Source organism: Manis pentadactyla, chromosome 12 (genome assembly GCF_030020395.1).
Source record: "Manis pentadactyla isolate mManPen7 chromosome 12, mManPen7.hap1, whole genome shotgun sequence".
In the NCBI taxonomy this organism is placed as follows: Eukaryota; Metazoa; Chordata; class Mammalia; order Pholidota; family Manidae; genus Manis; species Manis pentadactyla.
In genome coordinates, this window is record NC_080030.1 from 89,392,598 (window position 1) to 89,536,776 (window position 144,179).

At 39.3% G+C, this 144,179-nt stretch overlaps 1 protein-coding gene, 1 long non-coding RNA gene and 2 other non-coding genes across 4 annotated transcripts; all 4 read right to left on the reverse strand.

Moving 5' to 3' along the window:
- Positions 1 to 31,827: 31,827 nt before the first annotated feature.
- LOC130679860 (uncharacterized) lies at positions 31,828 to 33,759 on the reverse strand. The gene is made up of 6 exons (XR_008992829.1): positions 33,671 to 33,759; positions 33,089 to 33,137; positions 32,912 to 32,989; positions 32,767 to 32,831; positions 32,386 to 32,454; positions 31,828 to 32,167 (listed from the first exon to the last, which is right to left on the reverse strand). It is a non-coding gene; the product is annotated as an uncharacterized LOC130679860 (long non-coding RNA).
- LOC118919353 (small nucleolar RNA SNORD50) lies at positions 32,269 to 32,338 on the reverse strand. Its single transcript, XR_005027478.1, has one exon. It is a non-coding gene; the product is annotated as a small nucleolar RNA SNORD50 (small nucleolar RNA).
- LOC118919354 (small nucleolar RNA SNORD50) lies at positions 32,587 to 32,657 on the reverse strand. Its single transcript, XR_005027479.1, has one exon. It is a non-coding gene; the product is annotated as a small nucleolar RNA SNORD50 (small nucleolar RNA).
- Positions 33,760 to 69,382: 35,623 nt separating the features above from the next.
- Positions 69,383 to 112,838, reverse strand: LOC118919343 (kinesin-like protein KIF3A). Its single transcript, XM_057489239.1, is given in 3 exon segments — positions 69,383 to 69,582; positions 100,399 to 102,099; positions 112,829 to 112,838. Coding segments are annotated over 3 exon segments (1,911 nt in total).
- Between the last annotated feature and the right edge of the window lie 31,341 nt (positions 112,839 to 144,179).

Below are 144,179 nucleotides of genomic sequence, written 5' to 3' on the forward strand. Positions count from 1 at the left end.
TGAGGCAGTAAAGTTGGCCCTCGGCATAATAAGGAGGTCCTTTGAGAAACAGAGTGCCTACAAAGCAGTGGAAACTGTAGGTTGGCTGTTTCTCACGGTACTAGAAAGGCTGCAGATGGATATGCTCGTGTGAGAGACATGAGAAATAGCAGCACAGGAACACAAGCTGTGAACTGCTGTGGAGGAAGTAAAATATTTGTTAAAGAATGAAGTGGAGTTGCTGTGAGACACTGTGTAAGAGGAAAAGTCCATGAAGGAGAGGGACCAACTCCTGTGAGAAGCAGAAGAACTCCAGCTGGAGGTATTGAGGTGAAGGTAAGAGAGCTGTTGAAGACGGAGCTAGCATTGCTGCAAGGCACTGTGGAAAAGTTAAAGGGCATAGCAGAGGAGGTACTCAGGGGAGTGATGAGAAAGGTGCCATCAGCCCCAGAAACGGAGGAGGAGCCAGGAAGGATGGAGAGGTGGTGCCGGAGGCACTGACTCTGCCTCTATTGAAAGCACACCTGGTTGTAGTCAAGAAAATAAAGACGTAACAACCTTGAGTTCGTCTGGGAGAGGTGCAGCCCTCTTTCCCAGATTGTGGAGCACTCTATCCTCTGCCCTATACTCAGGCTGAGCTGGTGGATTTGGGCTCCCGGTTTCAGGAGAAGCACTAGGAGTTGATATCAGCTTAGCTCCTGCATCTTCGGGATGTAGGGGTGGATGGAATTATTCTGTCTGGATCAGAGATGGGAAAGCTGGCTTCCCTGACAGATCATCCTGCCTTAAGGCAGTGACTATAAAAGGCACATCAGATCCCAGAAAATCACTCCCTCCTCAATTGGATTATGGCAGCACTTCACGCTGTATGGCCCAACCAGGGTGATTTACTATCTTCCCCCACTAGATGGCAGACATATGCTGAACTTCAACAGGTGTTAGAGGAGTTGGGCATGAAAAATGCCATTTAAAGTTCAGAGAATTATGACCCAGATGAGGAGCTGTTTACTGTGGGGATGAGAAATGTGGTGCTTCAAATGGCCCCCACATCCCTCCTTGGACCTCTAGTGGCCATTCTTGCCCCTCACTTAGGGCAGCCCATAAGTGAAGTTATTCATATTGTCGCACACTTGGGAGAGGCTGAAACAATGAGAGCACAGAAGGAAATATGGTCCACTACTCAGAGGAAGAACTTAAAGGGCTCCATGAAGGTCAGGAGAACCCAGATGTGGGTCAGTTTAATAGGGGCAGGAACAGACAGAGAGAAATCAGTGTGTGGTGGGGGGAGAGCCCCTATACTCAAAGACACATGGTACACAGATGGCTCCAGCCATGGGCCCCCAAAATGGAGGGTTGTGGCATTCTATCCTAAGACTTAGACAATATGGATGGAAGATGGTGAGGGGAAGAGCAGTTAATGGGAAGAGTTGCAGGTAGTGTTGTAACTTGTGATCACCAAGGAGTCCTCCCCAGTAGTTGTCTGCATTGACAGCTGGACCATCTACTGAGGCTTGACTCTGTGGCTTGACTGACATGGTGTCATGCCAGCTCGTTGGGTGTCACCAACCCTTTTGGGGGCAAGAATTGTAGCAACAATTATGGGCCTTTGGTCAGGCTAAAAGTTACAGTATATCATGTGACAGGTCAATTGCAACTGGAATCCCAAGGAAATGATGAAGCAGATGAATTGGCCCAGGTACGTTGGCTAGAAGGAAAGCCTGTCTCTGATGTGGCCCAATGGTTACATCAGCATTTGTTGCATGCAGGGTAAAAGACAGTGTGGTCTGTAGCCTACTGGTGTGGCCCGTCTTTGAACTTTGAAGAAGTCAGCAGAGCCTGCCAGAAGTGCATTGTGTGCTCTAAAAGGGACTTACACCAAGTCCCACAGCAACATGGGACAATAGCTAAGGGGCCAATACCCCTCATCAGGTGGGGTCTTTAACCATGTCAGAAGGGTACTGATATGCCATGACTTGTGAGGACACAGCTACTGGACTTCTGGTTGTTTTTCCTGTACATTGTGCAGACCAGCAGATGACCAGAAGAGATGTGGAGTGTCTCTTTGCAGCCTATGACCAACTGCAGCAATCCAAAGTGGCAAGGCACCCACTTTGTTGGACATGCACAACAAAAATGCATGCACCAATTAGGGATAAAATAGAAATTTCATGTACCATATAATCTTATCAGGGCAGGCATGATAGAGAGGTACAATGGTTTGTTAAAATCTGCCTGAAGCCAGACACCAATAGTTTATGGGGATGGTCAGTCTGCTTATGGACAGTGCTGTGGCATTTGAATGAGAAGCCCCAGAGCCCTGTAGACATGCTAACACACATTGCTGTCTCCCCTATACAACTCCAAGTACAAACCAAGGAGGAATTGTTGAAGCCAAAGTTTGGCCACCAGAATAATATCTCGTTGCCAGAATCAATTTCAATAAACCCTGGAGATTCCATTCAGTGGACGTGGCCTTGGACATTTTGACACATGGACCAGTGATGGCTAGCTCCCCTGGCACCTTCGGGACAAGGTCTGGAAGTTGGCCTCCTGTGTATTTCTGGAGTAACATCAGAGTGACCCCTAAAGATCATGGTAGAATATCCTAAACAGCTGGAAGGTAAGAGCATTTCACCAGGGAGTTTTGTTTTATCATTATGGCCAGTGCATGCACCTCCAGGAGCACTATATATAGATCCCTCAGTAAGCCCCACAGGGAGAAGGGTGAAGGTATAGTATAGACCTGGATGGGACCAGTGGATGACCAGAAGAGGTGAAATCATGCCATGTCCTATCACAGTACCACTCTCTTGCAAGCATCCTACCTGATGGGTAAGATTTGATTATGTTAGTGTCATTGAAACATGTGTCTTATCACCCTTAAGGTTAATCTCCTCTAACATCTTTGTGCATTAGGCACACCTCGTAGCAAAAACTGCTACTTGCTGGGTGTGCATGCCACTTCCTATCACTACCACTACTGGCCTCCCATGGAACGTACAAATTGTGAACTGGGACTAATTTGAGTACAGCTGGGATGACCAACTTGGTAGCAATCGATCTCCTCAGGCTTGAGGACAACTATTATTATTATTATTTTTGTTGTTAAAAGGTTCCAGATTTTTCATACAAGGAACACTAGAGAAGATTGATTTCTCCTGTAAAAAGTCATGAACTCATCTGAGTAGAACTGGTTAGAATACAGCTGGAATGACCACTTGGTGGCAATTGATCTCAGGCTTGAGGATTATTATAATTTTTGTTCCCTGTATTATAATCTTTGTTGTTATCTGTATGTTGTTGTTACCCTCCATTGCTATTGTGGATACAGTGCTCCAGCTTTCTCACAGAGGGACCATCACGGAAGACTGAGGGCATGTACATTGTGAGGCAAAATCTTGGAGGGGTGGAGTGTGGGGAAAATGGAAGGTTTTATGACCAGGATGCTCACCTGACCCTAAACTACTTGATGATGTAATTGGCCTACAGCTAGTCTCATGCTTCCATACCTGTTGGCAATGAGCTATTACTGACTGACTCACTATATAAAGAGCTCCACCCAGTGCTCTGGGCTGAGCAGAGGAAGAGGTGGATTATGGACCTGCAGACTGCTGAATGCAGACATGATCCTAGTGCTTGACCTACCTCTGTGAGAATAAAGCTGGGTATAAACTCTTTTACCCCAAGATGATTTTGTTGTCATTTCTTGGTTTCACTGAATCCATGGTGAACCTGCCTGGGTCTGAAACCCTCAGGTTAGACACTTGGGTAAAATGCTATCAAACAGCATCACATGCTACAGAGAAATTGTGAAGGGAAGAGTCAATCAGTGCAGTGAATGAACTAATTATCTTATTTTAAGAAATTGCCACAGCCATCCCCACCTTCAGCAACCCTCAGCCTGATCCATCAGCAGCCATCAACACTGAGGCAAGACCCTCCACCAGCAAAAAGATTATGATTCACTGAAAGCTCAGATGATGCTTAGCACTTTTTAGCACCAGGTATTTTAATTAAGGTATTACACTGGTTTTTCAGACATAATGCTATTACACAGTTCTGCACAGTATAAACATAACTTTTATAAGCACTGGGAAGCCAAAATATCCATTTGAATCACTTTATTGTGGTACAGTGGAACCAAACCTGCAGCATCTCTGAAATATGCCTCTAATTTCATTGCATTTAATAAAAGGCAGGTGTAGAGGCATATGCCAGTTTGGATTTTTTACATCTCCTTCAATATCCTCCCACCTTCTCAGTGCCACTCTGACTTTTAAAATATCATATTTTGTTCTCATCTACATTTTCTAAACTTTGTGTAATTAACATATATTAATGATATCATGGGGGGGCTAGAATTCATATGGGAAAAATCCACAGTACAGCATCATCTTTTGAATAGAACCATCAAAACCTACAGTCAAAAAGGCTGTGGGAGTTATCAAGTCCTATCTTTCTAGTAATCAAGAAGGTTCTTGCAATACCTCTCACATCTTATTTTCATGGTGATTAAAAAGCTGATGTGTTAAAATAAAAACTTCTGCTCTGTAAAGACACTGCTAAAAGAATGAAAAAAAAAAGCTCCAGACTGGGAGAAAATCTTTGCAAAACACATATCTGTTAAAGAATTAGTATCCAAAATATACAAAGAACACTTAAAACTGGACAATACGAAAGCAAACAACCCAATTTAAAAATGAGCAAAAGACCTGAGTAAACACCTCACCAAAGAAGTTGTACAGATGGCAAGTAAACATATGAAAAGATGCTCAACATTAGATGTCATTAGAGAATAGTAAATTTAAAAGGACACCATTAAATCCCCTTACGGACAAAATCCAAAACATGAACTAAATGCTGGTGAGGATGTGAAGTAACAGGAACTCTTATTCATTGCTGGTGGAAGTGCAACATGGTATAGCCAATTTGGATGACAGTTTGGCAGTTTCTCACAAAACCAAACATATTCTTACCATATGATTCAGCAGTTGTATTCCTTGGTCTTTACTCAGATGAGTTGAAAACTTAAGTCCACACACACACACAAACCTGCACATGGATGTTTATAACAACTTCATTCATAATTGTCGGAACTTGAATGCAAACAAGATGTCTTTCAATAGGCAGATGGGTAAACAAACTTTGGTGTCCATATAATGAAATATTATTCAGTGCTATAAAGAAATGAACTATCAAGCCTCTATGAAAAGACATAGAGGAATCTTAAATGCATGTACTGCTAAGTGAAAGGGCTACGTGAATCATACCCTGTATGATTCCAACTATATGACACTCTGGAAAAGGCAAAACTGTTTTAGGAAGTAAAAAGATTAGTGGTTACCAGGAGTTCAGGAAAAAGGAAGTAGGAAGGGATAAATAGAATGAACAGAACAACTCAACACCAAAATACCCCAAATAATCTCATCTAAAAGAGGGCAGAGGAACTGAATAGACATTTTTCTAAAGAAGACATACAGATGGCCAATAGGTACATGAAAATGTGCTCAACATCACTAATCATCAGGGAAATGCAAATCAAACCACAATAAGGTATCACCTCACATTAGTCAGATGGTCACTATCCCAAAGTCAAGAAATAACAAGTGTTGGCAAGGATGTGGAGAAAAGGGAACACTCGTATACCATTGGTGGGAATGTAAACTGGCAGCCATTATGAAAAATAAGATGGAGTTTCCTCAAAATACTAGAAATATATAATCCAGTAGCTCCACTTATTTATAACAGCCAAGATATGGAAGCAATCTAAGTGTCCATCAATAGATAAATGGATAAATAAGTTGTGGTATATATAGGTATATATACACAATGGAATACTACTCAACAGTAAAAAAGAATGTCTTGCCATTTGTGACAACATGAATGGACCTCGAGGGTATTATGCTAAGTGAAATAAATCAGACAGAGAAAGACAAATGGTATATGATTTCACTTATATGTGGAATCTAAAAAACAAAATAAGTGAACAAACAAACAAAAACCCAGAAATAGGCTTATAAATACAAAGAACTGGGATTACTAGAGGGCAAGGTGGTGTGGGGGATAGGTGAAATAGGTAAAAGGGATAAGAGCCATAAACTTCCAGTTATAAAATAAGTCATAGGGATGAATAGTACAACATTCAGAAAATAGTCAGTAATATTGTACTAACTTGCCAGAGTGACAGATGGGAAATACACTTATCATGATGAGCATTTTATAATATATATAAATATTGAATCACTATGTTGTACACCTGAAACTGTTATGTCAACTATACTTCAATAATAAAAGATGGAATGTAGGGAATTTTTAGGGTAGTGAAACTATTCTGTATGATACTAAAGTGATGGATATATATGTCTGTCATTATACATGTGTGAAAACCCATAGAACGTACAACATAAAGAATGAACTCTAATATAAATTCTGGACTTCAGTTGATGATGTATCTATTTGGGTTTGTCAATTATTAAATGCACCAACTAATGCACAATGTTAATAAGAGGAGAAACTAGGGGTAGAAGAAGGCTGGGGAAAAGGGTATATGGAAACTACTTCCTGCTCACTTCTCTAAAAAATAAAATCTGTTAATTTTTTAAAATGCTAAAGTTTAATTAAATACACTTGAAATGCTAGACATTCTTTCTATTGCTCTTAGTTTTTTTAAAATAAATAGTTCAGTCTCATTTTAGCTGTTTGCATTTTAATTTGTATAATGCAAGGTGATGGATTAAATTATAAGAAGCCATGAAGTTTATACAAGTCACTACAAAAATGAAGATTATGCAAGCATAAGCCATAACAAGGCTTTATCAAAATATTGAAAGTCTATTCTGAATGGAGTCCCAGCAATTCTCAGTATTCAGATTTTCAGATGAATCATGGTACAAAGAAAGGAAAATTTAGTAATAACTCTTTCATTGAACATGTCCATCATGGTGTGTCTCAAAGCTCTTTCCAAGGGTCACCCTACCCAAAGTCCCTGCTAAGGGAGCAGTGTAGGCTGTCATACTTTTACTCTGAAACACCACTCCTTGCCTTGCCACAATTAATAAAATATAAATAAGCAGAGCTAAGTGGAATCCACTCACTATATTCATCATTCCACAAATTATATGCCAGGTGCTGAATTAAGCACTAGGTGAATACAGCAGAAATGTCTCTTGCCTTGTGGAGGTTACAGCTAAGTGAGAAAAGAACAAAATAAATAAGTAAACAAAATGTTTACAAAATGTGATAAATGGAAGAAGAAATTAATATAGTATAATCTTACAGAATAGCAGGGAGGATCTACTTAGGCTGGTCAAAGAAGGCTCTTTCAAAGAAAGTGTTGTTGAAACCAAGATCTGAAGGAATAAACCAAGTAAAAGGAGGAACATGGAGAACTAGGAGAACATTCAAGCAGAATGAAGAGCATGTGTGAAAACCTGTGAGGAGAAAGAGCTTGGACTTCCCTGAAAGGAAACCAGTGTGACTGGAGCACATTCAGTGATGGAGACAGTGGCCCAAGATGTGTTTGGAGAAGTTGGCAGGAGCCAGACTATGCAGGACTATGTGAGTAAAAGTGATAAGAAACCTTTGAAAATTATCATGTTTAAAATTCATATTTAGAAACAATGGATATTGGGGTTGATGATAGAAATGGAACCACGTAAGGGATGGGAGATACTTGGACAAGGGTATTGCAGAGAAATAGAGAAAAGTGGACATATTCAACGTGTGCTTTAAACTTTTTGCCAAGGACTTAGCAATGAAAGTAGGGAGTTAAGGGAGCAATTAATGGATATTGGTGCCATTTACTGTGTTGGGGAAGACTGAGAGGAGCAGATTTCAAGAGTGTGTCAGTTAGGAATCAGTCAGGGAAGCAGAACCACTGTATTATAGAATAAGGAGTTTATTATATGAATAAGAATTTATATGATAGGAGAAGCTGAGGAAGTAATAGTCCAAAAGTGAGAGCTGGAGAATGAGAGTTGAGTCACTAAGCAGCCCTCCTGCAGACAGGTGAGTGAGGAAGACCTTGTAGGGGAATCTGGGTGGCTGGGCTCATGCAGCCGCTGCGGTGGGCCCATGAAGGAGAGCTAGTGGAGAGCTACATGGAAGGCTGGTCTGTGGCTGGTGGCAGGCCTGAGTCATGATGGTCAGCAAGATTGGACAGTTGGGAAACACGAAAATAAATGAACTAAGCATAACATTCCAATCAGAATAAGGAACTGTGAAATAACATAAAGTAAATTTTTTTTTAAATGGAGGAAAAACAAAAAACGAATTGGAAAATAAGAGAATGCAATTTACTTTATATGCCCCCAAACTATTTTTCCCTCTAAAGAATCAGTTAATACAGTAAATGTCAAGCAGTCTAATTGGGGAAAGAGGGTGAAAACACAATTCAGATAATTAAAAATGATAAAGAATGACTGATACAAGATTTTTAAAATCATGAATATTTTATGTACTACTAGTTCATAATGTCTAGATAGGAATTTGGAAACACTGATAAATTGAAATTTTTCTGGAAAATGTTATAAAAATTATAGTAAGTATAAAATAGAGACTAAAAACTATGGGAGAAATTGTAAAAGATATTAAAGAATTAACTCCTTAAAGGGTTTTGGGCCTAGGTAGTTTGAAGAATCCATTCTTTCATGGAAAATATTATTATATTATATTATACTAATTATATTATATTATGTTATATTATTACATAGGACAGAAAAAGATGGAAAGTTTCTCAATTCATTTTATAATATGAACAAAACCTGACAGAGCACACACACACACAAATTCAGAACAAGTTCCACTATGAAAACAAATGTAAAAATCCTAAATAAAAGAAATATTTGCAAGTTAAATTCTATAATTGGTTAAAAAAATACCTGATCTAACACATCACTTGAATAGTTCAAAGGGAGGAAACTATGTATTTACTTAGATAGATTAAAAAGGTGTCTGATAAAAATAAACCTACTTTTCAGTTTTAATAATAGTGAACTAGGTTGAATAAAATTTCCTTATAAAGAATATTTTTATGAAATCCAGGCAATATCACACTTAATACTGAAATACTAGTGTTTCCATTAAAATAAGGAATACAAATGGCAACCATCCCTTAGTACCATTATTTAACAAGTTCTGAAATTTCTAGCAATTAAAATGTGATGTGAAGCAAATAAGTGGAACTGTAGAAAAGAGAATATAAATGTGTCATTATTTACAGATGATAAGGTTATGCACACTTATAACTAATAAGAAAGATCAGTAAAATAGCCAGCTGTCAACAACTCTATTGGTTTTTCTATATACCAGTAATACCTGATAATAAAAATATGGTGGAAGACTTTTAATTCACAAAAGTGATGGTTTTACATATATGTATATATGTTTATTCACACACAAACATATATAAAACACTTAGTCATCTTTTAAAGGCATATGAAGATCACATATCAAGAAAATTACAAAATTTATATTAAGTAATATAAAAATAAGACTTAAATGAATGGAGAGATACAGAATAGCCCTGGATGAGGTTGACTGAATGTTGTAAACATTGTCAATAAATAGATTTAGGACAATAAACATCTGGAAATAAAGTAAGCAATGTATGTTAAGGACTTTAAGATGATTATATTCTTTGATCCAGTAATAGTTTTACTTCTAGAGCCCTATCCTAAAAAAATAATCATAGACCTTGAAAAGATTTAACTGCAAGGCAATGAATGTATAATAGCATAATACACTTTACATACAAAAATGAAAATATATTTTTTAATTCAATGCAACATTATTTATTGAACACTTACTGTGTGCCAGATTCTGTGCTTGACAATAGAGATACAGATAACAAAATTGTCATTGTTCCTCCCCTCACAAGAGCAAAAGGCTGCTGAGCAGTTACACAAAATGGTGATGAGTTCAATGATAGGGAAAAGAATGTTGTTGGAGTCCTTAGGAAGAATGACTCACTGGATGTAGGGGTTAGAAAAAGCTTCCCAAGGAGATGTGTCTGGACTGGGTACTCAAGGCTGAGTAGGAATTATTTAAGTGAAGAGATAGGGAAAGAGGACTCCAGGCTGAAGGAATAACATGTACAAGGGCTCAGGGGTAAGAGAAGCATGGAGCCTTCTAGAAACAGAAAAGTTCACTGTGGTTAGAATGTAGAGTGCTTAGGTAGGCAAAAGGCAGGGCTATGTAAGGAAAATTAATTGCAGGATATTGGAGAAGTAATCTAGAGCCGAATTATAAAGGCCTTGTACACCATCTGGTTCTGGGACTTTCACAGATTTTTGACCATGACTCAAAGAGAAAGATGTATTTAATTATGTCACTAGTTTACACATTTCATAGGTATGTATATATGAGCCATACTCATACTTTTACTATGTAATAAACTCCCTATATTTTCTTTCCATGTCCAGTTTTACTTTTTAAAAATGCTGTCTGCCTCCTACTAGCCTACACTGAGTCTTTGTGTGATTTAAAAATAAGCATCCCTTCTGGACAGATGCAGCTTGGAGACTCTAGGCCTGGTCTTAGAGAGTGGAAGGGGCAATATTCTTTTCCCAAAAATAATGCCCCTTCTTCAAGGTACATGAAGCTCTGCAGACTTGCCCCTAATATTTTCAGAGCTTAGGCCAAAAGTACAAATGGAGACCCCCATACCGTGAATCTAAATGTTTTAAAGTTGAGGCTCAAGTTAAGTGACTATTAAATAAAATGTGTTTTACTCTTCTAACTTGAGACATGTAACTTCATAATGACCTAAAAGACCAAATTCAAATTCAAAATTCTTGGGTTTCAGAGTTCAATGTTTAGCATATGACTTCAAGCCTAGTTCCCTTCTCTTCCCACCTCCAAGTCCATCCTATACTAAAAAGGTCCTTGTTTATATACATGTGGATATCCTGACTCACTTGTCCAAGTTCTATTCACCATTCTTCTTTCCTCCAGCAAACAGAAGAGGATTCAGAGCCATTTGGATAGAATTCTGTAGTCCCTAGGTACCTGAACAAAAATGGAGTTTTTGTATGAAGTGAGATGGTGTATGGAATTCAAGAGCAAGGTCCTCTAAAGCTTGGCTACTCAAAATGTGGTCAATGGATCATCATGTGGGAAACTGCAAGACTGCAGAATCTCGGGCCTCATTCCAGACCAACCAAATCAGAATCTGCAATTTAACAAGATCTCAAGTTAATCTGCATGCACTTTAAAGTTCAAACACATTCGTATAAAACAAGGGTCCCTGGGCATGGGCCTCTCTTTCTTGGTCTAAAGTTCATCTTGCACTACATGTCAGGGTGCAAAGCAGGGTAGGCAGAGTCCAGGCTGGGTTTCAGATCCTTTTCTACCCCTTGAGCATCCTTGTGTAGAATCCAGCTGTAGGGGTAAGGCCTTGGCAAGTCTCAGGCTTTAAACAAGAATATGAATTAATATTTACAGTTTGGTTCATTCTTGCTATAGGACAGATTGGTGAAGAGCAACCTGAGCTGGCTACATAATTTGCTGGGTCTAGTACAAAATCAATATGTAGAACTTCTTGTTGAAAAAAAGCAGGAAAATAGTGTTAACGTTACTAAAATATAAAGCTTTCTTCTTTCTTCTTCAGTGTAACTCTTGACTTGTCATAGTATTTTCTATTTGTTATTTAATGTCATTCTAAACAAAGAAAAATTAAAATTTTTAATTATTAGCATACATTTTACCTTTCATCTTTATATTGCATAATGTGAGTTCTACATGTAAATACAATAACTTTTATCTCATATGAAGACTCACTGAAATTAGACAATTTGTATTTCATAACTGGTGCGTGCTCTCAGAACAGTGGAAACACTGCACAAAACCATCTCAACTTTTTCTTTTCATGTTTCGATAGTTGCACATTCTATCAACATTCTATCTTTGGCTTACTCTTGAGTAAAGAGAGTCTGAAAGGAAAAAGAATTATGGGCTTCCCTTGTCTCTTTCTTTCTATGTCATTATTTCAGCATATATTTTTGATTAGTACAGGGAAGTAACATGAATAAAAAAAAGGATGTCTTAGGAGTCCTTGATTATTGATGTTTCTTAGAAGGCCATCACCTTCAACACAAGTTCTTATTCCTGAATGGAAACCATGGTCTTTCTGTGCTGATGTAGAGTTAACACACTTACCTTGTAGCCACTTTGAGCCTAACTGAACTCCCACACACTGCGGGGCCACTGGAAATCTGTGCCCATTATGCCTCATGGCCACTACATAGAAATGGAGCAACAAGAAATGGCAGGCATCATATCGCATTTATCTCCTCTGCTTATACAAATGCTCTACTGTCTCACCAGACTTCATTTATGAAATACAAGTTAAATGTTAAAAGTATTAACTTTTAAGATCCTGACAATTTCAAGATACTGACAGCAGAGCATATAACCAAGCAAAGAGCTCTTTTGAATTCAGGGCTGTGTGCAACTGCACGGATCATCTGCCCTTTAAACTGGCCTGGAAATCAACCTTGGAGGAAAAAGACCAACAAAGAAGGTAGTGTTATAATCGAGGTGAGAGAGGATGGTGGCTGACATAAAAGAGTAGTCCTGAAAATGGAGGAAAGTAGATGGTTGCAAGAAATATTTGGGCTGCCAGACCAGCAGCATATACAGATTGCTTGACTGTAGATAAGGGAGAAAGGATAAGGGAGAAAGGAGTCAAGAATGAATCCAAGGTTTGGCTTTGGCAATAGGAGTAGTGGAAATGCCATTTTCTAGCTATGGGGATGCTGGAGAAAGAACTGGAATGAAGAAATGAGAGGGAAGTAAAAATTGTTGAGCTTGAGGTATATATATATATCACATGGTAGTGATTTTTGTAGAGGGTAGGATATTCAGTTATGGAAAGAGAGATGAACCAGAGTTATCAATATTGAAGTCATCCACATAGATTGTGACTAAAGCCATGGAAATAAAAGAGATTGCTTGGGAAGAGTGTGTAGATGAAGAAAAGCAAAGAACCCAGCCTAGAGGCTTAAGGAACACCAACATTTACTTGCAAGAAGCAAAAGAGTCTGAGAGGAGCAGTCAGAAAATGTGGAGGAAATGTAGGAGAGAATGGTGCTGTAGACACCGAATGAAAAGAGCTCTTTAGGAAGGAGGAATTGGTCGACATGGTCAAAACTCAAGGTTCCACTGAATTTAGTGACAAAATCATCTGGTGACCTTGGCAAAGGCAAATTCAGTGCACTGGCGAAGACAAAGATGAGAGTGCGAAGGGCTGAAGTATGAGGAAAACAATGTGTGCAGACAAGTGTACATGACTGTTTTGAGAGATGTGGCTCTGAAAGAGGAGCAAGCGATGATCTGTTAGAAGGGAACAAGAAGGAAAGGGAGAATTTAATTTTTATGTGAAGAGATATACAGGACACTTAAAGTTGGGAGGAGCCAGGAGAGAGAAAGAAATTGAAGATAGAGGATAAAGAAGGGATTATCTTTATATTCTAATTTTTCAGAGGGCTGATAGGCTTCACAAACACAGGCAGGAATCTTTGTTTTGTTCACTATTTTGTGCCTGGAACAGTATATATGTTTACTAGGGCTGATGTAACAAAGTGCCAGAAACAGAGCAGCTTAAAACTATAGAAATTTATTGTCTCACAGTTCTGCAAACTGTAAGTGTGAAATCAGGGTGTTGTCAGGGCCATGTTCCCTCTGAAAGCTTCTTGGTCCTTCCTAGCTTCTGGCAATACGCAGATCACCTTTGGCTTTCCCTGGCTTGCAGCTCCATCACTAATCTCTACCTTCATTGACACACGACACTCTCTCTGTGTCTTTGTTTTCACACTGCCATTCTTCTGAGGACACCAGTTATCCTGGAGTAAGGGCTCACCCTACTCCAGTATGACCTCATCCTAATTATGTGTGCAACATCCTTATTTCCAAATGAGGTCCCATTCTGAGGTGCTGGGGTTTAGGACTGCTACATATCTTTAAGGGTGGTGGGGTTGCATGATGCAACCCCTAACTAACTTAGGAAATCCTGACTCAGTATTTGTTGAATAAATGAGACTTGGGGATCTAGAGGAGGACTTTCCCTTAGACCAGAGGAGGGACACCATTCCATTGTGGTGAAAGGGAAGAAAAAGTAATAGATATATATCATGGCTTGCGTAAGGAAATTGTGTCATCTACAGTCATCAAAATTTTCCATGAAGAGGGAGGTGAAATTTCTCCCGTGGTGAGGGGAGCATTGAGATAAGGCAGGGAGGAGTTAAGAGGAGTATAGGAGAGAGGAAGTTGGAAATGGGAAAGAAAACTGACAAGGGAAACAGGACTGCCTGATAAGATTGAGGGCCTGGTTGAGGTTGGAGACTATGAATGTACAGTGGTGAAAATCTGCCCTGCTGTGTGATTTCTGCAGCAAGGCAAATGGTTGGATTCATCCATAGCTGGGGTTTTGCCAGGGAGCAGCCAAGGGAAAAAGGGGGCAGGGAAGTCAGGACACCAGCATGAGAGGGCCACGGAGAAGTCTTGGAATTAGGCTAGATAGGAAGGTGCTATGGGCTACTTTGCCACTCTGGTGAAGCCTAGGGACCCTTTCTCAAAAAATATTTTTAAATGCATAAGACAAAATATATAGGATTACTGTGAAACCCCTTACATCGAAACACAGTTATCAGAATATTTAAACAAACAAAACATGTGCTGCAGGAATGTATGTATGCTATAATCTTCATGTTTGTATCCCTCTAGAACTCACATGTTGAAATCTTGACACCAATGTGATTGTGTTAGGATGTTGAGTCATTGGGAGGTGATTTGATCATGAGGATGGATCCCCCATGAATGGAATTGGTTCTCATAAGAGACCCCATAGAGCTCTCTCACTCCTTCCACTATGTGAGGATTCAGTGAAAAATCTGTGACCTAGAAGACAGCCTCTACCTAATCATGTTGGCACCCTGATCTTGGACTTCCATTCTCCAGAACCGTGAGAAATAAATTTTTAAGCTTCCTAGTATGTGGTATTTAACTATAGCAGCCCAAATGAACTAAGATACTGTGCTTCTTTGCATTAAAAAGCAAGACCTAGTGGCAGGCTTAAAAAGGACCATAATTTCTAGGTAGCAATAAGCATAATTGAAATTTTTAAGTATTGGTATGTGATATGAATTTTAATGTGATGTGTATGAAAATAGCTGTTTTCTGTTGGTGACAACTCCATGGATACTACTAATAATTCTGTGGTATATTGCCTACCTTTATTGTTGAAGGAAATGTTCAATTTCAGTTAGTGCGCAGTGAAAATAAAGATACAGATTTTTCCCTGTCCAAGCCCACAGACCCTTTAAATTCTATCCATGTCTCCTTGGAGGCCAGTGGATCCCAGAAAAAAATGCTGAGTGTGGAGTGAGAAAGTGGAAGTCAAAGATCTGAGAGGCCAGATTGTTTGGACATTAACATGTGGACAGTGGAAAGAGATGATATACAAAGGTAGCAAACCTGGTCCCAAACTCTAATAAGGGGCAGTAATTAGAAAGTTGGAAAATATTAGCAGTAGGGTAAGGCAGGACAAAGAGGGGCAAGCCCAGTGGGATGAGCATGAATGAATCAGGGGCTGTACATAAAGATGCAGGAATAATTGTCAAGAAGTAGCAGTTGGGAGCAAGGAAGATACTGATTTTGACTTCTACCCCAGAGGGAGATAGCTTAAGAAGGCTGTAAAGGGAAGCAGTGACCTCAGAGGCGAAGAAGATTTTAATCAGGGCAAGGATGTAGAAGGAATGCACAAAAATATGGCTGAGGATGTGTGGAGGTTTCTGACCCCTGTAGCTAGTCAGTGGGAACAACTGGGAGAGAGGGCACCTGTTGGGCGAGGTATGAACTAGAATGGCTGATGTGAAAAGACAGATTACCAGAGGTGTTTAATTCTTGGATGGCAATATAAACCTACTTTCAAGAGATAACTAGTATAGCATTATTATTTGGGATACTTACTGCTGTAAAATTTGTTGTGATAAAATTCAAAGCAACAGAAATTTCTAGTCTTAGGGAATTGGTTAGTTATTGAATACCCATAAAAATGAAATGTTTTTAATGTTGCCAACAAGAACATGAGAATTTTTGATGGTACTGAAATTGTTATTATGGAATATTAAATGAAAAAATCAGGATAACAAACCATTGAGGATAACTCAAATGTTATTAAAATTTATATCTGCTTAGAAAATATATAAAATATTTTTATAGTGGTTATCTCTAAGTGGTAGAATTATGAGTTAATTTTACTCTTAATATCTTCCTTATTTTCACATTTTGGTAAGCTACCTTTTAATAACTTTTTAATAGTTAAAAAAGAGCTCACAGAAATATAGCTGTTAGGAAATTAAACACCTCAGAATTCCTAAAATTGAAAATGTATTTTCCATACTCTGGAAGTTAGTGTTCTGCAGACTATGCTTTATTTCAGTGAAAAGTTGATAAATGGTTTAAGTAACAAGCAAAAGAAAATAGAAAATTGCCTAGGAGATAGATTCTTGGATTTCACTGGATCAAAGTTTCAGGTTATATTTGTTTTGTTTTTTATTTTTTTTATTTTGGTATCATTAATCTACAATTAAACACGAGCGACATTATGGTTACTAGACTCCCCCTCCCATTATCAATTCCCCCCATATACTCCATTACAGTCACTGTCCATCAGCGTAGTAAGACGCTATAGAATCACTACTTGTCTTCTGTGTGTTATACTGCCTTCCCTGTGCCCTGCCACCCCCGCCGCCACACCCCTTACATTATGTGTGCGAATCGTAATGCTCCTTTTTCCCCCTCATCCCTCCCTTCCCACCCATCCTCCTCAGTCCCTTTCCCTTTGGTAACTGTTAGTCCACTCTTGGATTCTGTGCGTCTGCTGCTATTTTGTTCCTTCAGTTTTTGCTTTGTTCTTAAACTCCACAGATGAGTGAAATCATTTGATACTTGCCTTTCTCCACCTGGCTTATTTCACTGAGCATAATACCCTCTAGCTCCATCCATGAAGAATGTTCAAAAAAATTTGAGGTACTGTTATATGAGTTATCTATTAACCCTAAATCTAGAAAAAACATTAACATGCTATTGAGCACATTGTATTTCTTGAGATATGGCTGTTTAGTAAGATAGACAGCAATGCTACGGGCAGGGCTATATCACTAGTTGATAGCAGTGTTCAAAGTATGTGACAAACTCACCTCCCCATGATGCCATAGGAGCTGAAGTGATAAATCCCAGGTTATTCTATTCACATTAATAACGGATTTCTAGAATTTCATTTGTTAGACTCACCTAAGGAACTCTTTTTGGGAAGATCAATAAGACATCTTGTAGATGTGTCTGGCATTATTGCAAAGAGTGGAGAATGCCAGTATCTTAGGAAAAATATATCTTCTTTACTGCAAAAAAATCAGTGAGAACACATTTCCTGTGGAAAGTAGATCTTTACATAGCAGTATATTGCTGACATGACCCCAAACATCCAATCAGCCACTGATACTCAGGTTGCCTTCCCTTTTTTTTAATGTTAGCAGACATTGATGATCATTGCTTACATTACTTCATTAAATTTTGCAAAATGGTGATAGACTATGTCAGTTTTGTTCAGTTATTAACAGGGATGCATCAATCAAGAGAAAATTTCTCACCTTCTATTTGATTATGCCTTACTACAGTTGGTGTTGGAAAGTCCCTTTATTTGCCAGTTCTGAAATTGATCAGTTGGTTCATTAGCATCTTTTAATAGCAGTAAAATCAGTTTTTATTATTTTTTTAGGTATCATTATGAATTCATAGATTTGAATGTACTTTATGTATTTCAATCTATTGTAGCTGCTATTCTTAATAATACTCTAAATTTCCAGCTTTGGACAGTAGGATATGCTCCTAAATTAGCTCCTGAGTCCTTTTAATTCACCAAAGCAATCTTTGATAGCTTCCTTGCTCTTTGATAGAAGATGCATGAGGCTCATCTGGTAAATTTCTTGCCTCAGATCTGTAATCAGTCATTTCTCCAATTAGCCCTGTTTGCTTTTATTTCCTTCCTTTAATGGTAAAGGTTAGAGACTACAATGTGGGTCTTAGGGGTAGAGTTCACGGGTTTTGAGTATGAATCATACTTCATACCTCAAGTTTCTGTGTTTTCTTTTAGTTCTCATTTTACTCAGAGCAAAAGTCTTTCAATGACCCACAAGGCCCTACATGATCTACATGCCCTGTTTTGTCTCTTTCCCTACCACACATACTCCTGTCTTTGAGCTGCTTCCATGGGAATGCCCTTTTCCCAGATATGTTCATAACTCAATTCCTTTGCATAATCTTTCTCATAGAAGCCTATCCCAATGGCTCCATTTAAAATCAGAACACTACTTACCTCCCAAATCTACTCCCAGTATCCTGGGTTATATATGTTTTTTAATATCACCTCTCATCTTCTCAAATACTTTAAATTTATCTCTTTATTATGTAGTATCTTTCTCTTCCTCCTAAAGTGCAAGCTCCACATGGGCAGGGACTTTGGTCATTTGGTGCACTGCTGTATTTTGAGAGCTTGGTACGTGCATGTGGCAGCTATTCAATACCTATCTGTTCAGTGAACACATGAATGAAATCTTATGGTATTCTGGTTTCTTAATTAAGGTATAATTGATATACACTCTTGTGAAGGTTTCACATGAAAAAACAATGTGCTTACTATATTCACCCATATTATCGAGTACCCTCTCATACCCCATTGTGGTCACTGTCCATCAGTGTAGTAAAATGCCACAGATTCACTATTTGCCTTCTCTGTGCTACACTGTCTTCCCTGTGACTCCCCCACAAAATGCGTAGCAAACATAATACCCCTCAATCCCCTTCTCCCTCCCTCCCCACCTGCCCGCCCTCACCACTCCCCTTTGGTAACCACTAGTCCCTTCCTGGAGTCTGTGCATCTACTGCTGTTTTGTTCCTTCAGTTTTGCCTCATTGTTATACTCCACAAATGAGGGAAATCATTTGGCACTTGTCTTTCTCTGTCTGGCTTATTTCATTGAGCATAATATCCTCCAGCTCCATTCAAGTTGTTGCAAATGGTAAGATCTGTTCCTTTCTCATGGCAGAATGGTATTCAATTGTGATATGTACCACATCTTCTTTATCCATTCATCTACTGATGGACACTTAGGTTGCTTCCATATCTTGGCTATTGCAAATAGTGCTGCGAAAAACATAGGGGTGCATATGTCTTTTTCAAACTGGGCTGCTTCATTCTTAGGGTAAATTCCTAGGAGTGGAATAACTGGGTCAAATGGTATTTCTATTTTGAGCTTTTTGAGGAACCTCCATATTGCTTTCCACAATGGCTGAACTAATTTACATTCCCACCAGCAGTGTAGGAGCCTTCCCCTTTCTCCACATCCTTGCCAACATCTGTTGTTGTTTGTCTTTTGGATGGTGGCGATCCTTACTGGTATGAGGTGATATCTCATTGTGGTTTTAATTTGCATTTCTCTGATAACTAGAGATGTGGAGCATCTTTTCATGTGTCCCTTGGCCATCTGAATTTCTTCTTTGGAGAACTGTTTGTTCAGCTCCTCTGCCCATTTTTTAATTGGATTATTTGCTTTTTGTTTGTTGAGGTGTATGAGCTCTTTATATATTTTGGATGTCAACCCTTTATCAGATCTGTCATTTATGAATATATTCTACCATACTTACATTCAGGTCTTTCATCCATTTTGAATTTACTTTTGTGTATGGGGTTAGACAATGATCCAGTTTCATTCTCTTACATGTAACTGTCCAGTTTTGTCAACACCAGCTGTTGAAGAGGCTGTCCTTTCCCCATTGTATGTCCTTAGCTCCTTTATCATATATTAATTGACCATATATGTTTGGGTTAATATCTGGACTCTCTATTCTGTTCCACTGGTCTGTGGCTCTGTTCTTGTGCCAGTACCAAATTGTCTTGATTACTGTGGCTTTGTAGTAGACCTTGAAGTTGGGAAGGGAGATGCCCCCTGCTTTCTTCTTCCTTCTCAGGATTGCTTTAGCTATTTGGGGTTCGTTGTGGTTCCGTATGAATTTTAAAACTATTTGTTCCAGTTTGTTGAAGACTGTTGTTGGTATTTTGATAGGCATTGCACTGAATCTGTAGATTGCTTTAGGCAGGATGGCCATTTTGACAATATTAATTCTTCCTAGCCAAGAGCATGCAATGAGTTTCCATTTGTTAGTGTTCTCTTTAAGTTCTCTTAAGAGTGTCTTATAGTTTTCAGGGTATAGGTCTTTCACCTCCTTGGTTAGGTTTATTCCTAGGTATTTTATTCTTTTTGATGCAATTGTGAATGGAATTGTTTTCCTGATTTCTCTTTCTGTTAGTTCATTGTTAGTGTATAGGAAAGAAACAGATTTCTGTGTATTAATTTTGTATCCTGCAACTTTGCTGAATTCAGATATTAGTTCTAGTAGCTTTGGAATGGAGTCTTTAGGGTTTTTATGTCCTCCACCCATTGTTTAATCAGGTTATTTGCTTTTTCAGTGTTGAGGCATGTGAGTATACTTTATATATTTTGGATGTTAACCAGTTCTTGGATATGTCGTTTACAAATATATTCTCCCATACTGTAGAATGCCTTTTTGTTCTGTTGAATGATGTCCTTCGCCATACAGAAGCTTTTTAGTTTGATGTAGCCCCAACGTGTTCATTTTTGCTTTTGTTTCCCTTGCTCAAGGAGTTGCGTTCAGGAAGAAGTTGCTTATGTTTATATTCAGGAGATTTTTGCCTATGTTGTCTTCTAAGAATTTTATGGTTTCATGACTTACATTCAGGTCTTTGATCCATTTCAAGTTTACTTTTGTGTATGGGTTAAACAATAATCCAGTTTCATTCTCTTGCATGTAGCTGTCCAGTTTTGCCAGCACCAGTTGATGAAGAGGCTGTCATTTCCCCATTGTATGTCCATAGCTCCTATATGGTATATTAATTGCCAATATATGCCTGGGTTTATATCTGGGCTCTCTGATCTCTTCCATTGATATATTGTTCTGTTTTTGTGATTGTACCAAATTGTCTCAATTACTGTGGCTTTGTAGTAGAGCTTGAAGTTGGGGAGTGTAATCCCACCAGCTTTATTCTTCCTTCTCAGGATTGCTCTGGCTATTCAAGGTCTTTTCTAGTTCCATATGAATTTTAGAACTATTTGCTTTAGTACATTGAAGAATGCTGTCGATATTTTGATAGGAATTGCACTGAATCTGTAGATTGCTTTAGGCAGGATGGCCATTCTGACAACATTAATTTTTCCTATCCATGAGCATGGGATGTCTTCCCATTTATTGGCATCTTCTTTAATTTCTCTCGAGAGTGTCTTGTAGTTTTCAGAGTATACGTCTTTCACTTTATTGGTTACATTTATTCCTAGGTATTTGATTCTTTTTCATGCAATTGTGAATGGCATTGTTTTCCTGATTTCTCTCTCTGCTAGTTCATTGTTAGTGTATAGGAATGCAACAGATTTCTGTGTATTAATTTTGTATCCTACAACTTTGCTGAATTAAGATATTAGATCTAGTAGTTTGGAGTGGATTCTTTAGGTTTTTTTCTGTACAATATCATGTCATCTGTAAACAGTGACAGTTTAACTTCTTCTTTACCAGTCTGAATGCCTTTTATTTCTTTGTGTTGTCTGATTGCTGTGGCTAGGACCTCCAGAACTATGTTTAATAAAAGTGGAGAGAGTGGGCATCCTTGTCTTGTTCCTGATTTAAAGGAAAAGCTTTCAGCTTCTTGCTGTTAAGTATGATGTTGGCTGTGGGTTTGTCATATATGGCCTTTATTATGTTGAGATACTTGCCCTCTATACCGATTTTGTTGAGAGTTTTTATCATGAATGGATGTTGAATTTTGTCTAATGATTTTCATCATCTATGGAGATGATCAAGTGGTTTTTGTCCTTATTTTTGTTGATATGGCAGATGATGTTGATGGATTTTCGAATGATGTACTGTCCTTGCATCCCTGGAATAAATCCTACTTGATCATGATGGATGATCTTTTTGATGTATTTTTGAATTCGGTTTGCTAATATTTTGTTGAGTATTTTTGCATCTATGTTCATCAGGGATATTGGTCTGTAATTTTCTTTTTTTGTGGTGCCTTTGCCTGGATTTCATATTAGGGTGATGCTGGCCTCATAGAATGAGTTTGGAAGTATTTCCCTCTTCTTCTATATTTTGGAAAACTTAAGGAGGATGGATATTAGGTCTTCACTAAATGTTTGATAAAATTCAACAGTGAAGCCATCTGGTCCAGGAGTTTTGTTCTTAGATAGGTTTGTCATTACCAATTCAATTTCTTTGCTCGTGATTGGTCTTTCAGATTTTCTATTTCTTCCTGGGTCAGATTTGGAAGGTTGTATTTTTCAAGAAAGTTGTCCATTTCTTCTAGGTTATCCAGTTTGTTAGCATATAAATTTCCATAGTATTCTCTAATACTTCTTTGTATTTCTGTGGTGTCCTTAGTGATTTTTCCTTTCTCCTTTCTGATTTTGTTTATGTGTGGAGACTTTCCTTTTTTCCTGATAAGTCTGGCTAGGGGTTATCTATTTTATTTATATTCTCAAAGAACCAGCCCTTGCTTTCACTGATTCTATTTTTTATTCTTCTCTATTTTATTTACTTATGCTCTAATCTTTATTATGTCCCTCCTACTGACTTTGGGACTCATTTGTTCTTTTTCTAGTTTCATTAATTGTCAGTTTAGACTGTTTATATGGAATTGTTGTTCTTCCCTGAGGTAGGCCTGTATTGCAATATACTTCCCTCTGAGCATGGCCTTCGCTGCATCCCACAGATTTTTGCAGTGTTGAATTTTTATTGTGTCACTTGTCTCCATATATTGCTTGATCTCTGTTTTTATTTGGTCATTGATCCATTGATTATTTAGGATCATGCTGTGAAGCATCCATGTTTTTGTGGGATTTTTTGTTTTCTTTGTGTAATTTATTTCTAGTTTCATACCTTTGTGGTCTGAGAAGCTGGTTAGTACAATTACAATCTTTTTAAATTTACTGAGTCTCTTTTTGTGGCCTAGTGTATGATCTATTCTTGAAAATGTTCCATGTCCACTTGAGAAGAATGTATATTCTGCTGCTATTGGGTGTAGAGTTCTGTAGATGTCTGTTAGGTCCATCTGTTCTAATATGTTGTTCAGTGCCTGTCTCCTTACCTATTTTCTGTCTGGTTGATCTGTCCTTTGGAGTGAGTGGAGTGTTGAAGTCTCTTAGAATGAATGCCTTGCATTCTATTTCCTCCTTTAATTCTGTTAGTACTTGTTTCACATATGTCAGTGCTCCTGTGTTGGGTGCATAGATATTTATAATGGTTATATCTTCTTGTTGGATTGATGCCTTTATCATTATGTAATGTCCTTCATTGTCTCTTGTGACTTTGTTTTGAAGTCTACTTTGTCTGATACAAGTACTGCAACTCCTGCTTTTTTCTCCCTACTAGGTGCATGAAATATCTTTTTACATCCCTTCACTTTTAGTCTGTGTATGTCTTTGGGTTTAAAGTGAGTCTCTTGTAGGCAGCATATAGATGGGGCTTGTTTTTTTTATCCATTCAGTGACTCTATGTCTTTTGATTGGTGCATTCAGACCATTTACATTTAGGTATGTACTTATTGCCATTGCAGACTTTAGATTCATGGTTACCATGGTTCAGGGTTAACTTCCTTACTATCTAAGAGTCTAACTTAACTCACTTAGTATGCTACTACAAACACAATCTTAAGGTTCTTTTTTTTTACCTTCCTTTTCTTCCTCCTCCATTCTTTATATATTAGGTATCACATTCTGCACTCTTTGTCTATCCCTTGACTGACTTAAGGGGTAGTTGATTTAATTTTGCATTTGCTTAGTAATTAATTGTTCTACTTTTTTTTACTGTGTTTTTATTGTATCTGGTAACAACTATTAAACCTTGGGGACACTTCCATCTGTAGAAGTCTCTCTGAAATAGACTGTAAAGATGGTTTGTGGGAGGTAAATTCTCTCATCTGGAAATTGTTTAATCCCTCCTTCAAATTACATGATACTCTTGCTGGATAAAGTAATCTCGGTTCAAGGCCCTTTTGTTTCATTGCATTAAATACATCATGGTACTCCCTTCTGGTCTGTAATGTTTCTGCTAAGAAGTCTGATGATAGCCTAATGGGCTTTCCTTTGTATGTGATCTGATTTCTCTCTCTAGCTGCTTTTAATAGTCTGTCCTTATCCTTAATCTTTGCCATTTTAATTATCATATGTCTTCGTGTTGTCTTCCTTGAGTCCCTCATGTTGGAGATCTGTGCACCTCCATGGCCCGAGAGACTATCTCCTTCCCCAGATTGGGGAAATTTTCAGCAATTCCCTCCTCAAAGACACTTTCTATCCTTTTTCTCTCTTCTTCTTCTGGTATCCCTATAATACAAATATTTTTCCATTTGGATTGGTCACACAGTTCTCTCAATATTCTTTCATTCTTAGAGATCCTTTTTTCTATGCCTCAGCTTCTTTGTATTCCTCTTCTCTAAGTTCTATTTCATTTACCCTCTCCTCCATATTATCTAATCTGCTTTTAAAACCTTCCATTTTATGTTTCATTTCTGATACTGCGTTCCGTAATCATTGGATCTCCAACCGAAATTCATTGCTGAGTTCTTGTATATTTTTCTGTACCTCCATGAGCATGTTTATGATTTTTATTTTGAAATCTCTTTCAGGAAGATTCATGAGGTTAGTTTCATTTGACTTTTTTTCTGGTGTTTATATGCTTTTGCTTTGAAACAGGTTCCTTTGATGTTTCCCATTTGTATGTGGCACCCTCTAGTGCCCAGAAGCTCTATGCACTGAGCTGCTCAGCTCCTGAAGCAATGTCAGGGGGCCACAGGGGAGCGGTGGTGGTGCCTAGGGGAAGCAAAGAGCTGTTACCTGCCTTCCAGCTGCTATGTCTGTCTCCACTTCCAGAACCAGTGGGCCAAGCAGACAAGTATAAGCCTCTATGTTTTGCTTTTGTAGCTGCTATAGGCAGGGCTTCCCTCTGGCTGGCCTGATGCCAGGGCATGGTTTGCCAGTTTGTGAGCCAGGTGCTGGCTGGCTGGGAACAAGGTGCAGCAGGCTGCATATCATGGTGGGGGGCCTTGGAGCTGCATAGCCAGCCATGGGGCTGGAGGACCTGAAGATCGTGAAAGTTTCTAACCTGCTGTGCAGAGTGCACCCAATTTTGTCTACTTGTCTTTTCTCCTGAGCAGTAAGTTCTGTGCAATCCTTGCCATTTTGGCAGCCCTCTCACTGTTAGAAAGTCTCTCCGACTGCCTGCTTTTCTTTTGCCCCAGAGCAGCTGGATATGGATTCCGTTTTTCACAAGCGGCTGGAATCTCAAGTCTTTCCAGGTATTCTGCCTGTCTTAGCTTTCCAACCCCACTAATCACCAGAGCACCATGCAATGTAGGTTTGTGTTCCCAGAGCAGATCTCCAGAGCTAGATGTTCAGCAGTCCCAGGCCTCCACTCCCTCCCCGTTCCATTTCTCTTCCTCCTGCCCATGAGCTGGTGTGGGGAAAGGGCTTGGGTCCCACCTGGCCACAGCTTTAGTACATTATCCTGTTCCATGAGGTCTGTTCTTTTCTCCAGGTGTATGCAGTCTGGTGCAGCCTACCTTCCAGTTGCTCTTTCAGGATTAGTTCTATTAATTATATTTTCATATTATATGCGGTTTTAGGAGGAGGCCTCTGTCTCACCTCTCATGCCACCATCTTTAATCCTTTCCCAGTTTGTCACTATTCTTAAATGCAGAACCCAAACTAGGAAACAATATTTTAATGTTCAAAATACAGATGATATTATCATTCCTTCCAGTAATCTAGACCTTACTCAGCCTATATTGTAAATCTGTCAATCTTAGTTAGTTACATATAAAAAGCACAAATAGCAAATAATGCCTACTTTGTCTACTTTCCAGGGCTACTGTAAGGAAAGGAAGATGACATATGTCAAAGCACTATGAAAAATAAACAGAACAAAGTGTCAGTCACTATTTTATACCAAGTATTTTTAATTAAATAGGGAAAAAATCATGATAGGTATGATTTATCAGTTACAAAAAATGTTAAATTTTAATACTGATTGCCATCTTAATTTCAGAGAAATGAAATATTTAGAAAACATATTTTTTGTTATGAGTAATTATGATAAAACACATTATTTACATTAAAAAGTTTATCTTGTGAAGCATAAGATTTCAGACATTAACTTTCTAAGAGTTTAATTTCAATCTCTGATTTCTTTATGGAGTTTTTTTATTAAAAGCTTTTCTGATTCTCAAACAATTGAAATTGTTGCTGAAAGTAGAGACAGGTGGAGAGAAAGCTTTGCACCTGGTAGCTGTGTTTGTTAATTAATATTCAATTAGCAAGTGTATTGTAGATCCAGTTTCCATTTTTATATAAAAATCGGAACCGAAAACATAAAAGCAGATTTATATGCATGGTCCTCTTTTGTAGTTATTACTTGTAATTCTTTAGCCAGATACAACCTCCCAAAATTATTGCAGTAACCATTTATCCTTTGTTTCTGTCTTAGTCTGTTAGACCTGCCGTACCAAAATACCACAGACTAGGTGGTTTAAACAATAGAAATTAATTTTCTCACAGCTATGCAGTCTGGAAAGTCCAAGATCAAGATCAAGATGCTGGCAGGGTAGGTTTCATTCTGAGATCCCTTGTCCTGGCTTGTAGGTGGCCCTCATCACACTGTGCACTCACATGTCCTCTTTCTTGTGGGTGGGCATGGAGTGAGAGTGCGCTGTGGGGAAAACAGAAGTTCATATGGCCAGGATCCTCACTTGAACCTAAACTACTTGATGTAACTGGCCTACTGCTAGGCTACTGCTTCCACACCTGTAGGAATAGGCTATTGACTGAGTCACTACATAAAGAGCTCTGCCCAGTGTTCTCGGCAGAGGCAGAGAAGGAGGATTACAGATGTAATTCTAATGCTTGACATATAGTTGGGAGAACAAGCCGGGTAATAAACCCTTTTATCCCAAGAACGTTCCATTTTCATTCCTCGGTCTCCCTGAATCCACAGTGAACTTGCCCAAGGCTAGTTGCCCAAGGCTTACCAACCCATTGGTAAGAAAGCACTTTCTGGTGTCTCTTGTTATAAGGACACTCATCCTATTGGATCAGGGCCCGACCCTTATGACCTCATTTAACCTTAACTACTTGCTTTGAGGCTCCATCTCCAAATTCATCCACAGTGGGGTTAGGGCTTCAACTTATTAATTTTGGGGGCACAGAAATATTCAGCCCATTATAGCTTTCAACCATTTTTCTTTTATCTCTTTTGGAGAACTAGAATCACACCACCATAAATATACATACTGAAATCCACTTAATTAGACCATTTTTTTAATGGGAGCCATTATATTGCCCTAGGCACAGAATTTAAAAGATGAAAGGGGCAGTTTCTACTTGCAAAGAACTCACCCTAGGACAAGAGAGAGATAAACCAGTAATCAGGATACAACATACTGTGGGTCATGTAGTAGTATAACTGGAGAGGACCTTATTTTGCTTTGTTTTCACCCACATCTTTCCATAGTACACCTGATATTTGTCATTAACTGGGTTAGTTTTCCAGCACTCTTGTTTTTCTCCCTAATCATCCTGTACCTCAAGACTAATAATGTTAACACCACTTTGAACTACCTACTTATTTCCCTTGGCCTGTCATTATTTTGCTCCTCAGCCAGTTTATCCCTAATTTTGGATTAATCCACTTAACCTGTTTTCTGCTCCCAGGCAGGTAAACTCCATAGAATAGTGAAGAATTAGGCTGCTTAACTATTAAAATTGCTAGTTTTCCATCCCGAGCAGGCACTTTAGATTGCAAGACAAACCTCTAACTTATCTGTGGTCAACTCCACTTCTTCAAGTCCCCAGGTCTGATGAGCACTCTTAACCACATTTCTAAATTCAACTCATCCTTTCCTGAAGGCCACTTTAACCTGATACTTTACAAAATTCTCCTCCGAATTAACTCCATCAGATTTCATGCTGTCCAATGCTCTGTATTAAATCCAAGGCAATCTCCGCCCCATTACTCTAGTTCATTTGCTTAGTTTTCACCCTCACTTTTCATTCTAGAATTCTTTGATTTTCCATCTAGTTTCCATTCCAGATATGGCAGTTGGACTTGACTTCTGCTTCCCAATTTTTTTCCCTTAGCACAAAATAACCTCCAGGATTCGAACTAAACCTGGAATGTCCTACTCTTGGAATGTCGTGGCACTCAACGCTTGGACCCCTTCTTTTTCTCTATTTATATTCACTTCTTTGGTGATCTCATTTAATCTTAAGGCTTTAAATATACCTTTTACATGCTGATGACTTCATTTTATTTCTCCAGCTCAGATCTTTCCCCTCAACTCAAAATCACATTTGGATATCACATACCATCTCAAACTTAACATGTTAAATATCAAGCCTCAAAAGAGGGCACTTTTGTAAGAGATGGAGATAGTTATTATCTTGATTGTATTAATGGTTTCATGGGTATATACTCACAGGAAAACTCATCAAATGGTACATTAAAAAAATGTACAATTCATTGTGTATCAATTATGCCCAATAGTAGGAGGTAAGGGCATGTTGTTTCCTGTCCTTGGTAAAGTGATGCACTGTACTTGTCAATGTTACTTTCTTCAAATTATATTAGTATTCAGAAATGCTTTTTCCATTAACACTCTTTTGAAGAGAACTAGTATCAACCAAGTAAGCATAACTAATTGGATAAAGTTTCCAAATAGGTTGGATTGTACTGGACGTGAATTGAGATTCTGTGAAATTTGATCTTTATTTCCAGTTATAACTCATCTGCATGGGTAGTGGACTAGTGGTGAGGGGAGGAGGCCAGCACTGAGAATGAGACAAAGGAGTCTGGTTCTTATGTTGAAAAGGTACCTTCTCCCCTACCCCAAGATGGCCCACAAAATTTCCAAAACTTCCTGGCAAACTTGTGCTTTGATCTGATCTCTGTACCTACCCATATATGCATACTCAGTGAGGTGAAGCAAGGCCAGAGGTAGTGGCAATATTCAGTTAGACAATTATAAATACTACAAGTACAATTTGGAACCGCAAGTAAACTTTTGGAAGGAAAGACCAGCCCTGGGGAGGAGGAGCTGGCAAGAGATAAGCAGGTTATCCTAGTAGGCTTGGATTCAAATAAAGGTTCAACCGAGGAACTGGTGTAAAAACCGGAGAACAGCCAAATACTCTTTCACACAGGCTGGGCAGCATGGATTATGCAGTGCACAATCAGTTCAGAGGGCACTTGTCTGGGAAACCAATGCAATGGATATTGGGCTTCTGGCAAGAGTATTAACTTCAGAATGCACCAAAAGGTAGGTTTGAGCCTACTTATTTTAAAGTAACATGGAAACATAATGTAAAGCAGAGAAAAGAATTCTTGTTGGCCAGTCACAATAGTAAGAAACTGGTAGATTTTGCTCTTTCAACTTTTGAAATCTCTTAACCAAGCAAATCCCAATCATAGCATACATTCCTTGTCTTTAAAGGTCCCTGATCTTAGCTTATAGTTGCCTGTTTAGTAATAAAAGTTATCAACCAGTACATTAGCATTCATAAATCAGGCTGGTAGAGTCTAACAGCAAGAGCTCTGCTGTGTGAATGAAAAATGTTACCCAGGTGTCTACTGAATGGTTCAACTTTAATTCCACTAAAATTATGCCTTTTTGGACCTGACTCATTTCTTTCAAGTGTATAATATACAGAATCAATAGGCCTAAAAATGTGACTATGTCTTCCTACTGAAACAATGTCCAGTTTTAGGAAACTCAAACGACAGTAGCTTTTTAGTTCTAACCCAATTGCTCACAAGTCTCAGTAAGGAAATTTTAAAATACTTCAACCTTATTCTCCAGCCTATTGGTCCTACATCTATCCAACTGATACCCTCAGCTTCTGGAGCATACTATTCTTGCTTGAAGTGTTTATGCATGAGTATCTTCCCCATATCTGAACTGGTTTTTGGCTCAAATCATTTGTGCAATCTCACATTAAGTATTCCTCTCTCCCACAGTACTCTATTTAGCTTGCCTGTGATTTTTCTCGGCACCTTGTTATTACTGACATATAAAAGACATGGTGTTCTACTTCCTTGGCAGTGCCTAGAACAGTGAAATACATGAAGTGAATGCACATCACCAATCTAACTTGGATTTTATCAACTAAAGAAATGTGACATGTTACACGATTGGGAAGGAAACAAAACAGAAGCAACTGCAGGAAAAGGAGGCCAGAGGGCTCTAAAGCAAATTGTCCATTTCGCAATGTTGCCTTGTTTTGAAGTGATGTTTGCCAGCTTTGACAAAAGGGGAGACACTTCTCCATGAAAGTGACCCCCGACACTCTTATTAATCATTTCTCTTAACATTTACTGTACAACCAAGTGCCAGGTAGTTAAGGTAGACACTTAAGATACATTCCTAAAGCACAAGCAGAGGAGGGTATCAGTGGGATCAGGGATCAAGGGTGCATATAACATCAATGTTCACTTGTATCTAAACTCAGGGACATTTTCTGAATGGACAAATGCAGGTAAGACAAAGGCTACTAACAGGATGCTACTTCAATCTGAAAGTGGTTTGATTTTATATCAAGAGGAATTAGTTTTAAAGGCCAAGACTATCACTGCATTTTATATATACCATAACATTGAATACTTAAAGTGCTTTTCATCTCTAAATTATTCTAAGGATCCACAGCTTTCTCTTGGTAAGACAATATGCCAATTACATATAACCCATTATTCCTAATAGCCTCTGCACTAAGCCCCCCTCTGACTGTCACAGCCTAAATTACTTTAGGCTTAGCATTAATATAGGATCTGTTAATTTTCAACAAAGTTCTTGCTGAGGCTCATTTTCCTGTAATTCTCATTTATATGTGACCATGCACAGTCAGTTAGATTCCTTGCACCTATAATTCTTAAATAAAAGCAGACATCCAAAATACTAAGTGCTTTATGTCTATGTGGTATAATCAGTACTTTTTTAATATGGCTCCAAGAAATAGTTCCCAAGACATGTGTATGTTGCCTTAGAAATTGGGCAAAATTACTGCATGCCACAGGCCACTAAACTACATCTGTCTGAAGAGCCTCTCCTGAACTGCATGGGTCCATAACTGAATTTTCATTAATGGAGGACAACAAAAATCTTAAGAGAAAAAATGATAGTTCACTATGACAAGCTGACAAAAATACTGCTTTGACTGTGACATTTAAGAATGGGCTTGGGAACAATTTATTCATGCAGCTATTTAGGGAAAATGATCATGCATAGGGCCCAACTGCTTTGATTAGATCAGATGCTATTACTGTTTATACTAATTCCAGTGTGTAATATTCAGCTAGTTAACCCTGATTATCAGTGACCTTCTCTCGATGCCCCATAATTGTTATGCTGTCCTCTTCATTTTCAGTATTAATCTCCATTTTTCAAGCCCGTGCAGAGTCCATAATTTAGTTAGTAATCACACTAACCGTTTTGATGTCTATTTTTCTCTCTCCGTGTATAAGTCCTGTCCCTCTACTTTGCTCTCACCTCAAGTAACCCAGTAATACTTAGTATCCTGCATGAAGCCAAAGTGTTACACTTCTTTTTGTGTTCAAATGCCAATCTGAATCATATTCTATAAAACCTAAGGATTTTCCCCACAATACTCAATCAGCATAAACTTTCAATCAGTTTTAATTACAATAATGCATTTTAAATTCAACCAAGTGACAAAAAATCAAATTCATTCAGGATAATTTAATTACACGTATGATTAACTGAAAGTAAAGATTTTCCCATTAAAAACATTGTTTCATAAATATATTTCTGTAAAGTAGAAATAGACCTGGGAAGTAACCCACTGGTTAACAAGTTGTGACTCTAGAGCACTGTGACATTAGATAGAAATAGCTTGAATCTTATGGACAAATTAATCGATTTGATTTTGACTCATTATCTATTCACAAAAATTAAAACCAATATAATTTGTTTTGATTTGTATGTTTTCTTTCCATGTCGGTAAAATGAAGAGCTTTTCCTGATCACCAGTTTTTCATTACAAGTGTATCTCATGGCAACAGCCCTAGAAAAGGAAAAGATTTGACATTTACAAAATGATATATCAACATCAGGAGAACTTATTTAAAAGAATTTCCAGAAATACCACGGTCCTTAGAATGGTCTATCTCAGAAGCCAGATCCGTGTAAGTTTTCTCAACAGAAATTCAGGTTCGGGATAGGATCATCACAGATAAAACCAAGGACACACTACTAATTCTTAAGTAAAATATCTATACTCACAGAAATGGTTTACATCTTAGGAACCTCACAGCAAACTGGCCCTTTCAATGGGCAGACAGCGACCCCTCACTGTTGACAGAAGGGAAAAAAAAAATACACCTGTGATGTAGAAGTTTGCCCTCTGCAAGATTTATAACGAAACACAACCCTCAGTTACAAAATCCAGGCAACAAAAATTCATTATTTCTGCACACTGGTCTTATCTCAGAAGCCGAATCCGTACATGCTTTTTCTTCAGGTAATCAGGTTTGTGATAGGTTTCATCATTGATTAGACCACAATCCATTAATGTTTATAGGCACATTTATCATAAGCCAAAGAAACCTTATAAAGCAAGTACTATATTAAAAATACAATAATCTTGTAAGCGACACAACTTACTTCAAAATGAGGTTGTAAGTCAAGTGATATAGACAGCTTCAGAAGTATTCAAAAACCCCCAGATGCTGTTCAGGGACAAAAATATTTTCACTTAGTCTGCATACAGACTAAACATGCTGAATAGAAGTACTAACCCAACACATACCCGATAAGATTGTCACGTTTTAACCAAGTAATTTTCCAGCAAATATTCTCCCATATGTTTTGTAGTTTTCCTTTCCATCTAGTAAGAGAAAAATCAAATTTCAAATGATGCACCATTTTCTATTCTAGCAAATCAACAGGTTTACTTCTTCAGCTTAAAAACTGAGCTCTCACTTACCCTAGTATCTCCAAGTGTCAGTTCCATTACACCATTCAGAGCCATGTTCCTACGGAGGATATATATATATTTAAAACTAAGTATTCCCACAGAAGTCAACTCAATGTTTTCAATACTTAAAACCTCCCCTTCATTAATCCGACTTGCACACAGCGCCCCCTGGGCACAATGCAACTCAGTCTCACGCAGGGCCAGGGCCTGCCCATTTTTAAATAACCATTTGATTTGTTGACCAAGAGTAAGATGCTTGCTTAACTAATAAAGGCCTCTTACTCTTAACCTAAAACTAACTTCCCGCGCCAAATCCTGGAAAGATGTTTTCCCGCTGCCTCTCAGGCTCAGCCAGGCGGCTGTCGGGGTCAGCAACTAGGCCGCGCGCCGACCTCTCCACGCCTGCGCTCGAAGGCCGCCACCACCACTACTCGTAAGCAAGCGGCGGGCCGGCTGCGTGTTTCCCATGTGGAAGTTTTCAGCACACAACACTCTAGGCTCAAATATCTACACTCTTCTCACAGTACTTTGGCCCAAATTCAGCCGCAGCGGCCCCGGCTGCTAGAACATTCGCCAGTGACGCCCACTTACCTGTACCAACAACTGCGCCTCCCAAAACCGGACGTGAAAGACCGAGCGTCGCTGCTGCCAGTTCCCTATATAGCCTCTCTCGAGTCAGAGCGCGGCCGCCCTCCCTCTCGCTCCTATTGGAAGCGGCGGGAACGGGGGCGTGGCCGCTTGGGGGTGGCCGGGAAAGAGCGCGGGAGCGCGCGCGGCGGCTCTTTTCTTTCAGGGCCTCGTTCCGGGGCGGGGCATGCGCGCCGCCCGCCCGTCCAGCCCCCGGTGCGCGCCCGCTGGCGCCCGGCGATTCAGCTCTTCCGTGTCTGGCTCTACGTGGCGCGGGAGTGGCGCCAGAATTCAAACAAACAGCCGCAGTTGGAGGCGAGGCTATCGCCTGCCCCGAGCCGAATCTGCCCTTGACAGATCGGGCGCTCGGGCGGGCAGTTGACTTAAGTTTTGCAGCGAACGGCGTTCTCAGCTCTGACCCACTGGAGCAATCGGGCTGGCAGGTTGGCTGGTGCCGGGCGGGAGTTGACGCCCAGTGGCCGCAGCAGACGGAACGGAAGCTATGGCCGAAGCACGCCCGGAAAGACAAATTGGTGGACAGAAGTGCTCGGGTGAAAGAAGTACGTGAAAGCGCTGCATTTTAACTTCGGAGCACAGCGGGAGTGGTGCGCAGCGAGAATACCGCTTCTCCGGAGAGCCGGCCCGCCGCAGAGCACACTGCTCAGCTGCGCCCCTGAGCGGGCGCCCGGGCCCTGAGTGGACCCACCCGACTCTCATGCTTCCTTCTGCCAGGCGCTGCTGTTACACCATTTGATCGGCGCATAGAATTCTCCCTAAGAGAGCAAACCTGAGAGGTAAATAGAACCATTTGGCAGAGGAGAAAACAGGCCTAAGCAACTAAGTAATGTGCCTAAATTCACACATCTGAAAAATTTGTTTTTAATTTCTTTGCACTAAGTTCATTATAATGAATGCAGGGGAAAGATTAATTTGAGAAAGATCGCGAAATTCTTCATCCGAACACTTGTAAAATTTCAGTAGCAACGGTAGTATGTGAGTAAATACAAGTATAGCACACACAAGTACACGTGACATTTGAATATTTCAGCTTTTGAAAATTCAGGTATCTATAGCACTTATTACTAACGTTATTCAGGTAGGTGTTTGTTTACTGTCCTCCCCATGCTAAGAGACTCGTAGTTTTGTGCACTGCTTTTTATTTTTCTTCCTTTGAACAGGGCCCAGCGTAAAATAGGACGTCAATAACTCTTGGTTGAGTGAATGAATGAATGAATGAATGTATCTGATGGCCTTTTAGAAAATTCAAATAAAGACTGAACTCTAGGTTAAAAGATGATAGTGAAAAGCTAATTTCTGTAATGGGAACCAAGTGATAAAATATTTACTTAGCTGGGCATTAGATTTTTTTAACATCGTTTTGTAATGTACAATGTAAATTTGCATTCTGTTCATAGTTAAAAAGCTAAAACGGTACGAAAGGATATAAAAAGCAAAAAGTACCTTTCCATATCACTGGGAATCATCTTCCACCTGTTAACCACTATTAACCATCTACCAATATATACATTTTTTCACATACTCGTTGGATCTATATGCTCTTCTGCAACTTGCTTTTCCACCTCATACATATCAAATACATATAGAGGTGACCTTATTCTTGTTTATAGCCTGCATAGTATTCAGTTGGATATATCATAATTTACTTAACCAGTTTCCTTTTACACTATTTCAAATAGTCCCAAAGTGAATTATAGATATAGTTAACTTGTGAGAAGATCTGCAAGATCAATCTCTCAGAGTCAAAGGATATGCACACTTAAACTTGTGATACATACTGCTTAATTGTTCCCATCTTCCTTCCACTCCCATAAAATGGTTGGGTTGTGATTATATTTTGAAGTGTGTTTTGCTAATTCAAAACCTATTTTTTGAAAAACATAGGTATGACTATTAAAGAATGGCAATTATTACACAATTGAAATAGAGAACTATTACTCAACTTTTAATGTTAGAATGACTGTTTGCTATGCTGAAGACCATCAAAGTCGTCTGGTCAAAAGCAGTATCAAACAATGATTCCCTACCGTGACTTATCATTTGAATTACTTACCTAAGAATATCAGATTTCTGGGCCCTAATCTGGAACTACTAAAACAGAATCTCCAAAAGGTCCAGGAAACATTTTAAACAAGTATCTGGGGCAGTGCTGCCCAAATAGGACTGTATACAGTTGACTCTTGAAGAACACGGGTTTGAACTGTATAGGTCCACTTAGATGTGGATTTTTTTCAAAAATTGGAAAATTTTTGGAAATTTGTGACAATTCAAAAAAATACTTTTTCTAGCTTACTTTTTTGTAAGAATACAGTATGAGTACATATACAAAATATGTATTAACTGTTTATGTCATTAGTAAGGCTTCCAGTCAACAGTAGGCTATTATTAGTTTTTGGGCAGTCAGAAGTTAATGTGGATTTTTGACTGCACATGGGGTCATTGCCCCTAACTCACACATTGTTCAAGGATTGGTGTAACATGAATCACAAATGTGAGTTGCATATGGGATTTTACATATGTTAGTAGCCACATTTTGAAAAAAGTAAAAAAGAAACAGAAGAAATTCAAATACATTTTATTCAACCCAATATGCCAAAGTATTTTTATTTCAACACATGATCAATATAAATTATTCAGATACTTTACATTCCTTTTTTTGGTACTCAGTCCTTGAAATCCAGTGTGTATTTTACACCGAGAGTACATCTCAGTTTGTCCATATTTCAAGTGCTTCATTGCCACATGGCTAGTGGCTACTGTATCGAATAGGACAGACCGAGGGTGATTCATATACATATAGAACTTTGAGAACTGCTGTTTTAGGGTAAGTGCAGTACTGCCTACCTGAAACATATTCTAGTTTTTTTAAAAAACCCTTTCATATTACTTTTAACTCATAAACTAATAACTCTAACAAATGCAATGCCAAATGAAATAAATTGAAGCCTAATTATTGACAACAGCCCTCCAGTGAACTTGCACAATGACTGTGAAACAAGTACACACCTCATTCAAGATGTTTATCTCTTCAAGGCCCAGACAAACATACTAGGAATGAAGCCGTCACTCATTGCTCCCACAACTAAAAGCTAAATTGCTACCATATTTTAAGTGATATAAGAAAGAACATGTAAGGGTCAGAACTGAAATCTTAGTATACTGAAATTTAGTATATTCAGTATATTTGAATTTAGTATACTGAAAATTAAGTCTCATATTCTGTAACAAAACTCAAGATAAGCCCATCATTTTAATAATCTTTTTGAAGAAGTGTTCACCTGTGCATGCAGTGTGCTTCAGGGAAAGTTAATCTGAATACAAAAAAGTCCTTGGCCTTGCCAAAAGAGTTTATAGTGTAGTAAGAAGTATCCATTCAACTTTAGATACCTCTCCTTTAAAAAGTAGATGGCATTAAAGACTTTTGGGTAAGATCATAATGTAAACCAAATGGTGTTTGGGGGGAAGATTAAAAGCAGAGTTTAAAAATTAGTTCATTTAGACTAGATACTATGAGAGATACCACTATAATTTGGGTCATAAATTGGAAGGCAGGGAAGATAACATATGGTGAGAACTTACGTGCTGTTAAGTTGTATGCATTGGACTATGTAATCGTTAAAACAATCCTTATAAGTATTTTTAACCTTATATGAGAGAGAAGGAAAATGAAGCATAGAGATCAGTCAACTAACCTTCCCAAGTCTTTCTAACTCCAAATTCATGATCATGTTGCCAGGGTGTGATATTGCTGTGCTGAAGGAAGCAATAGTACTATGTGATGATAAACATGGGGGAAGAGAGGAAACGTGATGATGAAATGTGGAGTAAAGCCTGGGCAGCCAAGAGAATGGCAGCTCCATTCTCAGTAAGAGGGAAGTCAAGAGTTACTGATGTGGGAGCAGGGAAAAGAAGATTCAGTTTTGTTTGTGTTAAATTTGGGATGGAGCATTCAGTTGCATTTTTCCACTGGACCATCAGAAATGTAGAACTGAACCATAAGAGAAAAGTCAGGGCTAAAGAAGGACCATTTGGCAAACTAATGTAGGGGATAACTGAAGTTCTGTGCACAGCTGGGTATGGGGAAAAATGGGAAAAGGGCCAATAGCACTGGCCTAGGATTAGTACCATAGTGTGGGCAGATATCCTGCAGTAGACGACCTTTGAAAGCATTCTAATACACACAAAGATCTTGTTAGATATTGAGTGCATGAGAAAAAAGTTCACTATTACAACTTTGGTTACACTGTGGGAGAAGTATGAATATCATGTTAAGAAACATAAGCATAATTATTCCAAAGCAGAAAAAAATCAGTTTTCAGAAATAAGAATTAAAGAATATTATCTCTTAGCATAATGTTCTGTTTTCTAGTGTCTACACTGAGTTGGTCAGTAAAAGTAGGTTTGATGGCAGGACAAACAATAGAAGAAAATCTTGTCAATACCCATGAAATGGTAAAGTGTTAAGTTCATGAAATAGTAAAGTTAAAGAGCTAAATTAGGGGGAACTTCATATATGTGGAAACGTCAAGGAGCAGTTTGAGTCTGAAGTTCAGAGGAGAGGTCAGGGCTTGAGTGCCCTTGGCATGAGTAAGGTGCTTGGAGCATGAGGTGGAGGGAGATCAACAGGGAACAGTATAAATGTAAATAAAGAGAAAGCCCAGGACAGAGCCTTGGAGCACTACTAACATTTGAGTATAGAGAAGGAAGTGCCTGCAAGGAGATCCCTTTAGAGGAAATTGGAGAGTGTGATATCTTAGAAATGAACAGTTTCAGGGATAGTTAGGTCATTTGGAATGGATGCTTCTAAAAAGTAAGATGACAAATGACTCTTGGGATTGGCAACATGATCACTGTTGATCTTGTAAACAGTCTCTCAGTGGAATAGTGGTGACAGAAGCCCAAAGAGGATTGAGAAGAAAGTGAGGTGAGAAGGCAGAAATGGGACAGTGTCTGCAGGAGGTCATAAGGTCAAGGGACTGCTTTTTAAATGGGAGGTAACTAGAGCATATCTGTATTTTCTGGGGAGTGATTTAGTAGAAGGGGAAAGATTTATGATTCTGGAAAAAGGCAAAATTGTAGGAGGAAAATGCTTGAGAAGAAAAGAGGAGATCCTTTCCAGAAAACAAGTGGCGGTTATTGATTGGAACAGAGACACTTTGTTTCATCTGTTAAAAGAAAAGATAGGCAGGTGTTGGGAAAAGCAGTTATGTACAGTCTGTTGACCTTGCATAACTGCCTAGAAGTGTGCATTAGGCCTGGAACATTTTTTTTACATGGAGATAAGGAGTCCTCAGTTCTGTGCTGGATGTGTTTGGGAGCATCTTTCCCTATTCAGGATTTGATATGTACCTTCTTGGTTGTGCTTAAAGCCAGCACCTGGCTGACCCCACTGCTGAATCTTATCCTGGTGGGAAGGGAACAGTGACCTTCATCTGCAGCACAAGAGGGGCATGTGCAGACCATCTCTCTATATCATCTGCATGGCAAGATGTGCCAGCCATGGTACACTGACACTATCAAAGCTAATCTTGCTCTGTTTTTTCTCTGTATGAGTACAGTATTGTTCTACCTAGTGCCTGTATGAGTCCTATCTTTCTTGGAACACTAATACCTGCAAACTGCAGTGGGTTAGCATCTTGGTCCTGCTGCTGTTGGTGGTAAGCAACAAATGTCACTTGTACAACAGTTTGGTCCAGTGAGCAAGGCCACCAGTAGAGTACCTGGTGGAGACACAGGGTATTTATCAGTCCAGCCTCCCTGGGTGCTGTCAGCTCCTGCAGGGATGATGGGCTTACTGAGGTACTGGCCTCCCTCTGGCTGAACTGGAATAAATGAGGTGTAGACAATCTTTCTGTCAAAAGGGCAAACTGATATATAGATAAGGGCCAAAATGCAAGAGGTGGGCCCTAAAAATGGTCAGAAAATTAACCTGGCCTCTGGCCACCTTCATCCTCTAGCTCCCATGTGCCCGCTGTTGCAGATAACACCCAAGGGGAATCAAAGGCCCATGTGTAGGAAGTTCTGCCTGATCCAGGTCACTTAAAAACCCCAAGTAAGGCCTGTTTTCACTCAACACAAAAAACCACTGATGATGTTACTGAAAAAGTGATGAAATGAGGTCCTTCTCTGAGAAATACAAAAATGTAGAGACAGTTATGGACAGAGGCCAGGGGAGTCTAACAAAGCTTGGTTGGTGTGTCTGTTTTATGGGGCTGCCTTGCAGACACAAATGTATTAGGCTGAGTGGTGCAGTCTAGGGAAGGTAGTCAACTGACTGCAGTGCATTTTTTGCCCGCATCAAACAGTGTAACCAACAGGACAGAGACAGAAATAAGATCATGTTGGTCTTGATCTTGGTTGCAAAGGATAAGAGAATAATACTCCTGTTTATAGGGACTTCCCTGAGACTAAGACCCCCTGGAAAACCATTCATAAAGCCATAACTACATTTTAGGTAAAAATCTTAGATGCCTGATGATATATGACCCTGCTCCTGGGGATGTGAACAATGCAGTGGAGGCCTTTATGCAACGGGCCTCCCCAGTAGGAGACCCCATTAACCCTATTGTCCCCTGAAATCATTGTTGAGGAAGCAATGGAAAAGTTCCACCAAAAAGTCTTGTTTGGTATAAAAAGAGTAAAATGTTTCAATGGATTCCAACAACTTGGGCTGAATGGGTAGGAAACCATAGGAAAATGGATAGGAAACAAGGAGCCATGCCCAGAGGTCCAAAAGGGAAATCCAAGAGATGACCAAGGGAATAAAAGGAAAGAAAAGGGTTGACTCACAGAGCAATATGGCTCTGGTTTTAAAACTAGATAGACAAAACCAAAAATTGATGAGATCCCTACAGAAGACTTCTGCCGAAGCTATGGGGCAGAGAGAAGGCCTTGTAAATTAGAGATGAAGCTCTGATTCATATTTCCTTTGTGCTGCCCTGGCTGCTACAAAATGACCCACACCTCCAACCCATTCAAAACTAACAAGACTCACTGAACTCACTAGTTAAGGTGGTGATAGACAACTGAATTATCTGCTGGTGGAGAAGGATGGCATTTGTTACTGCAAACACTTCTTGTGTATATATCACTAATTCAGGGAAGGTAAAAGCTGAACTGGAGAAGATCCATATTCAGGTGGGATGGTTATTGACTATATATCCTCAGGCTCCCCTATACTCATTAAAAAAATTCTTTAGTTAGCTTAATCTAGGCACTTGGGATCCCTGATTAGGGACTGTCCTCAAGGGAGGCCTGATCATCCTCCTGTGAATGATTCTCCTAGTGACTCTGATGAAGTGCTGTCTGAAAATGACAGGAAACCTCTGTGAGCAAACTACACCCGTATAGATTGTTCAAGGGCCCCTCTGGCCCCACTTCCATCTCCCAAATCTGGGGCAGATGGTGGTCCTTCCAGATTTGATGTGCTTTATTTGCTGTTTCAGCAGCTAAGCAAAGGTTGAAGGCTGGACTATTGGGAAATGCAGTGATGCACAGCCTGTTGACCCTTGCATGGCGGCATAACAGTCTGCTTCAGACCTGAAACATTTCCTTACATGGATTTAAGGACCTCTCGCAGCTTGTGCTGGCCGTATGGACTTGTTTGGGAGTATCATTCCCTATTCCAGATTTGATAGGTACTTCTTGGTTGAGTTTAAAGCATATACATCATTTGGTCTTGGCCAGTCCCATTGCTATATGTTCCTGGTGGGGAAGAAAGGGGATCCTTCACTTGCAGTGCAGGAGGGGTGTGTGTAGACTATCTCCTTGCATCAACTGTGGGGCATGATGTGCTGACCATTGGGGACCAGTGCTCACTGTTTAGGCTTATCTTGCTCTGCCTCTTCTCTGTGTGAGTGAAGTGTTGTTATATCTGGTGCCTGTGTAAGTCATGTCTTTCTTGGTGACCCTGCCACTGCAAACAGTGCAGTGGGTTGACATCTGGGACTCTTGTTCCTGGTGATAAGCAACAGGTGTCACTTGCTTGACAGCAGGAAGTATAGGTACAGGTAATGCAGGTCCTCCCTTATGGTTTTTATTTTCTTAAATAATTAATTATGAGGCAAGGTCATCAATTGAGAATGGAAAATTAAGGGGTATAAGAGGTTTAAAGAGAAAGGGTATGTCAGTATGCAGAGTAGAAAAGCAGGCAGACCAGGTAAGTCAAGTAGGATTTGTTCACAGAGTGGAGTGCCTATGACATTTATGGCCATAGACTTACTGTGAATAAAGTTGTAAGCTTTTTTCTAGAAATATCCAGAATTCCAGAAATACTTCGGTGCAGGTGTGGAGTAGGTGGGATTAATTGGGATTAATTAGGCTTAAAACTTTGCCAAACACAATAATGAAAGAAGAAAAGACTTGAGAGTTCAAAGTGTTTGCCAGGAAATGACATGAGTGAGGAAATATAAACTGGCCAAGGGGGTGATTTGGAGCAAAAGTGACAGTATATATGTACTGGAGATTTCATTAAGAAAGAGCTGCAATGGGAAGACTAGAAATGATAGGAAATCAGAGGGTTAGAGAATAGGGTTCTGGAATTTGAGATTTTGGACGTAGTATAGTTGTTGGTAAAGACAGAGTCAGTAGTGTTATCATGGGAGCAGGTCATTGAGGTGGAAGGATGAAATAATTATTGGAGGGAAGGAGGTTGAGGAACAGAGAGTCTAAGGTGTTAGGTGGTTCATCACTGTGGTTGTTGACAGCATATAACTGATAAGTAGTTGTGGGGATAAAAACAAACAGGTGCTAGTTTCATCAGTGAATGAGGGAGTGTGACCCAGGGATTTGAAAGATGACAGTAACACAGAGAAGAAGCTAGTGTTAAAATCTGTTGGCTTACTCCAAAGAGTATGGGGCTTTTGTAGGTGGAGAAGGAGCATAAGATTTGGGAGCTGTAATAAAGAGCATGGGAAATATACCTCCACCTCCAGGCCAATGGGTGGTTCAGTTTGGGACATTTAAAGTTTGAGATGTCCAGAGACATCCAATGCAAAATGCCAAGTATGAAATTGAATAAACAAGCCTAGAATTTGGGAGAAAGGTGAAGGATGGAGATTCGCATTTGGAATTTGTACTATAAATTTATTATTTTTGGCAAGCTGGCATCAACAAGGATCCTCCTTCCAAGTCTTTTTTTCTGAATCTATCCTTCATTTACTCTCAGCACATATTATTTGGATGCAGTTTCTCCACTCACAGCTCTAGGGTAGGCCTTGATGGGCTTAACCACTCAACAAATCCTACCACAGAGCTACAGTGTTTCTCTGCAGGTGGAAACAGCCTACTAAGCCAGTGAGTGTCAGACTTGACTCTTTTGTCCCACTGTTGGGAAAAAAAAGCTTTCTCTTTCTGATTGCATATTGAGCATAGAGGATGTGAAATCTGGGAGTGCTGCAACCATCTTTTGACCACAAGAGAACCTGAGAATTGAACTCAACACACTGAGAGGAAGAGGGCAGGGAGAATTGGGTTGAAGGAATATCATTTGAACATGATTGATTCCTGTGGCCATAGAGTTTGATCATCCCTTAGTAGAAATCAGGTTGTGTTCCGCTTATCTATTGCTGCATAATAAACCACCCCAAACTTTTTGAAACCAAACCATTTATTTTTCATGATTCTATGGGTTGATTGCACAGTTTTTCTGACTTGCCTTATTCATGCTGAGGCATTAACAGATCTGCTGGGGGTGGGGCTCAGCTGGAGCAACCAAGACAGCTGGGCCTCTCTTTCTACATATTTAATTCCAGGCTTCTTCATGGTGCAGGCCTATCAGGGCAGTATTCCAGGAGGTCACCTATTACACCTTAGCTTGTTTCATGTATGCTGATGTACCATTGTTCATATAAAGTCATATGGTCAAACCTAGAGTCATTATGGGAGGGGGATACCCAAGGGTGTAGATACCCAGAGATGCAAATACTGAGAGGTGCAGTATGTCAGGGCCATTACTATAACCTGCTTGTATTCATTAGACCTCTTGAAGCTTACCCATGGATCAAAGGGATATATCAATTTCACTTTACCTCCTTCACACACAAAAAAACTCCTATTGTAACTATCTTCCATTCCCCACTCTAGATCCACTAAGGAGGCTGATCTAAATGGACTGCATCAATCAATGAATTCCCTTGCCCTCTGACTTCCCATTGGTTTGGGCCAAGAGTGAATCCCAGCAGGAGATCAGAGGAAAGAGGGAGTTGCTGTTGGCTTCCACCAAAGGGATAGCTTCTGTGAAAGTGTCCCTTTCCAACCCTCTCTTTCTTCTCTTGCCCCTTCAGACCTAAGGGTAATAAAGCTCAACGAGGCCCAGGATACTATTCTAACCTTTTAGTTTTTCTACATCTTGCCTACCTTGTAAATAGCCTTTTATTGAACTTTTCTCAAATTATCCATATGTTTCCTGTTGGGACCCTGAATAATATTTACCTATAAAATCCTGTTTTAATGAACTAGGGTTAAGTACATGAAAAGGTACATGTATACTCATATATGTAATAAAGAATGCCCCCATCAATGTTGCCAAAGTGAATTAATGTTTGGTTTCTGTATGGCAACTTGACCTGATAGCTTGTGTGTGTGTGTGTGTGTGTGTGTGTGTGTGTGTGTGTGTGTGTGTTTTACCCTATCCTTCAAGGTTATGTAATCTGTGATCTGTGATCTAAATGGAAGCTGGTGTATCCATCAGTAGTTAGTAACACCTTACAACTGCTTATTCTGCAGTTTCTCACAAATAAGTTGTAGGCAGTATTAAACAAGATGTTCAGGTGATTCTTAAACACTGTTTAGAATGGCTGCAAGCAAATGATTGCCTGGAAGCTGGCTGGGAATTCTTACAATAACAGTTCCATACCTTGTCAGTAAACTTCATACAATTCAATTGCTACTGTTACCTATTATTTTATAACATCAGGGCATAAAGCCTAGAGTCCTAAATCTTTAAAATAAGGTTTATAAGCAGATATCCCACACTTTCACCCTGTAGCTTCAAGATACGTGACCACATGTTTTGTATTTTAAGTTCTGGTTTTAGAGAACTTCATAATTCTGTAAATGACAAAGAGCTAGATGACAAACAGCTATTACAGATTTCTTAAAGATATTTCAAGGGGATGAAATCATGGCCATAATTTTATATGTGCTTAAAGTTATTTTCTAACATACTACAAACTTTTGCTGGTTATTTTTTTGGCCATAATTAATGTGATAACTAACTGTATCTTGTAAATACATCAGCTATTAAGTATTAACTATCATGAATGGTTGAGTGATTAAAAAAAAAAGTGGTGTTGGGAATGGGCTAGTGAGTGGCTTTCTAGATGTACATGTTTGCTTTGCTCTTGTTACCCTGGTACTTTCCTGTGGTATTCTGGACTTTATTTCAGGCATATGGAGGAACCTGAAATCTATGTACTGTTGAAAGGCCATGGATCAGGAGTCTTTAGCTCAGAAATGTTATTTAGTGGCCTGTCAGAATTTTCCAGACCCATTTTGTGTGGGTAATTAGAACTTGTTTATTTTGTAAAATTATTATACAATGAGAGTATTGAAATGGAAGGAAACTCAGAGTTTATATCTAGGAGGTACTTACATCCAAGAATAGGTAAAATAAAAGATAACCTTTTAAGAAAGACACAATTTAAAATTGGAGGTGGAGCCAAGATGTCAGCGTGAGTAGAGCAGTGGAAATCTCCTCCCAAAACCACATATATCTATGAAAATATAACAAAGACAACTCTTCCTAGAATAAAGACCAGAGGACACAGGACAACATCCAGACCACATCCACACCTGCGAGAAACCAGTGCCACATAAAGGGGGTAAGATACAAGCCCCGGCCCCGTGGGACCCGAGTGCCCCTCTCCCCAGCTCCCGGCAGGAGAAGAGCAGGCAGAGCAGGAAGGAGACGGAGCCCAGGACTGCTGAACACCCAGCCCCAGCCATCCCGGCCAGAGCGCAGACACAGTGCGTGTGTGGGGGGCCCTGGATACTAGGGAAACAGGGCAGCAAGAACAGTGAGTGCGTACCAGAGGCCTGGCGCTGGAGGACATAAGAAAAGCGAGCGGCCATTTTTTTTTTTTTTTTTCTGTTTTGTTTTGGCGAGCGCTTTTTGGAAGTCTTGAAGGGATAGGGACCCCAATACTAGGGAAACAGGGCAGCAAGACTGGTGAGCAGATGCCTGAGGCTGGCGCCGGAGAATAAAGAAAAACGAGCGGCCATTTTTTATTTTTATTTTTTTAATTAAAAAAAATTTTTTTTTTTTTTTTTGTGGTCGTTGTTTTGTTTTGGTGGGTGCTTTTTGGAAGTCTTAAAGGGGCAGGGCAGGACACTTAATCCAGAGGTAGAGAATCCGGGGATCTCTGGGCACCCTAATCCCCTGGGCTGCAGGGAGCTCAGAGGTCCCTTATGGAGATAAATAGCCTCCAGGCCGCTCCCCCTCCAACGTGACTCCACCATTTTGGAGCAGGAGCCCGAGCCAGGCCACGCCCACAGCAACAGCGGAGATAAACTCCATAGCAACTGGGCAGGAAGCAGAAGCCCTGTCTGCGTGCAGCTGCCCAGCACAAGCCACAAGAGGTCGCTGTTCTCCCAGGAGAGGAGGGCCACAAACCAACAAGAAGGGAACTTCTTCCAGCCCCCACTCGTCCCAGCTCTGCAAACTATTCCTATCACCATGAAAAGGCAAAACTACAGGCAGACAAAGATCACAGAGACAACACCAGAGAAGGAGACAGACCTAACCAGTCTTCCTGACAAAGAATTAAAAATAAGAATCATAAACATGCTGACAGAGATGCAGAGAAATACGCAAGAGATATGGGATGAAGTCTGGAGGGAGATCACAGAAGCCAGAAAGGAGATCACAGAAATGAAACAAACTCTGGAAGGGTTTATAAGCAGAATGGATAGGATGCAAGAGGCCATTGATGGAAATGAAACCAGAGAACAGGAACGCATAGAAGCTGACATAGAGAGAGATAAAAGGATCTACAGGAATGAAACAATGTTAAGAGAACTGTGTGACCAATCCAAAAGGAACAATATCTGTATTATAGGGGTACCAGAAGAAGAAGAGAGAGGAAAAGGGATGGAAAGTATCTTGGAAGAAATAATTGCTGAAAACTTCCCCAAACTGGGGGAGGAAATAATCGAACAGACCACAGAAATACACAGAACCCCCAACAGAAAGGATTCAAGAAGGACAACACCAAGACATATAATAATTAAAATGGCAAAGATCAAGGACAAGGAAAGAGTTTTAAAGGCAGCTAGAGAGAAAAAGGTCACCTATAAAGGAAAACCCATCAGGCTAACATCAGACTTCTCGACAGAAACCCTACAGGCCAGAAGAGAATGGCATGATATATTAAATGCAATGAAACAGAAGGGTCTTGAACCAAGGATACTGTATCCAGCACGACTATCATTCAAATATGATGGTGGGATTAAACAATTCCCAGACAAACAAAAGCTGAGGGAATTTGCTTCCCACAAACCACCTCTACAGAACATCTTACAGGGACTGCTCTAGATGGGAGCACTCCTAGAAAGAGCACAGCACAAAACACCCAACATATGAAGAATGGAGGAGGAGGAATAAGAAGGGAGAGAAGAAAAGAATCTCCAGACAGTGTATATAACAGCTCAATAAGCAAGCTAAGTTAGGCAGTAAGATACTAAAGAGGCTAACCTTGAACCTTTGGTAACCACGAATTTAAAGCCTGCAATGGCAATAAGTACTTATCTTTCAATAGTCACCCTAAATGTTAATGGACTGAATGCACCAATCAAAAGACACAGAGTAATAGAATTGATAAAAAAGCAAGACCCATCTATATTCTGCTTACAAGAAACTCACCTCAAACCCAAAGACATGTACAGACTAAAAGTCAAGGGATGGAAAAACATATTTCAAGCAAACAACAGCGAGAAGAAAGCAGGGGTTGCAGTACTAATATCAGACAAAATAGACTTCAAAACAAAGAAAGTAACAAGAGATAAAGAAGGACACTACATAATGATAAAGGGCTCAGTCCAACAAGAGGATATAACCATTCTAAATATATATGCACCCAACACAGGAGCACCAGCATATGTGAAACAAATACTAACAGAACTAAAGGGGGAAATAGACTGCAATGCATTCATTCTAGGAGACTTCAACACACCACTCACCCCAAAGGATAGATCCACCGAGCAGAAAATAAGTAAGGACACGGAAGCACTGAACAACACAGTAGAGCAGATGGACCTAATAGACATCTATAGAACTCTACATCCAAAAGCACCGGGATATACATTCTTCTCAAGTGCACATGGAACATTCTCCAGAATAGACCACATAGTAGCCCACGAAAAGAGCCTCAGTAAATTCCAAAAGATTGAAATCCTACCAACCAACTTTTCAGACCACAAAGGCATAAAACTAGAAATAAACTGTACAAAGAAAGCAAAGAGGCTCACAAACACATGGAGGCTTAACAACACACTCCTAAATAATCAATGGATCAATGACCAAATCAAAATGGAGATCCAGCAATATATGGAAACAAATGACGACAACAACACTAAGCCCCAACTTCTGTGGGACACAGCAAAAGCAGTCTTAAGAGGAAAGTATATAGCAATCCAAGCATATTTAAAAAAGGAAGAACAATCCCCAATGAATGGTCTAATGTCACAATTATCGAAATTGGAAAAAGAGCAAATGAGGCCTAAGGTCAGCAGAAGGAGGGACATAATAAAGATCAGAGAAGAAATAAATAAAATTGAGAAGAATAAAACAATAGCAAAAATCAATGAAACCAAGAGCTGGTTCTTCGAGAAAATAAACAAAATAGATAAGCCTCTAGCCAGACTTATTAAGAGGAAAAGAGAGTCAACACAAATCAACAGTATAAGAAACGAGAAAGGAAAAATCATGATGGACCCCACAGAAATACAAAGAATTATTGGAGAATACTATGAAAACCTATATGCTAACAAGCTGGGAAACCTAGGAGAAATGGACAACTTCCTAGAAAAATACAACCTTCCAAGACTGACCCAGAAAGAAACAGAAAATCTAAACAGACCAATTACCAGCAACGAAATTGAAGTGGTAATCAAAAAACTACCAAAGAACAAAACCCCCGGGCCAGATGGATTTACCTCGGAATTTTATCAGACATATAGGGAAGACATAATACCCATTCTCCTTAAAGTTTTCCAAAAAATAGAGGAGGAGGGGATACTCCCAAACTCATTCTATGAAGCTAACATCACCCTAATACCAAAACCAGGCAAAAACCCCACCAAAAAAGAAAACTACAGACCAATATCCCTGATGAACGTAGATGCAAAAATACTCAACAAAATATTAGCAAACCGAATTAAAAAATACATCAAAAGGATCATACACCATGACCAAGTGGGATTCATCCCAGGGATGCAAGGATGGTACAACATTTGAAAACCATCAACATCATCCACCACATCAACAAAAAGAAAGACAAAAACCACATGATCATCTCCATAGATGCTGAAAAAGGATTTGACAAAGTTCAACATCCATTCATGATAAAAACTCTCAGCAAAATGGGAATAGAGGGCAAGTACCTCAACATAATAAAGGCCATCTATGATAAACCGACAGCCAACATTATATTGAACAGCGAGAAGCTGAAAGCATTTCCTCTGAGATCGGGAACTAGACAGGGATGCCCACTCTCTCCACTGTTATTTAACATAGTACTGGAGGTCCTAGCCACGGCAATCAGACAAAATAAAAAAATACAAGGAATCCAGATTGGTAAAGAAGAAGTTAAACTGTCACTGTTTGCAGATGACATGATACTGTACATAAAAAACCCTAAAGACTCCACCCCAAAACTACTAGAACTGATATCGGAATACAGCAAAGTTGCAGGATACAAAATCAACACACAGAAATCTGTGGCTTTCCTATACACTACCAATGAACCAATAGAAAGAAAAATCAGGAAAACAACTCCACTCACAATTGCATCAAAAAAAATAAAATACCTAGGAATAAACCTAACCAAAGAAGTGAAAGACATACTCTGAAAACTACAAGTCACTCTTAGGAGAAATTAAAGGGGACACTAACAGATGGAAACTCATCCCATGCTCGTGGCTAGGAAGAATTAATATCGTCAAAATGGCCATCCGGCCCAAAGAAATATACAGATTTGATGCAATCCCTATGAAACTACCAGCAACATTCATTCTTCAATGAACTGGAACAAATAATTCAAAAATTCATATGGAAACACCAAAAACCCCGAATAGCCAAAGCAATCCTGAGAAAGAAGAATAAAGTAGGGGGATCTCACTCCCCAACTTCAAGCTCTGCTATAAAGCCATAGTAATCAAGACAATTTGGTACTGGCACAAGAACAGAGCCACAGACCAATGGAACAGACTAGAGAATCCAGACATTAACCCAGACATATATGGTCAATTAATATTTGATAAAGGAGCCATGGACATACAATGGCGAAATGACAGTCTCTTCAACGGATGGAGCTGGCAAAACTGGACAGCTACATGTAGGAGAATGAAACTGGACCATTGTCTAACCCCATATAGAAAAGTAAACTCAAAATGGATCAAAGACCTGAATGTAAGTCAGGAAACCATTAAACTCTTGGAAGAAAACATAGGCAAAAATCTCTTAGACATAAACATGAGTGACCTCTTCTTGAACATATCTCCCCGGGCAAGGAAAACAACAGCAAAAATGAACAAGTGGGACTATATTAAGCTGAAAAGCTTCTGTACAGCAAAAGACACCATCAATAGAACAAAAAGGAACCCTACAGTATGGGAGAATATATTTGAAAGTGACAGATCCGATAAAGGCTTGACGTCCAGAATATATAAAGAGCTCACACGCCTCAACAAACAAAAAACAAATAACCCAATTAAAAAATGGGCAGAGGAACTGAACAGACAGTTCTCCAAAAAAGAAATACAGATGGCCAACAGACACATGAAAAGATGCTCCACATCGCTAATTATCAGAGAAATGCAAATTAAAACTACAATGAGGTATCACCTCACACCAGTAAGGATGGCTGCCATCCAAACGACAAACAACAACAAATGTTGGCGAGGCTGTGGAGAAAGGGGAACCCTCCTACACTGCTGGTGGGAATGTAAACTTGTTCAACCATTGTGGAAAGCAGTATGGAGGTACATCAAAATGCTCAAAACAGACTTACCATTTGACCCAGGAATTGCACTCCTAGGAATTTACCCTAAGAATGCAGCAATCAAGTATGAGAAAGACCAATGCACCCCTATGTTTATCGCAGCACTATTTACAGTAGCCAAGAATTGGAAGCAACCTAAATAAATGTCCATCAGTAGATGAATGGATAAAGAAGATGTGGTACATATACACAATAGAATATTGCTCAGCCATAAGAAAAGGGAATATCCTACCATTTGCAGCAATATGGATGGAGCTGGAGGGTATTATGCTCAGTGAAACAAGCCAAGCGGAGAAAGAGAAATACCTAATGATTTCACTCATCTGTGGGATATAAGAACAAAGGAAAAACTGAAGGAACAAAACAGCAGCAGAATCACAGAACTGAAGAATGGACTAACAGGTACCAAAGGGAAAGGGACTGGGGAGGATGGGTGGGTAGGGAGAGATAAGGGGGGGGGAGAAGAAGGGGGGTATTAAGATTAGCATGCATGGAGGGTTGGGAGAAAGGGGAGGGCTGTACAACACCGAGAAGGCAAGTAGTGATTCTACAACATTTGCTATGCTGATGGACAGTGACTGTAAAGGGGTTTATGGGAGGTATCTGGTATAGGGGAGAGTCTAGTAAACATAATATTTTTCATGTAAGTGTAGATTAATGATACCAAAAAAAAAGCAGTTTCTGTGTGGAGACCTCCAATGAGTCCTACACAAGGGTATAAAGGGCATATAAAAGTGTAGGCAAAGGGTCTGTTTGTGTTTATACAGAGGATCAAAGCCTAATTGGGCTACCCTGAAAATGAACTAAGGTACAATATGAAAAAGAACTTCCAACATCAGCACTCTCTGGAAGACTCATGCCAGAAGATGATCATCAAAAAACCCCAACAAAGATCCACGCACTGCTACAGCTGTAGATGCACTCATCCCACCAGCTCCTGGACTTGCCATGGGAATGAAGGAGATATCTAAGGTGGCCTGTGCATACAGTAAAACAACAAATTTGACTGGATCTATACTGTTGGAACTCAACCAAGAATTAGGAGAAGTGCAAATTGTAGCGCTCCAAAATCTTACAACTACAGACTATTTACTGTTAAAAGAACATAAGGGATGTGAACATTCCCCAGGAATGGGTTGTTTTAATTTGTCTGATTTCTCTCAGACTGTTCAAGTTCAGTTGGACAATATCCACCATATCATAGATAAGTTTTCACAAATGCCTTAGGTGCCTAACTGGTTTTCTTGGTTTCACTGGAGATGGTTGGTAACTACAGGTATGCTTTGGTTTTGTAACTATACTCCTATTATGTTAATGTGTGTGCGCAATTTAATTAGTAGTTTAAAACCTATACATGCTGAAGTTACTCTACAAGAAAATATGTCAAAGAAATAATCTTCCCATGTTTTCTTCCACCTGCTACTTCTATAGCTTTTCTTCTTCCTTCCTAATTACAACCCTTAAATAGAATTCGTGCCTCATATCAAATTTACCGAGTATCATAATTCTTCCAAGTGGTAAAGATACCTCAAGACAAATGCTGGACATAGAAGCCACAGGGCATAAATATGCAAAGAAGTAAAAAGCTAACCTTTTCAAACAATAAGGCTTCTCTCTCACTTACCAACTTTACATTTCCCTGTATGGCCCCGGAAGATGACTGGTTAGCCAGAGACGGGTAAGATTCCTCATGGGAGGAACAACCTAAGACAGGCACAGTCGCAGGGGGGCCATCAGGTGAGAAATTGGGGATCAACAGAGGTGAGGCTTAGAACCTCACCCCCTCTGTTCTGAGAGAAATCTTCTGCATCCGTGGATGTTTTGTTGCCCTTGTCTAGCTTGGATTAACACATAGTCTACAGGCACACACCTGATCATGTACATTTGCTCTCTTACAACACTAAACTATGTTTTCTACCTTTATCTTGTATCTACCTACCACTTCAGCATTTTATTAAAAATAATAATAATAAAGCGAGAAATATGGTATCCACATATAAATCAAGTATAAAAATCAAATGAGTATTCATATTTGTACTGACTGTTTATAGTTCATAATGCATAAGCAAAACCAAAAGTTCCTGTGATGACTGCCCTTGTACTGTTCACCATGTAAGAACTTATTCACTATGTAAGAATTTGTTCTCCATGTAAGAAGTTGTTCATTATGCTTCAGAAGATTGGAGACTGATGAAAATTAGGCTTGGGGTGGATTAATGATTGTGCATTGAGCATTGACTCCCCTATACAGAATTTCATTGTTGTTAACAACCGTTTGATCAATAAATATGAGAGATGCCCTCACACACACAAAAAAGTACACACTTCCAATTGTAAAATAAATAAGTAACCGGGATGTAATGTATAGCATAAGGAATATAGTCAAAATATTGTAACAACTTGGTATGGTGATAGCTGGTACCTAGAACTATCATGTATATAAATGTTGAATCACTGTGTTGTACACCTGAAACTAATGTAATGTAATACTGTGTGTCAACTACCCTTCAATAAAAAATAATTATCTAAAAAAAAAAAAAAAAAGAAAAAGAAAATTGGAATCATCGTCAAAAAAAAGAATAAAAAAGAAAGACACAATTTATTTGGAAAGAGTCTGATTTAATTCTCAGATTGATTAACCATGATATACATTGTGGGTAGACCTTATGTACATACTGCATGCTCTGAAGATAAACATCAAATATCAGTTTTAATTTATACTTTTGTGGCCATTAGAAAACCCTCTTGAATTTAAATAGATGAAAGACACAACAGAGATAGGAATCCAAGATGGAAATATTGGAAAGTCCTGAATCACCTCCTCCTTTGAACACAAAATCTACAGCTACATATAGATCATTTCCCTCTGAAAAAGATCTGAAAATTAGATGAACTGCTCTCCACAACGAGGGATAAAAAGACTACATATTGATATGTAGGGGAGGCAGAGACATGCCCCACAAAAGAACCCCACCCTTGGCATGGTGACACAATAGGGAGGGATCTTATCTAACAGGTTCTTCTGGAGGGGCGGAGTGTTGGTATCACACATTGGGCACCCCAGCCCCTGGGATCTGCACTAGAGAGACAAGCTCCCAGAATGTCTGGCTTGAAAAACCAATAGGGCTGACATATCGGGGCCTCAAAGTACTACAGGAAATTAAAATTCCCCTCTTGGAGGGTTCACATGTGATGTTGGTCACGCAGAGACCCAGTGAAAAAACAGTAGTTTGAAAAGTGTCTAGATTATATATGTGGGAGGTTCATACGCTGGTCTGGGGACATTGGCTGGAGAGGTGGGAGACAGTTGAAATGCTCCCTGGAGACAGAGGTACTGGTGGATGCCATTGTTATACTCTCCACATAGCCTGCTAACACAGGTGGGCAAGCTTGGACATGGTACTCTCTCACTGCCTTTCTGGGACAGGTGGGAACAGTGGTCCTGGCACTTGCTGTAGGTGTAGAATGTAGGTGGTTGCAGCACTGCCCTGCCCCCTGGCTGGAGATGGCAAGTGTGAGCAGTAATAGCATTCTCCTGCTCCCAGCCTAAAGCTAGTGTGTGCATACAGACAAAGCACTCTACTGGTGCATTGCTGAAGCCCAAGTTTATGTGTAGTCAAGACATTTTCCTTCACCTTTTTGAAGCTAGTGAGCATACCTCACCCCTACACTCGCCAGCTGCCTTGCTAAAGCCATGGGTGCCTGCAATCCCCGCAGGGAATGCCCCTTGATCACCTGGCCTTGGTGGCCAGGAGGGCTATATTCTAGAGCTCCACAAGACTATAACAATCAGAAAGATAGATCTTGGCAGGCAACCACTTCCAGGGCAGTTCACAGACAGCAGACTAAAACACAACCCCATTCTATCCATGAAAGAGGTATATTTACTTAGCCTAGAGCTTCAGCTATTACCAGCTGAGATGCTGTTTTTCCCAGGATCATGTCTTGGAAGTGATGAAAAATGAAACCAGCAGACAAGAGTATGGAGCAACCAGCAGTTTTTAATGAAGAATAAAAAGGAGAGAAAATGACTCCCACTAATTGGGAGGAGCTTCAAGGAAGGATGCTGCTGGGGTTGCAGTATCTAGGGTTTATAAGCACAAAAACAGTAAATCTAAACAAGTGGCTGGGAGTTGTTGCTAGGCCCTGTTGCTAGGGCCAAGATGACATCAGGAAACTCCCTTGTTTCTCAGGCTGAATTTTCCCAGATGTCCAGGATGAGGCTTCTTGTTTACTGGAAAGCCTTGACCCTAGCTCTCTTCTGCCTGTGCCTTACCAGGACCTTGAGCTCTGTCTACCTGCATCTAGGGTTTTGAGTTCTGTCTGCCTTCATCTGACTAACACCTCCCTCACAGCCTTAGGGCCAGGCTTCAGATGCCCCACACATCTCTAAGGAGGCCCTCCCAGGGAATGTAAACAGGGAGACACCATCCTGAGAACTTCCTTAACCTTGCAAGCAGCTTAACAAGACTTCCCAGAAAGGAGCTTATACACTTGTCTGGAGCCCCAAATTTTGCAACTATTTCTCAGGGGACACATTCAGATCTGGTCTGGAGGCCAGCAAGGATTACAGTTGTGGTCCCACATGACTGTGTATATTGCATACTTTAAAAGCTGTAGCCTGAGGGGCTGGATTCCAATCTGCCTGAAACTAGGTTCTGAGATTCCTCCTCTTGGGTCTTGACATACCCTCAGCAACAGGGGCATATCAGAAAAAAAACACGTCAGGTGGTTTAGACAATCACAAAGTTTCAAGTAATAATCACGAGCTAAAGAAGGATCACTACCTACACAAGGGCACTCCTTAAAGACTAAGAGGGGTAGCTCTTTTGCCTAATGCATAGAATCAAACACAGATAGTCAAGCAAAAAGAGGAAATAGAAATATATTGCAAATGAAAACAAGACAAAAACCTCAGAAAAATACCTTAATGACATGGAGATAAGTAATCTACTTGGAAGAAATTCAAAGTAGTAGTGGCCATACATACGCTCACTAAACTTTGCAGAAGTGGAGGGACGCAGTGAGAACTTCAAGAAACATGGAAAACATGAGAAAGTACCAAAGGGAACTCATATTTGAAGAATACAATAATTGAAACTGAAAACTTCACTGGATGGTTTCAGCAGCAGACTGGATGAAGTAGAAGATTGGATGAGTGAGCTGGAGGATAAAGCAATAGAAATTACCCAGACTGAGAAGCAAATAGCTTAAGGGGCCTTTGGTTCAACATTAAGCAGAAGCACATTCACATTATAGGGGTCTCAAAAAGAAAAGAGAGAAGGAAAGTGGCAGACGGCCAATTTGAAGGAATAAGTGCTGAAAACTTCTCTAACCTAGGGAAGAAAACACACATTCAGGTCCAGGAGGTCCAGAGAGTTACAACTAAGATGAATCCAAAGACAGCCACACCAAGACACATTATAATGTCAAAGGTTTAAAGGGGGTCATAAAACCAACCAGAGAAAAGTAGTTACATACAAGGGAAACATCATATGAACAGATTTCTCAACAGAAATTTTGCAAGCCAGAAAGAAGTGGCATGATGTATTCAAAGTACTGAAAGGAAAATACTTCCAACCAAGAACACTCTACCTGATAAGGTTATCATTTCAGATTTGAAGGGGTGATAAAGAGTTTTTCAGACAGGCAAAAGATAGGGGAGACTACCTAAAGACCAAACCAGCCTTTCAAGAAATATTTAGCAACTTCTTTAAGCTGAAAAGAAATGACATTAATACTAAGAAAACAGAAAAGTAAAAATTTCACTGGAAAAGGTAAATGTATCATAAAGGTAGTGGATTAATCTATAAAACTACTAAGCAGGTTAAAAGACAAAAGGAGTAAAATTAACTAAAGCTACAATAAACAATTATGTGGTGGAAATAAAAATGCAGGGAATTGGAATGTGTTCAAATTTAAGTGTAGTTAAAAATATAGACTGATATCTATAAGATGATATATATGAACCTTATGGTAAATACAAAGCAAAAATTTAAGGTAAATATACAAAAGGAAATGAGAAAGGAATGTAACCATAACACTAAATGAAGTCATCAATCCACCAGGGAAGAGAGAAAAAGAAGAAAGGAATTGCAAAAACAGCCAGAAAACAATAAACAAAATAGCAATCAGTACATACCCATCAATAATTACTTTAAATGTAAATAGACTAAAGTCTTCAATCAAAAGATATAGAGTGGTTAAGTGGAAACAAAGTCACACATATATTTCCCATAAGAGACTCACTTTAGAAATAAGGACACACAGAGAGTAAAAGTGAAGGAATTGAAAAAGATATTCCATGCAAATGCAGAAAAAAAGAGATGAAAGAATGCTGAAGTAGCTATACTTATATCAGACAAAATAGACTCTAAAATAGAGACTAATAAATGCAAAGAGGAGCACTACATAATGATAAAGGGGTCAATAAGGACACACAGGGTGAAAGTGAAGGAATTGAAAAAGTTATTACATGCAAATGCAAATGAAAAGGAATTATAGAAAGTTGGGGTGGCTATACTCATATCAGACAACATAGAATTTAAAACAGACTGTAATGAAATACAAAGAGGAGCACTACATAATGATAAAGGGGTTGATCCAGAAAGGAGATATAACATTTATAAATACATAAACAACCAACACAGGAGCAACAAAGCATGTAAAGCAAATACTACAGAACTAAAGGGAGAAATTGACAGTAATAATAGTAGGGCATTTTAAACACTTCACTTATACCAGTGGATAGATCAAACAGACAATAGGAAACAGTGACACAATAAATGACACATTAGCCCAGATGGACTTTATATATATATATATATATATATATATATATTTATATATATATATATATATAACATTCCATCCAGGAGCAGCAGAATACACATTCTTCTCAAGTGCATATGGAACATTCTCCAGGATAGATTACATATTAGTCCACAAAACAAGTCTCAATAAATCCAAGAAGATTGAAATTATATCAAGCATCTTTTCCAATCACCATGGTATGAAATTAGGAATCAAATACAAGATGAAAACTGGAAAAATGACAAATATGTGAAAGTTAAACATGTTACTGAACAACTATTAGGTCACAGAAGAAATCAAAGGAGAAATTAATAAAATACCTAGAGACAAAACAGAAAAAATAAGACATACCAAAATCTATGGGATGCAGCAAAAGTACCTCAAAGAAATTCTTAGCAAAACAGGCCAATCTCAAGAAACAAGTGAAATCCCAAATAAACCATTAATTTTGCACTTAAAAGATCTAGAAAGGGAAGAAAAAATGAAACCCAAAGTTAGTAGGAAAATGGAAATAATAAAAATCAGAGTGGCAATAAATGAACAGAGACTAAAAAGACAATAGAAAAGATGAATGAAACTAAGAGCTGGTTCTTTGAAAAGATAAAATGATAAACTTTTAGGTAGACTCAAAAAAGGAGGGATCACATAAAATCAGAAATCAAAAGTTACAACCAACTGCACAGAAACATAAAGGATCATGAGACTATTATAAGCAATTATATGTCAAAAAATTGAACAACCTAGAAGAAATGGATACATTCCTAGCAATTTACAGTCTTCTAAGACTGAATCATGAAGAAATAGAAAATCTGAACAGACTGTTCACTAGTAAGAAGGTTGAATCAGTAATCAATAAGCTCCCTGAAAACAAAAGTCCATGGCCAGGCAGCTTCACTAGTGAATTCTACCAGACATTCAAAAAACATTTAATACTTTTCTTAAATTCTTCCAAAAAAATGGAAGGGGAGAGAAAGCTTCCAAACTCATTTTATGGGGCCAGCATTACACTGATACCCAGATGAGACAGACCACAAAAGAGGAAAAGTATTGACCAATATCCCTGATGAACAAGATGCAAAATTATTTCTCCTCAATAAATATTTGCAAAGTGAACTTAAAAATACATTAAGAGGATCATACACCATGATCAAGTGGGATTTATTAGTTCATCTGCAAATCGGTCAACCTGACATACCACCTTAACAAAATGAAAAATAACAATTATATGATTATCTCAAGAGATGAAGAAAAAGCATTTGGTAAAATTCAGCATCAGTTTGTAATAAAACTCTTAACAAAATGTGGCTATAGCAGGAATGTATCTAAACATAATAAAGGCCATAGTTGACAAACCCACATCTAATATACTCAATGTTGAAAAGCTGAAAGCTTGTCCTCTGAGATCAGGAATAAGACAAGGATGTACACTCTTACCACTTTGGTTCAACATAGTTATAGACATTCTTGCCATGGCAATTAGGCAAGAAGAAGAAGTCAGGGAAGGAAGAGGTAGAACTGTCGTTATTAGCAGATGACATAATACTATATGGAGAAAACCCTAAAGACTCCACCACAAAACAGAACTAATAAATGAATTCAGAAAAGTTCCATGACACAATTAATATACAAAATCTGTTGGATTTCTGTACACTATCAATGAACTATCAAAAAGAAACCAAGAAAAAATTTCATTTGTAATTCCATAAAAAAGAATAAAATATTTAGGAATAAATTTAAGGAGGTAAAAAACCTGTTTATTGAGAACTATATGACACTGATGGAAGAAATTGAAGAAGACACAAATAAATGGACAGATATTTTGTGTCCCTAGATTGGAAGAATTAATATTGTTAAAATATCCATCCTAATTTACCCTAAGAATGCACAGCCCAGTTTGAAAAAGACATATGCACCCCTATGTTTATTGCATCACTATTTACAATAGCCAAGAAATGGAAGCAACCTAAGTGTCCATCAGTAGATGAATGGATAAAGATGTGGTACATATACACAATGGAATATTATTCAGCCATAGGAAGAAAATAAATCCTACCATTTGCAACAACATGGATGGAGTTAGAGGGTATTATGCTCAGTGAAATAAGCCAGACAGAGAAAGACAAGTACCAAATGATTTCATTCATATGTGGAGTAGAAGAACAAAGAAAAAACTGAAGGAACAAAACAGCAGCAGAATCACAGAACCCAAGAATGGACTAACAGTTACCAAAGGGAAAGGGATTGGGGAGGATGGGTGTGAAGAGGGGAATAAGAGGGTGTGGAGAGAGAAAGGGGGCATTGCGAGTAGCATGTATAATGGGGAGAGGGTGCACGGGGAGGGCTGTGCAACACAGAAGACAAGTAGTGATTCTACAGCATCTTAGTATGCTGATGGACAGTGACTGTACTGGGGTTTGTGGGGGGGACTTGGTGATGGGGGTAGTCTAGTGAACATAATGTTCCTCATGTAATTGTAGATTAATGATACCAAAAAAAAATACCCATCCTACCCTAAGTAATCTAAAGATTCAGTGAAATCCCTATCAATGGCATTTTGCACAAACAGGAGAAAATAATTCTGAAATTTTTAGAACCCAAAGATCCCTGATTACCCAAAACAGTCTTGAGAAAGAAGAACAAAGTCAGAGGTATCACACTTCCTGATTTCAGAGCTATAATAATCAAAACACTATAATATTGGCATTCAAATAGACATAAAGATCAATGGAATAAAATAGCCCATAAATAAATGCATGCATATATGGGCAATTAAATTACAACAAATGAGGCAAGAATATACAATGGGAAAAAGACAATCTCTACAATAAATGGTATTGAGAAAACAAGACACCTTCATAAAAAGGATGAAATTAGGCCACTCTATTACACCAACCACACAAATTAACTCAGAATGTATTAAATACTTGAATGCAAAACCTGAGACTTTAAAACTCCTAGAAGAAAACATAGGTATAAAGATGGCAGTGTGAGAGGTGAGACAAAGACTTCATTCCAAAACCACATATAATATGAAAATATAGTTAATACAACTAATCCTAAATAAACAACAGGAAAGAAGGCTGCACCAGACTGCATATACCTGGAGAAAAGAACAGACCTCATGGAACAGGATAATGTACCAAAGCTGTGATCCAGCAGGACCCAAGCCTTTCCCCCACCCCAGCTCATGGGTGGGAGGAAGAGAAATGGAGTAGAGAGGCGGTGGAAGCCTAGAACTATTGAATACCCAGCCCTGAAGATCTGCTATGGGAGCACGAACCTACATTGCATGGTGCTCTGGAGGTTTGTGGGGTTGGAAACATAAGACAAGTGGAATACTTGAAGAGACTAGGATTCCAGCTGCTTGTGGAAAACAGGGATCTACATCCAGCTGCTCTGGGACAAAAGAAAGGCGGGCAGTCTGAGAGCCTTCCTAACAGTAAGAGGGCTGCTAAAGGGACAAGGATTGCACAGAGCTTGCTGCACAAGGGAAAGGGTAGGTGGATAAAATTGCCTGGGTGCCCTCTGCCCAGCAGGTTGGGAACTTTCAGGAACTTCAGGCGCTCCATCCCACTAGCTGACTACCGAGCTCCGAGGATCCCCACCATGATACACAGCCTGTTGCGCTTTCCTCACAGCCTACTGGCACCAGCTTGCAAACTGGCAGTCCCTGCCCTGGTGCCAGGCCAGCCAGAGGGAGGCCCTGACTATGGCAGCTACTAACCCAAAGCACAGAGGCTTACATCTGTGTGCTCAGCCCACTGTTTCTGACAGTAGAGACAGGCACAGCAGCCAGGAAGCAGGAAACAGCCCTTTCCGAAACCCAGACACCAGTGTGGCTTCCCCGCGACCCCTGACAACACTCCAGGGGCTTAGCACCTCCAGAGAGTAGAGCTACTGGGCACTAGAGGGCGCCATATACAAATATGAAATGTCAAATCAACCTGGTTCAAACCAAAACCCAACAAACTCCAGAAAAAGGGTCAAGTGAAACTGAACTCATCAATCTTCCTGAAAGAGATTTCAAAATAAAAATCATAAACTTGCACATGGAGGTACAGAAAAAAATTCAATAACTCAGGGACAAATTTAGGACAGAGATTTAATCACTGAGAAATTCAGTATTTGAAATGAAAATACAATGGAGGGATTTAAAAGCAGATGTAGTAGAAGAGACAGTAAATGGAACAGAAATCACAGAAGAGGAATACAAAGAAGGTGAGGCACAGAAAGGAAAAAGGATCTCTAAGAATGAAAGAATACTGAGAGAATTGTGTGGCCAAGATCAATGGAACAATATTTGCATTACAGGTGTACCAGAATAAGAAGAGAGAAAAAGGGATAGAAAGTGTCTTTGAGGAGGTAATTGCTGAAAACTTCCTCAATCTGGGGAAGGAGAGAGAGTCTTTCAGGCCATGGAGGTGCACAGATCTCCCAACACAAGGGACCCAGGAAGACAATACCAAGACATATAATAATTAAAATGGTAAATATCAAGAATAAGGACAGACTTTTAAAAGGAAAAGCCATCAGGCTATCATCAGACTTCTCAACAGAAACCTTACAGGCCAGAGTGAGTGGCATGATATATTTAATGCAATGAAACAAAAGGGCCACGAACCAAGGATACTCTATCTGGCAAGATTATCATTTAAATTTGAAGAAGGGATTAAACAATTTCCAGATAAGCAGAAACTGAGAGAATTTACCTCCCACAAATCACCTCAACAGTGCCTTTTAGAGGGACTGCTATAGATGGAAGTATTCCTAAGGCTAAATAGCTGTCAACAGAGTAAATAAAGCCACAGTAAAGTCAGTAGAACATTTAATTACTAAGCAGATGGAAAATCAAAGCAACTACACCTAAATTCAGTTAAGGGATAGACAAAGAGTACAGAATATGATACCTAATAATGAAGAGTGGAGGAGGAAGAAAAAGGAGGGAAAAAAACCTTTAGATTGTGTTTGTAAAAGCATACTAAGTGACCTAAAGTAGATTGTTAGATAGTAAGGGAATTACCCTTGAAACTTCAGTAAACATGAATCTAAAGCCTGCAATGGCAATAAGTACATACCTATCGATAATCACCCTAACTGTAAATGGTCTGAATGCACCAATCAAAAGACATGGAATCACTGAATGGACTGTCTATATGCTGCCTACAAGAGACTCACTTCAAACCCAAAGACATACACAGACTAAAAGTGAAGGGATGGAAAAAGATATTACATGCAATAGGGAGAAAAAAGCAGGAGTTGCAGTACTTGTATCAGACAAAATAGACTTCAAAACAAAGAAAGTCACAAGAGATAAAGAAGGGCATTACATAATGACAAAGGGGTAAATCCAAGAGGATATAACCATTTTAAATATAATCAAATTTAAATATAAAATACAGGAGCATCTACATATGTGAAACAAATACTAACAGAATTAAGGTGGAAATGGAATGTAATGCAGTCGTTTAGGGAGACTGCAACACATCACTCACTCCAAAGGACAGATCAACCAGACAGAAAATAAGAAAGGAGACAGAGGCACTGAACAACACATTAGAACAGATGGACCTAACAGACATCTACAGAACAATTCACCCAAAAGCAGCAGGATACACATCCTTCTCAAGTGCACATGGAACATTTTCAAGAACAGTTCATATACTTGGCCACAAAAAGAGCCTCAGTAAATTCAAAAAGATTGAAATTGTGCCAACCAGTTTCTCAGACCACAAAGGTATGAAACTAGAAATAAATTACACAAAGAAAATGAAAAACTCCACAAACACATGGAGGCTTAACACCATGCTCCAAAATAAACAATAGATCAATGACCAAATAAAAACAGATCAACCGTATATGGAGAAAAATGAAAACAATAATTCAACACTGCAAAATCTGTGAGATGTAGCAAAGTTCATGCTAAGGGGGAACTACATTGCAATATAGGCTGACCTCTGGAAAGAAGAACAATCCTATATGAACAGTCTACACTCCCAATTAACAAAACTAGAAAAGGAAGAATAAATGAGGCCCAAAGTCAGTAGAAGGAGGGATATAATAAAGATTGGAGCATAAATAAATAAAATTGAGAAGAATAAAACAATAGAATCAATGAAAGCAGGAGCTGGTTCTTTGAGAAAATAAACAAAATAGATACACCCGTAGTCAGACTTATTAAGAAAAAAAGAGAGTCTACACACATCAGCAGAATCAGAAATGGGAATGGAAAAATCACTATGGACTCTACAGAAATACAAAGAAGTATTAGAGAATACTATGAAAAATTATATGCTAACAAACTGGATAACCTAGAGTAAGTAGACAAGTTTCTAGAAAAATACAACCTTCCAGGACTGACCCAGGAAGAAACAGAAAATCTGAAGAGAGCAATCATGAGCAACAGAATTGAATTGGAAATCAAAAAACTACCTAAGAACAAAACCCATAGACCAGATGGCCTAACTGCTCAATTTTATCAAACATTTAGTGAAGACCTAATACCCATCCTCCTTAAGGGATTCCAAAAAGTAGAAGAGAAGGGAATACTCCCAAACTCATTCTATGAGGCCAGCAATACACTAATACTAAAACCAGGCAAAGTCACCACAAAAAAAGGAAATTACAGACTAATATCCTTGATGAACATAGATGCAGAATTACTGAACAAAATATTAGCAAACTGAATTGAAAAATACATTAAAAAATCATCATGAAAAAAAAATCATCATGATAAGTAGGATTTATTCCAGGGATGCAAGGATTGTACAATATTTGAAAATTCATCAACATCATCCACTACATCAACAAAAAAAAAGACAAAAAGCACATGATCATCCACATAGATGCTGAAAAAGCATCCGACAAAATTCAACATCCATTCACGATAAAAACTCTCAACAAAATGGGTATACAGGGCAAGTACCTCAACATAATAAAGGCCACATATGATAAACCCACAGCCAACATCATACTGAACAGCAAGAGGCTGAAAGCCGTTCCTCTGAGATGGGGAACAAGACAGGGATGCCCACTCTCCCCACTTTTATTCAACATAGTACTGGATGTCATAGCCATGGCAATTAGACAATACAAAGAAATAAATGGCATCCAGATTGGTAAAGAAGTTAAACTGTCACTGTTTGCTGTTGACATGATGTTGTGCATAAAAAATCCTGAAAGAATCCATTCCCAAACTACTGGATCTAATATCTGAATTCAGCAAAGTTGCAGAATACAAAATACACAGAAATCTGTTGCACTTCTATTACACTAATGATGAACTAGAAGAAAGAGAAATCAGGAAAACAGTTCCATTCACTATTGCATCAAAAAGAACAAAATACCTAGGAGTAAACCTAATGAAGGAAGTGAAAGACCTATACCCTGAAAACTACAAGTCGCTCATGAGAGAAATTAAAGAAGATACCAATAAATGGAAACACATCTCGTGCTCACAGATAGGATGTTAATATTGCCAAAATGGCCTGTCCAATGCAATCTATAGATTTAATGCAATCCCTATTAAAATACCAGCAGCATTCTTCAACCAACAAGAGGAAATAGTTCTAAAATTCATATGGAAACACAAAAGACCCCAAATAGCCAAAGTAATCCTGAGAAGGAAGAACAAAGGTGGGCAGATTACGCTCCCCAAATTCAAGCTCTACTACAAAGTCAATACAATTTGGTACTGGCACAAGAACAGAGCCACAGACCAATGGAACAGACTAGAGCCCACATTTAAACGCAAGTATATGTGGTGAATTAATATATGAGAAAGGCACCATGGACATACAATGCGGAAATGACAGCCTCTTCAACAACTGGTGCTGGCAAAACTGGACAGCTACATGCAAGAGAATGAAACTGGATTATTGTTTAATCCCATACACAAAAGCAAACTTGAAATGGATCAAAGACCTGAATTTAAGTCATGGAACCATAAAAGTCATAGAAGAAAACATAGGCAAAAATCTCTTGAGTATAAACATGAGCAACTTTTTCCTGAACGCATCTCCTTGTGCAAGGGAATCAAAAGCAAAAATGAACACATGGGACTACGTCAAGTGAAAAAGCTTCTGTACAGCAAAGGACACCATCAGCAGATCAAAAAGGCATCCTACAGTATGGGAGAATATATTTGTAAATGACATACCTGACAAGGGGTTAATATCCAAAATATATCAAGAACTCCCACACCTCAACACCCAAAAGGCAAATAACCTAATTAAAAAATGGGTGGAGGATCTGAACAGACACTTCTCCAAAGAAGATTTTCAGATGTCCAACAGGCACATGGAAAGATGCTCCACATCACTAATTATCAGGGAAATGCAAATTAAACCAAAATGAGATATCACCTCACATCAGTTAGGGTGGCCAACATTGAAAAGACTAGGTACAACAAATGCTGGCAAGGATGTGGAGAAAGGAGAACCTTCCTACACTGCTGGTGGGAATGTAAACTAGTTCAGCTATTGTGGAAAGCAATATGGAGGTTCCTCAAAAAACTGAAAATAGAAATATCATTTGACTCAGGAATTACACTCCTAAGAATTTACCCAAAGAAAACAAGTTTTCAGATTCAAAAAGACATCTGCACCCCTGTTTCTTGCAGCAGTATTTACAAAAGCCAAGATATGGAAGCAACCTAAGTGTCAATCAGTAGGTGAATCGATAAAGAAGAAATGGTACATATACACAATGGAATACTATTTAGCCATAAGACAGAAAGAAATCCTTCCATTTGCAACAACATGGATGGAGCTAGAGGATATTATGCTCAGTGAAATAAGTCAGGCAGAGAAAGACAAATACCAAATGATTTTTCTCATTTGTGGAGTATAACAAAGAAGCAAAACTAAAGGAAGAAAACAGCAGTAGACTCACAGACTCCAAGAAGGGACTAGCAATTACAAAAGGGGAGGGTTGAGGGAGGCTGAGTGGGAAGGGAGGGATAAGGGGGATCAGGGGTATTAAGTTTAGTATACATGGTGTGTGTGGAGTCACAGGGAAGACAGAGTAGCACAAAGACAAGTAGCGACTTTGTGGTATCTTACTACACTGATGGACAGTGACTGCACTGGGATATGGGTGGGAGTTCGATAATAAGGTGAATAAGGTGAATGTAGGAACCATATTGTTTTTCTTGTGAAACCTTCATAAGATTGTATATTAATGATACGTTAATTTAAAAAAAACATAGGTGATTAGTTCCTTGTCATTGATCTTAGTAATTTTTTTTCTGACTTCAAAGGGAAATAAACAAAAATAAACAAGTGAGACTACATCAAATTAAAAAGCTTCTACACAATGAAGGAACTATTAACAAAACAAATAGACAACCTACTTAATGGGAGAAGATATTTGCAAACCATATGTCTAATAACAGATTAATATCTAAAAAGTATAAAGAACTCATAGTGCTAAATAACTCCCAAAGGATCCAATTAACAAATGGGCAGAGGATCTGAATAGATATTTTTCCCAAGAAGACATACAGATGGCCAAGAGGCACATAGAAAGATGCTTCACATCACTAATCATTAGTGAAATGCAAATCAAAACCACAATGAGATATCTCCTTACACCTGTCAGAATGGCTATTATCAACAAGATAAGAAATAAGTGGATTGGAGAAAAGGGAACCCTAGTGTGCTGTTCATGGGAACATACATTGGTATAGCCACTATGGAAAACAGTGTGGAATGTCCTCAAAAAATAAAAAATACAACTGGTGTATGATCCAGCAATTCCACTACTTGGTGTCTATTTTAAGAAAATGAAAACACTAATTTGAAAAGATATATGCATCCTTATGTTTACTGCAGCATTGTTTATAACAGCCAAGATATGGAAACAACCTAAGTGTACACTGATGGCTAGATGGATAAAGTGTTACACACAAACAAAGGCACACAATGGAGTACTACTCAACTATATAAAAGAATGAAATATTGTAATGTACAGCATAGGGAATATAGTCAATAATAATTAATTTATAATATGACTTATCTAGGATTATATGGTACATGAAATTTCCAACTTTTCCCTAATTTTTGCACTCATTCTTGTAACACATGTCCAGTACAGTGGGTGCCTTGATCACTGTCAGTCACCTGTGAGCAGCCATAGGCTGCAAAGAGATGATCTGGGCCCCTTTTGGTTGTTTGCTGATGTGCATGACATGCAGGAAACAGAACCAACTTTCCAGTAGCTGTGTCCACCCAAGTCATGGTTTATCAGTACCCTTCTGATATGGGTAGAGGCCCAATATAATCCATCTGCTACTTGATGAAGGGTATCAGTCCTTTAACTATTGTCCCATGTTGCTGTGGAACTCAATGTGAGTCCCTCTTAGAGCACACAAGGCACTCCCACTAGGCTCTGCTGACTTTTTCAAAGGTCAGTGACAAGCTCCACTGACAGGCTACACGTCTGTGACAAATGGTGGGACTGTGAAAAGACAGTGAATGTCCACTGCCGGCCTTCCCATGTGAAGGCAAACTGATCCTGACTTTTCTGTGCTATATCAATAGAAAAGAAAGCATTAGCAAGGTCTACAACGTAATGATATGTCCCTAGTTCATAACCAAGGGCATCAATAAGGGTTGCAATAGAGGGGACAGCAGTATGCAGAGGGGGTGTGACTTTATTAAACCTCTGTAATCCACAGTCATATGCCAGGAGCTATCTGGCTTTTTCACTGGTCACACTGGGGAATTAAAAGGACTATGAGTGGGCTTTATGATGCCCACCTTCTGCAGCTCCTGTAGAGTTTCTCCAATTTCCTTGTGTCTCCCGAGGCAATTCATATTTCTTAGTATTTGTCACCTGCTGAGGTACAGGCAGAGCTACAAGTGGATGCTGAGCATGTCCCTCAGAACTGCCTTTACCACCTGTACCCTCAGTCTCAACTCACCTGCAGTGGTCTGTAGCCACAGGCCCTGCAGGATATCTACCCCCAAAATATATTCAGGGATGGGAAAAATATACACAGTATACCCCTTTGGGGGTAAACACCCTATTCCCAATGGAATTTGGGCTTTCTTCACTCTAATTGCCTTACCCCCATACCCATATATCATAGCAAGAGTCCCATGGAACCACTCAGGGTTGCCACAAATCAGAGAACATCCAGTTCCTGTGTCTACCAGTGCCAGGTGCACATTCATGGGGACCAATGAATTGCTAATTCTACATATAGCCCCTGGTCCCCATCATGTCCCACAAGGTGGGGGCCTTGACCCCTCCTCAGTCAAACCACAATGCCCAATAGCCCTCCTGTGGGGGCAGGGGCCCAGGTGGGGTCCAAGTACTCTTTCCCAGGAAGTCCTGCAGACACACAGGCAGGACAAGCAGGACATGCACAGGGCAGCTCCTGTGTCCTGGACCTCAGCAGCTGGAACTGCTGCTCTGGCTTTAATTGATGCCACAGCTCTAGCAAGATTCTCTTGGGCTGCCCATCAAGTTTTCCTTTAATGCCCCCACCTCTATCAGATCAACCCACATCTGGATCCTCAAGACCTTCATGGGGCCCTTTGAACTTCTTTCAGTTGCAGACCATATTTCCTTCTGTGTTTTTATTATTTCAATCTACCCCAGGTCTGCTATAGTACAAGTAACCTCACTTAATGAGTTGCCTTATATCGGGGGCAAGAATAGTCACTCGGGACCTAAAGAGGGCTGGGGGAACGGTATGAAGTACCAGGTTTCTCATCCCCATGGTGAATAACTCATCACTGGGGCCCTGAGGGTCCATATTGTAGATAATACTTTTCATTCCCAACTCCTGTAAAATCTTCTGGATCTCTGTATGTTTGCCAGCTAATTGGGACAATATGGTAAATCACCCTGATTAGGCCAAACTTCCCTAAGGGCTGTAGTGAGCCAATCCAGAAGTCAATGATTACCTGGGGACTGACAGGCATTTTATAACCCAAATGGAGAGAGAGGTGAGTCATCAGGGAAGCCAATTCACCCATTCTGACCCAGAGAAAACAATGCCCTCTTCTCCTAAATCCCAAAGACCCAAAAGCCATGTAGGCAGAGGCTCCGAGGACTTCTGCGGAAACTGAGTGCTCAAACCCACTAGCTTGGCCTGGGTATAGGGGTGGAGCACGGAGTGCCCCACAACTGGGGAAGGGGTTGCTCCTGTCCCTGAGGAGCCCGTGGTGCTTGTGCCCATATTTTCTTAACTACGACTGGGTGGGATTTCACTAAGGGATGACCTGGTGCCTCAGGAAGCAGCCTTGGCAACAGCTCCCTCTTTGGCCCCAGCCCCTCCTCACCCCCAGCCCCTCCCCACCCCACCCCCGTCCCCTCCTTCCCCCCACCCCTCCTCCCCTGGGGTCTCCTCCACCATCTCTAGGTCTGAAGGCACCACCCCTTCCTTCACATCCCCCACAGCCTCTCACAGCGTGCATTTTTCTGCTGCCCCCTCCCTCACTGCTTGTAGGTCTCTCAGCAGCACGATCTCAATTTCAATAGCTTTCGTTCCTTTTTCACAGCATCTCACAACTCATCTCCCTGTTCTTCCAGTCGATACTGAAGTGCCTTTCTCTCCGTGGTACCCCTTTCCGAGGCTGTGAGAAACAGCTCGCCCACATATCCTGCCACCGTGTGGCACTCGGTTCCCCCAAGGAGTGCCGTATTTTGTGGAGGGCCAACTCCACTGCCTCTGGTGCTCCCACTCCTCCCCGATTCTGGGGAGGGTCCCACTCCTCTAGGAGGCACCATACTCCAGACCAGATCCCTACTGGGGAATCTCTGGGTGAATCCCTACCATCTACAGTGGCATCCCACTGAAACATTGCACCCATAAGGACAGATATTGGGTTTGCTAGATCTCTGCTGAGTCTACACCAAGTGTAGCTCTGGAGGGAATGGGGTTTTCCTCCCGGTAATAAATTCCCCTATCAATCTGATGAAACTGAAGTAAGTCAAGGAATAAAACATTTTAGTTGCTCGCAGCTTGCTCAAATTTGCTAGGCAGGCCTGGCTCTGTCTATCTCCTGCCACAGCTCACCCTCTACAGCCATGGCGCACTCTCTACTTCTGGGAGGAACTCCATGGGCAGGGCCTTGGTGACTGGCAAACACCAGACCAATTAGGCACCAGGAATGTAGGGGAGGAGAGAATGGCTGTTTTCTCTCCACCCCTTGCCCATAGGCTGCAGGAGGCTGCAGTAGTAAACACTTATTGATATGTAAATAGCTAAGGCCAGGCTGGAGATTCTGGAAATTCTGCTATTTATCATGCACTCACTGTCCTCGGTTCTAGGAAAAAATAGAATTTTTATGGGTTGAGTTCATTCTCCTCGGTTCTTGTCCCTGTTGCAACAGAGAATTGAAAGACAGAGACACAGCAGTGAAGCAGAATGAAAGTTTTATTTGAATACACTGCAAGGGAGGAACAGGCCTGAGTCAAGGTAGACAAAGGCAGGCTGCTTACTGTGAGGCTTCTTGAAAGGAAGGAGCAACACACAGCAGCAATTCACCAGAGAGTTCCACTTTATTGGGGAAAAGTACTAGGTTATATAGGGAGGGACATAAGCTGATTGAGGTGTCACTTCAACGGGACTGGTGGCTATTGGCCAGGTGCTGGAATTGGTGCCGGCGGGAACCGAAGACCTGGAAGAGAAGCAGGAAGTTCGCCATCTTATGGGTGGGGGCCCTTCATTCCCCCCTTTCTCCTCTATGGGGTTGTGGACGTTGCTTTCTCTCTGCTTCCTGCTGAACGGGGGTGGTGAAGGGAGTGAGGGCTTGAGGACCAGGAGGAAAGGGTTGATAGGACTCCCCACAGTAAGGACGAGTAGATGTGGACTTCTTCAGGTTGGAAATCAATGAAGGTTCCCTGTAACCATAGGTCGAGGACCTGTTGATTCCAATGGTGCCAAGAGGATATGGGTGTCAGGAGCCAGGCGTCTGTGGCCATTGTCTCCAGGAACAATTTCCAGCAGAGAGAGGGGTCCATCTCAGCGTATGGTGGGGAGGTCACGTGAGGGTGAGGGATCTTCTGTGGCCAGAAGCTGATAGTTTCTGAGTAAAAGCTGGTTGAGAGTTTGATTAGAGATTTTTCCGACTTGGGATTTGATGAACTTTATTATACAGGGTAAGAAGAGACAGGCAAGAAGAATGATTATTATAGGTCCTGCAATGGGCCAGAGCCAGGTAAGGAGGGGGTTTGTTAGTATTGAAGAGAATGGGTTGGAATTGGAAGCAGAGTGGAGGCTGGAGGCAAGATCGGTGAGTTTGGTAATGTCAGTTTCTACAATGCCGGATTCATTGATGTAATAGCAGCACTCTTCCCAAAGGAAGACGCAGGTGCCGCCCTTCTCGGCTGTAAGCAGATCTAAGGCCCGTCGGTTTTGAAGGGTGACTTTGGCTAGCGAAGTGACCTATCTTTGGAGAGAGGCCAGGGAATTGGCAGTGGATGTCAGGGCTCCCTCAAGTTTGGCGAGATCTTTAATTGCCCACAGAGAGTGACCCAAGGCCCCTCCCGAAACCCTGCCCCAATGGCTGAGGTGGTCAAAGAGATACCGACCATGATGGGAAGGAAAGCAGCCCTTTTTGTGCGCGAGGGCAAGGGAGGTTGGAGCTCAAGAAATTCTGCCATGCTGTAAAGTGTAAGCTGTGGGATTAGGGTGACGAGAATGCAGGGTATATCGGAGTTGGGAGGCAGTGAGTTGAAAAGACTGCCATTGCACCAAAAGAAGTGACCTGGTTGTGTAAAAGTTTTAGAGTCGGAGGTGGGGTTGTAGATAGAGAGGCAGTGAAGTGCGCTGGAGGGGGGTGGAGTTGGGCCTACACAGTGGTGGATGGTGAGATTATCTGTGTATTCTGGTTCCCATAGGGGTATATCTGCCAGGGGGTGGAGGGGTTGTCCTTCTGCATGGAAGGAGTAGTTGGAAATATTAAGGGGCACGGCGGCCAGCAGTAGACGCTGTAGTGATGCGCACAAGAAACAATTGGCGGTGTTGAGGGTGTGGTTGAGAAAGATGGTGGTGTCTTGAATGAGCTGTAACCAAGAGTAGGAGAAATTAGAAGAGGGGCGGGGATAGGAAGATGAAGAGGTGCCATCAAATGTTTGAATAATGACTTTTTCGGAATGTCCGATATCTGATGCAACTTGAGAGATCTGGGAATGAGAAGGAACATACTCTCGAGAGATATGAAGGGTACCGTGGGGGGGTCGAGGACCCCCTGTAGTAAATTGAGGCTGTGACTCCGGCGGCCCATCAAGGGTCCCAGGGATCAGGGATTGATAAGGAGAATGAGCTTTTGGGATATTTTATGAAACAGTTGGAGGAGTAATACTGTGGGTATTGAGAGTCACCCATGTAGTGAATGGTGCAAGACCAGTAGGGACATCCCCCATAGGTGTCTGGCCACTGCCTGCATGAGGCTTGTTTTTGGTCATAGAGGAAGCAGAGGTAGGGAGTGAAAAGGGGGCTGCTAGTGAACACTTCGGTGGAGGGAGGAAAGTGAAGGTACAAAGGCTCAGAGCAGCCTTTTAGAGGGCAGTCTCATGTGGTAATGAGGGCAGTGGTTTTTGTTGGATGCTGTGTGTAAGTCTGTCTGACCTTCAATCGCCATACAAAGGAGGCTGAGGTGACGGGGAAGACAATAGAAATGAGGAACGAGAGTGAGAGAGCAGTAAAGGAAGAAAAGGTCATGATTCGGGTATGGATGGCAAAGGGGGTGAACGGGAGCTGCAGAGTTTCAAGGGATCAGAGGGATGAAGCGTGGAAGAGTAGACAGCATCTTGGGCTGTATCCGAAGGACTCTGGGTTGGGTCTTGGGTGTCCAGAGGAGGTGGGTCCTGGGTGCTTGGTTTCATCCTGGAGATATGAATCCAAGGGGTGGCAGAGTTATCAGGCAGTGAGAGCTTAGCGGCCGAGGGGGTGCAGAGAATGACTGGGTGTGGGCCTTCCCATTTTGGGGTGAGAGGGGGCTTATTTTCTGGAGGCTTATAAAACACTAGTTGACCGGGTCATAGGACAGGAGGGTTTTGGGAGGCGGATGGATCCAGGAGGAGCCAATCCTGATATTTCCATAATTCGGTGCGGAGGAGAGAGAGTAGCGGAAGGGCCATGTTGGGAGGAATTGGTCCTTTGTGGGGAGGGAGCCCTGGGGGTAAAATTGGGTGGCCGTACATGATCTCAAAGGGTGACAAGAAGGAAGGTTTTTTGGGGAGGGCCCGAATGCGGAGTAGGGCTAAGGGAAGTAAGCGAACCCAGTCAAGGTGTAGTTCTAGAGATAGTTTGGTCAGGATGTCTTTTAGAGTCCTATTGGCTCTTTCTACTTTTCCTGAAGCCTGTGGTCGATAAGGACAGTGTAGTTGCCAGGGGAGTGAGAGCGACTTGGAGAGGTTCTGAATGATTTGGGCAGTGAACTCAGGGCCGTTATCTGATTGGAGGGAGGTGGGCATCCCGAACCTAGGAGAGATCTGGGTGAGGAGGATGGAGGCAACTGCGGACGCTTGTTTGTTAGTGGTGGGGAAAGCTTCAACCCATCCTGAAAATGTATCTACCAACACGAGTAGGTATCTGGTACGCCGTACGGGGGGCATGTTAGTGAAGTCTATTTGCCAATCTGCGGCGGGGACATTACCCCTTGCTTGATGAGCCGAGAAGGGTTGGGCCTTCAGGGGGGTATTAAGGTTGGTGCGTTGGCATATAGTGCACCTGCGGGTGATTTGGTTAAGTAGGGTTTTGTCTTCAGGAGAGAGAGAGAGAAAAAGGATTGTAAAAAATGGATCAAGGATTGGGGGCTAGGATGGAACAGATCATGTAAGAAGTGGAAGAGGGACTCTTTGTCCTGGGAACAGAGGGTGTCTTGTGACAAGGCTAAAACCGCAAGGGCAGACGGATCGTTGTCTGGTGAGTCTTCTGATAGGGCAACCGACCGGGCTACTCTGTCAGCTTTGTTGTTACCCTTTGTAATGGGGGAGTCATCCTTTTGATGTTTTTTGTAGTGGACTATGCCCAGTCGGTGTGGGAGTTGTGAAGCCTCTATAAGTTTGGTAATTAAGGCTGAATTAGTGATGGAATTTCCTTTTGTGGTGAGGAGGCCTCATTCTTTCCATACTGCCACATGGGATGAGAGAATGTGGAATACGTATTTGGAGTCAGTGTACAGTGTGAGAGACATGTCTTGGGCTAGAGTGCAAGCTCTGGTGGCCGCAATGAGTTCAGCCTGTTGACTGGTTGTACCGGGGGGTAGGGCTTGTGCTTCGATGACGTCTTCGAGGGAGACTACTGTGTATCCTGCATAGTGGGTGCCCTCATGTTTAAAGGAGGACCCATCAGTAAACCAGATGAGGTCGGAGTGTGAGAGGGCTCCCTCGGAGATCGTGGAGTGGCACGGAAGGAAGTTGTGAAGGGCTTCCAGGCAATCATGAGAGGGAGTATGAGGAGAGTAGGGTAGAGGAGGAAGAGTGGCCGGATTCAGGGGCTGGCAGGGGAGGAAAGAAATGTCTGGATTTTGGAGGAAAGAGGACAGTAAGGTCAGGAGTCTAGAGGGAGGGAGAGTCTGTAAACTTTTGTAGGTTAAGAGGTCTTTTAGGTGATGTGGGGACAGAATGGTAAGGGGCGCCCTGAATGTCAGTTTATGAGCTTCCTTCTGCAAGAGCTGTCCAGTGGCTAATGCCCGTAGGCAGGGGGCCCATCCCCAAACTGTGGGGTCTAATTGCTTGGAAAGATAAGCTACTGGGGCAAAGGATGGGCCATAATATTGGCCTAGGACTCCTAGAGCTTGACTGGACTTCTCATGAATGTATAATAAGAAGGGCTTCCACAAATCAGGAAGATGGAGAGCTGGGGCTTCCACAAGGGCTTGACAGAGCTTAATGAAGGAGTGTTGGGGTGAGGAGGATAATGGTTCTTCAGGGGGGCCCTTGCTGAGGTCGTATAGGGGTCTTGCCAACATGGAGAAGTTAGGGATCCACGCTCTAAAATACCCAGCCAGGCCTAGAAAGGAAAGGATTTCTGTCTTGGTTTTGGGAACAGGCAGGTCAGAGAGGAGTCGTTTTCTGTTCAAGGTAATGGACTTTCTTTGTTGAGATAGAAGGAATCCAAGGTAAGTGTCAGAAGGGGAAGAGATTTGAGCCTTGACGGGGGATACCTGGTAACCTCTGGAAGCTAGAAGGTTAAGTAGGGAGGCAGTGTCAAGTTGAGACTGTTCCCATGAGGGACTGCAGAGTAGAAGATCGTCCACGTATTGTAGTAAGGTGGACTTGGAGTGATCATGATGAAACTGTTTGAGGTCCTGAGCTAGGACCTGTCCAAAAATATGGGGACTATCTCGGAAGCCTTGTGGCAAAACTGTCCAAGTGAGTTGTTCAGAATGTCTTGTGTATGGGTCCGTCCAGGTGAAGGTGAAAAAATCTTGGGAGGAGGGGTCCAGAGGGATAGAAAAAAAATGCGTCCTTGAGATCTAGGACTGAGAAGTGGGAGGCCGAGGCAGGCATCCGCGATAAAAGGGTGTATGGATTTGGAACTAAGGGATGGATAGGGACGATGGCCATGTTAATGAGGCGGAGATCTTGGACTAGGCAGAAAGATCCGTTGGTTTTTTTTAACAGCTAATATGGGGGTATTAAACAGAGAGTGAGTGGGTCTGAGGTAATTTTTGTTTAAAAGGTCCTGAATGATGGGTTGGAGGCCTATGAGGGCCTAAGTGGTTAGGGGGTATTGGGCCTGACAGATATACTGTGAGGGGTCCTGTAATTTAATAGAGGCAGGAGGACATAGAGCCATGGAGGGACTTGTAATGTTCCATACCTTGGGATCTACAGGGTGTATGAGGGCAAAACTGGAGCTTTCATTGGATAGAGGGGGGTCATCGGCCATGAGGGCCATCAGAAAGGGGGTACTGGGGGCTGTGGGAGTGGATACAGTTATGGAAACATGGAGGAGAGAAAGGATGTCCCGTCCTAGTAAGGGGATGGGACACTGGGGCATAACCAGGAAGGAGTGGGAAAAAGGTATGGGATTGTCCTGGATTATGCATAAAAGGGGAGGGGTTTTCAATGGGAAGATCTGTTTTCCTCCTACCCCGACTATAGGAGTAATGGCTGGCATGGTAGGGCCCCAGTATTCTCGCAAGACCGAGAAGGTGGCTCCTGTATCTAGGAGGAAGGAGATGGGGCGACCGTCTACTATTAAAGTAACCCTGGGCTCCTGTTTGGTGATGGAAATGGTCGGACGAGAAGCCCCCGGGCCCCGTCAATCTTCCTCTGCCAGTCCCACTACGGCGGGGTTTAGGATGGGGGTTGTTCATCCAGTCTCCCCTTCGGGTGGTTGGGCAATCAGATCCCCAGTGGTCCTTTTTGTGGCATATGGGGCATGGGGTGGTAGGAGGTCTGGGGGAGGGGCACACCCTTGACCAATGTCCTTTTCCGCACTTGAAACAAGCTCCTGGGGGGGGCTTGTTTGTGGAGGGGTGCCCAGGTTGTGGTTTTATCAGCTGGGCCAACATCTGAAAGTTGGCCTGATCAGCCTTTTGTTTATGGCATTCTTTCTCCTCCTCGCAGTTATGGAAGAGTTTAAAGGCCACTGTCAGGATCTCAGTCTGCGGGGTAGCGGGGCCCTGATCTAACTTTTTGAGTTTAGCTTTAATGTCGGGATAGCTTTGAGCCAGGAATTATGTCATAAGGACATGTCTTCCGTCTGGCGTTTCTGGGTCTAGGCTGGTATACTGTAATGGGGCTTGGGTGAACCTATCTAGGAATTCGGAGGGAGTTTCTTCCTTTTTTTGAATTATGTCCTGGAGCTTTTGAAAATTGACTATTTTACGAGCTGCCTTTTTCAGACCTGCTATTAAGCAGGAGGCGAAAATATCCCGAGAGCAGAGACCTACAGCGATGTTATAATCCCAGTGAGGGTCTTGTTCAGAGACAGCGGTGGGGCCAGTGGGATAGGTGGGGTCAGTCCTGTGGGTTTCGGTAGCATGTGTTTGGGCGAAGTACCAAACTCGTCTACTCTCTTCAGGAAGGAGGGTATTGGCCAGGAGCATGAAAATGTCATGATGTGTGAGGCTGTAAGACTGGAGGGTCCACTGAAACTCCCTGATACATGTCGTGGGATCAGTGGAAAAGGAACCAAGGCGTTTTTCAAGTTGGGCTAAATCCCCTAAGGGGAAAGGTACGTGAACTCCCACGATGCCTTCGGGTCCCGCCACCTCTCAGAGGGGGGCAATAATTTGGGGAGGCCCCCGGGATCACGTCTGAGGGGGACTGAAGGGTTCCGGCTCAGTCTGTGGGGGAGAAACAGGTGATGAGGGCAAAGACGGAGGAGGCCCCCGGGACCTAGTTAAAGGGGGGGCTGAAAGGCTCAGGCTCAATCCGCGGGGGAGGGGCAGGTGAGGGGGCGAAGGCGGAGGAGGTGAGATGGGGGAGGAGATGGTGGGGGAGGAAGGGGGAAGGGCTGTTGTAGGAGAAGAAGGGGAAGGGAGTGGGTAGGAGGCCTCTGCGGCGGGGGGGGGGTAGGCGGCGACGGTGGAAGAGGGCAGAGGGGTTGTAGGAGGGGGAGGGGCTGAAGGAGGAAGCCTGTATGGCGGAGGTTCGTCGGCTGAGTCAAAGGCAATCGAAGAGGGACTGGGAGTGTGTGGAGGGGAGGGAGGCGGCCTGCAGGCTAGGAGAACTTGGGGCGGGGAACAGGTGGTGCAGAGGCCGGGATTTTGGGCTAGGAGGCAAAAGGCCTTGATATAGGGAATCTCCTTCCATTTTTTCAGGCACTGGCAGTAGTTAAAAAGATTGCGAGTGATGTTAGGATCAAGAGTTCCCCCTGTGGGCCATTGGTTGTGATTGTCTAGGGGGTATGTTGGCCAATCTTGGGAGCAGTATTTACGGAGAAGTTTTGGTTTTATATCAGGCGTCAGGGAGAGGGTGGCTAGATGCTTGAGCAGGCATTCAAGAGGTGAACTTTCAGGAAGGGATGAGGAGGCTCCCATGGCTAAAGGACAGAGAAGGAGACAAACAGGGGAAGACAAACGGAGATCCTGGGACTGGGAGCAGACCGCAAGGAGACAAAGGGCGTCCCCGATGATCCTTGGTGGTCTGCGGAAACTTGTATACGAGTCGGAATTTCTTAGGAAGTGTGGGTCGTCACCCAGACCTATCTAAGAAGGCAGAGTGCTGGAGTCACAAGGAACCTAGTACTAGGAATTTTCAGCGGAAGGAACGGAAGTAGAAGGGGGGGAAAAAGGGAGCGTTCTCATCCGCAAAGGAGTCACCTCGTTTATGGCTGTTGGAGGAGGGGCCTGAGGGTCCGCTGCAGCCGTGAAGGCCTGAGGCGGGGAGAGTGCCCTCCTCGTCCCCGAGAGTCAGGGCTTTGCCAGACGATCATGGTCAATGGCGCTGCGATAGCTCCGGGAAGAGGGCCCGCTCCGGGGGAAAACTTACCCAAAGGCCAAAGAGGAGCAGTGAGTGTGAGGAGCCAGCGCCAGAAAAAGAGGACGAGGGCGAGCTGCTGCTGATGTCGGGGGAAGACGGGGCCCAGTTGGGGTGTCCCGTCTCCTGGGTTTCAGCACCAATGAAAGGAAGGAGTGATACACAGCAGCAATTCACCGGAGAATTCCACTTTATTGGGGAAAAGTACTAAGTTATATAGGGAGGGACATAAGCTGATTGAGGTGTCACTTCAGTGGGACTGGTGGCTATTGGCTAGGTGCTGGGATTGGGGGGGGCGAGAGGTAATTGGGCCTCGGGTGGCACCGGCGGGAACTGAAGACCCGGAAGAGAAGCAGAAAGTTCATCATCTTACGGGTGGGGGCCCTTCACTTCTTTTATGGGGTTTTTGGTAGGGCAAAGTAGTCCTTGATTGATTGATTGACATTCTTTGCCTTTGGGGCTTGATCTGATTGAGGGACTGAAGACTTGAGCTGTGCTCTAACATTGTTTATCTGGGGAGTTTTTGTCATCTGCAGAGTGTCTGTACTCTCAGGTTTTCTATCCAGGGAGTGTATATGCCCTTCAAGTCACTCAGGGTCCCTGTGGCTTTATTTAATTAACTCTCCGGAGTTATCTCTGGCTCTCCGGCTTTATCTGATTAACTCCCTGAGTTCTTCGTTGGCCCCACCATCTTTTCATCCTGCTCATGTCTGTCTTTCTCCCTAGCAGAACGGCTTCACACAAACTGCTTATAAGGTACAGTCTTTTAAAATCAGCCTTCAAGTGTTTCCACTATTTGAAAGAGTTTTTCATTTTTCAGCCTTAAAAGTTTTTGCACTAGACCCTTACATATAGATGTATCTCTTGCTTTGAAGTATTTTTAATACCATCTTTTTTTTCTGTTTTATATCTCTTTAACTGATCTCTAAAATGGATGCATAAGTATTTACAGCTGAAGGTCTCTTACACAGAAAAATGGAGGTTGCCCTGGCAGTCAGTGCTTTTTGATGTAATGGTTTATTTTATGTGTCAACTTAGCTGGGCCACAGCGTCCAGACTATTTGGCCAAATATTTTTCTGGATGTTTCTGTGAAAGTGTTTTTTGGATGAGATTAGTATTTAAATTGGTGAATTTTGAGTAATGTAGATTACACTCCATGATGTGGATAGGTCTCATCCAATCAGCTGAATGTCTTAATAGAACAAAGATTGACCTCTCTTCAGCAAGAATTAGTTCTTCCCGCAGACTGACTTTGGGACAGAACTGCAACTCCTCTGGGTCTCCAGTCTGCTGGCCTACCCTGCAGACTTTGGATTTTCCAAGCCTCCATAATTCCTTCCAATTCCTTAAAATAAATCTCCTTCTCTCTCTCAGTATAGATATCAATTTATGTAGATATCTAACTATAACTAGATACATCTAGATCTAGATCTATACATATATGGATTTATATATATAGATAGATAGATAGATAGATATCCTATTGGTTCTGTTCCTCTGGGGAGCCTAATAGATATTTATTTTCTTTCTATTTGCTATTCTTTCTTCAACTCTTCATTGCTGCTGGGATATTAACTTTTGCCTTTTATTGTTGATTCTTTCAAAACTCTGTCATCTCCTGTGCTGTATCCATATGGGACTCTTTTAACTTCTTTTATCTAAATGTCTGTAATGGTTATGAATTTTATTCTAAAATATTTGCATGAAAAGTGTGTCACATTCTTTCATTTCTGTAAGACTCAAATCTGCTTTAGGCCTCCACCTGTAACATGGCTCTCACCTCTGGGATCTTCTTCCCCATTCTTTAGTTTGTACAAAAATGTCAACTTCTCAGAACACTTGGTTGGGGGGACTAGTTTGTGAATCCATGTGGTTGCCAGCGTCACTAGGATTTCCTCTGTCACTTGCAGCTTTTCTGAAGGTGGCCCTCTAGTTTAAGTTGGGTATTCTTTGAGATGATTCAGGGGCCTTTCACAGTGACCATAAATTTCTTGAAAAGAACTATACCGTTACTCTCCACTTTGCAGTGCTTTGTTCTATTTAATTGTGTTGGCATCCCATTGGAATTATTTAACATGCAGTCATTCATCCATTTGGGGCTGGCTTTCTTCATGTTTAATCCCACTGAACCTTGACCTTTCCCTTTGTCTTGGAGAATCTTTTCCAGTCCTCTGGTTTGCCTAATACTTCCTCATTCATTTAAAGCATTAGTGTTCATGTCTCCCTCTCAGAGAAGGCTTAGCTTTTTTAAAAAGTCTGAGATAAGATTGTTTCCTAGAAACAAATTCAAAACTCTTTTGGCACATGAAACCAAAGTTTTGGCTACCTGCCTAAAATAGAGGAGGGAAAAATACTTTTAGCTGAGAGAGCAAATTAATATATCAATGGCTTTTCTTCTCATGTGTCTTTGCACAAAATTATGTTTCTTCATCATTTCTTCCTTTGCTTTTGTATACCTCTTTTCTGTCATTTTTCATGATCTCTTCCTTAGAATCCTAATTCTTCTCTGATGAAATACATACTTTTCTTAAGTATGGAATTTGACAACTATTTTTTTTTATTTTTTTTATTTTTTATTTTTTATTTATTTATTTTTTATTTTTTATTTTTTATTTTTTATTTATTTATTTTTTTATTGAAGGGTAGTTGACAACAGCATTGCATTACATTAGTTTCAGGTGTACAACACAGCGACTCAACATTTATATACATGATATTTCTAGGTATCAGGTATCACCATACCAAGTTGTTACAATATCTTGACTATATTCCTTATGCTATACATTACATCCCGGTTACTTATTTATTTTACAATTGGAAGTGTGTTTATATATATATATATATATATATATATATATATATATATATATATATATATATATATATATTGTGAGGGCATCTCTCATATTTATTGATCAAATAGTTGTTAACCACAACAAATCTCTGTATAGGGGGGTCAATACTCAATGCACAATCATTAATCCACCCCAAGCCCAATTTTCGTCAGTCTCCAATCTTCTGATGCATAACGAACAAGTTCTTACATGGAGTACAAATTCTTACAGAGTGAATAAGTTACATGGTGAACAGTGCAAGGGCAGTCATCACAGAAGCTTTCGGTTTTGTTAATGCCTTATGAACTATACACAGTCAGTTCAAATATGAATATTCATTTGATTTTTTTTTTTTTATATTAATAATTATTTTTTATTGAAGGGTAGTTGACACACAGTATTACATTACATGAGTTTCAAGTGTACAACACAGTGGTAGAACATTTATATACATAATTCTAGGTTCCAGCTATCACCCTACCAAGCTGTTACAATATCTTGACTATATTCCTTATGCTCTACATTACATCCCGGTTACTAATTTATTTTACCATTGGAAGTCTGTCCTTTTTTTTTTTTTTTTTTTTTTTTTTTTGTGAGGGCATCTCTCATATTTATTGATCAAATGGTTGTTAACGACAATAAAATTCTGTATAGGGGAGTCAATTCTCAAGGCACAATCATTATTCCACCCCAAGCCTAATTTTTGTCAGTCTCCAATCTTCTGAGGCATAACAAACAAGTTCTTACATGTAGAACAAATTCTTACATAATGAATAAGTTACATAGTGAACAGTACAAGGGCAGTCATCACAGAAACTTTCGGTTTTGCTCATGCATTATGAACTATAAACAGTCAGTTCAAATATGAATACTCATTTGGTTTTTATACTTGATTTATATGTGGATACCACATTTCTCTCTTTATTATTATTATTTTTAATAAAATGCTGAAGTGGTAGGTAGATACAAGATAAAGGTAGAAAACATAGTTTAGTGTTGTAAGAGAGCACATGTAGATGATCAGGTGTGTGCCTGTAGACTATGTGTTAATCCAAGCTAGACCAGGGCAATAAAACATCCACGTATGCAGAAGATTTCTCTCAGAGCGGGGGGGTGAGGTTCTAAGCCTCACCTCTGTTGATCCCCAATTTCTCACCTGATGGCCCCCCTGCGACTGTGCCTGTCTTAGGTTGTTCCTCCCTTGAGGAATCTTACCCGTCTCTGGCTAACCAGTCATCTTCCGGGGCCATACAGGGAAATGTGAAGTTGGTAAGTGAGAGAGAAGCCTTATTGTTTGAAAAAGTTAGCTTTTTACTTCTTTGCATATTTATGCCCTGTGGCTTCTATGCCCAGCATTTGTCTTGAGGTATCTTTACCACTTGGAAGAATTATGATACTCGGTAAATTTGATATGAGGCACGAATTCTATTTAAGGGTTGTAATTAGGAAGGAAGAAGAAAAGCTATAGAAGTAGCAGGTGGAAGAAAACATGGGAAGATTGATTATTTCTTTGATATATCTTCTTGTAGAGTAACTTCAGCATGTATAGGTTTTAAGCTACTACTTAAATTGCACACACACATTAACATAATAGGAGTATAGTTACATAACCAAAGCATATCTGTAATTACCAGCCATCTGCAGTGAAACCAAGAAAACCAGTTAGGCACCTTAGGCATTTGTGAAAACTTATCTATGATATTGTGGATATTGTCCAACTGAACTAGAACAGTCTGAGAGAAATCAGACAAATTAAAACAACCCATTCCTGGGGACTGTTCACATGCCATATGTTCTTTTAACAGTAAATAGTTTTTAGTTGTAAGACTTTGGAGCGCTACAATTTGTACTTCTCCAAATTCTTGGTTGAGTTCCAACAGTATAGATCCAGTCCAATTTTGTTGTTTTACTGTATGCACAGGCCAGCTTAGATATCTCCTTCCTCATTCCCATGGCAAGTCCAGGAACTGGTGGGATGAGTGCATCTACAGCTGTAGCAGTGCGTGGATCTTTGTTGGGGTTTTTTGATGATCATCTTCTGGCATGAGTCCTCCAGAGAGTGCAGATGTTGGAAGTTCTTTTTCATATCGTATCTTAGTTCATTTTCGGGGTAGCCCAATTAGGCTTTGATCCTCTGTATAAACACAAACAGACCCTTTGCCTACACTTTTATATGCCCTTTATACCCTTGTGTAGAACTCGTTGGAGGTTACCACACAGGAACTGCCCTTTTTTTTTTTTTTTTTGCTATCACTAATCTACACTTACATGACGAATATTATGTTTACTAGGCTCTCCCCTATACCAGGTCTCCCCTATAAACCCCTTTACAGTCACTGTCCATCAGCATAGCAAAATGTTGTAGAATCACTACTTGCCTTCTCTGTGTTGTACAGCCCTCCCTTTTCTCCTACCCCCCCATGCATGTTAATCTTAATACCCCCCTACTTCTCCCCCCCTTATCCCTCCCTACCCACCCATCCTCCCCAGTCCCTTTCCCTTTGGTACCTGTTAGTCCATTCTTGAGTTCTGTGATTCTGCTGCTGTTTTGTTCCTTCAGTTTTTCCTTTGTTCTTATATTCCACAGATAAGTGAAATCATTTGGTATTTCTCTTTCTCCGCTTGGCTTGTTTCACTGAGCATAATACCCTCCAGCTCCATCCATGTTGCTGCAAATGATTGGATTTGCCCTTTTCTTATAGCTGAGTAGTATTCCATTGTGTATATGTACCACATCTTCTTTATCCATTCATCTATTGATGGACATTTAGGTTGCTTCCAATTCTTGGCTATTGTAAATAGTGCTGCGATAAACATAGGGGTGCATCTGTCTTTCTCAAACTTGATTGCTGCATTCTTAGGGTAAATTCCTAGGAGTGCAATTCCTGGGTCAAATGGTAAGTCTGTTTTGAGCATTTTGATGTACCTCCATACTGCTTTCCACAATGGTTGAACTAACTTACATTCCCACCAGCAGTGTAGGAGGGTTCCCCTTTCTCCACAGCCTCGCCAACATTTGTTGTTGTTTGTCTTTTGGATGGCAGCCATCCTTACTGGTGTGAGGTGATACCTCATTGTAGTTTTAATTTGCATTTCTCTGATAATTAGCGATGTGGAGCATCTTTTCATGTGTCTGTTGGCCATCTGTATTTCTTTTTTGGAGAACTGTCTGTTCAGTTCCTCTGCCCATTTTTTAATTGGGTTATTTGTTTTTTGTTTGTTGAGGCGTGAGAGCTCCTTATATATTCTGGACGTCAAGCCTTTATCGGATGTGTCATTTTCAAATATATTCTCCCATACTGTAGGTATCCTTCTTGTTCTATTGATGGTGTCTTTTGCTGTACAGAAGCTTTTCAGCTTAATATAGTCCCACTTACTCATTTTTGCTGTTGTTTTCCTTGCCCGGGGAGATATGTTCAAGAAGAGGTCACTCATGTTTATGTCTAAGAGGTTTTCGCCTATGTTTTCTTCCAAGAGTTTAATGGTTTCATGGCTTACATTCAGGTCTTTGATCCATTTTGAGTTTACTTTTGTATATGGGGTTAGACAATGGTCCAGTTTCATTCTCCTACATGTAGCTGTCCAGTTTTGCCAGCACCACCTGTTGAAGAGACTGTCATTTCGCCATTGTATGTCCATGGCTCCTTTATCAAATATTAATTGACCATATATGTCTGGGTTAATGTCTGGATTCTCTAGTCTGTTCCATTGGTCTGTGGCTCTGCTCTTGTGCCAGTACCAAATTGTCTTGATTACTATGGCTTTATAGTAGAGCTTGAAGTTGGGGAGTGAGATCCCCCCTACTTTATTCTTCTTTCTCAGGATTGCTTTGGCTATTCGGGGTCTTTGGTGTTTCCATATGAATTTTTGAATTATTTGTTCCAGTTCATTGAAGAATGTTGCTGGTAGTTTCATAGGGATTGCATCAAATCTGTATATTTCTTTGGGCAGGATGGCCATTTTGACGATATTAATTCTTCCTAGCCACGAGCATGGGATGAGTTTCCATCTGTTAGTGTCCCCTTTAATTTCTCTTAAGAGTGACTTGTCGTTTTCAGAGTATAAGTCTTTCACTTCTTTGGTTAGGTTTATTCCTAGGTATTTTATTTTTTTTGATGCAATTGTGAATGGAGTTGTTTTCCTGATTTCTCTCTCTGTTGGTTCATTGTTAGTATATAGGAAAGCCACAGATTTCTGTGTGTTGATTTTGTATCCTGCAACTTTGCTGTATTCCGATATCAGTTCTAGTAATTTTGGGGTGGAGTCTTTAGGGTTTTTTATGTACAGTATCATGTCATCTGCAAATAGTGACAGTTTAACTTCTTCTTTACCAATCTGGATTCCTTGTATTTCTTTATTTTGTCTGATTGCCATGGCTAGGACCTCCAGTACTATGTTAAATAACAGTGGAGAGAGTGGGCATCCCTGTCTAGTTCCCGATCTCAGCGGAAATGCTTTCAGCTTCTCGCTGTTCAATATAATGTTGGCTGTGGGTTTATCATAGATGGCCTTTATTATGTTGAGGTACTTGCCCTCTATTCCCATTTTGCTGAGAGTTTTTAACATGAATGGATGTTGAACTTTGTCAAATGCTTTTTCAGCATCTATGGAGATGATCATGTGGTTTTTGTCTTTCTTTTTGTTGATGTGGTGGATGATGTTGATGGACTTTCGAATGTTGTACCATCCTTGCATCCCTGGAATGAATCCCACTTGGTCATGGTGTATGATCCTTTTGATGTATTTTTGAATTCGGTTTGCTAATATTTTGTTGAGTATTTTTGCATCTACGTTCATCAGGGATATTGGTCTGTAGTTTTCTTTTTTGGTGGGGTCTTTGCCTGGTTTTGGTATTAGGGTGATGTTAGCTTCATAGAATGAGTTTGGGAGTATCCCCTCCTCCTCTATTTTTTGGAAAACTTTAAGGAGAATGGGTATTATGTCTTCCCTGTATGTCTGATAAAATTCCGAGGTAAATCCATCTGGCCCGGGGGTTTTGTTCTTTGGTAGTTTTTTGATTACCTCTTCAATTTCGTTGCTGGTAATTGGTCTGTTTAGATTTTCTGTTTCTTCCTGGGTCAATCTTGGAAGGTTATATTTTTCTAGGAAGTTGTCCGTTTCTCCTAGGTTTCCCAGCTTGTTAGCATATAGGTTTTCATAGTATTCTCCAATAATTCTTTGCATTTCCGTGGGGTCCGTCGTGATTTTTCCTTTCTCGTTTCTGATACTGTTGATTTGTGTTGATTCTCTTTTCTTCTTAATAAGTCTGGCTAGAGGCTTATCTATTTTGTTTATTTTCTCGAAGAACCAGCTCTTGGTTTCATTGATTTTTGCTATTGTTTTATTCTTCTCAATTTTATTTATTTCTTCTCTGATCTTTATTATGTCCCTCCTTCTGCTGACCTTAGGCCTCATCTGTTCTTCTTTTTCCAATTTCGATAATTGTGACATTAGACCATTCATTTGGGATTGCTCTTCCTTTTTTAAATATGCTTGGATTGCTATATACTTTCCTCTTAAGACTGCTTTTGCTGTGTCCCACAGAAGTTGGGGCTTAGTGTTGTTGTTGTCATTTGTTTCCATATATTGCTGGATCTCCATTTTGATTTGGTCATTGATCCATTGATTATTTAGGAGCGTGTTGTTAAGCCTCCATGTGTTTGTGAGCCTCTTTGCTTTCTTTGTACAGTTTATTTCTAGTTTTATGCCTTTGTGGTCTGAAAAGTTGGTTGGTAGGATTTCAATCTTTTGGAATTTTCTGAGGCTCTTTTTGTGGCCTAGTATGTGGTCTATTCTGGAGAATGTTCCATGTGCACTTGAGAAGAATGTATATCCCGCTGCTTTTGGATGTAGAGTTCTATAGATGTCTATTAGGTCCATCCGCTCTACTGTGTTGTTCAGTGCTTCCGTGTCCTTACTTATTTTCTGCCCAGTGGATCTATCCTTTGGGGTGAGTGGTGTGTTGAAGTGTCCTAGAATGAATGCATTGCAGTCTATATCCCCCTTTAGTTCTGTTAGTATTTGTTTCACATATGCTGGTCCTCCTGTGTTGGGTGCATATATATTTAGAATGGTTATATCCTCTTGTTTGACTGAGCCCTTTATCATTATGTAGTGTCCTTCTTTATCTCTTGTTACTTTCTTTGTTTTGAAGTCTATTTTGTCTGATATTAGTACTGCAACCCCTGGTTTCTTCTCACTGTTGTTTGCTTGAAATATGTTTTTCCATCCCTTGACTTTTAGTCTGTGCATGTCTTTGGGTTTGAGGTGAGTTTCTTGTAAGCAGCATATAGATTGGTCTTGCTTTTTTATCCATTCTGTTACTCTGTGTCTTTTGATTGGTGCATTCAACCCATTAACATTTAGGGTGACTATTGAAAGATATATACTTATTGCCATTGCAGGCTTTAAATTCGTGGTTACCAAAGGTTCAAGGTTAGCCTCTTTAGTATCTTACTGCCTAACTTACCTCACTTATTGAGCTGTTATATACACTGTCTGGAGATTCTTTTCTTCTCTCCCTTCTTGTTCCTCCTCCTCGATTCTTCATATGTTGGGTGTTTTGTGCTGTGCTCCTTCTAGGAGTGCTCCCATCTAGAGCAGTCCATGTAAGATGTTCTGTAGAGGTGGTTTGTGGAAAGCAAATTCCCTCAGCTTTTGTTTGTCTGGGAATTGTTTAATCCCACCGTCATATTTGAATGATAGTCGTGCTGGATACAGTATCCTTGGTTCAAGGCCCTTCTGTTTCATTGTATTAAATATATCATGCCATTCTCTTCTGGCCTGTAGGGTTTCTGTTGAGAAATCTGACGTTAGCCTGATGGGTTTCCCTTTATAGGTGACCTTTTTCTCTCTAGCTGCCTTTAACACCCTTTCCTTGTCCTTGATCTTTGCCATTTTAATTATTATGTGTCTTGGTGTTGCCCTTCTTGGATCCTTTCTGTTGGGGGTTCTGTGTATTTCCGTGGTCTGTTTGATTACTTCCTCCCCCAGTGTGGGGAAGTTTTCAGCAATTATTTCTTCTAAGATACTTTCCATCTCTTTGCCTCTCTCTTCTTCTTCTGGGACCCCTATAATACGGATATTGCTCCTTTTAGATTGGTCACACAGTTCTCTTAATATTGTTTCATTCCTGGAGATCCTTTTGTCTCTCTCTATGTCAGCTTCTATGCGTTCCTGTTCTCTGATTTCAATTCCATCAATGGCCTCTTGCATTCTATCCATTCTGCTTATAAACCCTTCCAGAGTTTGTTTCATTTCTGCGATCTCCTTTCTGGCATCTGTGATCTCTTTCCGGACTTCATCCCATTTTTCTTGCGTCTTTCTCTGCATCTCTGTCAGCATGTTTATGATTCTTATTTTGAATTCTTTGTCAGGAAGACTGGTTAGGTCTGTCTCCTTCTCTGGTGTTGTCTCTGTGATCTTTGTCTGCCTGTAGCTTTGCCTTTTCATGGTGATAGGAATAGTCTGCAGAACTGGGATGAGTGACGGCTGGAAGGACTTCCTTTCTTGTTGGTTTGTGGCCCTCCTCTCCTGGGAGAACAGCGGCCTCTAGTGGCTTGTGCTGCGCAGCTGCGCGCAGACAGGGTTTCTGCTTCCTGCCCGGCTGCTATGGAGTTAATCTCCGCTGTTGCTGTGGGCGTGGCCTGGCTCGGGCAGCTACTCCAAAATGGTGGAGTCGCGTTGGAGCAGGAGCTGCTGGGAGGCTATTTATCTCCGTAAGGGGCCTCCCTGCTCCCTGCAGCCCAGGGGTTAGGGTGCCCTGAGATCCCGGGTTCCCTACCTCTGGATTAAGTGACCCACCCTGCCCCTTTAAGACTTCCAAAAAGCACCCGCCAAAACAAAACAACGACCACAAAAAAAAACAAGAAAAAAAATTTTTTTAATTAAAAAAAAAAAAATTTTTTTAATTAAAAAAAAAAGGTGGTCGTTCGTTTTTCTTTATTCTCCGGTGCCAGCCTCAGGCCTCTGCTCACCGGTCTTTCTGCCCTGTTTCCCTAATATTGGGGTCCCTGTCCCTTTAAGACTTCCAAAAAGCGCTCGCCAAAACAAAGCAGCAAAAAAGCAAAAAAAAGAAATGGTCGCGCGCTTTTCTTATGTCCTCTGGCGCCCAGCCTCCAGTGCCTGCTCACTGTTCTTGCTGCCCTGTTTTCCCAGTATCGAGGGCCCTGCACTCTGGCCCGGATGGCTGGGGCTGGGTGTTCGGCAGCCCTGGGCTCCGTCTCCCTCCCGCTCTGCCCGCTCCTCTCCCGCCGGGAGCTGGGGGGAGGGGCGCTCGGCTCCCGCGGGGCTGGGGCTTGTATCTCACCCACTTCGCGAGGCGCTGGGTTCTCTCAGGTGCGGATGTGGTCTGGATATTGTCCTGTGTCCTCTGGTCTTTATTCTAGGTAGGGTTGTCTTTGTTATATTTTCATAGATATATGTTGTTTTGGGAGGAGATTTCCGCTGCTCTACTCATGCCGCCATCTTCCGCCCCCCTCATTTGATTTTTAAACCTGATTTATATGTGGATACCACATTTCTCTATTATTATTATTTTTAATAAAATGCTGAAGTGGTAGGTAGATATGAGATAAAGGTAGAAAACAGAGTTTAGTGTTGTAAGAGCAAATGTAGATGATCAGGTGTGTGCCTGTAGACTATGTGTTAATCCGCGCTAGACGAGGGCAATAAACATCCATGTACGCAGAAGATTTCTCTCAGAACATGAGGGGGGAGGTTCTAAGCCTCACCTCTGCTGCTCCCCATTTTCTCACCAGATGGCCCCCTGCGACTGTGCCTGTCTTAGGTTGTTCCTCCCTTGAGGAATCTTACCCGTCTCTGGCTAACCAGTCATCTTCCGGGGCCATACAGGGAAATGTTAAGTTGGTAAGTGAGAGAGAAGCCTTATCGTTTGAAAAGGTTAGCTTTTTACTTCTTTGCATATTTATGCCCTGTGGCTTCTATGCCCAGCATTTGTCTTGAGGTGTCTTTACCACTTGGAAGAATTATGATACTCGGTAAATTCGACATGTGGCATGAGTTCTATTTAAAGGTTGTGATTAGGTAGGAAGAAAAAAAGCTACAGAAGTAGCAGGCAGAAGAAAACCTGGGAAGATTGATTATTTCTTTGACATATCTTCTTGTAGAGTAACTTCAGCATGGATAGGTTTTAAACGACTAATTAAATTGTGCACACACATTAACATAATAGGAATATAGTTACCTAACCAAAGCATACCTGTAATTACCAGCCATCTCCAGTGAAACCAAGAAAACCAGTTAGGCACCTTAGGCATTTGTGAAAACTTATCTATGATATGGTGGATATTGTCCGACTGAACTTAAACAGTCTGAGAGAATTCAGATAAACTAGAACACCCCATTCCTGGGGACTGTTCATATCCCATATGTTCTTTTAACGATAAATAGTCTGTGGTTGTAAGATTTTGGAGTGCTACAATTTGCACTTCTCCTAATTCTTGGTTGAGTTCCAACAGTATAGATCCAGTCCAATTTTTGTTTTACTGCATGCACAGGCCAGCTTAGATATCTCCTTCATTCCCATGGCAAGTCCAGGAACTGGTGGGATGAGTGCATCTACACCTGTAGCAGTGCGTGGATCTTTGTTGGGGTTTTTTGATGATCATCTTCTGGCATGAGTCTTCCAGAGAGTGCTGATGTTGGAAGTTCTTTTTCATATCGTATCTTAGTTCATTTTCGGGGTAGCCAAATTAGGCTTTGATCCTCTGTATAAACACAAACAGACCCTTTGCCTACACTTTTATATGTCCTTTATATCATTGTGTAGAACTCATTAGAGGTCACCACATAGGAACTGCATTTTTTTTTTTAATCATTAATCTACACTTACATGACGAATACTTTGTTTACTAGGCTCTCCCCTATACCAGGTCCCCCCTCTATACTCCTTTACAGTCACTGTCCATCAGCGTAGCAACCTGTTGTAGAATCACTACTTGTCTTCTCTGTGTTGTACAGCCCTCCTCTTTCTCCCACCCCGCTATGGATGCTAATCTTAATACCCCCCTACTTCTCCCCCCCTTATCCCTCCCTACCCACCCATCCTCCCCAGTCCCTTTCCCTTTGGTACCTGTTAGTCCATTCTTGAGTTCTGTGATTCTGCTGCTGTTTTGTTCCTTCAGTTTTTCCTTTGTTCTTATATTCCACAGATGAGTGAAATCATTTGGTATTTCTCTTTCTCTGCTTGGCTTGTTTCACTGAGCAAAATACCCTCCAGCTCCATCCATGTTGCTGCAAATGGTTGGATTTGCCCTTTTCTTATGGCTGAGTAGTATTCCATTGTGTATATGTACCACATCTTCTTTATCCATTCATCTATCGATGGACATTTAGGTTGCTTCCAATTCTTGGCTATTGTAAATAGTGCTGCGATAAACATAGGGGTGCACTGATCTTTCTCATACATGATTGCTGCATTTTTAGGGTAAATTCCTAGGAGTGCAATTCCCGGGTCAAATGGTAAGTCTGTTTTGAGCATTTTGATGTACCTCCATACTGCTTTCCACAATGGTTGAACAAGTTTACATTCCCATCAGCAGTGTAGGAGGGTTCCCCTTTCTCCACAGCCTCGCCAACATTTGTTGTTGTTTGTCTTTTGGATGGCAGCCATCCTTACTGGTGTGAGGTGATACCTCATTGTAGTTTTAATTTGCATTTCTCTGATAATTAGTGATGTGGAGCATCTTTTCATGTGTCTGTTGGCCATCTGTATTTCTTTTTTGGAGAACCGTCTGTTCAGTTCCTTTGCCCATTTTTTAATTGGGTTATTTGTTTTTTGTTTGTTGAGGCGTGTGAGCTCTTTATATATTCTGGACGTCAAGCCTTTATCAGATCTGTCATTTACAAATATATTCTCCCATACTGTAGGGTTCCTTTTTGTTCTATTGATGGTGTCTTTTGCTGTACAGAAGCTTTTCAGCTTAATATAGTCCCACTTGTTCATTTTTGCTGTTGTTTTCCTTGCCCGGGGAGATATGTTCAAGAAGAGGTCACTCATGTTTATGTCTAAGAGGTTTTCGCCTATGTTTTCTTCCAAGAGTTTAATGGTTTCATGACTTACATTCAGGTCTATGATCCATTTTGAGTTTACTTTTGTATATGGGGTTAGACCATGGTCCAGTTTCATTCTCCTACATGTAGCTGTCCAGTTTTGCCAGCACCACCTGTTGAAGAGACTGTCATTTCGCCATTGTATGTCCATGGCTCCTTTATCAAATATTAATTGACCATATATGTCTGAGTTAATGTCTGGATTGGAATTTGACAACTATTATAGTTTGAGTACATGATGCTTCAGATCTTGTCTATTCCCATTTCAGTTTATTTGATACTTAACATTTCTAATTCTTCAGCAAGTATTTCTTTGCTTTTTTTATTAAGGTATTATTCATATACACTCTTATGAAGGTTTCCCATGAAAAACAATGTGGTTACTACATTCACCCATATTATAAAGTCACCCCCCATACCCCATTTCCGTCACTGTCCATCAGTGTAGTGAGATGCCACAGATTCACTATTTACCTCTGTGCTACACTGTCTTCCCCATGATCCCCCCCACATGTGTGCCAATCATAATACCCCTCAATCCCCTTCTACCTCCCTCCTCTCCCACCCTTCCCCACCCCTTCTAGAAGGGTAACTGCTAGTCCCTTCTTAGAGTTTGTGAGTGTTCTTCAGCAAATATTTCTTTGTGAAATTGTCACTTCTGATTTCTTGAGTTCTTCTTTCTGTGTGTACAGTTCTATTTCCAACTCTTATCTTTGATCTTTACCCTTGGTGGCTTGTTTCAGTGATAATGTTTATGTAGATGTTTGAGAAATTATTTTTGTGTCATTTACCATACAATCAATCTGGTTTTATCTAGGGCTTATTCCTGGGGTGAATCTGGCAAGAATTTCAGCCACAAAGGGCTGTCCTAACGGTAGGGCTTCAGGATGGTCTGTATCAGATTTTCCTGGAGCACTTGGAAACTTAGTTGAAATTTGTAGTTGGAGCAGGGAAAGTCCAGAAGTCATTACCAGCAGAAGAATATCAAGCATAAGATTTAAGGAGTAAGTTCTAAGCTATAAGCAGTAAGCAATGTAAGGATTTAAGAAACCAAACTGACCAGAATACCTTACTCTCTGGCACCTGGGACACCTCTTTTCCCTGGTTCAGATGATTCATTGCTGCCTTTTCTTCCTTTACCTGTGTCTTAAGTATAGGTATTCCTCATGGTTCTGTCCCTGGTTCTCCTCTCATCTCATCTCATACTATTCACTCCCTCCAAGTGGTTTGATTCATTGAGTATCTGCTGTGCGCCAGACACTGATCGAGGAGCAGGAGTTACATAGTAAATAGGTGAGACAAGTCTTTGCTCACATAGAACTTTTGTTTCAATGTAAGACAGAAAAAGTAAGTAATTAAGCAAGGTACTTTCAGATAATGATAAGTACTAGGAAGAATATAAAACAGGATGAATAATTAATAGAGAATGGATTCTATGGAGCAGAGGGACCCTCCATGCAAAATGTGGGGTGAGATTGCTCCAAACAAATGACAGTTGGTGTGAAGTCCCCAGACAGAGAGGAGAGCTAGTGTAAAATAAAGTTGACATAATCAGGAACAGAAAGAAGGGCAATGTGGCTGGAGTGCTTTAAAAAGGCAGATAATGGACAGAGATGAGATTTGAAGGGAAGGATTTTGATTCTGTTGAGAGTTATGGAAAGCCATTGGAAGGTTTCAGCAACATAATAAAATTTACACTTAATAATGTATTTTTTGTTTATTTTAAGTCTTTTTTTGTGTCCAACATATCACAGGTAGAAAACTAACACCAATGTATACATTAATGGATTATTAAATTTGAAAATTCTTGTAACTCTTACGTAGGTCAAGGCATAGAATTTGACCAGCCACCCCACAAGCCCTATATGTACTCCATCTTAATCACAAACCCATTTCTAACTACACTAAAAATATAGAATTTTGTGGCAGTTACTTCCTTGCTTTCACTAGAATTTTAATACCCATGTATGCATCCCTAGACATTGTTTACTTCATTCTTTTAAGTCTCCTTTAATTCAGATTCCTCTTCTGTCTCTTTTTCTCTACCATTCATATTTTATTTGCTGAGGAAATTGAGTCATTTTACCTATATTGTTTCTCACAGTCTTGATTTTACAGATTATATCTCATAGTATATTTTATCATGTTCCTCAGGATATGTATTTTTAGTAGATTGCCTCTAGAATCTTTTTCAAATTCAGTAGATACATACTGTCTGGTTACCTCTCTTTCATGGTGCTAGGTGACATTGAAAATCTCTAAATCCATTTATTCTTCAGGAATTATAAAATTGTGATTTCTTAGTCTTTCTACAACAAGAATAATACTAGTTCTCAAGAATATTGGGAATGACATAATTGTAATAGCACATAATTACTTGTTTGTTTTATTCCATATTACATATACAATATTCTTAAAATTTGATACCAATGCTACCAATACCGATATGACTACTGAAAGCAATCAAATTATTTTTGTGTATGCTTCTGTTTTTCCACCTTTAAAAAAATGTGTAGTACAGTACACTGTATCAATATTATAAATGCATGTAACCATTGCATACTATATTCTCTTATAATCCTTATCTAATCTTAGTTCTACAATTAAATTGAAATATAGTTTATATATAATACTATATTGGTTTCACATGAACAACTTGGTAATTCATCAATTACATGCATTATTAAATGCTGCCATAAGTGTAGTTATTTTCACCATACAAAGATATTACAATATTATGAGCTATGTTTCCTATGCTACATTTCCATCCCTGAATAATTATTTTATAACTTGAAGTTTATACCTGTTTATCCCCTTATTTTTATTTTTACTTTTCTTTTTACTTTTTATTTCCTATTGAAGTATAGTTGACATACAATATTATATTCGTACAACATAGATGTACAACATAGTGATTCTATTAATATACATTGTATTAAATGCTTACCACAGTAAGTGTAATTGTCAGCTGTCACCATACAAATTTATTACAATATTATTGACTATGTTTTCTATGCTGTACTTTTCATCCCTGTAACTTACTTATTTTAGAACTGCAAGTTCATACTTCTTAACCCTCTTCACCTATTTCACCCAGCTTCCCATACTCCTCCGCACTGGCAACCACCAGTTTGTTCTCTGTATTTATGAGTCTGTTTCTGTTTTTGTTGTTGTTTGCTTGTTCTGTTTTTTAGATTTCACTTAAGTGAAATCACGATATTTTTCTTTCCCTGATTTAGCAGAATATTTCACTTCACCTAATTATTCACTTAGCATAATACCCTCAAGGTTTATCTATGTCACTAATGGCAAGTTTTTTTTTTTATGGCTGAGTAAAATTCCTTTGGTTTTCTGGCTATTTCTGATGAACTTCCTGAGTTCTTGGTTAGCCCCACCCTCTTTTCATCCCATACTTCTTCATCCCATACTCCATTCCATAGGTACATATTCCACATATTTTTTTATTAAGGTATCATCGATATACACTCTTATAAAGGTTTCACATGGAAAACATTGTGGTTACTACATTCACCCATATTATCAAGTCCCCCCACACCCCATTGCAGTCACTGTCCATCAGCATATTAAATGCCAGAGTCACTACTTGTCTTCTCTGGGCTATACTGCCTTCCCTGTGAGCCCCACACACACCATGTGCACCAATCACAAATGACACTCAATCCCCGTCTCCCTCCTTCCCCAACCACCTTCCTCCACCCCTCCCCTTTGGTAACTGCTAGTGCCTTCTTGGAGTCTGTGAGTCTGCTGCTGGTTTGTTTCTTCAGTTTTGCTTTGTTGTTATACTCCACAAATGAGGGAAATCATTTGGTATTTGTCTTTCTCTGCATGACTTATTTCACTGAGCATAATATCCTCTAGCTCCATCCATGTTGTTGCAAATGGTAGGATTTGTTTCTTTCTTATGGCTAAATAGTATTCCATTGTGTATATGTACCATTTCTTCTTTATCCATTCATATACTGATGGACACTTAGGTTGCATCCATATCTTGGCTATTGTAAATAGTGCTGCAATAAACATAGGGGTGCATATGTCTTTTTGAATCTGGGATCTTGTTTTCTTTGGGTAAATTCCTAGGAGTGGAATTCCTGGGTCAAGTGGTATTTCTATTTTTAGTTTTTTGAGGAACCTCCATATTGCTTTCCACAATGGTTGAACTAATTTACATTCCCACCAGCAGTGTAGGAGGGTTCCCCTTTCTCCACATCCTCACCAGCATCTGTTGTTCCTAGTCTTTTCAATATTGGTCATCCTAACTGGTGTGAGGCGATATCTCATTGTGGTTTTAATTTGCATTTCCCTGATCATTAGTGATGTGGAACATCTTTTCATGTGCCTGTTGGCCATCTGAATTTCTTCTTTGGAGAATTGTCTGTTCATATCCTCTGCCCATTTTTTAATTGGGTTATTTGCTTTTTGGGTGTTGTGGCATGTGAGTTCTTTAAATATTTTGGATGTTAACCACTTGCCAGATACGTCATTTACAAATATTTTCTCCCATTCTGTGGGATGCCTTTCTGTTCTGCTGATGGTGTCCTTTTCTGTACAGAAGTTTTTAGTTTGATGTAGCCCCATGTGTTCATTTTTGTTTTTGATTCCCTTGCCTGAGGAGATGTATTCAGGAAAAAGTTACTTATGTTTATAGTCAAGAGATTTTTGCCTATGTTTTCTTCTATGAGTTTTATGGTTTTATGACTTACATTCAGGTCTTTGATCCATTTCGAGTTTGCTTTTGTATATGGAGTTAGTCAATAATCCAGTTTCATTCTCTTACATGTAGCTGTCCAGTTTGCCAACACCAGTTGTTGAGGAGGTTGTCATTTTCCCATGGTATATCCATGGCTCCTTTATCATATATTAATTGACCATATATGCTTGGGTTTATATCTGGACTCTCTATTCTGTTCAATTGATCTATGTGTCTGTTCTTTTGACAGTACCAAATTGTCATGGTTACTGTGACTTTGTAGTAGAGCTTGACGTTGGGGAGCATAATCCTCACAGCTTTATTCTTCCTTCTCAGGATTGCTTTGGCTATTCAGGGTCTTTTGTGGTTCAAGCTGAGTTTTAGAACTATTTGTTCTAGTTCACTGAAGAATGCCATTGGTATTTTCATAGGGATTGCATTGAATCTGTAGATTGCTTTAGGCAGAATGGCCTTTTGACAATATTAATTCTTCCTATCCATGAGCAGAGGATGAATTTCCATTTATTGGTGGCTTCTTTGATTTCTCTCAAGGGTGTCTTGTAGTTTTCAGGATATAGGTCTTTCACTTCCTTTGTTAGGTTTATTCCTAGGATTTTATTCTTTTTGATGCAATTGTGAATGGAATTTTTTCCCTGATATCTCCTTCTGCTTGTTCATCATTAGTATATAGGAATGCAACAGATTTCTGTGCATTAATTTTGTATCCTGCAAATTTTCTGAATCTAGTTATTAGTTCTAGGAGTTTTTTAGTGGATTCTTTGGAGTTTTCTATGTATAATATTATGTCATCTGCAAATAGTGACAGTTTAACTTCCTCTTTACCAATTTGGATGCCTTTAATCTATTTGTGTTGTCTGGTTGCCATGGATAGAACCTCCAGTACTATGTTGAATAAAAATGGTGAGAGTGGAAATCCTTGTGTCATTCATGACCTTAGAGGAAAAGCTTTCAACTTTTCACTGTTAAGTATGATGCTGGCTGTGAGTTTGTCATATATGGCCTTTATTATGTTGAGGTTCTTGCCCTATATACCAATTTTGTTGAGAGTTTTTAACATGAACAGATGTTGAATTTTGTCAAGTGCTTTTTCATGATTTATGGAGATGATCATTGTAATTTTTGTTCTTCTTTTTGTTGGTGTGGTGGATGATGTTGATGGATTTTTTAATATTGTACAATCCTTGCATCCACAGAACAAATGCCACTTGATCATGATTGGTGATATTTTTGATGTATTTTTAAATTCAGTTTGCTAACGTTTTGTTGAGTATTTCTGCATTTATTTTCATCAGGGATATTGGTTTGTAATTTCCTTTTTTTTGTGGTATCTTTGCCTGGTTTTGTTATTAGAGTATGTTGGCTTCATAGAATGAGGTCGGAAGTATTCCCTCCTCTTCTACTATTTGGAAAACTTTAAGGAGGATGGGTATTAGGTCTTCTCTAAAGGTCTGATAAAATTCAGTGGTGAAGTGATTTGGTCCGGGAGTTTTCTTCTTGGGTAGTTTTTGATTACTGATTCAATTTAATTGCTGGTAATTGGTCTGTTCACATTTTCTGTTTCTTCCTTGGTCAGTCTTGGAAGGTTGTATTTTTCTGGAAAGTTGTCCATTTCTTCTAGGTTATCCAATTTGTTAGCATAAAAGTTTTCATTTTGTTCTCTAATAATTCTTTGTATTTCTGTGGTGTCCATAGTGATTTTTCCTTTCTCATTTCTGATTCTTTTTGTGTGTGTATATTCTTTTTTTCCTCAATAAGTCTGGCTAGGGGTTTTATCTATTTTGTTAATTTTCTCAAAGAACCAGCTCCTGCTTTCATTAGTTCTTTCTATTGTTTTATTCTTCTTAATTTTATTTATTTCTGCTTTGATCTTTATTATGTCCCTTCTACTGACTTTGGGCATCATTTGTTCTTTTCCTAGTTTCATTAATTGTGAGTTTAGACTGTTCATAGGGGTTGTTCTCTTTTCCTGTAGAAGGCCTGTATTGCAATATACTTCCCTCTTAGCACAGCCTTCACAGCATCCCACTGGTTTTGCATGTTGAGTTATTGTTTTCATTTATCTCCATATATTGCTTGATCTCTGTTTTTGTTTCATCATTGATCCATTGGTTATTAGGGAGCATGTTGTTAAGCCTCCAAGTGTTTGTGGGCTTTTTCATTTTCTTTGCAGAATTTATTTCTAATTTCATACCTTTGTGGTCTGAGAAGGTAGTTGGTACAATTTCAATCCTTCTGAATTTATTGAGGATCTTTTTGTGCCCTAGTATGTGATCCTTTTTTGAGAATGTTCCATGTGCCCTTGAGAACAATGTGTATCCTGCTGCTTTTGCATGGAGTGTTCTTTAGATATACATTAGGCCCATCTGTTCTAATGTGTTGTTCAGTACCTCTGTGTCCTTACTTATTTTCTGTCTGGTTGATCTGTCTTCAGGAGGGAGTGGTGTGTTGAAGTCTCCTAAAATGAATGCATTTCGTTGTATTTCTCTCTTTAATTCTGCTAGTATTTGTTTCACATATTTAGGTGCTCCTATGTTGGGTGCATAGATATTTATGATGTTTATATCCTCTTTTTGGACTGACTTTATTATTATTATTATTTTTTTCAACACATTTTAGCTGCCATTCTCCTATGTCTTCATCCCAATGGACATAGTTTTCAATCATTTCCTGGTAACCCTTAGGTATAAAGTTATCAATAATAAGCATCTGAAGTCGAAGCTCCCGGCTAAGTTGTCGAATGTTCTTCAGTAAGCCTTCAATTTCCCTCTGATGTTCTTGCTGGAGATCAGCCATCTCTGACTTTGCAGCCATCAGCATAGTCCAAACTTTCTTTAATTTCTTGGTCTTTCCTCTTGCAAACTGGTGTATTTTTCTTCAAATATCCAAGCGCTCTTGCTCTTTTTCCTCAAGTTCTCTACGAAGTTGCTCTGCTCTTTTCCTCCTTTCTTCCAGTTCCATATTAGATTCTTCAAGAAGTTTCTCTTGTTCCTCAGCTTTTGCCAACAAATCAACCCCACCAACAATTACTTTCTTCTCCAGGGCAGATAATTTTTCTAGCAAAGACTGATGCTCTTGTTGGGCCTTAAGAAGATCTTTTTCCTGTTTCTCTAATTCTGCTCTAGCCTTGTTTCTTTCTTCCTCTTCCATGTCAAGCTTTGTTTCAAGTGCTTTTCTCTCTTCATCAATTTTTGCTTGCATTTCAACCATCTTATCTGGGGAGACTTTCTTTTTACCTGCTTGGTCCCTCCTTTTTTTCCTTTTCTCCCCATCTTCTCCAACCTCACCCTCTTCATCGTCATCCTCCTCTGAACCACTGATATCAGAGCCTGATATTTCTTCTCCTTCTTCAAGCTTTTTTTTCAGTTCTTCTATTTCTTTCTGAAACTGACGAAGCAAAGCATCCTTTGGATCTTCATTAATTCTAGCTTTATTTTTAATATTCTTAGCACGGTTAGCATACCGTAATGTACTGATAGTTTCATCATAATTGTAATCTGCTGGCCCAATATTTGCACACATCATGGTTTTTGAATTTCCTCCCAAAGAATCCTGAAGAAGAGGAGTCAATTTGGAATTACGATATGGCACATGAGTGCTTTTTCCATCAACCAAGGCAGAAATTACATTACCAAGGGTGGAAAGTGAAAGATTGATTTTTGTAGCTTCCTTTAGGCGTTGTCCAGTAGCTCCAGTTTTTGCTTGTCTTTCTGAACCAGCAAGATCTACAAGATGGAGCTTCCCCATCCTGACATGCATGTTACCATCAGTGCCTTTTTCACTGCATTCTATAGTAATTGTAAAGATGGCATGGGATCGGGAACTATGTTCATTCATATTAGTTGCACCAACAGAACGATTCTTGTGGCCTAGTGTCATAATTCTATCCATATCATCAGCATTATTTACCACATAAGCTGATAAATCTTTGATATAAACTCCCACATCAGGTCTTTCTTTAACCTCTAACCTCTGTGTCTGATCCTTGCCCAAAAGGTCCCGAACTTCTTCATTATATATTTCCAAATAAGACACTCGAACCAAAAATCTTGTATCACCCTCTGCTTTTGCAATATGACCAAATATGTGAGCAAATGAATTTGGAATGATTCCTCTAAGTTCAGGAACAGCTCGAACACCTTCCATGGTAAAAGTTTTGCCTATTCCAGTTTGTCCATATGCAAAAATTGTTCCGGCATCATAGCTTTCCCCTGTGCCCGTGGGACGTCCCCACCCTGGGTGCAGTCCAACAACGCCGGGCTCACGAGAGAGGTTTGCCAAAGACAACCGAGAGACCACCTTGGCGCTCGAGACTTGACAACTTTATTATTATGTAATGTCCTTCTTGTCTCTTGTTGCTTTCTTTGTTTTGCACTCTATTTTGTATGATACAAGTAGTGCAACTTCTGCTTTTTTCTCCCTACTAGTTACATGAAATATCTTTTTACATCCCTTCACTTTTGGTCTGTGTATGTCTTTGGGTTTGAAGTGAGTCTCTTGTAGGAAGCATATAGATGTTTCTTGATTTTTTTATCCATTCAGTGACTCTATGTCTTTTGATTGGTACATTAAGACCATTTACATTTAAGGTAATTATCAATAGATATGTACTTATTGCCATTGCAGGCTTTAGATTTGTGGTTACCAAAGGTTCAAGTGTAGCTTCTTTAATATCTAACAGTCTAATTTAACTCACTTAGTATGCTATTACAAGCACAATCTAAAGGCTCTTTTTCTTTTTCCGCCTTTTTCTTCCTCCTCCATTCTTTGTATATCAAGTATAATATTATGTACTATTTGTCTATGTCTTGACTGACTTTGGCTGTAGTTGATTTAATTTTGCATTTGGTTGTAAGTAATTGGTCTACTTCCTTTACTGTGGTTTTATTTCCTCTGGTGACAGCTATTTAGCCTTAGGAACACTTCCATCTATAGCAGTCTCTCCAAAATACACTGTGGAGACAGTTTGTTGGAGGTAAATTATCTCCTCTTTGCTTATCTGGAAATTGTTTAATCCCCCCTTCAATTTAAATGATAATCTTGCCAGGTTGAATATTCTTGGTTTGAGGCCCTTCTGCTTCATTGCATTAAATATATCATGCCACTCCCTTCTGGCCTGTAAGGTTTCTCTTGAGAAGTCTGATGATACCCTATTGGGTTTTCCTTTGTATGTGTTTCTTTTTCTCTCTCTCGCTGCTTTTAATACTCTGTCTTTATGCTTGATCTTTGTCCCTTTAATTGTTATATTTCTTGGTGTTATCTTCCTTGGGTTCCTTGTGTTGGGAGATCTGTGCACTTCCATGGCCTGAGAGACTGTCTCCTTCCCCATATTGGGGAAATTTTCAGCAATTACCCCCTCAAAGATACTTTCTATCCCTTTTTCTCTCTTCTGCCTCTGGTATCTCTGTAATGTGAACATTGTTTAGTTTGGATTGGTCACACAGTTCCCTCAATATTCTTTCATTCCTAGAGATTCCTTGTCCTCTCTGTGCCTCAGCTTCTTTGTATTTCTCTTCTCTAATTTCTATTTCATTTACCATCTCCTCTAGTTCATCTAATCTGCTTTTAAATCCCTCCATTGTGTTTTTTTTCAGATACTATATTCTTTAATGATTGAATCTCTTTCCTGAATTCTTTCCTGAGTTCTTGAATATTTTCTGTACCTCTGTAAGTATGTTTATGATTTTTATTTTGAAATCTCCTTCAGGAAGATTGATGAGTTCAGTTTCACTAGGCTCTCTTTCTGGTGCTTGTGGTATTTTGGTTTGAACCAGGTTCCTTTGATGTTTCATATTTGTATGTGGCCCTCTAGTTTCCAGAATCTCTACTCTCTGGAGGTGCTCAGTCCCTGGATCAATGGTGGGGTTACATGAGAGTGTTGCTGGTGCCTACTGGGAAAAGAGAGCTTTTCCTTCCTGGCTGCAGTTCCTGTCTCCATTGCCAGGGCCAGTGGGCCGAGAGTGCAGGGGGAAGCCTCTATGCTTTGCGCTTCTAACTGCCATAGGTGGGGCCTCCCTCTGGCTGGCCTGGCACAAGGGCAGGGGCTGCTATTTTGTGAGCTGGTGCTGGATGGGAGAAAGGCGCGCCAGGCTGCACATCATGGTGGGGGCCTCAGAGCTGCATAGCCAGCCAGGGGGATGGAGTGCTTGAAGCTCCTGGAAGTTTGGAACCTGCTGGGTAGAGTGCACCCAGAGAATTTTGTCCACCTGTCCTTTCTCCTGAGCAGCAAGCTCTGTGCAGTCCTTGTTCCTTTAGCTGCCCTCTCACTGTTAGGAAGTGTCTCAGACTCCCCACCTTTCTTTTGTCCCAGAGCCACTGGATGTGGGTACCAGTTCTCTAGAAGTGGCTGGAATCTCAGTCTATCCAAGTATTCTGCCTGTCTTAGCTTTCCAACCACACTAATCTCCAGAGCACCATGTAATGTAGCTCATGCTTCCAGAGCAGATCTCCACGGCTGAGTGTTCAACACCTAGACCTCCACCTCTGACCCCACTCTGTTTCTCTCCTTCTGCCAGTGAGCTGGGGTGGAGAAAGAGCTTGGGTGCCCCCAGATCAAGGCTTGGTTATGTTACCCTGTTCCGTGAGGTCTGTGCTTTCCTCTAGGTGTATGCAGTCTGTCACAGCTTTCTTTCCTGTTGCTCTTTCAGGTTTAGTTGTATTAACTATATTTTCATATTATATATGGTTTTGGAAGGGGGTTTCTGTCTCACCTCTCACATTGCCATCTTTCTGATATACACTCTTATGAAGGTTTCACAAGGAAAACCTTGTAGTTACTACATTCACCCACATTATCAAGTCCCCCCCATACCCCATTGAAGTCACTGTGTATCAGTGTAGTAAGATGCCACAAAGTCACTACCTGTCTACTCTGTGCTACCCTGTCTTCCCCGTGACCCCCCACACTCCCTGTGTACTAATCATAATACCCCTCAATCCCCTTCTCCCTCCCTCCCCACCCACCTTCCTCACCCCTCTCCTTTGGTAACTGCTAGCCCTTTCTTGGAGTCTGTGAGTCTGCTGCTGTCTTTCTTTAACCTATTTTTGTTGTGGATGTTGTCCATGGGCTTTTTACATTGCTACACTAATTATTTTATCTGGTTTTATGGTAATATTTGGAGAGTTCCAAAAACTGTATTGCTTCTGCTGCCATCTTCCCAGTATCCTCTTCGATTTTTCTTAAAAAAATTAAAAGCCATTTTTATGGCTTCTGCTGTCTACAATCCTGTTATTCATTTTTAAGGTCTGCCATAACAAAGTACCACAGATTGGATGACTTAAACACAGAAATTTATTTTCTAACAGAACTCTTAGTTCAAGGTGTTGATTGTTGGCTTCTTCTGATGTCTATGGAGGGAAGATCTGTTCTGTGTCTCTCTTCTTGGCTTGCAGATATCTGTCTTCTCCTTGTGACTTCACATCATATTCTCTCTGTATTCAGATTTCCCCTTCTTAAAAGGACACTGGATTATGGTCCACTCTATTTACCTCATTTTAACTTAATTACCTCTTTGAAGACATTTTTCCAAATACATTCACATCCTGAGGTTTTGGGGGTTATGATTTCAATATATGAATTTGGGGGGAATACAATTCAGTCCATATCAACCACATACATCCTAATTCCAAGATTTCTATTCCTATCTCTTGCCTAAATTCTTTTCTTTGAGCTTCATACTATAAAATCCAATACCTCTTTGACAGGTACTTTCTCATCACGTATATGCTGTCAGTGGTTAGCACAGTTGACTGGAGGAATAAGTTACTTAGTAGGCAGTTGGATATGTGGTCCCATAATACTTCAAATATAACATATTTACATTTGTACCAATTTATCTTTTCCTTTTAAATGTTACTCTCTTCACTCATTATCTTGGTAAGTGGCACCATTATAGTCACTCAGTTTCTCAAATCCGAAATCTGGGTTTACTACTCTTCTCTCTTACATGTACCCCTTAAGAGTCATGAAATTCTTTGTTTCTATTTCTTTATCACTTACTTTATTTACCCTTTTCTCTACCTATGACTGCTAGTGTCTTGATTCAGAGATTCTCTTTATCTCTTCCTAGTATCCCTCCACCTTAAAATAACACTGAATTTCTTTATTTAGGAATTGGAAATACATTCCCATGGTTCCAGATTCAAAAGATGTAGTGAAATGTCTGTTCTCACTCTCTCTCTCATCCAACCAGTTCATCTCTTTGGATGCAATTAAGTTTACCAGTTTCTAGTGTTTCCTTCCAGAGATATTTTATGCATATGTTGTTCTTTCGTGTACAACATGCATATTAAAAGCATAAAAAGCTTTTGTCCTTTTTACTTAAATATGGTACATACTACATATTGTTCTGCAATTTGTGTTTTTTTAATTTAATAACTTCTGAAGTTATTTTATTGAATTTTATATCAATGCATAAAATTTTATTTTGTAGCATTAAAGTATTTTATTTTGTGGATGACTATTGAAAATTTTGATTCTAGGAATAACCTTGTATACAACCTTCTCTGTAAGTGTAACCATAGGATGAATTCATACACATGGAATTGCTGAGTCAAAAGGTATGTAGATTTTTAATGGTGACAGATGTTGCTAAATTGCTTTTCAATTTGTCTTTTGCAGTAGTCCTTTGATGGCTCTCTCTGCTTTGAATTCAACCTCTGTGATGCTGCCAGGGACAATTTCTACAATAAATTATAAATATGTTACTCTGCTTCTTAAAGCTCATCAATGACTTCCAATTATTTACCAGAAAAGTCCAAACTGCTTGCTATGAGAATACATAACCCACCTTTTTCATATTTTTCTTATCTGGCCAAGCTCTCTTCCCACTATTTCCTTAGGTAAATTTTACACTCTGGATAAACCAGTTTGTGTATCTCATACAAGTGGTGCTACATGTCTGTTCAGTACATGCTCTTTCCTCAGGGTGGAATACCTGTTCATCCTTTAAGACTCAGTTTTGTTGCCTCCTATTCAAATGGAGTAGAACACACCTTGGTTCCTGCTATCACCAAGCCAGTTACATATCTCTAAGATTGCCCTATGTCACTGAGTAGTAATTACCTATTCATATCTGTATCTCCTAGCCTGTCATTTAAATAGATATAAAATTGATGGCAGACAAAGAAAATATAAAAGGCATGTAGAATCCATTCAGGCAATAAGAGGGTTTTTGGATCCAATCAACCAGTGGAAGAAATTAGCTGTGGCACCAGGTGAGGTAGAACATACAATCTGTCCAAACAAGATGATAAAAAAATCAAGAGAGATTTGATGAAAATTAAACAAATATGAAGTGTGAAAGACACCCAGGGAAACATAATTCCAATGTGTCCAGCCTCCTTTCTCATCTCCTACTTCTCTATTTCCAGCAATATCAAACTATAGTATATACTTCTTCCCCAGGCCAACCATATTGACTGTACATGTGGTGCTCTCTGCTTGGAACCCCCTCTCTGTTTCCGCTGCATGGTGAATGCCAACTCTTCTCTCAAAATCCAGATCAGAGGTTAACTTCCCTGGAAAACTGTTCCTAGAATTGAGGAATCATTTCCTCAACTTCAATACTTCTGAAACTCAAATTTCTTTTTTTCACTGTTTGATCACATAATACTGTAATTTATTTATTTGGCTATTGGTCTTCCCTAGCAAGACCAAGAGTTATCTGAGGGCGGAATTATGTCCTATTCATCCTTGTATTTCCAGGGCAGTGTTTCAAACATAGGAGTTGCTTGATAAATGTTTGCTCAGGTGAATTGATTGTGCACTGAGTCTGTCATCTGTAGTATAATCTATCAGCTAGGCACTTGGGCTCTGGAGCCCGATTGCTAGTTATGAAAGCAATTCTATCACTTAATAGCTGTGTGACCTTTGAAAAGCTACTGAACCTCTTCAGCGCCTCAATTTCTTCATTTATAAAATGGAGGTATTAGTGTATACCTTATGGGATTGTGGTGAGAACTAAATGAAATAGCCATACATGTTTAGCAATGTGTTTAGCATACAATATATTCTCATTTAAGCACATAGCTGGCGGTATCAATTTCTTTGATTGTTATTGTTAGAAGCAGTCCCCAAATTCCAGTCATTCCTCAACTCCTTAGTACAAATGCCAGCTCCAGATCCCTTGTTTCAGATACTTTAGATGCTTCCACCCTGCCCCCTATAACCTGATGTTGATCCTGGCATCATATTTGAATGTATCATGTGTCATTTGGCATGCAACTTCTAAGAAAAAGAAGCAATGCTGATCAGGATCCAGGAGGGTTCATTAAGAAATAGTGGTGGCAAATGAATCTTAATCCCACTTTTTAAGATAGGATTATCAGGCTCATATCTCAGGGAAATGATAGATTCCAAAAAGAACTGGAGGTAGCTACATAAACACACAGAGAAAATAACAATAAAATAAATAAAATATTAGAGGGAGTGAAAAATTAGGATGGAATATTCCAAGCAAGACAGGTGTGATTTTAGTCAATACATGATATATTAGTTGGTAGGACTGCCATAACAAAGTATCACAGACTGGGTGGCTTACATACAGAAATTATTTTTCTTAGTTTTGGAGCTAGAAATCTGAGATCAAGGTGTTGGCAGGGTTGGTTTCTTCTGAAGTCTTTCTCCTTGGCTTGTAGATGGTCATTTCCTTGTGTCTTCACATGTTCCCTCTGTGTTTTGTCTTAATCTTTTCTTATAAAGACACCAGTCATATTGGATTAGGGCCCACCCTGATAACCTCATTTTACCTTAATTATCTCTTCAAATGTCCTGTCTCAAATACTTTATCATTCTGAGGCAGTGGGGATCAGGACTTCAGTATATGAATATTTAGGAGACAATTTAGCCCTCAAAGCACAGTACTCTACAACACTAGATACTGTGCAATTGCAAGAAGACAGCCATACATTTGGTTTTGTATTTCCTAAAAGCAAAAAGAAGTAAAGGCTAGAGGGATAAGATCACTTACAACATTCGCCATATTACCATTCATTTGATCTAAGACCTAAATGATGACACCTTATAAACCCCAAGAAGATATAGGGCTTGAGAATTCCAGGCTAGGGTCCAAAGGTCCAAAGATAAAAAAGAACATGGCTGGAGTATAATGAAGGAGAGATGGGCTGGGTCAGGTAGGTCCATTTATTTGTTTATTTATGTCATTTTTTTCTTATTAAAGTATCGTTGATATACAATCTTATGATGATTTCGCATAAACAACACTGTGGTTTCAAAATTCCAGGTAGGTCCATTTATAATTTGGTAAAGGACTTAGACTTTATTCTATTTGGTATGGGAAGGCTTTGAAGGATTTTAAGCTGGGACGACATGATGTGATTCATGTTTTAAAATAATAATCTTTGGCTAATTTTAAAAGAACGGGTATATATTGTAAATGGATAAGAGTGGAAGAAGCATCCCTCCCTTCATCAAGAATATTTTGCTATGGAAAAGAATTGTTAGCAGAAATAAATATTATGCATAGTGAAGTTGATTTTCATTTTGGTGCATGGTTCTTATGTTGTCAAGGACTAGAAATACTTGTTGTGCATGGCTTTCACATTCAATAATATGTCTGAGGCTATTGCAGTAATTAGACATGGCAGTGGTCGGGACTAGGACAGTAATGGTAGAGATAGTAAGAAGTGGGCAAAGTAGGGCTCTATCATGATGGCAGGAATGATGGAACTTGTTCACAAATTCATTGGGGTAGGAGAAGGAAGAATTAAGAATAGCTCTCAGATTTGGAACTTGAGTGAACGGGTGAGTGGTGTTTACTACGTTAGAGAAGAGTGGGAGAGAAACAGGTCTGAGGGGGAAAAAATCAAATGTTCTGTTTTGGACATGGCATATTTGAAAAACCTATCTGACATTTCAGGGGAGATGGGCAGACAGTTTTGAATTCCAGAGAGGCCAGTGATTTACATTTTTTAACTTACTTTTTTGAAAAGGCAGTTTGCATAGTTCAAAAATCAACATGCAAAATGTTATAGATTATAGTCTTTCTTCCATGCTTATTCCTTATCTATCTAGTTCCTAACTTACTTTTTCCCTTCTAGTTTCTTATATATTTCAAAGATTTCTTCATATTTATATAAGCATATACAAATACACACTCTTGGTTTTGCTCCCATTGTATATAAAAAGCAGTACTCAAACACATTGTTCTTCACTTTGCTTTTTCTTCTCTTAAAGCATATCTTGAGATTGTTCTATAACGTCATATAACTTGCTCATTCTTTAACAGTTGCATAGTATTCAAACATATGGCTCTACCATAATGTATATAATCAATCTTCTATTAAAGGACCCTAGGATTATCTTAGTTAGCTTGGGCTGCTATAATAAAATACCATAGCATTTGGGTGGCCTGAACAACAGACATTTATTTCTCACAGTTGTGGAGGCTTGGAAAGCCAAGATCAAGGTGCCAGCAGATTCCTTGCCTTGGTGAGGGCTCTCTTCCTTGGTTGCAAATGGCTTGCAAATGCTTGTGTGAAGGTGCTGGCATTTTGGATAGAATGGCCAGAGAAGGCTTTGTTATGAAGGGCATATTTGACCAAAGTCTGAAGAAAGATAGAGTAAGTCCTGCGGATATCTCAGGGAAGAGCATTCTGGCAGAGGGAAGTTATCACCATCCAAAGTATTTTTCAGTGATTCTAGTGTTTGGGTTTAGGAAACCTCTCTGGGTACCTATGTGTTTGGATTATCTTCTAACACATCTCACTGACCCTCCATCTCCCTCATCTAGGCCACTAGCTTCCTTTTCTGGATTCTAGGATGGCTTTACTGGGGTAACCTACTCTTTTCAGCCTTTGTTCACCTTTCTTAGGCTGCCTCACACCTACTTTCCTTGTGCTCAGATGGTTCTGCTCCTCTGCCATGCTGCCATCTTGGTCCTTGACTGCTGCTGCAAGATGCCTTATCCATCTCTGGAACAACTTTAATCCAAGATGGAGCATTCGATCAAAGCCTATTCAAAATGAAGCTGAGTATGGTAAAGTAAACAAATTAACCCCTCTTTATTAAGTGAAAATAAAAGAATGCAGACATTTCAACTATATAAATAAACAAAAAGAGGAGCAGGAAAATCAAAGCCAAAATTCAGGTCAATTACTGATATTAAAAAACACCTCAAGCTTTAAGCTTCTGTGTCAGGCCCAGAATTACTCCCTAGAATAAGTCCACATTAAATTCAGCAAGGTGGCCTCAGGCCAAATGTATCCCATTGATCCAATTAAAACTTTCTTAGCTCTGATCTTTTATTTCAATTTTTATGTACTACACTTTGTTCTCTGTTTAGGGATTTACTCAATCCCTGATGTCTGTTTTCTATGATATTCTAGCTTTTTAGGAATATCCTATCTACATTTCTTCTCTGTCTCTGGTTTACAGTAGTTTCCAGCATCTGGATTACTGGATTTCTTTTTGTTTATTGCTTTGTTATAACACCTCTGTAAGTCAAAGACTCTAGTCTTGAAATCCTATCCCTGAAAGGACAATGTAGCAATCCTCAAATTCACTGCTACCCTCTAATAAAAGTCTGTGAAGTTCTGTCCTTCTAGCTGGGTTATCTGTTGGGAGGTCATTTTATGGCAGTGTCAGAGTATGTGGAATGGTGCTAAAGTTAAACATTAGTGCTACGAAATAAACATGGTCTAGGGGTTGGAAAACCCAACAGATTCAGAGTTGTGATAAAGAAATCTTATTAAAAATTTAATTAGGAGTAATGTTAAAGTCTTATTATAATCTTGCTACAAGAGCAAAAGGTCCCTTGAGGGCCAATTCAAAGATTCACTCCCATCAGGACCAGGTGACAAAAAAAGAAAAAGAATGATTATGTAATTCTTAGGTTATGTATATTAAAAATAATTTAGTTTTGTGGAGGTCCCCAAACTTTTCACTGGCAGTTAACTGCGTTTGGGGAGTAGAACAAGTCTTACTTTAAAAAATAAAGATACTAACTATACATTGAACATCTATGTGTACTAGGCATTTTACATATATTATCTCATTTTGCACACACAAGTGTTAAGAAGAAAGACAGATGTGAGCAGGATGGAAACTCCCACCAAGAACTCAGGGAGTTAATCAGACAAAGTGAGAGAGCCAGAGATAACTCAGAGAGTTATTAAATGAAGCCACAGAGACTTGAAGAGCACAGACACTCACCAGATAAGAAACCTCAGAGCACAGGCCCTCCTCAGATGACAAAAATTCCCCAGGTGAAAAATGTCACAGGGCAGCCCAGGTCTTCAATCCTCCAATCAGATGAATACCCCAAGGCCAAAGAATGCCAATCAAGGACTCCTTTGCCCTGCCAAAAACTCCATAAGAGAAGCCCCACAATAGGCAGGCAGGGCCTTCTGACACTATGTTGGGGGCCACTCTGTTTCAGAGTGTATTAAAACTTGCTTTGCTTTCTTAACTTTGTTTTCACATTTCACTCTATCTGAATCTGACTTCCCAGCGACTCTGAACTGAGTGACACCCCAACACAACCACTGAAGGAGGTAGAATAATTCATACAAAGCCATATAGTGATGGAGAAGGGTTTGAACCCAGGTATTTGAGATTTCAGAGCCAGAGCTTTCTGCCATTATACTAAGCCTTCTTGCTAATGAGATATTTGTTAAACCTGCAATTTTCTAGGCTTCCTAGACATTCTGATTCAGTGGATCTGGCACAAAACCCTGCAGTCTTTATTTTTATTAAGATCCTTAGATGAGTGTAGTGGGAAGACAATTTTAGGAGACCCTGCTCTATACTTCACTGATTCTCTAATGCTTGGTAATAAAAATAAGTTTTTTTCCATCCCTAAATTTCTAGTGCTTATGTATTCTGAAGAAATGAAAACAACACAGAGCGCATTATCTTTGTAATGAAAGGCAAAAGTTTTTATTCAGAAACAGAAGTCATACTGAGTTATAACCATTCTTTCATTCAACATATATACATGATCAAGTGTCTGTCATCTTGATAACAAGCTGCCACCTCATCTTTCTCTTGCCTTTCCCAGTCAAGCTTCTTGAAACAGTTACCTGCATTCATGGTCCATAATTCTTTACTTCACCCTTATTCCTCAGCCCACTATAGTTTGACTTCTGCTTAATGTCTGTTTAGAAACTGTGCTCATCAGCAACTTCTTGGTTGGATTCATATAAACTCTTACCTTATCTGACTTTCCTAGAACAAATCTTATTAAGTTTTATCTAAAAATTGCTTAAGCATTTTATCAGGAATCCTCATGTCTTCCCAGAAAGATGTTGTTGATTACATCAAGTAAAAAGTTCTGTCCCAGACCAGGTTTGGAACAATTTTTCTTTTACAGTGGTGGCTGATTTTGAAAAGCAAGTGATAATATGTGCAGTCCTAAACAAATGATGAGCAGAGAGCTAAAATGGACATCCTGAAGGACAAAGCATGGCCAGACAGGATGGAGTCCAGAGGAGGAGGGGATAATGGGTGGAAGGGACAGTGGGGAGCTATATCTGACCAAACTCTTCCAGCTCCAGGAGAGAGGCAGAGACTTGGTGTTTATAAAATGAATGGAAGAAAAGGTAACTCTCTGTAATAATTAACCTGTTGAACTTATTATACATTATCAATACATTACAGCTAAAAACCTATTTTAATTTCATTTCATTTTACCCAGGTACACCAGGAGAAATTTTTAGTAGATTACAGTTTTACAGTTTAGAAAAGCATTCTCTTGAGTAACTCTGTCTTTTTCTCTTCCAATTCAATGATATAGTACAACTTGGGACTCTGAATATAGTCTGAGGCTACTTTGTCAAGCCAAATTAAATGTGGCCAAGACCAGATTTCTCCCCTCCAAATGATGAAATGCTCATATTTCAAATCTTGTTTTGGTTTCATCCTAGTGTGACCTATAAAATAACTTTTCTCATTTTTTCCCGTTTTCTCTTGTTTTCTTCCATTACTTATTACCTCACCTTTCTATCATAAAACTCTCATTTCATTTCAGTGGATGTTCCTGGTAAACTTTTGCATTATTGTTATGTTATCTCCACAAACTCAGCACTATTTAATAATTTATTCCAGCTGTAATCTTTACTAAGTGCTTGGCTTTACTTAAGACAATGTTAGTATTAAAATTCCAATTACAACAAATTAATGACAGGGATAAAAGTACAGTAATGGAATATAGTCAGTTAAATTGTAATATCTTTATATGGTGACCAATGGCAATTACACTTATGGTGAGCATTTAGTAATATACATAGCTGTTGAATCACTATATTGTACACCTGAAACCAATATGATATTGTATATACTTCAACTATCATTAAAAAAAGGGACAGTGTTAGTATTTGCATATATTATAAGTATGTGCAAATTATACTAAAAAGGACATATGTTATTCATCCCATTCTAATCTTATTTCTTGAGTAGGGCAGGTATTATCCAGTTTTATTCTTTATTCTTTTTTTGTTTTTGTACCCTGGCTGTCAGTCTCCAATAAATATATCATATTGTTTTACTTATGATAGATAATCAATGAATGATGAATGATGTTGGTGATATATAATATTTTATATTAGTTAAAGTTAAACATGTGTTATCTAGCATTAATATTGTGCAGTAGATAATAATATATTATTTCCACTAAAAAAAATGGTGTAGAAAAGGCCAATGACTTTTGTAAGGTTCTCCAATGAATCACTGGTTGAGCTGTCTTCCCACACCTACAAAGGTGTTTCTCAAGGTCACACCTCTTGACAAGAGCTTACTGTTTACTGTAGTTTTGAAGTATTTATCATGTGTTTTATTTGTTAAATTTACAATTGTGACTTTAATAGTTGTGCCTTGGGAAATGTGTACCTATGCAAAGTAGTACCCTAGACAGAAAACTTCCCAAGATAGAAAAAAAACCAGGAAGTGAGGTTAAAGGATTATTAATTTTTTCACTAAATGAATCTGAACTTGCAAAATGGTAGGTACTCATTAAAAAAAACCTGATTTAGATGAAAGTGGACAAATATTTTAGTTAGCTTAGACTTAACTTTAGTTAGTTTAGACTTAGTTTAGACCCCTCTACAGCTCAACTATCATGTTAGTGAGCTGTATTGTTGCCGCTAACATGGTGTGTAGTAGGGCTGAGGAGATGTTGCAGCTGGCGTTTCATGTATGGAGTCCAGAGCCCTTTTTGCTACATCATACGGTTATAATCTATGAAAAAAAATTGTTTTCATGACTTTAGGGTCCTAGGTAGGTTTTTTTTTAAAGTAAAAAAGATTGCAGGAGACAGTATTGTTACATTTCAAGTACCTGTCACTTTATTAATGTTGGAGCTTATGCCACAGGCTGCCTAATACGCATGTCTTGTTTTGGACATAAATTATGCTGTTGCTCTTGTCATAAATGACACTGCTTTATGACTAGGCATTGTCAAGGCTGTGCTGCTCCTGGCATGGACTGCTCTTCCCCCACAATTCTTCCGGGTTCATTCCCTCATCTCCTGCCGAGGTCCCGACCTAAATGTCCCCTTCTCAGTATGGTTTTTCCTTTGCCAGCCTATTTAAAACTGCAACCTTCCCAACACTCTCCATCTACTTCTCTCCTCTGTTACTTTCTGTAGCACATATCACCTAACACAGTAAATTTTATATTTGTTTTTTAAATTTTCCCTAACAAAATGTAAGCCATAAAAAGTTGGGAATTATTATCTTTTTTGTTCTTGGTTTAGCTAAGAACAGAACGTGGCAGATAGGAAATGCTAAATAATTATTGATTAAATAATGTGTGAATACATGTATTCTGGTACTTCAGCTATTATTTTCCCTCATGGATCTGAAGTAAGGCAATTATATATAAAAATGTGCTAATCAATGTGGCAGTTAAGGAGATTCCTGTAGAAGTTCAAGGAAAGAAGAGAAAGAACAGATAGTAGGGGCTTAAAATTTTTGATATGAATGTAATTCAGAGAAACATTGGCCATTTACATTAATTTGGGCTAGTTACATTCACAATCTTCAGGATAATGAAAAAATAATTTAAAAAATGAGGTGGAAACCCTCTTATCTGATGCTATATTTGGTTATGTTACCATGAAAAACTCTGCTCAGACTTGTAGATAATAAGTCATTTATTTTAAAATGAGTATGGAATGCCCTACTTTGGTGAGGATTCCCAACAATTGTCATCTGCATAAACTTTTACACCAAATATTGATATCAGTAATGTAAAAGCAGTATCATTTTAGGGATCAAAAGTACAGAAAGATATTCCTAGATGTCCATGCCGAATGTTATTGTTTGATTTTTTTCCAGTTTTATTGAGAAATAATTTACATACATCATTGCGTAAGTTTAAGGCATACACCTTTATTTACACCTATTGTGAAAATATTACCAAAATAGGTTCAGTCAACATTCATCTTCTCATATAGATACAATAAAAAAACAATAATGCACCATTTGTGGGGTGAATGACAGAATTTCCAGAATCTCCTGCCTGGCCTTAGTCCATTTTCATATCAATAGGTGTTTACCACTGCAGCTTCCTGCAGCCTCTGGGGCAATGGCTGGGGAGAAAATGGCCATTCTCTCTTCCCTTCCATTCCTGGTATGTAATTGGTCTGACATCTGCCAGTCACCAAGGACCCACCCATGGAGTCCCTGCCAAAAGGGGTAGGCGAGGGAAGGAGAGCATGAGTGGTGGCTGTAGGAGATGGACAGAGTTGGGCCTGGCTAGCAAACTCGAGCATCTGTATGAAATAAAAGACTTTCTCCCAACCTGCCTTTTTCTCTTGACTTATTTTGGTTTCATCAAATTTATAGGGGACTTGCCTCAGGCCGGCAATACCCTTCCCGCTGGAGCTGCACATGTCACAACTTCTTTATCCATTCATCTGTTAGTGGACATTTAGACTGTTTCCATGTCTTCACTGTTGTAAATAATGCTGCAATGAACATGTAGGTGCAGACACCTTTTTGAGTTAGTGTTTTTGTTACCTTTGGCTATATTCTTAGAAGTGGAATTGCTGGACCTTATGGTAGTTTGGTTTTCAATTTTTTGAGGATCCTCCTACTGTTTCCCATAGAGACTGCACCAATTAAAAATCTCCCCGAGTGAACAAGTTTTCCTTTTTCTCCTTATCCGCAACACTGTTTGCTGTCTCTTATCTTTTTGATGATAGCCATTCTAACAGGTGTGAGTTGAAATCTCACTGTGGTTTTAATTTGCATTTCCCTAATGTCTAGTGATGTTGGACATCTTTTCATGTACCTATTGGCCTTTTACATATCTTCTTTTCAGAAATGTCTATTTAGGTCAGTTTTAAATAGGGTTATTAATTTTTTATGCTATTGAGTTGTATGATTTCTTTATATAGTTTTGAATATTAACCACATATCAGATATATGGCTTGCAAATATTTTTTCCCATCTCTTAGGCTGTCTTTTTATTTTGTCAGAGGTTTCTTTTGCTGTGCAGCTTTTTAATTTGATGTACTCCCATTTGTTTATTTTTAATTTTGTTGCTTGTGCTTTGGGTATCATATCCAAAAAACTATTATGAAGACCCAGATTGAAGAGCTTTGTTCTTATGTTTTCTTCCAAATGTTTCATGGTTTCAGGTCTTACAGCTAAATCTTTAATTCATTTCAAGTTTATTTCTGTGAGTGGTATAAGATATAGGTACAATTTCATTCTTTTACATGTGAATATCCAATTATCCTAGCACCATTTATTGAAGAGATTGTCTGTATTGAGTATTCTTGGCAATCTTGTCAAATATTAGTTGACTATATATGCTTGGGTTTATTTTGGGGCCTTTAATTCTGTTCCATTGGTCTATTTGGTTTTATGCCAGTAACATAATGTTTTGATGACTATAGCTTTATAGTAGAGCTTGAAATCAGGAAGTGTTATACCTCCTATTTTGTTCTTCTTTCTCAGGATTTCTTTGACTTTTCAGGATTGTTTGTGGTACCATATGTATTTTAAGAGTGTTCTTTTCTACTTCTGTTAAAAATGCCATTGAATCTTGATAGAGATTGTAGTATTGATATTTTAGGAATATTAATTCTTCTAATCCATGAACACAGGATACCTTTCCATTTATTTGTACTTTCTTCAGTTTCTTTCATTGATTTCTTATGGTTTTCAGCATAGAGATCTTTCACTTCCTAGTCAAATTTATTCCTAAGTATTTTGTTGTTTTTGGTACTATTGTAAATAGGTTAGATTTCTTTCTTTTTTCAAAGTTTCATTCTTATTTTAAAGAAATGCCACTGATTTTTGTATGTTAATTTTGTATCTGGCAACTTTATTGAATTATTCATTGATTAGATGTTTTTTGCTTGAGTCTTTAGGACTTTATTTATATAAAATCATGTCTGAAAATGAAACAGTTTTACTTATTCTTTTCCCATTCTGAAACCTTATATCTCTTTTTCTCACCTGATTGCTCTAGGTAGGACTTTCAGTAGTATGTTGAATAATGGTAGTGAGAATGGGCACCCTTGTCTGTTCCTCATCTTAGAGGAAAAGTTGTTGTCCTTTTATCACTGAGTATGATGTTAGCTGTGGGTTTGTCATACATGGCCTTTTATTATGTTGAGATATGTTCCTTCTATGCCTAATTTGTTAAGTTTTTCTTTAATCATGAATTGATTTTTAATTTTGTGAAATGCTTTTCTGCATATATTGAGATGATAATATAGTTATTATCTTTCATGTTATCGATGTTATGTATCACATTGATTGATTTATGTGTGTTGAACTATCCTTGCATCCCAGGGATATATCCCACTTGATTGTGGTGAGTAATCCTCTTAAAGTGCTGCTGAATTTAGTTTGTGATTTTTAACCAGAGACAATTCCCCATATTTCAGGTCAAATAGACCTAAATTCATTTTAGAATCTGGCCATGTCCATGCTCCATACATGTTTTTATCTAAATATATATATAAAATATAAGCAGTCAGAGTAAAAATCACCTTTCAGTGTCAGTGAATCAAAAAAGTCAGTTGAAGCCAAAAATTATTCAATAATATAATAAGTACACATAATATTCTATTTTAGTATAAAACAAAAAATATTTTACCAGTCTTTATTTTAGGCCAAGGCTTTTATTAACAATTATTTTTAAGTAGTTTGATGATATTTTGATGCTATTGAGATTAGAATTCTTCTAGATTGTTATGACTTCTCATTTTTTTATGGTTTTCTTGCCCATGTACAATTTCAAAAATTTCTTTCCTTATTACCTTTTCTGAAGTCATTCCAAAGTATCCAACTTAGTTTTCCTTTATATAATAACAGTTCCTTTTTCTTTTAGTACAGTATTATTTTGCATATTATTTAGTTTAATTACATAATTAAAATACAAGTACGATTAGCATAAGTAGATTCAGGACTGAACATTGACCATCACCCAGAAAGAGGACACCTTACCCAGTGGAAGATAGAGAGTAGAGGCTTGCAGGAACCTACCTGCTTTGTCCTGAGACTTCCTCTTGTTTTGGGAGCCTGTTTAGTTACTAAGTAGGAATTGAGAGCATTCGCAAGACAGTTAAGTGAGAATCAGTTGAAAGAGCCTCTATCATACTCAGCTTTTACTGGAGCAGTGAGAACAAGCAAAGGAGTAGCATTTTAGTATGACTTACTCATTCTCTTTATTAGCATTAACCAATTTCTTCAGGTACTTGTCCTTCCCACGCTTAAAAGTACTGATACAAATTGGCCTAGCAATACAGGATATTCTGTGTTTGTAAAATGATTTGGTTCAAATTATTTCATATGCAACTGAAAAATATTTACAAATACATTTAAATGTCTATTCTATCACAAGAGGGCACTCATGCCCCACTCTTTAAAGTGAGTGCTGTTTCAGGCATTGATTCAAGTAAATAAAATAAAGGGAATAGAGGAAAAAACCAAACAAATTGAATTTCAAGTTCAGTAAACTATTGTCTGGCAAAACTGTGGATTGGTGATTCTGCTTATGCAAATACAGAGATTCTTAATACATTATTATCCTAAAAGGATTTTCAACCACAGAATAAAAAATATATACAACTTGATATGCTAAACAATATTTCATTTTTTGATGAGTCATTACAAGATATACATTATTTTACAATGTAATAATTATCTTATTGATTACTCAATTATTGAAATGATGTTTCCAATCATCTATCACACAATCAATCAACATTACTAAACATTTTACTCTTTGTTGTTTCTGTTCTTTGGATAACAGATTTATTTCATTTTAAAGAATGTGTTATGTATTGCATCAGTTCATTTCAATTGTGGCTTTAATAATTCTAGCTTGTATTAGTTATTTATTGCTGCCTAACAAATTACCTCAAAACTTAGTGGCTTAAAATAACAATTTATTTCCTTATGGTTTCTGAGGAGCAGCTTAACAGGGTGCCTCTTACTCAAGGCCTCACCACAAGATGGCAGTCAAGCTATTGGCTAAGTCATCTCAAGGCTCAACTTGGATGGAAGAATTTGCTTACAAGCTCACTCACATGGGCATCTCCATAGAGCAGGCTCACAACATAACAGTCACAACATGACAGTAATATAGAATGTGGGAAGGTCAGATGACCAGTCTGAGGAGTTTCCTGTGCTCCTGAAGAAAACTCATGTATCAAGAACCTCCTGGGGTCTCAAATAGGCAAAGATCTTGGTGTTATTATTACCTCACTGGGACCTTTAGTGTTAATCCCAGGCTTTCCTTACAGTGATTTAATTGTCACGTGTTCACTTTTATGCAAAAAGCATGGATGGGCTTTGCTCGTTTTGTGGTATCCTGATACTTGATCATTTAGGCATAGTTTCATGTTAACTTTGTGACTTTCCCAAGTATAGATTGAAATATGTTACTCAGCTATCCTTTTTTACTGTTTATTATTTAAAATTTTTATTTTTAAATGTTCATTTTATTTTAAAAACAGGTGATACAGTGACAGCATAAAATTCAAAAGCTTTAAAGAGAGTATACTGTAAAAGGTTTCCCCTTACTCTTATTTCTCAGCCCATCAGTTCCCTTCCAATTTACCCATGTTTAGGATAGCCTATATAAACTATTAAATATACAAATAAGAATTATATATGTAAAAGGATTTTCCTTTTCCTAGGGAAACAATACACAGTGTTCATTCCTTTTTTCATTGAATCATATATCTTGGCATTCTTGCCACATCAGCACATACATGCTTTTTCATTCTTATTTAATTAATGTGCAATATTCCACTGTAGGGATGTACCATAATTTATCCTATTCTCTGTTGATTAACATGAGGTTTCCAATTCTTTGCCATTTAAACAATGTTATAATGAGCAAAGTTGTTATCAATTTTATTTTTATTAAAAAATTTAAGTATCCTTAGGGTAAATTCCTAAGAGTGGAATTTCTGGGTCAAGTGGTATTTCTATTTTGAGTTTTTTGAGGAACCTCCATACTGCTTTCCACAATGGTTGAACTAATTTACATTCCCACCAGCAGTGTAGGAGGGTTCCCCTTTCTCCACATCCTCGCCAACATTTGTTGTTGTTTGTCTTTTGATTGTTGACCATCCTAACTGGTGTGAGGTGATATCTCATTGTGGTTTTAATTTGCACTTTCCTGGTGATTAGCGATGTGGAGGATCTAAAGAAATGTAAGTTTCATTAATCATTGAGGATTCAGGAAGCAGGTTAAAAGATTTTACAGTACCTAAGGATTATTCTTATGATATCAATTAACAGTGTACAACATTATAGAAATAAAAGCCATAAATATTAGCCTAAATTTTTAGTAACTATAAGATAAAGCTTAAATTTCATTTCCCCACTGTTTATTATGAAAAATTTTAATCATACAGAGAAGTTGAAATAATAGTATAATGAATACCATTATACCTATCACCTAGACACAAAATGTGTTAGTACTTTGCAACATTTGCCTTTATTTTTTAATCCACATAAAAATCTGTACATATCAACTTGTTTACATAAATCTTACATGCTTTCCTGCAAAACAATAGAGTATAAAATACATAGGGGGAGAAAATTTTGACTATTTGAAATTTCTACTTGTTAATGTTCTGAAATATTAAGCCTTATTTTACTTATTCTCAGCAAAAGACTTACTAAAGTATCCAGACCCTGTAGTGTTCTCAGCTAAGTAATGTTTGGTATTGTACAAAGTGTAAATGATATGAACCCAAGAAATAATGCAATAGACTTAGGGACAAAAGAATCCTGTGCCTAGATGCCCGACAGAATCTGCACTTTCTCAGCCTTACTTCTATTATTATTTTGAAAATAATAATAGAGAAAGTGAGAAAGTGCAGATTATTTTGAAAATAATAATCATAGGAAACATTTATTGATCACTATTCCCAACCAGGCATTTCTCTGATTAACCTATGCACATCAACTTATTTAATCCTTATAACAAATCTGTGAGCTAGGTATTATTACTACTACCCTCTTTTCACAGATGAAGAGGGAGTGGATGTTTATAAGCATGGAAATAAAAGGCAGGAAATGTGCCTTGTCAAGAGATTCCATTTTCATATCTACTGTTAAATAATTCAATCTAGCTCAACTTATACATCTCTGTTTTTGACCCTAGTTAAAGATGAGGGTGAGAAATAAAAAGTAGTGCAATAAGTTGTTATCTGGAATTCAAATAGACTCTGGTGGTTGAAATAAGGGGGCACACTTCTACCCACTAAACTATTTAAATAAACTGAGTTCCTTCTGGGGAAAAGGTGAGAACCCCACTGTTCAGGGAGGGTTCTGACATATCTTTAGGCAAACAGAGATCAAGGACTACAGTGGAAACCTTAGATTGTAGAGTGAATGACCAGGACTCTGAAAAAAATATATTAGAAGAGAGGTGGGGAGTGCTGGATTAAAGATGGTGGAGTAAGAAGGCAAGGCACAAACTTCCTCCCAAAAACACATAAAAGAAGAAAACACAGCAAATACAACTAAACCTGAAAATGATGTGAAGACTGCAGAACAGACCACCTGTACCTGAGGAGGAAGAATACACAGAAAAGGGTAAAGTGGCAGAGAGCTGAGATTGAGAGTGAGACCAAGGCTCTCCGCCTACCCCAGCCTACAGGCAGGAGAAAGAGGAAAAGAATGGGGAGGGAGTAGAAGGCCAGGAACTCTGCAAACCTAGCCCTGAAGATCTGCCCTGGGGTTGGAGGCCCACATTTCATTGGGTTCTGGTGATTAGCAGGGATGGACACCAGGGACAAGTAAAACACTGGGAGGCTGAGACTCCAGCCAGTGTGGAGGGCAGACATGATCCACCAGTCTTGAGACTCAAAGCAGAGGTGGCAGTTTGAAAGACTTTCCAGCAGTGGGAGGGTACCAAATGGGTGAATATTGGGTAGAACTCTCTCCTCAGGAGAAAATGCAGGTGGAGGATACCTCCCCAGTCTTTCCTTGGCCCAAAATATCAGGAACTCTCAGGAGCCCCAGATGTTCCATCCCCCTTGGTGACAATGCAGCCCCAAGGCTCCTCCCTGCACATGCTGCCAGGAGCCAACCCACTAGGCCCAGCAGCAGCAGCAGCATATTTTGCTGTGTGGCAGGTAGAGGGAGACTTTCACAGCTTCCTTGGATCGGTTTCAGCCCAACCAGGTCGGTGCCTGCAGGTGCCAGCCCCAAGAGCTCTTTCCTCCCTGAGGGTGTACAAACCTGGAGCTGGGGGTCCAGCTGAGGCAGAGCCACACATTGGTTTGCCCACTTCACTAACCCAGCAGCCCCACCACTGCTGCAGGCCACACAGAGGGTGGTCCTGCCCACAGTGAGCTCTCAGAGATTCTTGAGCCGATCACAAAGGCAGCAGCTCAAGCAAACTTCCCACTCAGAATCAGATCACTACAGATGCCAGTCAGAAAGGCGGCCCTGTCCAAGTCTGTTTCTCAGATAACTCGGCCTGAGAAGTGAGGAGTAATCTTTCCTAGTCCCAGATTTTAGGCTGTTTTTTTCACTTTAGATCAGTTACATCATGGGTGCTTTAGCTATTTTTGCTTTTCCTAGGACCCTAATCTCACAATTCCATGAAGAAATAATTCATATAGTCAAGTAAGCAATTGATAAATTTGTTTATAGTTTGGGAATTTCCATTTTACTATATATCGACAATGACTTACTAAGTACCTGCTTTGAGTCTCAAACCCTGTCATTTTAAAATAATTTTCCCAATAAGAGAGAAAATGTTTTTCTGTAAGAAATGTATCAAGTCTTTAGTCAGAACTTTACCATTTACTAACTGCCTCTGAGTGCATAGATTTTGTCACAGAGAAGAACCAATGGTTTCTCACACTTAATGGTCCGAATGAATTAGGTGCACATTACCCTGGGCCCTGATAATCGCCATAAAAATCACTGTATTGTTGTGACGCAGGAGCTAGCCTGGAGTCACATGCATAGACCAGGAACTGAGGCATGTTGCCTAGAGACAAAGCATTGGAGATTCTGTAGGGAACTGAGGTTACCCAAATAAAAGTCTGCACAAAAAATCTAAGTTTATCTTAAAAGGTAAAATGTCAAGCCCTTTGCTTTAAATCCACTCAGACATTTAGAACCTTTAATTCCTTCCAAAAGTTCAGCCCCAGATGAGTCAAATGGAAGGCCCAGATTCTGAGGTCCAACTCTGCTGGGTTTGAACCCTGACTCTGCAGTTTAGTGATCTAGACCCCAGGTACATCACTCATTTGTAAACTCAAGTTTGTCCTTATAAAATTCAGCAAATAATAGCAAGCCCATGGAATGGTTCTAAGAACTCAGAGGCAATAATGTATAAAGCACCTCGCACAGGACAATATTGGGGCATGCTCTCCCTTTGCTTCTTTAAGTTTCAGGCTTCTTATACTATTTTCGTGCTAACTCTGAATTGAAGAGCTGCTTTTATGTGTGGTTTTCTTTAATTTGCTCTACAGGATCAAGGAAGATGCTGCAGCACAATCACGTCTCTCAAAGCCTCTCATCAGAGGGAAATAGAGACACTCCTTTGCCAAAATGCAGTAGAAAATTCTTCTTCCAAAGTAGCCGAATTAAATCGCAAACTAGCAACTCAAGAGGTAATGACTTTAACAAACTTTCTTTGGCTTTAACATGATTGTTTTCAGGACTGTTAACCGAACATTATTTAATTGGGAAATATTTTTTACTTTACTTTTTTGAGGTTGGTAATAGAAATGTGAAATGATTGGCTTTTTGTTAATAGGACAAGATGCCATTACCATATGCTTAACTATTGTACTTTAAAATCATACCCTTTAAATATCTGATTTTACAGTTTTGTCCCTACATTTCTCAAACAGGTGTTCTCCTAAGTTAGTTGTAATGGATGGTCAAGACCTTGGTACTTGAATGTTGAACCATCTCCCTCCTTCCCAAGCCCCAGCTGACAAGTAATTATCCTAATTGTTCTTCCTGCCCCATTACTTTTCATTCATTAAACAAATAATGATTCGGCGCCTACAGTCAGGCACTGGGGACAAAATAATGAACAGAGGGATAGACAAAGTTGTAGCCACAGTTCTAGTATTACGAAGCATAGTCTTCTAAGAATAACGACAGGGTAACTGACAGCTCATCCATATTTCCTTGAATAAATGTATTTCCTTTTTGGTTAGTGTATTTATCTACTTGGAATATCTGTGAATATCTACTGTTTGGCCCATCTTCTGTGCTTGTTAGCAAGGTGAAAACACAGCATTGAAGTAGAATTTATATCCCCAACTTATTTTCAAATCATGTCCCCAGAAAAGAAAAGGAAAAATCACATAGGGCAAAAAGTTAGCAGTTTGTAAATCAAATTGAAGAATATATGAATATTCATTGCACTCTTCTTCTTTTCTGTAGGTTTTAATTGTAAAACACAAGCTGAGGGGGAAAAACTTTAAGAATAATTATCTCACCACCACCTCTCTCATCAATAATTATTTAATAGTCTTGATTAAAAACAAATCCCTTAATTGGGGAAGTTTAAATATGGACTGGATATTAGATATTTTGAAATTATTATAAATTTTCTTAGGTATAAGAATGTTGTGGTTTTATGAGAAAATGCCCTTATAAGGACGCATGTTGAAATATTTGGAGTATTTAGGGTGAAATGTAATGAGGTTTGTAATTGAATTTCAAGTAGCTCAGAAAAACGAATTGAATATTTCAATGAAAAAGATGTAAAGTGCTTTACAAAAGTAACCATTGTAAAACTTTGCAAATAACTTGTCTAGTTCTTCCCACGTAGGAGTGGGATGGTAGTGGGCAGCGTAAACATTGTACCAAACGACTGCAGACTGAGGAGCAGTCTGGGAGAGGCAGGAGGAGTAGTGGCATTGTGCTGGAGGGCCCTGAGGATTATTTTCCCAGAGTTTTAAGTGTAACATGGTAAATTGTATGTTAAATGAAAGTCAGCACAGTCTGATCATAAAAATAATAATTTTTTTAAAAAGGATTAGAGATAAGAGATAAAAATATTCCCTAAGTTTTTTCAGTTTCTTGATGGAAGTGTTTATAAATTTTGGTTTCTTTGTCTAAAAATACAAGTGACAGTTATTTCACAGATATTATTAGGCTCATGTTGTCTTTATTCAGTCAGTTGCCCTTTAATAGAAACATTGTCCTACTTACTCCCAGTGTTACAAAGATAATTGGTCACTTTTCAAAATGCTTGGACTTTATGGAGGTTTATTTTAAATGATATTTTTTTGGAACTTCAGAAGAAGAGTACTAAAGAAACCAAATAGATTCATATTCATTAATTTGTGATACATATGATGCTTTATATTAAATGTTGAAAAAAACAAAATAAATTTATTCTGTGAGTTTAATTAATTCAACAAACTTTATACCTGTGGCAGTTTATTTCTGACATTGAATTTGGTCATTTAAAAATATTAAGATCTTTTTAATATTTTAGTACAAAAAAAGTTGGCTTTCTTTGTTTCTCAGATAATATTCTAGGAAAAACTTACTTACATTGTACTTCTAACATAATTTCCTAGGTAAAATCAGGTTAATGAGCTGCAGGGTAAACAGGAGTCTCTCAAGTTTGAGAAGAAATTCTACAGAAAGAGGTAAGAAATAAACAAAATATTGAGCCAACATAACATTTATTAACTGTTTCAATCATATTCATCTTTCTGTATAAATGTTTAACTTAAATGTAGAAATAGATATAACCTGAAAATACCTGTCACTTGTCAAGAACATATTTGTAACTTCTTTATGGAAATAATGCTTTCTCCAGATGAAGCTCAAATATTTAACTGATTAACTTATATATTTGTGGGGTTTTTTGAGATTTTCTGGGCAGTGGGGAATTGAATGGTTAAGGCCATTTCTACATTAAGTACTACACTATTTAATTTGGTAAAGAAATAGGTAAAGCAATCATGGCAGTGATGCTGGATTACCCAGGACAGTATCACCCCAGGAAATAGATCTCCCTACAAATATACCATTTTTATGAGTCTAAGATCCTTTTGTTGCTAGAAAGTCCAAAAAACCAGATAAGCTGTGCTTTCTATTCTTTGAAGCATATACACAATTTTTTTATTACTAAGGGATTTATTAAATTAGCACAAGCAAACCAACTAATTGTATTATGAAATGTTAATATGTTTGTGAGTTTTCCCTCATTGATTTCTTGTTTCATACCATTATGGTCAGAGAAGATACTTGATATGATTTCAGTCTTCTTGAATTTGCTAAAACTTGTTTTGTGGCCTAACATATTTTCTGTTCTCAAAAATGTTATGTGTGATTGAGAAGAATGTGTCTTCTGCTGTTGCTGAATTAAATATTCTGTCTATGTCTGTTATGTTCATTTGGCTTATGATGATGTTTAAATCCACTATTTCCTTATTCTGCTTCTGGGTGGATTATCCATTGTTAAGAGTGAGGTATTAAAGTTCACAACTATTATTGTACTGCTGTTTATTTTTCTTTCTACCATTGATAGTTTTTGCTTTATATATGTTGGTGCTCCAAAGTTGGATGCATAAATAATGGATACGATTGGTGTATCTTCTTGAAAGATTTACCCCTTTACCTTTATATAATGACCTAATTTGTCTCTTTTTACTATTTTTAGTTTAAAGTCTGTTTTATGTAAGTATGGTTACACCTGCTTTGTTTTGTATACATTTGTTCGAATATCTTTTTCCATCCCTTCACTCTCAGTCTATCATTGGATCGTGTTTTTTCTTTGTTTTTTTAAAATCTATCCTGCCATTTTGGGAGTTTTTTTTTGACTGGAGAACTTAATCCTTTTACATTTAAAGTAATTACTGATAGGTAACAATTTGCCATTGCTATTTTGTTCATTATTTTCTAGCTGTTTTATAAATCCATTATATCTTGTTTCATATCCTTCCATTTTTTGGTGTGTTTTTATTTTGATATTAGTATGCTTTTACTTCTTTATAGTCATCTGTGTAAATACTAAGGTTTTTCCCATGTGGTTACCATGAGGCTTACATACAATATATGTAACGTAATCTTAAATTATAACACCCTCTTTTAAGCTGGTAACAACTTAACTTCAATAGAATTCCTAAACTTTACATTTGTACTTCTCCCTCTCCCAGTTTAGGTCATTGATGTTAAGGTCTATATCTTTTATACCGTTTAATAGCAGATTATTATAACTATGGTTATTATTACCACAGTTGTTTAACTCTTAAATTAGAATTATAAATGAATTATGCCCCCCCACCACCATATTACAAAATCTAACTTACTCTGTATATACCATTACCAATGAGTTTCACGCTACCTTCTTAAGTTTTTGCAGCATCAGTTACCATTCTTTTACTTCCCCTCAAAGAATCCCCTCTTTGTAAGGCAGGTGTGGTGGTGATGAGCTCTTGCAGCTTTTGTCTGTTCAGAACCTATAGTTCTGAGGAACAACTTTCCTATGTGTAGAATTCTTCGTTCACAGTTTCTTTCAATATTTTGAATCTGTCACCTCGTTCTCTGCCCTGAAACATTTCATTTAAGAAATCCACAGATAGTCTTATGGTAGTTCCCTTGTATGTAACTTTTTCCTCTTCTCTTGATGCTTTCAAAATTCTTTGTCTTTGACTTTTGACAATGATGGTGTGTCTCAGTGTAGCCCTGTTCAGGTTCAACCTCCTTGGGGTCTGTTGGGCTTCACAGGTCTGGATATCCACTTCTATCCCCAGATTTGGGACATTTCAGCCATTATTGCTTTAGGTATACTTTCTGACTCTTTCTCTTCCTCTGGAATTACCATAACATGGATATCATTTCTTTTATTTGTGTCCATTCAGCCCCATAGGCTTTCTTCATCCATTTTTATTTTCCTTTTTGCTCCTCTGACAATTTTAAATTGCCTGTATTCTGGATTGTGAGCTCTTGTCTTCTACATGATCGAGTCTGCTGTCCAGGCTCTCTTGGATTCTTTAGGACAGTCACTGTATTTTCAGCTCGAGGATTTCAACTTGTTTTGGAGTTTTTTGATGGTTTTGATTTCTTTGTAAAACTTGTCATTTTGTTCATGTAATGTTTTCCTAATTTTGTTTAGTTGTCTCTATGTTCTTGTTCTTCTCTAAATTTAAGAATTCCTTGATAGTTCATAGATGTCCGTTTCTTTATGGTTAATTCCTGGAGCTTTATTACTCATCTTGATGGCGGTTTCCAGATTTTCATGGTCCTTGATTCCTTTTTTGTTATCTGCATATTTGAGAAACCAGTCTTCTCTTTAGTACGTTACAGGTCTGACTTGGCAGAGACAGTTCTTCCCAGTCGGCTCAGTTTGGGCTTCTGGGTGTGTCTGCTGGTAACATTCCTGGGCAGGAGGAGCGTGCCCTGGGGGCCTGTTTTTGGGTGAGGCCACTGCCCCGGCTCTCAGGCTGGGTGAGTGGGGTGCCGGCTGAGCACAGCTGGGTGAGATTTCTGCCTCGGTTCCCTGCCAAAGTGAGGCAGGAGGAGGATAGCCTAGTGTGAAATTCTTGGTTGGATTTTGTCCACTGGTAGAAAACGCTGGTTGCCTGAGTTCTCTGGTCAGGCTCACTAGCCTCTCATGACTGAGGTTATATTCAGCAGTAGGTGGGGTTATGGGCCCCATCAAGGCCTGCTCAGCTCGGTGTTTGGAGACCCAAACCAGGCAAGACCTGTGCCGTGAATTCTCTGGCCAGACAGAGTGAGTGAGAGTCTGTGCTCTCTTCAGGTGCCTTTGTAAGCAGGGCTGTTGCAGGTTTGCACAGCTTCCCGTGTGTTCCGGTTGGACCCCGCGGTCCGGCGGGCTGAGAGCTGTACGCAGCAGTGGGCGGGGCCTTCAGTCAGTCTCCTTCCTGGTTCAGGCGGTGGGAGACCCAGCTCCAATACCAGTGAGGTTCTTTGTCTGTGGTCCTGTCCCAGCCAAGCAGCCTAAGTACCCTGGCCAGACAGGTCACTGGCTTTGCTCTGCAGACTGTCAGCTCTGACTTCCACACTCCGCTCTAGTGTCACTGGGCTACCCAGCTTTCCAGATGCTCCATCAACTTCCTGGTCGGGTGGGGCTGCGACCGTCACTTAGAAGTGGTCCAGACCATGACTTAGCTCACATGCCTGGGAGGGTACAGACCAGGCGCCAGGGCTGGCAAATCTCTTCATTCAAGGACCCAGATCAGGAGACCTACACCCTCACCCCACTACCTTGTCAGACGGCACCACTGACTTGGTTCTACACGTGAGCAAAACTGCCAGTTGGGATCGCTGTCCGGGTGCTGCAGGTCTGCCATGGAACTCAGTCTGCCATGACCCCAGTGCCAGGGTTCTCACCAGCCCCTCCCTACTTCTCCATCACAGTCAGACTCCCAGTAGTCAGTCCTCACGGAGATCCTCATAATCTCCATGGGGCAAGACCAGAGTTGGGGCTTCCAGGAAGTAACACACATGCTGCGGAGCTGGATCTCCATCCAGGGCTCTCCTTTTCACCTGGAGGAGCCACAGGCACGGGAGATCTCTGCACCAGCCTGGCGGAGGGGTGGTGTGGGCAGCACGCAGCTGCTGCTCCTACTTTTCTAATATGGCCTGTCTTGGTCGGGCTGGTGCAGGAGTGCTTCAGCCCCAGCCTCGTGTTCCAGGATTCTCTTGGTAGTGGTGTCTTGTTCATGAATAGCTGTTAGCTGTTCTTGTGAAGGGGAGCAGGAATAACCTATGTCACCATCGTGACATCACCCATCCCATCTTCGTATCTAATATATCTTTATTACCACTTTTGCTATACATCTGTATAATAGGCAAATAGTAATAATAAACATTTGTTCAGTATGTACTAGGCACTGTGTGAAGTGCTCTGTGCTTCTCAGCATAACCCAAAAGTATTGTTGGTATTCTCCTTTTATAGATGAAAACTTTGATACTACAAAAAATGACATAACTTGTCTGAGGTTTACCAATCAATACATAGAAGTGCCAGCATTAGAATCTAGGGCCTCTGATTCTAGCTCCCAGGCTCCCAATTACAGTTTACCAGTGCCTTCCCGTTGGACATTCAGGCTGTTGCCATTTGGTACCATATAAGTTTTTCTGTAGTATCAAGTAGCAGGAAGCATTCTTGATCATGCATTTTTTGTCTGTGTGCCCATTTACCTCCAGAAACTAATAAATTCACTGAACTACAAGGATTTTCTTAAAAATATTCAACTTTATACTCTTAAGAGTTACTTTTAAATGAGTACAAATGAAGGGACATTTTCTCTTTGTCTAGAACCAAGTTTCTAAATTTATGTGATTTACAAATGAATAATCAGTGAAAGGTGAATTCATTAATTAATTCATGAATAATTGTTAAACACTCTCTGCCATGCATAGCTACAGGTGGTGGGAATACTGAGAACAAAGTAGACAAATTCCTGCTCTCATGGAGCTTATGCTTTACTTGGGGAATCAGACAATAAATGTAAGGTTTGATAAATAAAAGTAACTGAGACAACATGTATAAAGTACTTAGCATAGTGCCAAGCACATGATAATGTCATGACTTAGTTCTACTTGTCATTTAAGCATCAGTTTAAACATAGCTGCGTCCAGTGAACAGGCCTCCACTCTAAGTTCTGTGTCCCTCCCGCATCCCCATCTCTCCACAGTAGCTCACCCGATGAGAATTCATATCCATCCGACTGCTCTCACTGGACTAGAACTTCCCGTCTGGTGTCCCAGGAGTGGGTTTCCTATGGATCACGAGATAGTAATAGCTGGAAGTGTTCTTATGACAAACTCAGAATCATTTTTTACTCTTTGTAAAGTTGACAGAAAAGTTGATATTTGACTAGTATGTGTATGACAATGCTCTGACAACTTCCTTAGTTCAATAATCCTTTTGTTTTGTTTTGTTACAATTTTTAATAATCATTGTTTTAGCATATAAGATTTTTACACCCGGCACCCATCACCACAGCATGTTCTGTAAGGCCTCTCCCTGGCCCTTCTGCAAACCATCCCAATTCACATCTGCATGTTCCTTTTTTCACTGATGATGCCATCAGGGGATGTTCCACATTTAAAGTATTTAGACTTGACTCTGCCTTAATTTGCTTGTATTTTCACATTTTTTAAACTTACTTAGGAGAAGTATGTGGGGTTTTTTTGTTTTGTTTTTTACTATTATTGCTATTAGGTAAAACATTGAATTTGTTCATTTTAACCATTTTCATTTGCTTGTTTCTTACTTTGCCTTTTGATGTTAACAATTACCAAATTATCATAATTATATAGCATAAAGAAAATGCAATTAATTGTTTCACTAAATCCAATTTAGAGATTCCTCACATCTTCTCCATTTTACTCCTGGTGCCCCCCAAATATTACCATTTTCTCTGTGAGCCATGGTATGAAAAAGGAGGTACTGCACTAGACCAACCCTCCATGAGGACAGGGACTGTGTCTTTAGTCTCTGCATCCTCACGACCTAAAAGCAGCCAGCACAGAAAGAGTTCAGTACTTCATTATCTCTATTTTATACACATACATTTATTTGTGGAGTGAATTATTATAAATTATAGCAATAAGATCTAGAAGAGAATTACAAATAGAATTATAGGGAGTGGACTAAAGAAGGATCCATAGTTTTTGAATTCCTTCTGTGTGTTGGGTGCTTTCAATGTGTTATTTAATCCCAAAAGTAATCACCTATTAAACACTTTATGGCAAAGACGAATACACCAAAGAAAATGCCCAGCTTCATTTTGAGTGCCATAACTAGCCTGGTATATGTGGCAGGGAGAAGGCAGTCCAGTCATCTGGAAACTTTTGAAATATGAGGTCATTTCAGGGCTAAGATGAACCTTTACTTCCTTGATGTATGGAATGAAAGCTATTAATTATTCGAACAACTCAAGATACCTTTGTAACAATAAACCTCTTATCTAGAGAAGTTTATACAGAGAAGAGGTGGTGAACATTTTTACCCCTTAAGACTACCTGTTAAAAAATTACTTTCTTATCATAGTTTTTCATTTACTTCTTACCTCAATTTTAGATAGCAAAACTCTTAGAGGAATTGAGAGAAGCCAAAGAAAACCATACACCAGAGATCAAACATTTCATAGGCGTAGAAAGGAAAATTAAATGGATGGAAATAAGACATGAACAAAGAGAACAGGAACTTCAACAGGTAAAGTAGTAGATCACATTTATATATTATAAAATTCGCCACTTTTAAGTATCTCTAGCTTGCTATAGTATTGTCATCCCTAGCAAAACTTCTTATTGTTTTCATTGGGTGCTGAGTTTATAAAAAAAATTAATGTATAACTTTTGAGACAAAATAAGACTTCAAATTTCAAATACCTAATATTAGTGTGCCTTTTATCTGGGAAAATAGAGAAGCAACTTATATCATGTTCTTTCTTAATTATTGATTGGTACTTAAAAAGTTTGGCATTTAAACCCTGGGAACAGGGCTTTGTTTGGGAAACATGCTCCATATTCAAGTGATTTCAATAAATGTTTGTAAGAAATCAATTTATATTAAAATGTGATCGTTTAAAATATGTGCCTACCACTAGTAGTATGATTACTGCACTTAATTACAAACATATTAATTAGTAGAAATTAAAAATAGGAGAACTAAGGGCATGATTTATTTTTAGGTGCTAGCCTTGGTGCTGTTATTAGCTTCACATAAACAGTGTAGTAATCTGCTTGGGCTGCCACAACAAAGCATCATAAACGGGGGGGCTTAAACAATAGAAATAGCATTTCTCACAGTTCTGAGGCTATAAGTCCTAGATCAAGGTTACAGCTGATTCAGTTTCCGGTGAGAACTCTCCTCTTTGATTTGCAGGTGGCCCTGCCTATGTGTGTGGACTGAAGGCCGGGGGAGGGGAATAAAGAAAGAGTGATACATTTTCTTACAAGGACACTACTGCACTCTGATCAGGGCCCCACCCTTATTGCTTCAGTTAACTTTAATTAGTTCCTTACCCTAAATGTGGCCACACTGTGGGTTGCAGCTTCAATAGATGAATGGGAGTGGGGGCACACAAAAATGTTCCATCTATAACAGTATAAATTTATATAATCTTTGAAAATAAAAAATATCATATACATGCAAAGCTTTATGGTTGACCTGATGTCCACAGAGAAACCCTAGTTCTATTAAATCATATCAAGATTGTAGCTTTTCATCATTATAGGAACTTTGAAATATAAAATGGAAAACAAAGAAGTTAATGTAACTGATTTCTCATTCTTACTCTTGGACTTTTATCTGTGGACTTCTCTTAAAAACATGGAATACCAAGAAAACATCAGCCTTAGTAGAACTAAGGCATCATAGTGCATCACCATTTCAACAGACACACCTGTATGTGTATAGGACTTTGTAATTCCTGTTCTAGAAAATGGTTGTAAGTTGATAAATTTGTTTAACATTACCTTTGTTACTTGTTATAAGCACATACTTTGTTATACCTTTATCACCAATAATTGTTTGATAGTCTTGTTATAAATACAACTAATATGTGCACAAATAAGTTATATAGAACACAGTACAACTCTAAAATATATATAGGATTTTTCAACAAATACACGTATATCTTAAATATATAATTTCAATATGGTCTACAAAATTGGCTTTTCTTTGCTTAAGCAAAAATGTAGTAGAACTTGTAGGACATCCTTGTAGGACATTTATAGAGAAGGTGATAGATTTGTTTCATATAAAACACGGTAAAACACTAAATTAGGATGTCATTAAGATGTTCTCATAGATCATTCCTGACTTCAGTCTCCTTCACAAGAAGACCAACTAGCATGTATCATGGAGAAGACACACCTGTGACAATCCCGGACACAGAGGTACGACTGCAGCACCCACTTGGAGCACAGAGACCAGGAAGGACGGCATTAGAAGGGTAAGAGGAGTGCCCACACGCTGAAGGCATCCTCCTCACCCAGGCTAGCACAGTACTGCAACAGGGGGCTCCCAGAAACCTACAGTTTCTCCAGTGGGAAAAAAGAGAGCCCAGGGTTAACACTGCACTCACCCACCATTATGGGTTGCTTCCCAGGAGGCCCACTCATTTCTCAAATTATAGGGGTTTCAGGAAGAATCTGTGAAGCTTGACCACAGGACATCAAATTGTGATCAAAAAGGGGCACAGGGGTTACAACAAGCACCACTCAGGTCTTGGAAGACTGAGGCCCTCCTCAAAGCTGTATCAAAGTAGAGAGAGAACCAGTGCTGCATCCATCTGCAGAACCAAGACGGTGGCCCTGTCTGGTAAGGGGAGTCGGCGAGCAGTCTGCCTCATTCAGGACCCAAACAACAGCACTCGCCAGCCTTGGAGCCTGTTCAGCCACTGTGCTTGGACAGGGAAGCTAATTAATCATCCCATCTATTGCTGAATACAGCCTCCCACCCCATTCAACCAAGAAGCCACATAGTCCATCCTACAGCTCTGTTTACAATGGCATTTGTGCAGAAAGCCTAGCCAGCAGGTCTGCCTGTCTGGAGAGTAACCCAATTTACTTAGTAACTCCATCTGTCCAGGGTTCTTTGTCCACAGTTTTACCTGATTTGGGTCCCCAAACAAAGATCAGTGCCCACCTTGGGAAAGGAAGCTAATTCCTAGCCCCATGTAAAGTTGAGTATAGTGCCCAGCGGTACCCAACTAGAAAGCCTGACTAGAGAATCCAGATACCTGTAGAATACATCCTATAGCAGTGCTTGGGCAGCAAACCAAGCTACCAGTCCTACCCAGTTGTTCCCAGCTGCCAGCATCCCCCTCTCCTCAATGCTCAGGCAGTGGCCTCATCCAAAAAAGAGACCCCAGTAGACAGCCCCACCTGCCCAGGAATGCCACCAGCTGTGCCCTGCCCAAAACCCTGAGCTGAGCTGACTGGCAAAGGACTGTCTATGGAAGCAACTTGTAAAGTCCAGAAGAGGAGACCAGTTAAATGCACAGATATCAACTCAAGGGTCATGAAAAATCTGGTGAACATGACACCACTAAGGGAAGCTAATAAAGATCTAATAACTATTCATAACAAAATGGAGATCTGTGGACTGTTCTGACAATTCAGAATAATCCTTTTAGTCAAGTTTAGTGAACTATAAGAACACTCAGAAAGAACTCCTGAAACAAAATTAGAAAAATAACGCATGAGCAAAAACAAGTTCAACAAAAAAATACAAACCATAAAAAAACACATCCTAGAGCTGAAGAATACAATGACAAAACAGGAATTCAAAGGACAGCTTCAACAGAAGATTTGACCTAACAAAAGAAAGGTCTTCTGAAATTGCCAGTCAGAGGAACAAGAAAAGCCAAGAGTGAAAAAGTGAGGAAATCTTACAGACCTTATGGGGGCACCGTCAGAACAAACTATCCCCATTATAGAAATCCCAGACAGGGAAAAGGACAAGAGCAGAAAGCATATTTAAGGTAAGTAATAATGAAACTTCCAAAATGGGAAAAACATGGATATCCAGATTCATGAGGCCCAGAGGAGCACAAAAGGATTGAACTTAAAAAGTGCTGTACCAAGAAACATTATAATTGTCAACAAGTGAAAATGAAAAGATGTTATTTAACAGTAAAATCATAAATGTGGGTATAAAAATGAATAGTAATAGTAAACATTGTCAAAGTCAGATTCTCTACTGTTATAGTGGTAATGCATAACTCAGTACTCTCAGTTAAAAGTTTAAAAATAGGTGTATTAAAATAGCCTTAACTACATCAATTTGTTATGGGTACACAATATTAAAAAGAGGTAACTTGTAAATGGATGCAGCAAAAGCAGTTCTACAAGTTTATAGTACAGACCTACTTCAAGAAACAAGAAAAATCTCAATCTAACCCTACACCAAAAGGAACTAGAAAAAGAACAAACAAGGCCAGTTCACAGAAGGAAGGAAATAATAAAGATTGAAACAGAAATAAATGAAATAGATTAAAAAAATAATAAAAAGGATTAATGAAACTAAGAGCTTCTTTGAAAAGATAAAGTAGAAAAACCTTTCACTAGACTCATCAAGAAAAAAAGGGAACACTAATAAATAAAATGAAAAAAGACTGACACTACAGAAATGCAAACATTTATGAGAGATTGCTATAAAAAATAATATTCCAACAAATTGGACAATCTAGAAGAAATGGATAAATTCCTACAAATATGCAATCTCCTAAGACTGAACCAGGAATAAATAGAAAATTTGAACAGACAGATTACTAGTAATGAAATTGCAGCAGTATTTTTTAAATTAAAAAAAAAAGAACCAAGACCACACAGTGCTTCACAGAATTCTAACAAACATTTAAAGGAGAGTCAATGCCCATCCTTCTCAAGCTATTCCAGAAAAATTGAAGAGGAAGGAAAAACTCCAAACTCATTCTATGAGGTCAGCATTACCCTGGTACCATAACCAGGCAAGCACGCTATAAGAAAAGAAAACTATAGGCCAACATTCCTGATGAACATAGATGCAAAAATCCTTAATATTAGCCAACTGAATTCAGCAATACATTGAAAGGATCACATACCATAATCATGTGGAACTTATTCCAGATATGCATGGATGGTTCAACATCTGTAAATCAATGTGATACACCACATTAACAAAAGGAAAGATAAAACTATCATTTCAATAGATGCAGAAAAGCATTTGACAAAATTAACATCCACTCATAATAAAAACTCAACAAAGTGGGTACAGAGGGAATATACTTCAGTACAATAAAGGCCACATACAACAAACCCCAAAGCTTACATCATAATGGTGAAAACCTGAAAGACTCATTATAGCTTTAAAGACATATAGAGAGAGTGAAAAAATTGAAAAAGATATTTCAGGCAAATGGTAATCAAAAAAAGGCAATAGTAGCTATGGTTCTATCAGGCAAATTAAAATTTTAAACTAAAAGAAGAGAAAAGGTAAGTATGTAATGATAAAGTGGTCAATACATCAATAAGATAATTGTAAATATGCATCCAGATCAGAGTACCTAAATATATAAAACAAACACTAATTGAACTAAAAGGAGAAATGAACAGCAATACAATAATGGTAGGGTACTTCCCCACTCTGAGCAATGAACAGATCATCTAGACAGAGCATCAATAAAGAAATGGTGGGATTTGAACAACAGTCTAGAAAAAATGGGCCTAACAGACATATACAGTACATTTCCACCAATAACAGAATACATATTCTCTAGCACATATGGAACATTTTCTAGGATAGATAGTATGTTAGGCCACAAAACAAGTCTGATCAAATTTGGGAAGATGAAAATCATACCAAGTACCTTCTTTGACCACAGTGGTATGAAACAAATCAATAATGAGGAAAACTCACAAATACATGGAAATTAAGCAACACTCTCCTGAATAACCAGTGGATCAAAGAAGAAATTAAAAATGAAATTAAAGAGTATTTTGAGACAAATTAAATTGGAAACACAACATACCAAGACTTACAGAACACAACAAAAGCAGTTCTGAGAGGGAAGGTTACAGTGATAAATGCACACATCAAAAAACAAGAAAGATTTCAAACAACCTAACTTAACACCTTATAAACTAACAAAGCAAAAAGAAGGAAACCAAGATTAAATACAGGACAGGAAAACAATAGAAAAGATGAACAAAACTAAGTTGGTTCTTTGAAAAGTTGAATAAAATTGACAAGCCATTAGCTAGACTAACCAAGAGAAAAGGGGGAACTCTCAAAATGCAAGTGAAAAAAGGAGATATTACAATTGATACTACAGAAATACAAAGGATCATAGGAGACTACTATGAAAACTATATGTCAACAAGCTGGGCAGCCTAAAAGACAGAGGTAGTTCTAGAAACATAAAACTCTCCAATAGTGAATAAGGAAGAAATAGAAAATCTGAATAGACTAGTAAGGAGATTGAATCAGTAATTGAAAATTCCCAACAAAGAAAAATCCAAGACCAAATGGCTTCACTGGTAAATTCTAACAAACTTATAAAGAAAAATTAGTATCAGCCCTTCCCAAACTCTTCCAAAATAGAAGAGGAGTGAACATTACCCAACGCATTGCACAAGGTCAGCATTCCCTCATAATAAAGCCAGATAAGGACACTACCAAAAAAGAGAACCAGAGACCAGTATCCCTTATGAATATAGATGTAAAAATCATCAAAAAAAATTAGCAAATGAAATTCAACAGCATGTTAAAAGGATTGTACACCATGATCAAGTGTGATTCATTCCTGAGATGTAACAATGATTTAACATATGCCAATAAGTAAATATGATAACATCAAATTACTAGAATGACAGATAAAAGTCTTGTCTACTCAATAAATACAGAAAGAGCATGTTAGAAAATTCAATATCCATTCATGATAAAACTTTAAACAGATTAGGTATATAAAGAATGTACCTAGACATAATTAAGGCCATATATAGTAAGACACAACTAACATCATACTCAGTGGTAAAAATTTGAAAGCTTTTACTCAAAGATCAGAAATATGACAAGGGTGCTCACTCTAATCACTCCTGTTCAACATAGTACTTGACGTCCTAGCCAGAGCAATCAGGCAAGAAAAAGAAATGAAAGACACCAAAATTGAAAAGGAAAAGGTAAAATTGTCTCTATTTGCAGAAGACATGATTTTATATATTGGAAGTCATAAAGACTCCACCAAAAACTTGGTTAGTCAACAAATTCAGTGAAATTGCAGGGAATACAAATCAATATACAAAAATCATACTGTTTCTATATAGTAACAAATTATCTGGAAAAAAATACCATTTATAGAAGCATCATAAACAATGAACTACTTGGGAATAAATGTATATCCAAAGAGGTAAAAGATCTGTGTGAGACATTGTGAAAGAAATTAAAGTAGATAAAAATTAATGGATAGGTGTCCCATATTCATGGATTGGAAGAATCAATATTGTTAAATGTCCAACTCCAGCTATAAATTCAGTGCATTCCCTATCAAGATTCCAGTGTCGTTTTGTACAATAATAGAAGAAACAATTCTAAAATTTGTAACTGCAAAAGACCCTGAATAGCCAGAACAATTCTGAGAAAGAACAAAGCTGGAAGCCTCACACTTCCTAATTTTAAAATATAATCAAAGCTATAGTGATCAAAACAGTGTGGTACTGGTGTTAGAAGCAGACACATAGACCAATGGAACAGAATCAAGAGCCCAGGAGAAAAACCATGTATATACAGTCAACTAATATGTGACAAGGAAGCCAAAAATACCCAATGAAGAAAAGATAGTCTCTTCAATAAAAGGTTCTGATAAAATTGGATATTCACACGCAAAAGAAAGTAGACCCCTATCTTACACAACTCACAAAAATTAATTCACAATGGATTACAGACTTAAATGTAAGACCTGAAATCATATAACCCCTAGAAGAAAACACAGAAAAAAAGCTCCTTGACCTGGGTCTTAGCAATGGTTTTTTTGGTATGACACCTAAAAGCAACAAAACAAAAATAAACAACTGGGAATACATTAAACTAAAAAGTATTTGCATGACCAGAATATCAATATATGAAAATGCAACCTATGAACTGAGAGAAAATATTTAAAAGTCACACATGACATAAGGGGTTAATATACAAAATATACAAGGAACTCATTATTCAACTGCAAATATATATATATATATACACACACACACATATATATATACACATCATTTTTAAATGGGCAAAGGACCTGAATAGATATTTTTCCAAAGAAGATATTTAAATGTCCAACAGATACATGAAGAGGAGTTCAACATTACTAATCATTAGGAAAGTGCAAATTAAACCCACAATGGAATACCACCTCACACCTGTTAGAAGAGCTATCATCAAAAAGACAAAAATAGCAAGTATCAGCAAAAGTGTAGAGGAAAAGGAACGCTTGTGCACTGTTGGTGGTAAATTTATATAGCCACTATTGAAAACAGTGTGGAGGTTCCTGAAAAAGCTAAACCTCATTTTAATGAGAGGATGCTCATTTCACAGTTGAAAAAAGCGGATCCGCATAAGCGAGGCGGTCTAGTGTGATAGTCAAGACAAAGGACTCTCCAGGTTGCCTGGGTGTGAATCCTGAATCTGCTTCCTGTGGGTTGTGTGTGAACATTGGGCAAAAAAAATTTTCTTTAAACTTACCTGTGTCTCCATTTCCCTACTGTTAAATGGGAATAAGTACATAGAATCTATTCCTAGTATGTTGTCAAAAGTAAATGACTAGATACATGTAAAATGCTTAAAACCAAGCCTAGCACATGATGATGCTACATGTGTGGTTTTATCATTATTTCTGGTGCTATAATATGTGGTTCATTAATGGCATATGTTGTATGTTAAAACTATCTTGACAGCATCTCAAGTGCCATTTTTAGGAGTAACAGCATCTTAGGGATATTTGGATTAATACGAAGGTATTAAAATTTTCTGATGCTTTAAATGCTTTTTTCAAAAAGACTGTAAAACTCTATCTGAATTGGATACTAGATTTCCCAGTTCTTACCCTCTTCTCCTGCAAACCTTTTCAGACACAGGGGAGCCTGTTAATAAGGCGCCCTCTCCTCCCTGCCCTCCTCTGATACACCAGTCACTGGTTTACCATAGTTGGCACTGTCCCACTGTAGCTCTTTGCAATCTCTTAAATGTATTTTGCCCGCTTTGTGAAATTCCTGGGGATATGTAAAAGAAGCCCCTTTCCCTTAGTTGTGAGGGAACTGACAGGCCAAAAAGTGACCCAGACTAGCCCAGCTTGGTGAGCAAATGAGTTTTATTAAGGGGTTACTTACAGAACAGTGGATGGCATTCACGTGGTTGCTGCACAGAAGTGGCCACTGCGGACCTGTTAGGCTGGCTCTTAGCGGGATGGGGAAAGGGCTACGTGCAGGGGGCATGTAAGCACAGGCTGGTGCTTATCTTGTTTCAAGGGACTCAGCGAACATCCTTGCAGTCCTTGTGTCTCCAGCCTGCAGGCTGAGGCAGGGGTGTCCCTGTCCCCTTCCTTTGGAATGTAGCCCAGCAGTTTGTCATTTAAAATGTCTGTGGTAGTCAAATTGTCTTTACTTTAGTCAAGTTTCAGAGGATCGTCTATAACAACCCCACTGTGAACTCTAACGGTAATAAGGGACTTTCTATTTGCAGATCATACAGCAAACCCAGCAAGTAGTAGAAACCGAACAAAGCAAAGAAATCGAGAAGTGGAAAAAGACTTGCCCAGTTGAAGAATCGTGAGCTGGACAAGTTCCGCACAGAGCTGGACTCCGTATTAGACGTCCTCCGAGAGCTGCACCGGCAGGGGGCGGGGGTCCCCGCTGCTTCGGCAGCCGCCCTGAGGGCACCAGAGTGTCACTAGAGACTCGCAGGGCCTCACAGGAGGACTTGGGAATGGATGGTGGATGGGATTGTGCCAGTTTCGAAGGAAGTTTTGAACACAACAAGCAACTAACACAAAAGGAACATTTCAAAACAAATTGCCCTTAACCAATAAGAAAAAAATAGCACTATGGTATCTTACTGAAAATCATTAACCAGTCACATTTTAAATCATTTATGGACAGGGCCCTTTATGTCCATGATTAGAACCAGTAAGGTTTATTGTAAAAGGACACATGCTAAGGAAAGGAATGTGCATCATTGACTAAATGTGTATTCCTAATTCTCGGTGACAGAAAAGCAGCTCCTCTTTCTCTTGGAAACGGGGAGGAATGTGAGCACGTGGCATGCACAGTCACATGGACGGTCCCCTGAGTAGCAGAGCTTCCATGATGACTTAACAAGACCTGTGACGTCCGCACAGGAAGCAGGTGAGCTGTCACGTTTTCCCTCGGAGCTCCACTCCTGCCTCTAGTTGCCTCCCGTCTGTACTCGCCATCAGGTGAAAATGTATTTTACCAGCGCTAAGAGGATTTGGTTTATTCATTGTTTTAATCTTTTATGCTGTGTCTTAAATGCAAGTCCTTGTCTGTAACTCTAAGATTATAAACAGAACATAACTTTTACTTTCTCTACTTAAAAACTAATATATGTTCATTAGAAAAAAGCATGCATACTCGTGTGATTGTTGTTTTATTTTACAATCCCATCCCAAAAGCGGATGATGAGTATAAAAGATACTAGTAAGTTAAAGATATGGCCACTTTGTTTTCAAGTGTTCTGGCCCAGTTGCTATCCAATTAAAGTATAATGGAACCACATGTAATTTTAATTTTTCTGGTAGCCACATTTATCTTTTTAAGGTAAAAAGAAACAGATGAAGTTAATTTTGGTAATTTATGCAATCTTTTTAAAATATCAATATAAAAATGGAATTTTTACATTCTTTTTTTCATTCCAAGTCTCTCACATCTGGTGTATTTAACATTTACAGCATATCTCAGTTTGGACTAGCCACATTCCAATTGCTCAATAGCCACAAGCCAATAAATGCAATTCTAGAATAACAACTGAAATACTTTGTAAAGGACAGGTAAAATCAATTTTGGTGAAATTATGGGTAGCAAGTGAAATGCGGAAATTAAATATAAGGAATGCAATTAATGTCTTATTGTCCAGCATTTTTTAATGTCCTTTTCCTAAGAGGATAGAAAAAGCATTAGTTACAGTTTGCTATTTCTTATGTGACAATTTTTTATTTTAAGTTATAATATAAACTATTTTGGTCATTATTTGAGTGGGCTTTTGTGTATTTTTTATCTGCAAGGCTGTTAGTTTGTAGCCACAACCATCCCTCCCTTTGTCTTTCTGACGGGAGAGCCGCGGGCCGTCCATCCCGAGCACAAACACGACTGAAGCACAAGAAGGTGCGAACATCAGCTGGATGATCACTCCAAGGACATGCATCCTATTGTGATGAGAATTCTGTATTCTGTTGTGGAGCTGTTTTCATGGAAGATGTTCAGTTCTATTTAG